Source organism: Gymnoscopelus braueri (genome assembly GCF_963280865.1).
Source record: "Gymnoscopelus braueri genome assembly, chromosome: 19".
Taxonomy (NCBI): Eukaryota; Metazoa; Chordata; class Actinopteri; order Myctophiformes; family Myctophidae; genus Gymnoscopelus; species Gymnoscopelus braueri.
The window spans coordinates 10,769,374-10,913,552 of NC_137621.1; the positions used below are offsets into that span (position 1 = coordinate 10,769,374).

Sequence of the window (144,179 nt, forward strand, 5' to 3'; positions counted from 1 at the left end):
CAAAGCGCCACAGGAGATCCTGGGTTCAAATCCCAGCGGTACCTCGAAAAGCAAGCATGATTTACATTGTTATCGTTTCTGCTCACTACATTTTTATTTTATAAACCTCTTGAGATTATTTAAGACAGGCGATTGAATTCTTGCATGACAAGAGGCTTATGAAATTAAAATGTAGTGAGTAGAAAACCATAACAATTTAAGTTGCGCTTTGAGATACTGCTGGGATTTGAACCCGGAATTTCCTGTTTACAAGACAGGCACTTACACCAGCTAAGCCACGGAACCGGCAAAAGCCTGATGTTAAAGATAGAACATGAGATGCTCTGATCAACTAAATGAATCGTTGTTTGCCCAATCTGGGAACCCATCGTTTTCACTTGTGCATTTGGCTCTGGGGGGAGGGAATTAACTAGACCCATGCTCACTGGAAACCGGGGTTTGGACGCGATATTTGTAAGTGCACGGTGTTTGGGGTGAGGCTTCCCCTATTGGGCGGGCGCGCGGGCGGGGACTTCTTTCTTCTACATTAGAAGAGTTAGGACGTCACATTCTAATACAGCCCTAATACCCAATCTCAGCACTGGCTACAGTGGAGCACCTCGCTAATCATTACACCCCCTATTCTCTATCACTGGGAGTCTGGGTTCGACTCCCGCTTGGGACAATACCATTTCAAACATCCGCGGACTACTTTTTTTCACCGATAAAGTATGGTTTGGGACCAAGACGGAGGCGCGCCGACTCAGCAGACCTTGAGGCCGAGGAGGCGTGCCCGAGCGCCTCCAGGCGCGAGTGTCCGCGCCGACCGGCCGATGGTCTGCTAGTCGACTAAGCGCCATCCGAGTTATGTACCGATAGGCACAGAATCGTAAATGATGTTGGTGGGGACTGCGTTTGCCCCAACTGCCACTCAAAGTGACTACTGGCCAATCACAGTGCGTCTTTACCAGGACTTACCCAGCTCTCAACTTCCGGTACACAACCACAGCGCACTAACATAGCTCGCGGTTTGGACATGCCTTCAGCCCTCCACTTCCGGTGGTGCGATGTTTTCATTCCCACTAACAATATTTCTCCACGGAACACTAACACCATTTCTCCCAAAGAACATGGATAGTTTTGGTTATAAGCCCACTTGTTTCTATGATGAAAGAGCAAGTTAAAATGTTACTAACTTTCCGTGGTTTTATCGGCTCAGAGGACGCTATTGTTAAATGAGTTTCGGTTTGTTTCCAGTGGGAAGCGAGCCGCACACATGTAAATCCCGCCCACTATAAGCAAATGTTACAGGTACCAGGACGTGGCACCTAGTAGCAGATATATGTTTACCTGGAAAACAGGTTAAAGTGGTTATGAAGAATAGAGACAGTGAAACGTGGTCTGTTTCCAACGAGTCTTCTCTCAGTTATGAGAAGAACCAGCAGCGCATGCGCACTAGACTACCTAGACGACTATCTCAGAAGGTAAAACAGGTTAATACCATGGTCTTGCACTGCCACGGGAGTCGCACACCTGTAAATCCCGCCCACTACATTTGATGTGGGTGGGTAAAGCGCGGCCTGCTTCCTGATGTGGAGGCACGCCCACTTGTAGCCAATGTGCATGGGTTCTCAACGCGGCTCCCGACAGATTCAAGCACAGCTCTGAATCTGTTCTTGAGAGATTATAGTTTGCCCAACAGTTCCATACCATTAAGCCTGAAATGTCTGTCTGTCTGTCTGTCTGTCTGTCTGTCTGTCTGTCTGTCTGTCTGTCTGTCTGTCTGTCCATGTATCAGTCTGTCCTTCTGTTTGTCCGTCTGTCTGTCTGTCTGTCTGTCTGTCTATCTGTCTGTCTGTCTGTCTGTCTGTCTGTCTGTCTGTCTGTCTGTCTGTCTGTCTGTCTGTCTGTCTGTCTGTCTGGCTAGCTATCTATCTATCTGTCTATCTATCTGTCTTGTCTATCTGTCTATTTGTCTTTCTATATCTGTCTGTAAATCTATTTGTGTGTGTGTGTGTGTGTGTGTGTGTGTGTGTGTGTGTGTGTGTGTGTGTGTGTGTGTGTGTGTGTGTGTGTGTGTGTGTGTGTGTGTGTGTGTGTGTGTGTGTGTGTGTGTGTGTGTGTGTGTGTGTGTGTGGCAGCCTATAGGTCCAGGACATACCCACAGACTGGTTGTTAGAGGGTTTCAACAACTTGGGATGCCCAAAAAGGAGGCAAAAAGGCTGGCAAAGTACTGTGCTGTCTCTGCAATAATTGACAGCCACATATGGTGGAGACACTGAAGAGTACTGAGTGATATGATGAAGAGTACTGAGTGATATGATTATTGTATCAGGAAGACGTATGCCATGATTATGTGAATGTAAACTTTAATATTAGTAATAGTAATAGTACTGTAGTATATAGTCACTGGTAGATGGGTTTCTGAAGTATCCACAGCCCTTCTATGAGACACAGACTGAGTAGATTTTTTTTTTATTAGACACCATTTTATTAGGAGCATTAGTGAGGATCTATTATATGAAGATAGATTGAAAATGGGTGAAGTCGTCCTTTAATGCTTTTCAGGTAAAGAGTATCTTTCAAGATTGCAAAGACAGGATATATTGAAGATGTGTAGTGATACTAATACAACAGACTCAGACTCTTGAATACTCTTGAATACTATTGAGAATGCATAAGTGGTGGAAGAAGTACTTGGCTGTTTTACTTAAGTAAAAGTAGCAATACCACAATATAAAAATACTCTGTTACAAGTAAAAGGCCTGTAAATTCTCAAAATTGTATTTAAGTACAGTACTTGAGTAAACTTAGTAACTTCCCACCACTGTTTTCCACCAGGATATTTCAGGGTGGCAAGGGCAGGATGTATATTGAAGATGTAGTGACATTAATACAACAAACCCTCTGGAGATTAATACATAAATCAATGGCGTTATTTGAATTCACTGAAAAAAACTAAAAAAACAAATAGACAATGCTTCTTTAATGATACAGAAGACTGAACGATGTCTCCCTCGCGTGGTCGTTACCTGTCATTACATCAACAACAGGACCGGTTGTTCAAGGGCAAAGCGATGTCCCGCCCCCGCTGCCAGGTGATTGGTCGAAGTCAGGATCTCTGAAGGCTCATTGGCTCTTCGGCTGCCGGTGTGATGACGAAGGCGGAAGTAGTAGCAGTGACAGCAGGACAGTCCACAGTGGTGAGAAACGTGGGTTTATTTATCTTCATCTCTTTGACATTTAGAGTCTTTGTTTCTCCATCGCCTGGTTTAACATGTTGATGTTTGACTTTTATAGACGTCATGATTCAGATTCAGCAGCTGTGAGGAAGAGATAGAAACAGTTTAGAAGCTATTTGCTGTTAGCTTTAAGGCTACACTGTTGTTTTTATTGTTGTAATACTGTAACCTTTTCTTCAGTATGTATTATATATATACTATTCATTTGTCATGCATGTCACTGCTGCTCACAGAACGGTTTATGCACGTTAATCACGTGTGGTCAAATTATAAGAAAGCAGCCTACATGCTGATAAAATGATCTTCTTTCTTATTTTAATGTTTCTTTCACTACAGAACGTGGTATTAAATCTCCATAATCCGAAATAAGGTGCTTTTTGTTTTGCATGTGAGTGGATAGTGGAATTATTTAGGGTTTTTCTGTGTGTTATTGTATTGACATTTCGGCTATAGTGCTTGTCAGTGGAATTGCGTTGCTATGGGAACAGTTTAGGGTTCAAGTTCATTTGCTGTCAGCTACTGATGACGATATGCAATATTTACAAAGTACGAACAACACTCTGCAACAGGAAATGAACTTGAACCCATTTATTTTTAACCAATGTTTTGTTTATGTTATCAAGTGTGAAAAACTGTATGAAAACTTATCCTTCTAATCTACAATTACTTAACACAACAAAAGCAAAGGTCTGTTAGCTCTGTTAGATGTGTTTAAAAACCAAGTAAGCGTATTAACAGATCCTACAACCATGTTTATGAAACGTCTAAGTGAAATGAAGTGAAGTTGAGTTCCTATAATTCTACTGACAGTATTGATTTGTGTTAATATATTTGACTTGATGTTAAATCTGAATAATTGAGTTAATGTCCAATGGAACATTCCCATAAAACATACTGTTAAATACATGACTCTCTCTCAGTATAAGACAATAAATTAAAACGTGTATTCTTCATCTCTATTCTATAGCCAAACAAAGTTTTGACTAAAAGTCTGAGTTTTGGCTTTTTATATTTTATATATAAAGACGCTGCTGGAAATGATTGAATTATTAAGATATATTTTAACTTCAAAATGCAACTTGGCCTTGACACCACTAGGTGGGGGTAGAGATCATGTTATGAACCACTCCAGTGTCAAGTGCTTATATATATTAACTCAGGCAGTGGTTATCAAAAGGGGCCCACTCACTCAAAGACCCCCAGGGGTCATTGGGGGGTGAGCTAAATTATTGATAGTTAATCTTCACCACTATTACATGTACCCTGAAATACATCTAGAGAATGTACAACAATGTCTATTTTGATCAGAGTTTCACAGTCATCTCTATACCTATTACCTACAGTACATACAGTACATAGACAGTAAAGTCATTCTAGACCAAATGACAGACTATATCAGACCCAACCATGTCTAACAATAAAACATTTTTGTTAGATTAGGGCCCTAGAGAAAAAAACTTGTATTTTGGGGTGTCCTTGAAATGTAAAAGGTTGAGAATCAGTGGCTTAAATTATTATCAATATGCAGTTGAAAGACAACAATAACCAATTCTGAATCAACACAGTAGTTCCATTGTAACTGATTAGAATATTCTTACAAAAGAAACGGGGGGGAAACGACCTTAACAGGTGATACTAGTTTTCAAAATGTTTCACTTTGCTTGACTGGATTTTCATTGTTTAAAAAAAAAATTAAGCTAGAGAATGACGACTGCAACTCAACCATAAGAAGAATCATTATCTGCCCAAAAGCCACAAATAAATCCATACCTAATCCTGTGCAAATGGCCTTTCAGCTTTATGCTCATAGATAAGACGCTGAGTGAAAGTCCTCTTTATTGTCACAAGGTAATTACTTGTCATCGTGTGCAGCTGTCATACTGTGGTCTTTCACAAATCATGTTTCCATTTGACACCTGTGCAAATGTGACTTCACTTATTTAAAGCCTTTAATGCAGGGGTCTTCAACGTTTTCAGGCCAAGGACCCCCTAGCTGAGAGAGAGATGAAGAAGGGACCCCCTCTATATTGTATAAAATTGTGTTTCAGATTCAACATTTTTTGTTTACGTGGTCTGCTCTCCTCTACACCTATGCCTCTTTGCCAAAAATAGCCGATCTACGAGCTTGTAGATCGGCTATTTTTGGCTAAAGTTCTCCTCAGAAAAGGGATGCTAGGGTTCAAGTGGTTACGGTAAAATAAAAAATCATATCACACAAAGATTTGGCGGACCCCCTGTAGTAACTCTGAGGACCCCCTAGGGGTCCCGGACCCCCTGTTGAAGACCCCTGCTTTAATGCGATCCCTCAGATCTTACATTTTCCACTCTCAGAGTTAACCACTTAAGTCCTGTTTCATACTTGTCGCGCTGACTTTGCACAGCGAAAACGGCAGATCTACAAGCTCACACGTTTGTGAACTTGTAGAGTGGCCGTTTTGGCACCGTGGTGCACCCGGCTTTGTCGAGCGTCTTCCTGTACATATTTTTCACTCTTCATACAAGTAAGCTGATTGTATGACGTTCTGTATAGTAGTGTGTATATCTGTCTGTCTCTTATATGTCATCATGATTTGTGTGCATGGGGATCTCATTTTAAACAAGCTTAGTGCTTTATTATGAGTCTTCCAGTTTAGTAGACCTTGTTTTGTACTTCCATGTACTGTTGTTCTCATGTCTTACTAAATAAAGTACATCAATCAATCAATTCCAGATGGCGGGCTCTCGGTTCCGCCTGCCTCCGCTGCCCACCATAGGAGAGCTGATCAAACTGTACAACCTGAGAGCTGAGAAACAGCTGTCACAGAACTTCCTGTTGGACATGAAGCTGACAGGTCAGTCGGCATCATGTCTCTTTGTTTTTGTTTTTTTCTCTTCCCCTTTTCTTTCTTTCTATTTCTTTCTTTCTTTCTTCCTTTCTTTGGGTCTCTCTTTCTCTCTGTCTCTCATTCTCCCTCTCTCTTTCTTTATCTATCCTTCTCTCTCTCTCTCTCTGTTTGTCTGTCTGTCTGTCTCTCTATCTTTGTTTATCTTAGTTTTTTCTTTGTTTGTTCTTTCTTTCTGTCTTCCCCTTTTCTTTCTGTCTTTCTTTCTTTCTGTCTTTGGGTCTCTCTTTCGCTCTCTCTTTCTCTGTCTCTCATCCTCTCTCTTTCTCTATCCCTCTTTCTTTACCCCCCCCTCTCTCTCTCTCTAGCTGCAATGCACCAACACCTGCCAGCCACTGTATTTTGTACATACTGTGTGTGTGTGTGTGTGTGTGTGTGTGTGTGTGTGTGTGTGTGTGTGTGTGTGTGTGTGTGTGTGTGTGTGTGTGTGTGTGTGTGTGTGTGTGTGTGTGTGTGTGTGTGTGTGTGTGTGTGTGTGCTCTGCTCTGCTCTGAGGACACCACGGTGTATTTGCATCATCCTACACTTTTTTGTACATACATACAGTATCGTGTGCGTGTGCTCTGCTCTGAGGACACAACAGTGCATTTGCATCATCCTGCACTTAAAGGACTAGTTCACCCAAAAAATTACACACGCCATGAAGTCTTGAATTCATGGAGAATATTGTGGGTTTTTGTCGCATTCCTAAGCCGATAATTTGATGACCGGGTCATCCGTCAATAGGAGACTCAATGGAGACTCTTTGAGTCTCCTACCCGAGACTCCGCCGGTCATCAAATTATCGGCTTAGGAATGCGACAAAACCCCCAAAAATCTCCATGAATTCAAGGCTTCATCATGTGGTGTGTAACGGTTAGAAAATAAGTACTTTTTTGGGTGAACTACTCCTTTAAGCTCGCGGCAGCGCCTCCCGGCACACACGGGCTTGTTCGTAGCCATTGAAAGCGACAGGCTCTTTGTGTAAGGTGGACTAGACTAGTACACTGAGCAGATACTCCTGCTAATGTGAACAGACTGAGTCAATTGCACGCCAGCTCCCTTCTTCCCTCGCCTCTCTCTCTCTCTCTCTCTCTCTCGCCACCGAAACGTGATTATGGGTGTGATGCAGTGCAGGTCTGATCTGCTTTCATGTCCTTGGGACAAGGTGACTGTGTGTGCGTTAGATTAATGTGTCCCCCAACTTCGTCATAGCGAGGTAGATGCGTCGCATCATCAATCTCAATCCCAGACTCTTAATAAAGACCTTGTAAACCGTCAAACAACTGGCTAATTTCTAAAATGATGCATCGGGTTCCCACAGACTTCTAGTGTTGTAATTCAACAAGCCGTACAACCCTGAGTCAGTCTGGTGTTATAATTTCATATTAAATTATTCAGTTCCATTAACTGTGTTTCTCGGTCATCCGTCCATCTCTCTCTCTCTCTCTCTCTCTCTCTCTCTCCAGACAAAATAGTGCGTCAGGCGGGCAGTCTGAGAGACGCCCACGTGTGTGAGGTGGGCCCCGGGCCGGGGGGGCTGACCCGCTCCATCCTCAACGCCGGCGCCACCGACCTGCTGGTGGTGGAGAAGGACTCCCGCTTCATCCCGGGGTTACAGGTATAACTGTAGATCTGTGGTCCTTTTTAGGGGAGTGGTTCTCAAACTGGGGGTCCCCAAATGATTTGGGTGGGGGGGGGGTCCCCAGATGATTAGCTTGATGTGCAACATTGTTTTCTCACTCAACAGTAAACAAACCAACATACTGTAGTGTATACAGGGTATATCTGCACATTTATAAAGTGATAAATTAAGGATTTTTAAGACCTTTTTAATACCAACGCGAGGCGTTGTGAGCTTGTAGTGCGACTATTTTCACACCATTTATCTGTGGAACCGAGTCAAACAAAATGTAATGCCTCAACTCCTACAAGTGCTTGTCAGGGTGTGTGGGGGGGGGGGGGGGGTCCCCAGTTCAAATATGATTATTTTGGGGGGTCGCGGCCTGAAAAGTTTGGGAACACTTGCTTTAGGGGGTTCCAGGTGGTGCCCAGTTAGAAAGCAAATGGACCCTTAAATGTTTGTTACTCTGGCAGTGTACAAAATGAACCAAATGGACCCTTTTACGCAGGGATGTCACGGTTTATTTTAGCTGGCGGGGTGCTATGTCACGCTCACGTGCACACGCGCATGTACGCGCGGTCGCCAATTGAAACACCCTTTTTAAATATGTAGCCCTGCTAACCCAGAATATAAATCAAATTGTATTCTTTTTTGTACTTGCTTATTGGGGATACTTTATAGTGTTGTCATCTACAATGATGCATTTACCTTGCAGAGCTCTACAAATTTAGTTAATTCATGAATCCATCTGTCACTGTTACCCAAACGTTCATCTGTGAACTTCAGAACATCTGACAGCTACAGTATGCCTCTTTTAAAAGTGGCCTACATTACTCCAGGTAACACAATAGATCACTGAAATGCAGCAGGCCAGGGTCATTCCTATGTTAATTTGCGCTGTTTGACACTCGGCAGCTTTTGTAAGACGGTGTGAATGGCTATTTTCGATCGATACGCTATTATTGTTGTAGGTAAGTTTGAAGGATTTCTCGCGGGCACAAACGTGCGTGGCATGGCACGTGCATGTGGGCGGCACGTGCATGCGGGCTCAGAAAGCTATAGTGAAGCTGTGCTCAACCTCCGTGGCCTTTTACGGGTTCATTTGGTTCCATTTGTACGCTCTCAGGGTTATGGGAGTGATGCATACCAAACTGGAGGGCCCTGAAAAAAATAATAAAAAATGTAGAACCACTGCTGTAAATGTCTAGCCTAGCCTGGAATGGCCAGACTAATATCACTGCGTAGATATTAGTCTGGAATCTCTGTGTGGAACCTGCATTTTCAAAAAATGCCTCTGGTAATAAACCAGCCCCATATTTGCATACTGGGCCGTGATTGGTCCATCACAACTTCGGAGGGAGAGAAATCCCATCTCTATAGACCATATTCACACGGCGGCCATGTTTCTATGAAGTCAATGAAAGTAGCTACCCCGGGTGGCAGCACTTTCAATGTTAAATTCCAATATGGCCGCCGTGTGAATATGGTCTATAGAGAGGGGCCACACCTAAATATGCCAAGGGCAATTTTTTGAGTGGTGCTAGCCACTCCAAGGAGTGACTTTGTCTGTGTGTCCGTATGAGCACGGCCTCTCTGTTTGAACACAGCCTCAACAGCTGCGGCTGATTGCAACACAAAGATGCAACCAGTTACACTAATTATACACACCCCCACACACACACACACACACACACACACACACACACACACACACACACACACACACACTTTTGAGTAAAAATACTTAAAATGAGTAAAAATACTTAAAATGAGTAAAAATACTTAAAATGAGTAAAAATACTTAAATATTAGTAAAGATACTTTAAAGTTCCTAAACTGAGTAAAAATACTTAAAATGAGTAAAAATACTGAAAATGAGTAAAAATACTTAAAATTAGTAAAAATACTTAAAAGATGTTAAAATGAGTAACAACACGTAAAAATGAGTAAAAACATTTTAAAGTACTTAAAATGAGTAAAAATACTTTGAAGTCATCAAAGTCTGTAAAAAGTAACTAATGAAATGAACTCATGAAAGGCACCACTCTCTTCACACTGGGTGTGATTTTTTTGTTGCATTGGCAGATTCGTCTGGAACCAGGCTAGTAGATGTCCGTTTGTACAGAGGAAAATGTCAAGCAATCACTCAGTTTTATTTGTATAGTGCCAAACCGTAACAAGTTACATGTTACGTGTAGAGCAGGTGCATAGCGGGACCATACTCTACAGCAGTGGTGCTCAACCAGTGGTCCGGGTACCACCAGTGGTCCTTGAGGGGGTTCCAGGTGGTCCCCAGCAAAATGATGGGAGAGTTGTTAACCAAATTGACCATTATAGTAGATCTTTAACTCTTGAGAGTGTAAAATGAAACCAAATGGACCCATAAAGGGTCCATTTGGTTTCATTTTACACTCTCAAGAGTGAAATTGTTGTTTAACATATCTGCATTACTAATTAAATAATTGTTATTTTGATCAACGTTTTGCCTGTTATCTCTCCTATTGGTACCCACATCAATACAGCATGGAATTGTGGACAAAATCGTGTCCAACGATAACAAAATATTCTAAGTCTTGGGGTCTTGAGAGGCTAAATCTCATCTCACGGTGGTCCAGTGGCTCAAATGCAGAATAAATAATGGCCCTTGATTATATGAAAAGGGTTGAGAAGCACTGCTCTACAGAGACCCGACATGCCCGCTGCATGAGCAAGCACTTGGCAGCGGTGGCGGCGAGGAGGACAATCTTCCCTTTTTTCACCGGGAAGAAGAAGAAACGTTGAGCAGAACCAGGCTCTGGGTGGGTGGGCAGCCATCTGCCTCCACAGTGTTGGCAGAGAGAGAGAAGAGGCTGACGATCATATACGTGTGTTCCTTCCTGTACTATGCACCCAGTTTACATCTCTGTACATAGACTTACTGTATATACTGTATACACAGTACAAGCAGAGCAGATAACGTTAAATGCATTTGAAAAATTGCTGCTGCTATGATTTTATCTTGTTAATGTTATCCTTATTTACATTTTTGTCCTAAAAGCAAATTCACAATTTCTCTGCAAATACGTTTAAGCAATTTCTTAAAGGGACTACACCATGAATTTTTACTTTTCTTTTCTTTTTTGTGTGTTTTTGGTCTCCCCTACCTCTCTTCTATCCCAAAAAACACCCCAGTTTGAACACTCAGGCTTTCACAGCATATCTGGGGTTTTCTGTAAATTGGTCTCAAAACAGGCCAAACTGACTTCTTTTTTTTTTACTTTTTCACACAGAACCAGGAGATAACATGCATACAAACTGGCTCAAAAGCGCCCTGTGCCAAACAGTACAATGTGGTATTGCAGGTGAAAGTGCTTTAATAAGCCAGAGAGAAGTTAGTTGGAATGAGTATATCTGAGGCTTGATTTAGGCTCAAACCTTTTGAAAAACATTTGAGGGACATAAACAATATATAAATATTTTTTTCAAATTCCTGGTGTAGATCCTTTAAGTCCCAAGTCAGTTTATTTTATTATTTTAGTTTTCTACCTAGTTGAAATTTGATTGCAAAGTTGAAACACTCTCCGTTTATACATTTCCTTATTCTAGTAGCGCTATATCAGTTCAGTTTATTTTATGGACAAAGAATACATATCTGTCTATGTACAACAGTGCAATCTAGAACAAGAACACCGCAATTTGGTGCCACGGTGGCACAATCTCAAACAAGTCCATGGTACAGGTAGTCAAGTTCATTTGACACAATATAGTGTCGAAGATGCCAAAAAAAAGTGGACAGGCCACTCTTGAATCCTTGACTATACATACATTTATTTTATTTCTGTTTTATTTGACACTTGCTTTGGCAATGGAAACGTACGTTTCCCATGCCAATGAAGCCCCATGGAAGTGAATTTAGAGCGAGGGGGAGAGAGAGATGAGAAAGGGAGAGTGAGACATAAAATGCATAGCAACAACAATAAAAACAATAACGGTTATATAACGGTCTACTCCATGGAGACCTTCCATATGCATCCGGTCTGCAACATGATCCACGGGACGTCCCGGGGTCACAGCAGGGTCATTGAAAAAGCACTTTAGGCTGTAGCAATGTCACCTGTGTGTACTGTAACTGTTTGTATTAATCCTTCTGGCTCTGCTCAAACACCTGCCAGTGTATGACTCCTGCGGGGAGGTGTTTGAGGTGCGGATTCTCTCTTTTCCCGGTGTTTCGCCCAGGTGGACTGGTTTTGAGGTTCGGTTTAGGCATAGTTTCTGTGAGGTTAGGGTTAGGGTTAGGCATAGTGTTTGTGAGATTAGGGTTAAGGTTAGGCGCCACCTGGGTGACACACCAAAGAAAGAGGGAGTCCCGTTTGCTTCTGGGGGGTCCCTGGAACAACATATATTGAGATGGGGGGTCTGCGGCGGATCATGTTGGGGGTCCTTGACATGGAAAAGTTGGAGCACCACTCATATAGCAACATACTGTTAGGATTTAGAAAACATTTTTAGATACAGTATGTATTTGGCCGCAGACCCCCCCATCTCAAAATGTTTTGTTCCAGGGACTGGAGCTGGTCCCTGGGCGCGAACATTGCTCCTAGGATGGGCTCAAAGCAGAGGATGACTTTCCTCATGGGGATTCAATAAACAGGGTTCCCACGGTCATGAAATTCCTGGAAATATTTTGAAATTTGAAATTAACAGTTTTCCAGGCCTGGAAAAGGTTTGGAATTAATCAAAATTTGATTAATTCCAAACCTTTGAATGTTTTGGAAAATGTTTGGATACACATTGTTTTTGGCTATTGATTTTGTTCATAAAAACATGTGTAGCATTATGTGAAATACTGTTATGTAAACATGGTAAAATGTAGAGCTGTGTGAGTGCGATCTAATGTATACAGAACGTCATGCGTTTTGGGGCATTGATAGCGCACTGGAGTAAGAGCCTCATTATTGCATCATATGATTGCTATAGGCCTGGAAATGGGGTAAAAAAACTTTGGAAAGGTTTAGAAAATTCATTGTTAAAAATGTGTGGGAACCCTGAATAAAGTATAACTTAACCACTTAAACCCTCTATTCTTGTTTTTTTTTTAAACAGACCAGAGTTGCAACTCTACTTGGATCGCTTTTCTTTTCAGTCTAGTATACAACAATCTCCTCGCTAAAAATAGCCAATCTGCAAGCTCACAGCGCGTTGATCTGCCATTTCTTGGTGAATGTTCCACCCCAGAATAGGTGTGCTGGGGTTCCAAGTGGTTCATTTAATCACTTTCAACCTGGCATTCCTATTTTGGTCATGATGTCATGACGTGATGCACATATTTTGTGATAGACTGTCAGATCTACTAAAGTGGTTGGTTAACTTTGTTGTTGTTGACATGGTGTGTATCTCCACAGCTCTTGTCTGAGGCAGCACCAGAGAGAGTGAGGATTGTCCATGGTGATATACTGACCTACAGAATGGACCGGGGCTTCCCTTCAAACATCACCACAGCCTGGGAGGACAGTGAGTTGTGTGTGTGTGTGTGTGTGTGTGTGTGTGTGTGTGTGTGTGTGTGTGTGTGTGTGTGTGTGTGTGTGTGTGTGTGTGTGTGTGTGTGTGTGTGTGTGTTCATGGCACTACATCATAGCAAAACACTGCACTGACATCACGTTTATTAACGCTCTGTACGTAGTATGTTGTTAAATAATGCACAAATGCTGTGTCATTGTGTTATTAATGCACTGTATGTTAATGCAGTGACAGTGTACCACAGTCATTAACCATAGTCAGTACCATAGTCAGCACCATGGCCAGCACCATTGTCAGCACCATGGCCAGCACCATAGTCAGCACCATTGTCAGTACCATAGTCAGCACCATGGCCAGCACCATAGTCAGCACCATTGTCAGTACCATAGTCGTTAACCATAGTCAGCACCATTGTCAGTGCCATAGTCATTAACCATAGTCAATTAGCCAGAGAGAGTACCCATTTATCAGCTTCAATTTTATAGTGTTCCAATGTTGACTGCTCATTTCTTTGTGTCACTTAAAATTTCACTTGTTTATCCTGTAATCCTGTATGCGTTCTCTCTCCTGATTGGATGAGATTGGTATCCCGATCTGAAAATGCATTTTCTGTTTACTAAAGAGCTGGTTATTAGCCCTGTTAACTGAACAAACACTCACTCTATACTGTAGCAAAGATTACTATCACAATATAGAGCTATTTAACACTTATTTTAACCTGGAACGCATCTGTGTCACTTTAGATTTATTTGGCTAAATTAAGTAAAAAATCTTGAAAAAAACATTTTTAGATTCCATTTTCAAAAAACTGTTGAAAACATTTTAAAGAATCGCCTCAGGCCTTCATGGGTTAAGGGAAGTAAATCACTTACCGTCCTGTTTTATGGTTTATTAACATACGTACTTTATGTTGTTTCTCAGAGCCACCTAACCTCCACATCATAGGGAATCTGCCGTTCAGCGTGTCCACTCCTCTGATCATCAAGTGGCTGGAGAACATGGCCAACAGAACCGGGCCTTTCGCTTACGGACGCACGCGGCTCACGCTCACCTTCCAGAAGGAGGTGGCGGAGGTAGGAGGAACGCTCACCACCCACAATGCACCATGATTTCCTCGCTGTCGGGCAGAAACCTTGTATTCTCCACCTTTCAACTCTTTATGTTTTTTCATAAATTACGGTAATGTCTCTTAGCTCTTAGTGGTTCTTTTCTCTCTCTTTGTGTTGCATTCTCAGGGTTGTATAGTATTTATATGATTGAATTGTATATATTCAGCTTTGCAAAGTTATGTGCTCTTACAGTATTGCTTATTTTAATGCTTATCGGCTTGATTTGTATCTGGTAGTCAGTGTGTGTGTATGTCTTTTTGTCTTGTCTTGTCTTGTCTTGTTTTGACTGTTATGTATTATAGCATGGAATGTGTGTATCCTGCATCTTGGCCAGTGCATGCTTGTAAAAGAGACTGTATTTTCACTGGTTAAATAAAGGTTATATAATCCTACTTCATCATACACGAGCGTCACACAAAAGTAGTGAAAATAGTAGCCACAACGCATCACATCGCGACGCGTTGTGAGCTTGTAAATCTTCTATTTTCACTATTCCAAATTGTTTGTGAAAAAAACGGCTACATAAGCAATTTTCCACGTTTTCAGCGTACATGTTTGAGTCATAATTAATTGAACTCACCTGTTTTAAACAAAGGTACAAAATGAAGTGCTGCTTGTTCTAATATATTATTAAATTGTAACAAAGGAGAAGTGTGTGTACAGTACACGTGTTGCCCCAGTGAATAACCCAGATTTACAAAACATGCTGTTGGGCACAAACCTCATCTTTAGTAAATTAATGCCCTACTTCATTATACTAGAGCGTCGCACAAAAGTAGTGGAAAATAGCCGTTCTACAAGCTTGTAGATCGGCTATTGCCACTATTTAAATGTTTTTTTTATTTTTAAATGAACGGTTTCCATCCGACAACAACAATTTTATTATCGTCTCTGTCGGGTGTCCAAAACTGTAACTTTTCAGGATTCAAATTCAAAAGCGCCGCTTTCGAGCTTGTAGATCTGCTGCTTTTGATACTTTTGTGTGTGACGCTGTAGTATGATCAAGTAGGGCGTTGATTTACGGAAAAACACAAAAAGTTAAAATATGGAGATAAGATGTTTCTGTCCGACAGCAACAATTTAATAGGGAGATACTGTCGCCGTGCATTGAATTAATTAAAAAAAAAAATATTCCGTGTCTTGTCTGCGTGTGTGTGTGCATGTGTGTGTGTGTGTGTGTGTGTGTGTGTGTGTGTGTGTGTGCAGCGTCTGACGGCCAGCACCTCCAGTAGACAGAGGAGTCGTCTGTCCGTCATGGCCCAGTATCTGTGCTCCGTCCATGACTGCTTCACCATCCCTGGACGAGCCTTCGTCCCCAAACCTGAGGTAGGACCACACACACACACACAGACAGACAGACAGACAGACAGACAGACAGACAGACAGACAGACAGACAGACACTATCCATCTACAACGGTGGTTCTAGTTTTTCATTTCATGGACCCCCACATTAATATGTATTTGTCCGTGGACCCCCATCTGAAAACATAATGTGCCAGGGACCCTTATACAAGATTTGTGTTGTTCATGTTCAAGCAGTGATGCTGCTAGCCCTGCGTCCTGCGTTTCTGACGCATGTTTTTAAGAAAGTTAATGTTTTTTAAACCAACCATCCTGGCGTCCACGGGACACATACAACTTTATCCTGCTACGTTATGAACAAATTCAGCTCTTATAATGTGGGACATTCCCGTGAATGCACTTGTGGGATTCGTCTCCTTCTCTCCAGAGAGTGTCTGCCCCCCTCTCTCTCTCTCTCTCTCTCTCTCTCTCTCTCTGCATGCAGCGGGGCTGGCTCGCCCTCCCTGCTTCCCTCTCCCCGCTGGCTGTGCGTATACTTCGTTGTACGGCAGTGTTGCGCACCGAAACTCTTGACGCAGGAGACGCTGTTTTCGGATCGTTTTTTCGGTGACGACACGAGCATACGAGAATACCACTTTGTAAAAAGAAAACACCAGAGCAATAGAAACCTAGCAACTTAGCAATAAAAACCTAGCAACTTAGCAATAAAAACCTAGCAACTTAGCAATAAAAACCTAGCAACATCACTGTTCACGATTATTCTTTTTTTATTAGGAGATCGACATGCTCACAACGCATGACACATTGTGATCTTGTAGATTGTCTGTCTGTCTGTCTGTCTGTCTGTCTGTCTGTCTGTCTGTCTATCTACACTAGTGCTGCATAATAGGGGGACACCCCCTACACACACACACACACACACACACACACACACACACACACACACACCCCCACACACACACACACACACACACTACACTACAAGGGGGTCTTTGAGGCTGTGATGCGATGTTGTGTCGGCCCCATCTCAGGACCCTTTCTGGGTGGTAATGATGCCTGCTGGGTATTTGAGAGATGAGGCTCCTCCATAATGATGAGAGAGAGAGAGTAGAGCGCTGCTTCTGGTTTAGGTCCCTCTGCCTGTTCCTGTGTGTGTGTGTGTGTGTGTGTGTGTGTGTGTGTGTCACTGGTGTCAGGAAGAGCTACGCCGTTACGTAACACAAGAGAGGTGTGTGCGTGTGCGCGCACATGCGTGTGTCCTGTGAAAATGAAACTATGTTCTTATCTTTTGGCGTTTACAGGATATAGCATCACTATTTTGGGGCTAAAATAGGGGAAACATAGCAGATCAACAAGCTTGTAGATGTGTTTTTTTAACCTGTGAAGAGACTTGGTGGTGTAGAGGGATAAAAAAACAGTGGACCAATTAACTAAAGAGCCGACCTACTAAGTATACAGTATTTAAGTGGCTAATTTATAATCCAAGATGCATTGCTAGCTGAAAGTAGTTGACTTCAAGCTGCTTTTTTTGCTTAAAGACGCATTGTTTGCTTAAATGTCATTTCTTTTTAGCCTGCGACACACCGTCGTACTACGGAGTAGTAAATTAGGCTTAAATATCATTTCTTTTCGGCACTGCGACACACCGCCGTACTTCCGGAGGAGTAAATTAGGCTTAAGGGCCCCGCTGGAAGTGTCTTTAGGAGGTCCCAGTGCTGTGTGCATGGGTAAATATTTAATCCCATGTGTGGGGAAGAGAAGAGAGACAGCACAGTGTGAATGGAGCGCAGCGGGCCTGATTGTTCATTCTGTTAGAAGAAGAAGAGATGGAGCCACCATGATTATTTCATCACACTCAGCACACACAGCAGAGCCTCAGTCGTCTTGTTATATCATCTGTGCGTTCTTTCTTTCTTTCTCCACGCGCGCCGCGTCTCAACATGCGTGTGCGCGCGTGTCAAAATGTGTCCGCCTAATGGGTTTGGAGCGTGCTCGCTTGGCACGTAACGTGTGTTTTTTAGATCAGTGGTTTTTCAAAGTTGTGGTCCGCGGGGACCCCCAGGGGTCCTTGGGGGGGGATTCCAGGCGGTCCCCAGCTAAAGTAGTTAATACAGCAGTACAATCGCTTTAACCACTTTATCCAATACGTTGGCTATTAAAAAAATAGCAGATGTACAAGCTCACTGAGAGCTTGTACATCTGCAATTTGTTTTTTGATGTTTTTTTGAAAATATCGAAATATTTTTGTTAGGAAAAAAATCTTTACATAAATTTTCTCTTCTGGGGGTCCCTGGCACAAAACATTTTCAGATGGGGGTCCTGATAAATATATATCAATTTGGGGGTCCTTGACAGACATGAAAAAGTTTGAGAACCACTGCTTTAGATGAATATGTAGCCCACACACACACACGCACACACGCACGCACGCACGCACGCACGCACGCACGCACGCACGCACGCACGCACGCACGCACGCACGCACGCACGCACGCACGCACGCACGCACGCACGCACGCACGCACGCACGCACGCACGCACGCACGCACGCACGCACGCACGCACGCGCTACCAGAGACCATCTCCCTGTGTGTTTGAGTGGGTTCTTGGGAGAGAGCTGTTGTCATTAGGAGAAATGATGGGTCTTTGATGAGCAGGGCTCTCACTGACAGCGTTCCTATTAAAGACGGGCAGCGGACAGAACAGAGACTACAGTAATGCTATACTGTATCATCATCCATGCATTATGTACATGATGCCCCCCTTTTTAGACTGGCAGCCCAGATCAGGTTTTCAGCCTTATATCCAGAATGGAATCTGATCGTTTATGAAGGTTGAACGGCAAAATGAGAAGTGTGTGTGTGTGTGTGTGTGTGTGTGTGTGTGTGTGTGTGTGTGTGTGTGTGTGTGTGTGTGTGTGTGTGTGTGTGTGTGTGTGTGTGTGTGTGTGTGTGTGTGTGTGTGTGTGTGGCTAATTGATTGAATACTTTATTAGTCAAAAATGTAAACAGCACGGAAGTACAGTAAAACACTTGGGGCCCTACAGTATGTTCGCCGGTGTCCTACCCATTATCCCTAAACTTCTTTGCCATTTTTTCTATTTTTAAAAACATTTTCAAATAGTTCAACTTGCCGATCTACGATCGACACGTTGTGAACTTGTAGATTGTCTATTTGAACTATTTGAATTAATTTTTTTAAATAGTAAAAAATGGCAAAGAAGACAAACACAAAAAAAGTCCTGGAGACTTGTTTCCATTGTGGTCCTATAAATCACATTTGAACCACATTCCCAGGTGGTTTGAATATGCGTTTCAAGTCTGATGTGTAAAGATGTGTGTCTGAGTCTGGACACTCCCGACACTGAAGCCTGATTTATACTTATATTAGTCGCACGCCGAAAATAGCCGATCTACAAGCTCACAACACGTCGCAACACAACCCGTTGTGAGCTTGCAGATAGGCTATTTTTTGGTGTAAGCGGCACAGTTGTACTACAGAGCATAAGTTGAGCATTACTCAACCCTATGTCGTTACGTTGACTCGTCGTTACCACAGCAACCAATGCAGATATTAGACGACGACGTCTGCATACACAAATCCAATGTGATCACTTGTGAATTATAGCATGGACAGCATCAGCCCTGAAGATTATTGAGAAACAGAGATTCGCCTGTAGTCTGACTCTGAGCAAAGCCTTACATATAAGTCATTCCGTATCATTAATAAGGCACTCCTCTCTCTCTCTCTCTCCGTCTCTGTATCTCTCTCTCTTTCTCTCTCTCTCTGTGTCTGTCTCTCTCTCTCTGTGTCTGGCTTGTTTAGTGGTAAACACAACGCTAATAACAAATTGGCTGAACAATAAAAATGTCTCGCTTGATTTATGAGACAAAATTATGGACCGGTTTGGGGGTAGAGAGGTTGCGTTTAAGGCACAGGAGAAAACGGGCTTATAACAATGTTTTTTTTGTCTTGTCAGATATATATATATATATACAGCACAGTAGTTCTATATTGTCTTCTCAAAGATGCAGTAAAGCGATATGGAGTATATTTCCAGCCCTGTGGTTATGGTGTGCTGTTCTGCTGTAATTAAATAGGCGTTATGGGATATTGTTCCCTTCGCTGTCATAAGCGATGGATGACCGTGATAATAATAATAAGGGTTCCATGCGGACGGGTCACTATAGGAGGAGACGATGGTAATAGAAAAATGGTCGCTGTCGGGGCAGAAACCTCTTATCTCCATATTCTATCTTTTTGTGTTTTTTTTCCCGTAAATTAACGCCCTAATTGATCATACTACAGCGTCACACAAAATCGTCAAAAGTGGCAGATCCGCAAGCTCGAAACGTGGCGCGAAGCGACGCGTTTCGAGCTTGTAGATCTGCTACTTTTGATGATTTTTTTTTTTATTTGAATCCTTAAAAGTAACGGTTTTGGACATATGAGGTTTCCACCCGACAGAGACGAAATAGAGTCTTTCTCTCCCTCTCTCTCTCAGTGTGCAGTCAGTGTGTGTGTGTTTTTTAGACGGAACACACACACATTACGTACAGCCGGTAAATCGGCTAAGTGTTCTAATTGTCGGCATTATCTTGTTCTCTCTGTAGCTTTCAGATCAGTAATTGTCTTGCGGTTGCGCAGGGATTTGTTCAAATGGAATTAGAATTGTCCCCCAGTCCTTTTGTTGATTCCTGGCATGTCTCTTGTCATGATGGCATGGAGCGAGCTGAGAGGCTGGCTATAGTCGTGTGTGTGTGTGTGTGTGTGTGTGTGTGTGTGTGTGTGTGTGTGTGTGTGTGTGTGTGTGTGTGTGTGTGTGTGTGTGTGTGTGTGTGTGTGTGTGTGTGTGTGTGTGTGTGTGTGTGTGTGTGTGTGTGTGTGTGTGTGTGTGTGTGTGTGTGTGTGTGTGTGTGTGTGTGTGTGTGCGCGGTACGTACTACGTACATGCAGAATTCTTGGAAGAGGGGGTGGAATTCTCTTGACAAATCAGCTCAAGCGAGAGAGTGCCACCACGAGATGAACTGTCACTGCCAGTGACCCAGCCTCGCTGTGTCAAACATGGATTGTTGCCTCGATCAAAAAAAGACGAGGGTCAAGATCCTTTAGGATTGTAACGATTCCCTCTTAATGGTCCGATTCCTTAACGGTTCCCTTTGACTGGTAGCCTTTTCTATTTTCCTCTTTGTAAGAGAGGAGCTGTGTTCTCAATGTATTGTGTTTTTATGTTTTGTGATTATTTTTTTTGTATCCTGATGGCTGCTTGGTACAAAATTAATTTCCGCAAGGACAATAAAGCATCTATCTTTAACGATTCCTATATTTTTCAAATTCTAAATCTATATAATTTTGCCTTTCATTATAATTTTTGGTAAACACATTCAATCATGCATATCGGCAGCAGGGCGGCAGTGGCTCAGGGGTGGAGTGGCTGGGTAGATTGAACTGGAAACCGCAAGGTTCCCAGTTCGATCCTGGGCTGGGGCGCTCCCCCAGAGTTAGTGTCGAAGTGTCCTTGTGCGAGACACTGAACCCCTAATTGCTCCCGATGAGCCGGTTGGTGCCTTGCATGGTTTCCTCCGCCATCGGTGTATGAATGTGTGTGTGAATGGGTGAATGGCACAATCAATGTAAAGCGCTTTGGATAAAAGTGCTATATAAATGCACCATTTACCATTTATAACAGTATTGCATTCATATCATTGTAGTGGTTCTCAAAGTGAGGCTCGGGGACCGTCACACTTTGGGTTACGTGAGGGAGTTCCAAATGGACCCTTACAGGTCAGTTACTCTGAGAGTTATGTTTGTCCTTGAAATTAAAAAGTTTGAGAACCACCGGACCGGTATTGTAATTGTATAGCAGACGTGAAGTCGACATACCAGCTCTGACAGTGAGATAAAACCGGTTCTGGAAATGGTTCCAAATGTGTGTGTGTAGTAGATCTACAAGCTCAAAACGTGTCGCTTTGCGCCACATTTCGAGCTTTGTAGATCTGTTACTTTTGCTATTTTTGAATTGGAATCCTTAAAGTTTTGGACATACAATAGGAGGTTTCCACCCGACATATGAGATGTATTTGATTCCAAATTCAAGAGGGTTTTATTTGTCACTCCCTCTTACAAGTACAAGCAATGAAATGTTGGCGTGGCATTTCACAAGACTGTGCTAACGACAACAATTACAATATACAGTATAACAAGAAGTTGATAATAATGATAATACTGGTTTTAATACAAAATTACTGGTTGTAATAAAACCTAACATGAAGTTGGCAATAGTGCAGCTAAAGAAAGACGGATTAGGGTAATTTAGGAGCAATGGGGAGTGTGCAGAATATGCAATTCAATTCAATTCAATTTTATTAAAGTGTCAAATCACAACAAGTTGTCTCAAGACACTTTACATGTAGAGAAGAGACCCGACATCCCACCCTGAGCAAGCAATTTTGCGACAGTGGCAACGAAAAACTCCCTCTTAACTGGAAGAAACGTCAGGCAGACCCTAGGCTCTAGGGTGGCGGCCTTCTGCCTCGACCGTGTCGGGGGAAAGAAGAGAGAGAGAGGGAGAGACAGACAGAGGAGAGACAGAAAGAGATACAGTGCAAGTAGTAACAATAACAATAGTAGCAAATATAATAGTGTAAGATAGTATATGATAATATAATATAGTACAGCAATAGTGTGTATGCAGTATATAATGGTATAATAAAAGAATGTTAAGATAATATACAGTATAGTGTAGTGGTATAGTGTAATGTAGTAGAAATCCACGGTCGTGCTCCATGGAGAGGCCCGGTCCGCAGTCACAGTATTGAGCCGCAGCTGGGGGTCCATGGACCTGCGACGTGGGAAATAAAAGAAACTCCGGGGAGCAGGTCCCCGGTTTTAGAATTAGTGGCAGGCCTTACTAGAGCGTGAATCCGTACAGGGTTAATTACGATTGTACCAATGGGACACAAACCCACACAACCAAAGGGAGGACGAGAAAAGAGAGGACGAGAGGAGAGAGGAAAAGGGGGGGGGGGGGGTTGAGGATGACCCCCCCAGGGAGAATAATTTAGTATCTGTATGTATTTGTGTATGTAATTAGTGTCTGTATGAGTCATATAATAAACCTGCAATATGCAGGAAGTCTGTATTGATGAGTGAACCTTTCCCAGAGCTTAGCTTTAATTAACCCATGTCAACATTTTTGTGGAAATCCTCTCTGGGTTTTGCCTGCAGCCTTCATTGCCTCTTCTCATAGCATATACTGTAGAATTGAGTTAATTTAACTCTGGGAGAGAACAAATGGAACCAAATGGTTACATTTGTTCACACTCTCAGAGTTACGAATGGTTAATGATCCATTTGGTTCCATTATATGTACACTCGCAGAGTTAAATCAGATTTTTACAGTGTAATAACCAAAATAGTAATTTTTTTTTCATCTGCCAGTAGATGTGGGTGAGGTGCTGGAGGCAAAAGGAAACCAAATGAACATTTAAAGGGAGCCTCTGTCTGCACACTCAAAACTGTGTCAAATCAGATTGTTTTTACTTTTTTATATATATAGCAAGCTTTCAGTCATAGACCTTCCCCAGGCATAAAGCGATCAGTGAATATCATGACGGTATATAAAGGTTCAGGGTGTCATCACTTGATTGATGTATGAGTCGCACCTGTGCCAAAAATATCAGTGACACAACTCGTGGGAGTTGTAGTTCTACAATTAAGTGTACTACAAAAACCAAAGGACGCGAGTGACGAGTGTCCACTGAGACAGGAAACGCCCCAAAAAGGGGAATATTTACAGTGTAGTATAGCCGAAATCCAAGGCGGCAGGTGCTAAGCTACACGCGGCGCAATTAGCCTACTGACCCCTCTCTTCACACATTTATTGTGTGAAAAATGCTCCGGGTGGTTTTAACAACTTAAGATTTCAAACAAACATCACCTACTATAAACATAGCCACGGATGACACAGTGAAGTCTGACCCTCTTTTCCCAAAATAGCCACGGCAGTAAGTGATTTTTTTTGGTTACAACTAAAAGTGTTTTGTTAAAGGCTTAAAGCTCTATATTCTGATAGTAATCATTGCTATAGAGTGTCTGTTCTGTCACAGGGGTCTCCCTGTCTCTCCAGCTCTTTGATAAACAGATAATACATTTTCAGGTATGTGACAAGATTTCAGCCAATCAGGAGAGAGTGCCCATTCATCAGCTTCATTTTTATATAGTGTTCCAGTTCCAATTTTGCTCTGCTCATTTCTTAGTGTCATCACTTCCAATTTCACTTGTTTAATCTGTATCCTGTCTGAGTTCTCTATCCTGATTGGATAAAATTGGTATCCTGACCTGAAAATACATTTTCTGTTTAATAAAGAGCTGGAGAGACATGAAGACTCCTGTTACTGAACAAAGACTCTATAGCAATGAGTACGGAATATTAGTTATAGTTATTTAACAGTTATTTCAACCAAAGAAAATCACTTACCCCACCTTTTTAAACGTTGTGTGGGGGGGGGGGTAGCCAGGTTGATTGGCTGTTTGAGTCCAGCCAGTTGGAGGAGGGATAGGGGGAGCATCCAATTGCAGCGGACAGAGAAGGGTTAATGGGGGACGGGAATGTTTAATCCATTTGACATGATTTGTAGCTGTTGTTTGGGGCCCGTTTATTGACGGGCGGCAGGCGAGTGAGCGCGCTGGTCTTTATCCCACCTATTTAATCTGTCACGCCTCCCCCCCCCAGACTGGGCCTCTCTCTCTCTCTCTCTCTCTCTCTCCACCCTGTCACATTGAGTGACGGGGGGGTCGTCCTTGAAGGTTTCTCTATCTGTGACGGTGTGACAGCGGTGTCCCCTCAGGCTCAGAGTGTCCTCAGCTCGTCCTGTAAGGAGAAAACAATCCAATCCAATCCCCCCCCCCCCCCACACTCCCTTCATTAGTCACACACCTCCTGCTAATTCAGACACACTAATTGAGATGTCTGTTAATGGATTCCGCTGTTAATTAGTTTTTATATATATATATAAAATCAGAATCAACTTTATTATCACATCAAAGGTTTACAGCTGAAAAGAAGTGGGTGCAATTTGTTTTTGTGCAAGCTCCATTGTTTTCAGGAAGAGACAAGAAGAAAGGGGGGGGGCAGAGCAAGCAAGGACAAAAAGAAATCAAACATGTCGGAGAAAGGCAAAAATCTAAGATATCTACATATATACACATAGCATAATCCAGCTGTACATGAGGTTAGACACAAATGTGGTAGCACTTCGTGGGTCCACATAGCAGCAAGTACTGTATGTACATTTTGTGTATATATCTGGTAGTATATTTTGTAAACCACATCGCTACTTTTGTATTATTACCATGATACTGTTTTGTTGATTAATATTCCGCTCATGGGTTGAAGACTGTTGGAGTGCAACCACCACACACTGAGCAGGAGGACGACTATCGTTGGTTGCATCTGCACTCAATCCAATGTGTGGACATTATTCTCTCACTCGCACATCCTCTGAGTCCTCCTCACCGCCTCCATACATAGAAAAGAGCTGATTTGCAGGGAGTGTGTTGACTTGCGAACACCCCCCTCCCTCCCTCTCCCTCCCTCTCTCCCTCCCTCCCTCCTCTCTCTGCTCTCTCCTGGCTAGAATGTGATTAAAATCAGCTTCTGTCCGTCAGCGACCGTGTCTATAAGTCGCTCAATAGGCGCTCTATCACGAGCCCGGCAGCTGTCTGTCTCTCTCTCTCTCTCTCTCTCTCTCTCTCTCTCTCTCTCTCTCTCTCTCCCACAGAGAGCTGGTACGGGTGCAGGACTCTACGTTCTGCTTTGGCTATTAGTGCTGCTACTTTGATGTCATTGGAGATAATGGGGAACAAATAGAGAATGCAGTATGGTGGGGAGATGGAACCGTGGAGGAGAGGAGAGAGGTGGTGGTGCGTTAACCCATTAAGGCCGATTACATTTTTTTTCCCTAAAAAACCTTTTAAAAAATATATGTATTCAAAGATTTGCACAAATTTCCAAAATGTTTCAAAAAATCACACCGAGTGTGAAGAGAGTGGTGCCTTTGATGAGTTCATTTTATTAAGCTGTGTGTGTGTGTGTGTGTGTGTGTGTGTGTGTGTGTGTGTGTGTGTGTGTGTGTGTGTGTGTGTGTGTGTGTGTGTGTGTGTGTGTGTGTGTGTGTGTGTGTGTGTGTGTGTGTGTGTGTGTGTGTGTGTGTGTGTGTGTGTGTGTGTGACTGCGCGTGCCTGTGTGCCTTTAAGTGGTGCATGTGTTGCACTGTCTTGTGTTTGTGTTGAATTAGTGTAACTGGTTGCATCTTTGTGTTGCAATCAGCTGCAGCTGTTGAGGCCGTGCTCATCCGGACACACAAACACACACGGTCAAATGTAGGAGTGGTTGGCACCACTCAAAAATAGCAGATCTACAAGCTCATAGCGTGGCACTCGGTGCCGCGCTATGAGCTTGTACATCTGCTATTTTTGAATAGCCAAAGTAATCGTAAAATGACACACAGATGCGTTCCCGGCCTTAATGGGTTAAGAGAGGGGATACAAAGGACAGAGTATGAGCCGTGAGACAGCAGAGATGACAGAGAGAGATGAGGGAGAGGAGGAGGAGGTGGATTGTGTGTGTGAGGAGGATGGAACAGGAGGAGGGAGGACTCTGGGCCCTCGGCTTATAGAAGAAGAACCTGTCGGCGTGAGAAAAGGAATGGAAGCAATAATCCGGTAGAAAAGGCATCGGGGAGCGTGTGTGGAAGTGAAATGGAAAGGGGAAATGATATATAGAAGTCACGGGAGGGACAGCGTATAGCTGCTATAGAGCCTGGAAATGCTGCAGATGCAGGGGAGGAGAGGGGAAAGGAGGGAAAAAAGGAGAAAAACCTCCTCACACGAGCCAGTGAGCGAGCGGCGAGGTAAAAGAGCACCCTGAGACAGATTCATGATGGAGATGGATCTGATTGGAAAGTGAGGCGTACCTCCAGCAGATGGTTTGTCTGGTCTGGGCCAGCCCCTCTCTCGGCCCCCTCGGCCCTTCTCTTGAGTAATGGCTCCATCCATCCATCCAAGGCTTGGATGGATTGGAGGACGGGCCCTACAGATGTTTTGGGCCTTGTACACACCTGAGGACCGCCGGGCCTAGACGAACGGAAAACCCCCAAATTAAAACTGCTTTAATGCTGCGCCACGCATCCGTTACAGTCTGGCCGGTTGTTGTCGGGCAGAGAGTTTGATCCTGAACGGCAGAGAAAGCCGAGTCGAGGAGGAAGCAGACGCACAACAAGCCTCTGCTTTATCCCATTAACCCCAAGGCCTGAGGTTCCGATTCTACAAAATGTCTTCTAAATCCTAACAGTTTTTTGAAAAAAACATAAAAAATATGTTTTTACGATTTTTCAAAAATAGCAGATCTACAAGCTTGTATATCTGCTATTTTTGAATAGCCAAAGACATCTAAAATGACACAGATGCGTTCCAGGTCTTAATGGGTTAACCCATTAACCCAAGGCCTGAGGTTCCGATTCTACAAAAATGTCTTCTAAATCCTAACAGTTGTCTGAAAAACCTACGTTACTATAATATCAGTGGTTCTCAAACACTTTCATGTCAAGGACCTCCAAAATTATATGTATTTGGTGCCGACCCCCATCTCAAAATATTTTGTTCCAGGGACCCTCAGAAGCAAAGATTTGAGTTAAAAATGTTTGCTTTTAAAAATATACTATATATTCAAAGATTTACACAAATCTTCATGATTTTTCAGAAATAGCAGATCTACAAGCTCATAGGCACTCGGTGCCGTGCTATGAGCTTTTATATCTGCTATTTTTGAATAGCCAAAGTATCAAATAATGGTTTAAGTGGTTACACAGATGCGTTCCCGGTTTTAATGGGTTAAAAAAAAAGCACTACTTTGTTTTTCAGCAATTGCAATTTTCCGTTTCTTTTTGTGGGGTTTTGTCTGCAGTTCGAGGTCCTTTTTTTCGGTATCAAAGTAATTATCTCCTCATAATTCCAAAGGGGTATTTCGACGCTCAATGTGACCCACTGCAGTGAAGTGATGGATATCTTCCGTTTTTGGCCTGAAGTGGCCCAGCGCCCAGGGAGCTGGGCCACTTCAGGCCAAACGGAAGGGATCCCTCAACTACAAACCTGGAAAAACAGTGTTTCAGTGTGAGACGCTCTCTCACTCCACAAGCACACTATTCATCTGGTCCTATTCCTATCCCCGTAAATGGGGTCAAACACGGTGCCAAGAGTATTGGGGAAAGTTATTTCAATGACTCCGGCTTCGGTACGGTAAACGCCCGAAGCCTTGGTCCCGATACATCACAGTCCCACACGACAATAAAAAGATAAGCTAAAAATATTCTCCTCTTCCCTCCTCCTCCTCCTCCTCCGGTTCCCCTCAAACACAACGAACTATACGAAAAGGTTGGCCGAGTTGGCTTATCAACATCTCTGGAGATCTGGTGCTCCTCCTAACAAGGAGCAGCGCCGGGTAAGCTGGTATAGTCAGCAACTCGGCTTTTTTTAGCAGATTCAGCACTGTTTTTTTATGTCCACAAGCCAAAGAAAACATGCAGGTGTTTTTAAATGAAATGCCAACAGCCCTGGTTGGTCTCCAAGAGAAGGTCAGCTTCAAATGAGAGATAAACCGGCTGCTGTTTGTCAGGAAAGGGCAAATGAAACCACGGCTTGAGAGTTAAAGTGTCCTGTGGTGAAAGGTATCGGGCCATAAGAGCTTAACCACCAGTTAAACTTTACCACTTAACCACTCTGCTATTTTTGTTGAATGTTTGCCCCAGAATAGTGACGCTTGGTTTCATGTGGTTAAAGGTATTTTGAAAGACTTCAATTTATACTTTTAAGAACTGCAATTTTAAGACGTAACTATAAAGATATTTAGTGCGAAGTTGAATTTGACAGTGATTACCCATTACCCCCTATTCTCCCCAATGTAGTCATTATGCCAATTAATTCCTCCCCACACACATTTCTGTGTGTTGTTCCCGCCCACTTCCTGTTTTTTCGTGGTGCCGGAAGGAAAAGCTCAATGCATTTTTCCCATTGACATTTCCAAAAATATTTATATCAATTAATTTAAGCCTCGAATCAAGCCATCCAGGGTCCTGGTGAATCATGACCATAAAACATTTGATTCTGTGAAAAAACTTTTTTGAAAACGGCAAAACAGAGGGTATTTATTAAATATAGTATATCATATCATTAAATATAAAATTTAAAAAATCACAGAAAAAAACGTTTTATGGTCATGATTCACCAGGACCCTGGATGGCTTGATTCTAGGCTTAAATTAACTGATATAAATATTTTTGGAAATGTCAATGGGAAAAATGCATTGAGCTTTTCCTTCCGGCACCACGAAAAACCAGGAAGTGGGCGGGAACTGCGATGCTCTATTGACTCACCTGCCAGTGAGGAGCCCCCACCGAGAGAACGTAGAACCTTCGTCCTACTCCTCCCACCCAACACTCCCCGCTGACAGGTGCCGCACAAATATCACCCTCCTCCCCGCCCGGCTTCCCTCCACCGAACACGGGGCGGGTTGTGTTCGCCTAGGCGCTCGACAAAGCCGGATGCACCACACGGTGGATTTGAACCCCCAGACTCCACCTGGTGGTGGGCAGGCACCATTGCACCACCCAAACGCCACAGTTGTGTTGGCTTTGGTGTTCTACTACGGTGTCTAGAACAGTGTCTGTGTGTCCCAAATCATGTGAGATTCACATGATTACATTTTTATAGACTGTCCATTAGTTGGGGAAAAACTGCAGAAAATAAATATGGCCTAAAAGTAAAAAAAAATTGTACATTTGTTTTACAAATGTATTTATGTATTTATTATTTGGCTGTAGATGAATGTGAAATTGAATGAGCTTGACTAGATTTGTTTTTATTACAGTGTGTCGCTATGCTCTCGATAATACCGTTGAATTCAGAATACCTCCAATCATACTCGAATGCCAGGGGGGGCGTTTACACTGAGCACTATATAACGATATTGTTCACCATTGTATTTGTTATGGTTGTGAACTCCGCCATACACTTGACTTAGAACGATTTTTAGAACTATATTTGTATAGTTATGGTTATAGTGCTCAGTGTGAATGTGTCACGCATCGAAAAATTGCAGATATACGGCAGTTGTTCTCAAACCTTTTATGTCGAGGACCCCCAAATTGATATGTTTTTGGACCAGGGACCCCCATCTGAAAAGGTTTTGTGCCAGGAACAGGAAGAGAAGATTAATGTAAGAAATAGCAGATGCACAAGCTCGCAGCGCATCCCTTGTAGATCTGCTATGTTTGAATAGCCAAAGTATAAATGAATAAAGTGGTTAAAATTATCGTGATGCTATGTTAAATACTTTTGCTGGGGACCCCCTGGAACCTCCCCAAGGACCCCTAGGGGGTCCCCGGACCCCACTTTGAGGACCAACAATGATCTACTCTCGACACACCGGCGCGCAACCGAGTATAACACGGGCTTTAAGGATTAATTTGCAGCTTGAGAAAACGGTTCGCATAAAAGCGATCATCGGTGTAGTTTCATCTCCAGATGACTGCATCTACATAACATACTGTATCACCCTGCCCGCTCGTGAAGCTGAAATATTAAAGGGCCTCCTTTTGAACTGTCAGAGTGTATTGTTTTCATACAAGCACCCCTTTGTCATCTCCGTGAGCCTCTACACTGCCTCTCTCAGCAGTTTACAGCCCCAGCCAAGGTCACAGCTATTATTTCCCCCCCTCTCTGCCTCCTCTCAGATGAGCTCCGGGGCCGGGGCGGGCGAGCGGGCTGGCGGGTTGGGTTGGGTGTCAGGGGTCTTTGACAAGCGAAGGTCATCTTCACCCGGCGTTGATGACCGCGTTATATCTCAGACATGAACCTTCACGAGGGATGAAGATGACTGAAAAACAAAGTGCCTCACATTAACCCGTTAAATCCGGGGAAAGCTTCTGGGTCATTTTATACTTTGGCCATGCAAAAATAGCAGATCTACAAGCTCATAGCGCGTCACTTCGTGCTGCGCTATGAGCTTCTAGATCTGCTATTTTTGAAAAATTGTGAAAATTTTGCAAATCTTTGAATATATACATTTTTTTAAGCGAACATTTTTAACTCAAGTCTTTGCTTCTGGAGGTCCCTGGAACAACATATTTTGAGATGGGGGTCGGCGGCCAAATACATATAATTTTGGGGGTCCTTGACATGAAAACGTTTGAGAACCACTGATATAGAAACATACGTTTTTCAGAGAACTGTTAGGGAGGGACTCCGGTGTTAATGGGTTAAGTGCGGAGCAGTTTGGGGGCCGTGGCGTGTTGTTTTCAGGGGGGTTGCGTCACGGTCGGACGGGTCCTTGCTGATGGATTTCCGATGGGCGCTGTGCCAGACGCCATGAGGAGCCCCTTGCGTGGCCCCACGGTTCTATCAGTCTCGTAACTCTTGTTCCTTTTTGCTACCAATGTGACTGTTGAGGCTGAGTGTGTTCGGCTCTTTTGTAAAAGCCGTCGCCTCGTTATGGTCTACACCTCCCTTGGCGCTGCTATGATCTCGACAAAGTTTTAGTTGCCATGCAAATGATGCAGTTAATGATTTAACTGTGGGTTTGGTATGAAACATTGTTTCATACCAAATGAAACAAATGAAACAACAGTACTATCGCCAAAACAGACCATATACAAGTTCACAACATGTCACATCACACATTGGCTATTTTTGAATTTCTTTTGAAAATGTATGAACGGGGAACCCATGGCCTAGCGGTTAAGGCACAACCACATATAGGCCGGTGACCTTTGCTGTGTGTCACTACCTGTCTCTCTCTCCCTGTTTCCTGTCACTCTCCACTACTATTATCCAAATAAAGGCAGAAAAGCCCCCTCCGCCCAACAAAAAAATGTATGAACATTTTTGCTAGCCCTGAATGACCATAACAGGTCTGTAGGGTCCATTTGGTTCCATTTGTACACTCTCAGACATATGGGGGTCCTTGCAAATAAAACATTTGAGAACCACTAGTACTAGTGGACTCCTAACGTGCCACAGTGTCGTAGTAAATCAGTGTCATACATGTTCTGAAGAAAACCTGGAGACTGACATTCAGTAAATTATGATCAAAATAAGAACATTATAATGGTGTGTAAAAAATCAAATCTAAAATCTGCCACGGACAAGGCCAAGTCTTTGCCACAGACACATTTGCCCGTGGATATAAACATGGAAATAGGATTGTTTCTGTTCATTCCAGCTGTATACAGGTGAATGGAAACCATTCTAAGAATTACGCAAAATAATTGCGACCGGGCGATTATGTAATAATAGTGACAGGCCTAGGTGGCATTAGAAGACCCTGGCGTGGCCCGCTTCTATCCGTGTCATTATTTGTGCTTCCAAAGTTACTATTGAGGCTGCTATTTTTTGCAAACACCATCACCTCATTATCGTCTAACACTGGCCGATATATCGGCTATTATTTCACTTTTTTGATGACATCCGTATTGGCAATCATGAAGCTGATGTGTCCCGAGTTTAACCACTTTCAAACTGGTGTCCCTAATTTGGGCATGTCATGCCCAAATATCATAGGAATCTTTCAAAAGTTTTCAGAAATGTTAAATAAAAAATTGCAAATCTAGATTGGCTATTTTAAATATATATATATTTCTATTGATTTTGCACTTTTTTGGCAAAATGTCGTTCAAAACATCAGTAACCGGTAGTCTAGGACTCTCCAAAATAAGCCCCCAAAAATGTGGCATGGGTCAGGCTCTATAGTATATCTAATTACACCTCCCGTGTCTGTGTCACTTACTCCATTTGATGGTCGTGGTTCACGCCGGGTTCAGTGCCGTTGACCTGTGAACTGATGTGGCGGGAGAAAGCTCAAGGTAAAGGATGCCTCCGCGCTATATAGGCTTAGAAGAACGTTATTAACCCCTAGCTGCCAGGAACTGACAAGGTTTTAAAAAGCGCCTTCCCCCTTCTCCCCATCTAAGCCCACAGCCCCGAATCTGTCACGACAGCATCTCGTGGTGAAAGCCTTTGAACGGGAAATATAGGTTAAATACACAGAGGAGCGTATCTTATTAGCGTTTACCCATGAGAGGACCGGTTATTTGATCTCCCCTCATGTTGCATAACCAAGAGGAACAGCGGGATGGCGAGAGAAAGAGAGAGAGAGAGAGAGAGAGAGCCTTGAATAATCCATGTTTGTTTCACAGAAGGCACGTTTCCTCTTCTTCTCACTGGCGGTCGTGGTCCACCACCGCGCGCGGCTCCCATCATCAGCTGTTAACCCATTCAATCCGGAAAAGCATCTGTGTCATTTTAGATTTCTTTGGCTATTAAAAAAAATAGCAGATATACAAGCTCATGATCAGGGCTAGGCAAGTCTATCACCTCATTATCGTCTAATACTGGTCGATATATATCGGCTATTATTTTACTTTTTTGATGACAACCGTATTGGCAATTATGAAGCCGATGTGTCCATTTAAATGTCATAGGCATTAGAGCATTAGAGCTGTCATAGAGCTTGTAGATCTGCTATTTTAGAAAAATCGTGAATCTTTGAATATATATTCTACAAAATGTCTTCTAAATCCTAACAGTTTTTTGAAAATCCCTATGTTGCTATATTAGTGGTTCTCAAACTTTTTCATGTCAAGGACCCCCAAAATGATATGTATTTGGCCGCCGACCCAATTCTCATAATATTTTGTTCCAGGGACCCCCCAGAAGCAAAGATTTGAGTAACAAATGTTCGCTTTAAAAAATATATACATTCAAAGATTAGCACAAATTTTCACGATTTAAAAAAAAATAGCAGATCTACAAGCTCATAGCGCGGCACTCGGTGCCGCGCTATGAGCTTGTATATCTGCTATTTTTGAATAGCCTATGTACAAAATAAAAATCTAAAATGACACAGATGCGTTCCCGGATTGAATGGCTTAATGAGCGCTCCTCTCTGCCAAAGAGGAGCTGTTTCATGATGAGGCTTTTCATCTGCAGGCCACAGGCCACACGGCATGGATATTAATCCTGGAGAAACATACTGCCTGATTTACATCAAATTATCCTTGCTGTCGGGGACAGAAACCTCCTATCTCCGTATTCTAGTTTTTTTTCTCGTAAATTAACGACCCTACTTGATCATACTACAGCGTCACACAAAAGCATCGAAAGTTAGCAGATCCACAAGCTCGAAACATGGCGCGAAGCGACTGGTTTTGAGCTTGTAGATCTGCTATTTTGATACTTTTTAACCCATTCAATCCGAGGACGCATCTGTCATTTTGGATTTCTTTGGCAATTCAAAAATAGCAGATATACAAGCTCATAGCACGGCACCGAGTGCCGCGCTATGAGCTTGTATATCTGCTATTTTTTTTAAATCGTGATATTTTTAGATGGGGGTCCGCGGCCAAATACATATAATTTTGGGAGTTCTTGACATGAAAAAGTGTGAGACCCACTTAAAAAAACTGTAGGATTTAGAAGACATTTGTAGAATCCCCCAGAAGCAAATATTTCGCTTTTAAAAAATTATATATATTCAAAAGATTTGCACAAACTTTCACAATTCTTTAAAAAAAAATAGCAGATCTACAAGCTCGTAGCGCGGCACTCGGTGCCGTGCTATGAGCTTGTAGATGTAGATAGCCAAAGTTAAAAAAAAATGACACAGATTCTTTACCGGTCTAAATGGGTTAATTTGAATCCTGAAAAGTTACAGTTTCCACCCGACAGAGATGATATGCTAAAGGATGGAGACATTATCGTACGGCATCGTGATTTACACGGTATCTGTTGCGAAAGCAAGGATGGGTTGTGGTTTTTAGTGTGTCACACGTTTTATCAAAGTAGGGGTCATGGCCTCAAAGGGGGCAATTAGAAAAAAAAAAGAATAACAAAATATATGTTTGTTTTATTTCAGTTCAAATTCGATTCATATTGTGCCAGTTTAACCACTTTGAACCTGGCTGGCATCCCTATTTTGGGCATGTCATTGTCAAACCTTTACAAAATCTTTAAAAAAAAGAGGAAACATTTGCCAAAATCTACAAGCTCACAATGCAGACGTGTTGTGAGCTTTTTGTATTTGTTGTTTTTTAAAAAGCTATTTCTATGGCTATTTGGGGGTCCTTGGCATGGAGAGGTATTTTGGGAACCCCTGGGATATGTTATCTCACTCCGCTTTGGCGTTCATCTTGTTTATGTTCAGCTGATTATAGAGACGGACTCGGGCTAGTGCCCGATTTGACGAGGCTCAGCTGCATCATACAGATGTCAGACTGACTGTTGTTTTGTGTTATCCATTTGTGTGTGTGTGTGAGTGTGTGTGTGTGTGTGTGTTGTGTAGCGTGTGTGTTTGTGTTATTAATTTCCACGATTCCAGTTGGCGATAAACGGTGTTTGCTACTAATCAGACCCTCAGGGGTGTATCTGGCACTCTCACACAATCTCTGTTAACATGCATGTTCTGGAAAGCAACATTGTTGTTGTTTACCCGTTAACCCATTAAGACCTGAGGCCGATTCTACAAATGCCTTCTAAATCAGTGGTTCTCACACTTTCAAGATTTTTAAAAAATGTTCAAAAATAGCAGATTTGAGCTTGTAGATCTGCTATTTTTGAACAGCCGACCCAAAAAAATCTAAAATGACACAGATGCTTTCCCAGTTTTAACGGGTTAAACTAGACTAGACAATCCATCCACCAACTGTTGCATTATTCCTCCCTCCTGTATTTGCATACATTCAGAAACATGTCCTCCACACACAGAGAGTCGGGTGGAGTTGCCTAATACTGTACTCGAGTAAAAGTATCGTTTGTTGACCGGGGTCCCCCAGGGCTCTATATACTAGGTCTACTAGTTTCCTTCTATACCAAATCTCTTCGCGTTGTGAGCTTGTTGAACTGCTATTTCCGCCAAATGTTCGCCTCAGAATGGGGAAACGCTAGGGTTCATGTGGTCAACAACATAAACCCTTTATGGTTGAGCGGAGTCCCTCAGGGCTCTATACTAGTGTATTTTCTGATTTCTGTTATAGTGGGGAAGGCTTTCACTGAAAATAGCCAATCGACAAGCTCACAACGCGTCGACGCGTTACTTGGGAGCTTGTCGATCGGCTATTTTCAGCGAAAGCCTTCACCACAATAAGGATGCTCGGGCTCAAGTGGTTAAGTACATGTATCCGAGTAAATGTAACTGTAGTTACTACCCACCTCTGCCTACCACATGTATGTTGAAAAAGAGAATGCGAGCACACTCGTCGGTTAAAAAGTACACTTCACACTTGTTGGTTGCGCCGCTCTGACATGAAACACTTGCTCAAAAAGGATCACCAGCACTCACTTGAATTCCTTAAAGGGTGTCTTATTTATTGAAGACCCAGCAGCAGTATATATTCCTATAAGGAATTCAAGTGAGTGATCTTTTTATGAGCATGTATTAAATATACACATGTATGTCATGATGATGAACTCTTACTGTAGGTGAAAGAGACCAGACCAGATCCTCCCCCGTTTTCCCTTAAACTCTCACCAGGATTGTTATGGCTTCATTCATGACACTTTGCTTATGCTTACTGTACATGTCCATAAGAAACAAGGGGGATAAGGCTGGGAACGGTATATTAAAGGGATGCGCCGGTATTCGAAAATCCATTTGTACGTTGCGGTGGTAATGTTTTATGGATGCGCATTGGTTGCATGTTATAGTGGGAGTGGAATCCTGTTTTCTCTCTCAGCGAGTCGAGCTGTTTTCTGTGGTTAACATATGAACAGCCGGGCTGCCTACGCACAGCACAGCACGTACCCAGCCTAAGTCTGTGGATCTGGCAGGAGAAAGCTTAGCACCGTACCCCTACTGTTCAGCCACACGCACGCACCCACACGCACATGATGCACAATTGCACACACACACCAGTGATGGAAGAAGTGCTCCCATTTTGTCCTTCATTAAAAAAAGTAGCAATACCACAATGGAGAAATACTCTGTTACAAATAAAAGTCCGGTATTCAACATTTACTTGAGTATCTACAAGCCGATCTACAAGCTCACAACGAGTCGCATCGTTGTGAGCTTGTAGATCGGCTATTTTCAAAAAGCCCAAAGTTTAAATAGGGCTGAAGTGGCTAATGTATGTTTTGTAATAATAATCAAAATCCACAAAGTAACTAGTAACTAAAGTTTTCAAATAATAAGTAAAAAGTACAATATTTGCCTCTGAGATGTAGTGGAGTAGAAGTAAAAGTACTGAAAATTTGAAATAATCCAGGAAAGTAAAAGTACCTCAAAATTGTACTTGAGTACATGTACTTAGTTAGTTAGTTACTTACTACACCACACACACACACACACACACATGCACACGCACGCACACACACACACAGATTGAACAGCTTGCATTGGCGTGTTGCTTCCACAAAATAGTTTTATTGGTAAAAAATATAACTACTTGCACAAGCACACTGAGACAACGGTACCAGAACTTGTGAAGAACGGTTTTTATCATCATAAATACGCTCTGGCAACACAAAAAAAAATAAGAAGTGCTAAAGCATCCACAAAATAAGCTGCAATTATCAAAATGACAATTTCTTGTCTTGGATTTTTATGCAGGTAGAGCTGCAGCTCTTTAAGCGTTTTTAGGACCAAGTCGTTTTTACTAAGCTTATGAAATGTTGTGCTGATGATCAAGCTGTCCCTGTGTTTGCCTGCTGGATCGTATGGGACAGAAATGGTTCACTTTTCTTGCAGACTGGCTGTTGTCTTTATGTACATTTGTAGCAGCCCAGGGAACTTGGAACACTCAGCCACAAACTACAGTCAAACAATATAACATGAGCATAAAGGTGCATTTTACTAGTCTTCTTATAAAGAAGATATGGAACATGGTATTGTATATTGAAATAAAACGGAGGGAAACTAGTTCCTCCCCGCTTGGTGAAATCAACGTATGGGATCTCATCGGCCTAGATACTTGTGTACAGTGTTGTGCTGACTTACAGTGCTCAAGAAATCCTGAAACATAGATTTTCCATTAGAAGAACGTCATCCTCAAGTCTTGCCCACTTAAACTATCCCATAGCCTAAATGCATTGTTATTAAATAATGCTGTGCTTTGAAAAGAATGAGGCGATAAAAAGACCCTCGAAAGCCGCAGTGAGCCGTACACAAATATCCCAGCTGAGGAAATCACAAAGCCAAAAAAAAACATTTGCCAACGCATAACTCATTTACAAACAAACATAACATAATTGAAAATAAACCAAAAAGAGATTCCGTACAGTATTAAATCTTGTCACCATGGGACAATTTGGCACATTCTCAAAACACATAACGTGTCAGTATTGGTTGATGACATGGCACATTCTCAACATTGTTTATTGCATCGCTTCATACTGTATGGTGGGGCCTGGGTTGTGGGTTATTGTTTTGTCAGGATGCCTTGTTGTGTTGGTTATGGTGTGTGTGTGCTGGTGGCATGGTGGATGGGTGTGATGTAGATAAACCTGGCTCTAGAGGGGCTCTGCCAGCACCTGCAGAGAGATGCCAACAGAGAGGGCCTCCTGCATGCCAGCAGCAGCCTGCAGGTGGCGAGCTGTGCTCAGCCATCTGCTCTCCCCCCAGGAAACTGCATGTTTATGACAGAGGAGAGTGAATGCATTGCTCTGTATGTCACTGCCAGCCAGGGCCCTGTCACTGAGGGCCCTGTCACTGAAGGATCTGTCTCTGAGGGCCCTGTCACTGAGGGCCCTGTCTCTGAGGGACCTGTCTCTGAGGGACCTGTCTCTGGGGGACCTGTCTCTGAGGGACCTGTCTCTGATGGACCTGTCACTGAGGGACCTGTCTCTGAGGGCCCTGTCACTGAGGGCCCTGTCACTGAGGGCCCTGTCACTGAAGCAACCAGTGAATTGTCACTGAAACAGATTCACTGAAGCAGCCAGTGTAGTATTGTCACTGAAGCAGATTCACTGAAGCAGCCAGTGTATTGTCACTGAAGCAGATTCACTGAAGCAGCCAGTGTATTGTCACTGAAGCAGCCAGTGTATTGTCACTGAAGCAGCCAGTGTCACTGAAGCAATGTCGCTCAAGCGGCCATTGTCACTTAAGTAGTGTCGCTCAAGCGGCCATTGTCATTGAAACAGCCAGTGAGACTGAAGCGGCCAATATCACTGAAGCCAGTATCACTGAAGCAATGTCCCTGAAACAGCCAATGTCATTGAGACAGCCAGTGACACTGAAGCAGCCAGTATCACTGAAATAGCCAGTGTCACTGAAACGGCCAGTGAAGGACAGAAACAGACGTCACCTCCCCAGCCATGGAAACAGACCGGTGTGAAAGCTTAAAACAGGTACAGACAGGACAGGACCACCACCGACATTTGAGTAGGTGCGCCTGTGTGTCATGCTTTCAAACATGCGTCCATGTTCCCCGTCAGTCACGCGCGTGACGGTGACATATGACACAAGCTAGAGAGAGAGAGAGAGAGAGTGAGAGTGACTGACGGGTGAGAAAAACAACGTTGGTGACAGAGAGTCAAGTGGCTGCAACTCAAGACACCGATCCCATCTGCAGGTACACACACACACACACACACACACACACACACACACACACACACACACACATACACGTGTCGGTGGTATTACTATACTTGTGAGGACATCCACATTTGAGGACAGCAATTTTATAATTTTTTACCTGAGTTATACTGAAATATTATACTTGTTATTTATGGTGCATGACACCGGTATGCAACTAATCAGGCAGAACTCCCAACGCCAACCCATACACCCCGACCTCTAAATGCCAACCTGATTTTTTCCCTAATTTGAACGCCTAACTCTTTGAATTTGAAAAGAACCATTTCTCTTCTGATGACCAGGAAAATGTCCTCATAATGTCTATTTCTCAAATCGTTGGTACATTTTGCCTTCACAAGTATAGTAACACAAGAACACACACGCACACGCACACACACGCTTGGAAAAACAAGTCACATATGGAGAATGACTCAAACCTTTTTAGCAGCCTGACACACAGCCCACTCTGGCAGTCGTGACTCAAGAATCTTCTTTCTATAAATCACGATTCACACATAATGTTTTCGTGTTGCTTGTTCTATGTATAACCAGCATGTCATAGATATACATTCGCAATGGACAACATTAATAAAGACAGCATTTCCCAAAGCCTTAGTCGGGGTAACAGAGCGAAGCTGTCTCGACTCACATCTGTGGCTAATAAAATGGATTAGCGAAGCAGCAGCAGCAGCGCTACACAAGCAATGGCTCTGCAGAAACATTACACGCACGCACATGTGCGTGCACGTACGTGCACACACTCGCATACACACACACACACACGCGCACAAACAAACACTCACACTCACACAGGCCCCCAGACAACAGAGATTTTTGGGTACCAAATTCTGTTTCCATGGCAGTGAGGAGGTGGATGATGGCTACAATGAAAAAGCGCATGCATTTTTTTAACGGATTTAAACGGTTTCCGAAGGTTTTTCGTGTGTGTGTGTGTGTGGCCTTGTCCATGTTTTGTACCAGTGTACTACTGTATCAGTTTTTTCTGTCTTTTTTCATGAGTATGTGTATGCTTGCGTGGGTGTATAATCCGTGTGCCAGTGTGTTGGTGGTGGGTTGATCACATGTAATGGAATTTGAGGCTGCTAGTTAAGAGGAGACAGGATGTTTTTAGTTTGAAGGGAAATGTGAAATCAACGTGTCACACAATCCAGACCGCTGGAGGACTGAAAACTCTATCAATCTATCATCTTAATCTCTCTCTCTCTCTCTCTCTCTTTCTCTCTCTCCCTCCACCTCTCATATTTACACCTTATGTGCTGGGCATCGGTCTGTCTCTTGTCCACTCGTCCTGACAGTCTATTCTTTGAACAGTTTCAGCGGGATAACATTTGTACAGCTTATTTTTAGGCACAGGCATTGTGTGGGTTATGTATCGATCCTCTACCAGGCATTCCACTTCATTAATACACTTGACAGGCTCCGGACAGCATGCTTCATAAGAGGCAAAATATCAACATCATTCTATATTAGCTACCAAAAATATGACCATTTATTTCAGTCCATTTCCTGCTAGCATTCTAGTGGACAAGCATAAAAAAAACAACAACCCATGATGGCTTCTATGAAAGGGCTTCCACCTACTGCTGCCTCTCTGAGGCATCATATTGCCGACTTTGCGAATGAGAGGACACCAAACGATTGTAAATAGCAGCTAAATGATTGGATTTTATTCCTCTTTTTTTTCCTTTTTCTTTCTTTCTTTCAATTCAAACCTTTGGCGAGGCAGGGAGGGAGGAGCGGTGGTGTTAAATCTACTGGGAAAAAGGCCTACGTAACTGCTTAATCCATTGTCCACTGGGAACTCTGCTCTTTCCTCCGTTACTTTTACTGATGAAGGATAAATCTGCGTTTGTTTAGCGGGTTCCTCCCGTTCTCGCGGCGAGCTCCTTATCCAGACTCTGTCTGCTCCAAGGCGCCGCTCGGGAAACAAACAATCCACGGCTTGTGCTTGTGGAACGCAATAAAAGAGAGAAGATACAAGAGGTTAAAAGAAGGGGGAAAAAACAGGGAAAAGTCGTTGCCCTCGTCCCTCTATACGCTCCTCTCCACCTCCATCCAAGACTAGAGCCTGGTCAGGAGTGTAGCAAAGATTTATAATCCGTTCTAGACCCCCCCCATGGTGCATGCAGCGATCCTTTTTTGTATCACACGTAGTCCTGGAGGCTGTAGCCAGTCTTGTTGTCCAGCGGCGACAGAGAGCAGTACTGATGCTGGAGGTCCTGCGACTGCTGCAGGAGCTGCTGCGCTTGCTGCTGCAGGAGCAGCTTGTCGGGCGGGGGCAGCAGGATCATGTCCTGGGGCCCGTGCCTCTTGCCCGAGCAGGACATGCAGAAGATGGAGCCGCCCATCAGGAGGAAGCCCGCCGACACGAAGGCCACGTAGACGGCGCCCCCCGGTTCGAACTTGTTGCTCTCGGGCACGTTGGAGTCCAGGAAGTTGGAGATGACCTCGTTGGTGAACCAGGAGGCGGGCACCAGGCACAGGAAGCCCGAGGCCACGAAGCAGCCGCCGCTGGCGATGGCGGCGTGCCTCTTGGCCCGCCGGCCGCCCCCCCACCGCGTGCACTTGAGTCCCAGCGACGCCAGGCAGAGGCCCATGGCGGCCATCACGCAGCACAGCACCATGGTGGTGCGGGCCGTCTGCAGGTAGGCGGGCAGCGAGAGCACCGAGTACTTGAGCGTGCAGCTGAACATGCCCGTGCTGTACCACGTGCAGTCCATCCACAGGCCCTGCATCTGGGAGATGGCCGTGATGATGTTGGAGCCCACGTCCGCGCTCACCTTCCAGTTGGGCAGCACGGTCGCCACCATGGCGCCCATGATGCCCAGCAGCGCCAGGACGAAGCCGAAGATCTGCATGCCGGTGGACGCCATCCTCATCCTTCCCCCTCCTCAAGTCGACGCAGCCACTGCTGCCTTATGCCTGCTGCTGCCCGAGTGCTGCCCGCCCCCCCTCCTTCTCCTCCTCGCCGGGCAGCATTCAACCCAGCGCCGGCCAGGCGCCTCAACCCCTCTCTGCCCCGCCAGCCGCCTCAATCCACTCCCCTGGTGCTACGCCAGCTGCCAGTTCCAATCCCCCGGCTCCTCTCTGCCTCCTCTGCGCCGAGCCGGCTCCACTGGACTGGAGGAGAGACACACAGAAAATGAGAAACTGAATTGTTAAGTCGTGTTATTCTCTCTCCTCTCCTCTCTCTCTCTCTCTCTCTCTCTCTCTCCTCTCTCTCCTCTCTCTCCTCACTCAACGCTGCAGAAGCAGCTCAGACTTTTCTAACGGGGGGAACAAAGGAGAGCGTGAAGCCCTGTAGAGCGATAAGACCCGGGCTCGAGCTGATTACTGGTAAACGAGTATACGAGACACAGGGTTTTGTGCTCGCGTGCGTTTTCCCATTCGCCTGTTCTCTCCTCCCTGGGCTGAGCCCCATAGAGCTGTTATTGGAGAGCGAGAAATGAGTTTGTGGTATTTTGCAAACGCTCTTTGCAATGTGCACTTAAAGGTGCAGTGTCCTCAGCACCACTCATCATCATCATAATAATAATATGGGCTTATTCTAGGCACTTTCACTTCAAAGCAGGCTACTCTACCAAACAAATCATCAAGTCTTTCAGTTTTACATAGGCTTCCATTTTAACATAATTGTCAATTAGGGAAATTAATTAACACATTTTTGGGGGGGCAGAATAAAACTTTCCAGTTATTTTCTAACCCCATAGGCTACATCATAATAAACCAATGTATTTGTATTTAATGTATTTTCACCATGGCAGTAAAATGACAGCAGTCGCTGCTCAGACTGAAGAAGGAACTGTTAATAAACGAATGAGAATAAATCGCAAGTGTTTTAATGTGAATAGATAGAACGGTGTTGTTCTTACCTCTCCTCTCGGGCTGGTGCAGCAGAGCTGGATGCGATGCGACGCGTCACAACACACTGTGTGTGTTGACTGTGTGCTCGCTGTGATTTCTGTAAACACCAAACACACACACACACACACACACACACACACACACACGGATGGAGATGAGGTGAGAGGAGTGCGTGACGATTGTTTCAGTCTGTACCCGGTACGGACCGTTTCGGATCCGTTTCAAGTCCTCCTAATCATCCGTTATTCTCACCGTTCTGACCGGAACAGACCACACACCACACCGCACCGCGCGGCTCTACACAGCCTCTCTAACGGACTGACTGACTGACTGTCTGTCTGCTGTAGGACCGACCTACGTCATCATCACCACAAGTTAAACTACTGCCTAGTAGCTTATCTACCTAATCATCTATAGCACTGTTTACCAAACAGTGGGTCGGGACCCACATGTGGGTTGCGGACCGATTTTTTTGGGGTCGTGAGTTAATACTCCCCTTTTTTTGTTTAGTTTTTATATTAAAATATATATATATATATTCGCAGTTTTTCATGAATTAAAAAGAAATTCAACCAATAAATAAAATTAAAAGAATTAAAATAAATTCCATAAATTCCACAAATGTAACTTTTAAGCAGAATTAAGTGAAAATAGCCTATCTACTCGATTGGCTATTTTCACTTGTTTGTGCCACCAGTAGTAGCCTATTTAATAGGCTAAGCTACTTTATAGATTCTATATACTAGCCTAGGCTACTATATTACTACTACTATATTCTATATAGTAGCCTAGGATGCTATATAGATTATATATAGCCTAGGCTACTATATAGATTATATATATAGTAGCCTAGGCTACTATATTACTAATACTATATTCTAATCTATATAGTAGCTTAGGCTACTATATTACTACTACTATATTCTATATAGTAGCCTAGGATGCTATATAGATTATATATAGCCTAGGCTACTATATAGATTATATATATAGTAGCCTAGGCTACTATATTACTAATACTATATTCTAATCTATATAGTAGCTTAGGCTAGCTTAAGTAGCTTAGGCTACTATATACAGTAGATTCTATATAGTAGCCTAGCCTATTAAGCTACGACTGGTGGCGCTTACCGACAAGAACTGATATTCAAACTGTGCGACGTGTTTTATTGATATATCCTCCTATATAATGTATGGCGAAAAAAAATATCGAAAAAATAAAGTTTACATTTGTAGTTTTATGAAGGCTATGTGAAAAATGACGCATCTTATTTTAAGTTATATGCCCATACTGGTTATGTAATTCTCCTTACAGTTTGTTAGTTTTTACATTATTGTGATATAGCCTATGGTCAGTTTTATTGTCTGGTAAAATGGACAAAAATATTATTAGGCTAGGCCTTTTTGCACAAAGTTAAGTTGTGCAATTGTTGTAGGCTACTGTAGGGGTTAAGAGGCCTTGGTCTTGGTAGTGTGATGATGATTAATTTCAAAAGCTATTCCATCCTGTTACAACAATGTTACAATCACATAGGCTACAATTTTATGCGATCTATAGCTAATAGTAATAATAATAATAATAATACCTGGGATTTATATAGCGCTTTTCTGAATACTCAAAGTCACTTTACAATGCTAATCTAAGTGGAACACAATCAAAACAAAACAACTTTAATTAGAAAAAAACTGAGAATAAAAAGTTAAAAAGGCTGCAGAAGGCCAGGGAATAAAAAAAAAATCGAGACTAGGGTGGTAGGAGATCGGCTAGGTGGGAAAAGCAGTTCTGAAGAGGTGGGTTTTGAGGGAGGTTTTGAACACGGCAAGGGGGGGGGGCGGTTTTGATGTGAGGTGGGAGTGGGTTCTAGAGGGTGGGTGCTGCAACGGAGAATGCCCTATCACCCCAGGTGCGCTTGGTTTTTTTGGTGGGGAATTTGAGGAGGTTGGCATAGCTGGATCTGAGGGAACGGGTGGGGACGTGGTTGTGAAGGAGGTCGGAAATGTATTGGGGTGCCGGGTGGTTGAGGGCTTTGTAGGTGGTGATGAGGATTTTGAAGTTGATTCTGTGTTTGACCGGGAGCCAGTGGAGGTCACGGAGGACTGGTGTGATGTGATCTCTGGAGCGGGTGTGAGTGAGCAGGCGGGCGGCTGAGTTCTGTACATATTGAAGTTTATTGAGGGTTTTGGCGGTGATACCGTGGAGGATGCTGTTGCAGTAGCTAGTTAGCTTATTTTGCTGGGCAATTTTAGCTAATCATCAACTTAAAATATCATGCATCATTTTTAAATGTTTACATAGGATTTGAATATATTTATTACGTTTCATTTGCTATGCTGTAGCAAATTATTTTATAAAATGGCAGGCTATCATAGTAAATAGCATATTAGAGCATGAAATTATATGCTCCCGTAGAATTCATTTCAATATGGCCATCACCATTATCAGATGATGCTTATGAGGAAAATAACAAAATAATCCCTGCTAAAACGGTTGCAGCTAATGTATTGCTACCACCACAGGCTACTGATGGTTTGCTTACCTAAAGTGAAGTTGTTATCAAAATGGAAATAATACAGAAAGGCTAGGATGTTAACAGCTCATCCTCCTCACACTAATTGTTTTTTTAATCTAAAAATAGACCTTGATTATAGTTTAACCATAGAGCCTATGAACTGGACTGTCTGGGGGGGATTCAGTGCTCCCCCAGCAAATTAACATTTTAGACATAATTCTAATACCTCCACATGTGGAGTCTCTGCTAACTATAGTCTGCTTACTGTAGGTGTAAAATTAGAAAGCACTAAAGCAGTGTTGCCAGGTTTTTCTAGAGAAACAAGCAACCAGGTATATGAAATTAAGCCCAAAAGAAGTGACTATAGCCAGGCTACATGGGCCCATTAAACCCATAAACATCCACTATTTGAAAATAGCCGATTTACAAGCTCATCGCGACGCGTTGTGAGCTTGTAGATCTGCTATTTTCAAAAAAATCTTGAAGAATGTGAAAAATGTGGAATATTCTTTTCAACATTTTAACAACACAAATCTTGTATCCCCCCATACAATATGTCCCTGGCATAAAATATTTTCAGATGGGGGTCCGCATCAGACAAATACATATTAATTTGGGTGGTCCTTGATATGAAATTGTTTGAGAACCACTGGTTTAAACAACATTAGACAGCAAGCCCAAAATAAGCAACTACACATTAGAAACAAGATCCCCAAAAACCCGCAACCCGCAACTACCAATTTTTACAAGCGACTTTACAGAAAAACAAGCCCAAAGTCGCTTATAATAAGTGGACATGGCAACACTGTCAGAAAGCTGTTGCAGCAGGATACATTTCCAGACAGCCTAGCCCTGCAGCGGGTGTTCTGTGCGTATAGAGGGGAAGGCCAGTGTAATCAAGATGAGAGCTTAACCACCACCACTGGAGTCCCCCAGGGCTCTATACTAGGCCCGCTCCTTTTTTCCCACAATACACTGAATCTCTTCGCCGATCTATACTGTAGTTGCGTTCAGGCCTGGAATTTCATCATTTTAGGAGCAGGGCCAGTTGGCTTTTGGTGTTATACGCTATGCAATTCGTGCCCTGGTTGCGTTGTAGATGGGCTATAGGGTTATTTTTGATATAATCTTTCACTATTATTCTCTAATCACTATTAAACATTATTTTTATTCTGGAGTGTCTGCCCCCAACACTCCTGCCAAAATGACGTAGTCACCGGAAATATATTTATTTATGTATTTTACAGTTAATAAATACCGTTTCTGACAACTACTTGTTGCGTTTCAAAATATTCTTGGGCACTAGGACCCTGCCAGCATTACTTTAGCGGTACTTCCGAATAGATAAACGCCGTAATGACAGCAGAGCTACAAGGGGTAGCGCCAAAAAGACTACTAAAATGAATCTTACATAGTATGATTTTTTAAGATGAAAAGATTGAGTTTCGATTCGGGCCAGATTAGATGGCCCGGACATCTGTCTTCTGGAGGTGGGTGAGTTGTTTTATCTGACCGCCCAGAGGGCAGAGAACCATGTGGACCCTCTACAACGCCAAGACGGACCCTGCCTGCAGTGCCTGCCGTCCACAGCCATGGGGCAAATGTCTTTATCAATAGCAGGGTAAAAAACTCCCAGCTGCTGCTCCTGTTCAACCCCTCTGTAGAGGACACGGGTGGTGGGGGGGGTTTGGGGGGGCTCTGGTGGTTAGAGCAGTAGCCTCGTTTCATGAATGACAAAGAGGACAAAACGCGAGACGGGGACCGAACGAAAAAAAAGAAGAAAAAAAAACCCAACAACATGGCTAATAGACGCGATACCCTTGAAAACACAGATGTGCCGGTTACTATAATTCTGCTGCATGGGCAAATAAAAAAAAAGAAACATCCCCCCTTACTCTCTGTACCGTGTAATGACCGTACATAGGCTGCAGTGACGTGCGGTCGTTACTTGTGCGGATGGGTTGCTGGTGATTGATTTGTTCACGTATTGATCTGTTTGTTTAATTTGGCCTGATGAACTCCCCCCCCCCCCCCCCCCCCCCGCCCCCACTACTGTGTTTCCTACATGTAACAGCCCCTAAGAGACCCGTAGAGTACTAGAGATACACACACACACACACACACACACACACACTCTCCAGTAGTGATACCTGGGGTTTGGTGGTGGTGGTGACCTTCAGCGCTATGTTCTCAGAACCCCTGTGGGGGTGCAGCAGGATGAGAAATTTTCCAGTTTCTGCACACACACACACACACACACACACACACACACACACACACACACACACACACACACACACACACACACACACACACACACACACACACACACGTTTGTATACTTGTGAGGACACCAAAACATAGCCGATCTACAAGCCTCACTCTATTGTTGTGAGCTTGTAGATCTCGGTTCCAGGTGGTCCCCAGCTAAATGATGGAGAGTTGGTAACCAAATGGACCCTTATTAGGTAGATCTTAGGTAGAGCGTTTTTTAAATTAAAGAATTATTATTTTGATCAACGTTTGCCTGTCATCTCTCCTATTGGTACCAACATCAATACAGCATGGAATTGTGGACAAAATCTCATCCAACGACAACAAAATATAATAAGTCTTGGGGTCTGAGAGGCTAAATCTCATCAAACGGTGGTCAATCTGTGGCTCAAATGCCGAATAAATAATGGACCTTGCTTTGAAAAGGGTTGAAAACCACTGCTCTAATCCCACCCAGGAGTCTTTTCCTAACTGTAAAGCACTGTAAGCCTAAACTCAACCCCTTGTCCTCACAATGTTTATTTCTCACTTGAGGGGACATTTGGCCCTCACAAGTCTTGTAATACAAGCGCACACGCACGCACACACACACACACACACACACACACACACACTACGGCGTGCGTGTGACTTGTCTCTTGTAAGCGATGATATCGTAAGTGCTGATGCTGTTGTTGTTCTGTGGGGGACTGAAATAATGAAATAAATAAATAGATTTAAGAGGAAGTGGGGCGGGGGGGGGGGGGTGATGGGGGGGTGGTAGACGTTGGTGGCGGTGGTTAACATGAGCCCAGGGAGATGTGGATGTGTGATTCTGTCATGTGTGAAGACATGGCAGGCTATTATAAGCATGGTCTCCCCCTTTTTTTTTTACTTTATCACCTCTCCCTTTCTGCAGCGTTGCTCCCAGCCTGGCTCAGTCGGACCTTCTCTACCACGTGATGGAGTTTTATTGTCCAATTTGCATTCTCTCTCTTTTATGTCCCACAAACCCGCCCCCCCCCCTCCCCCTCATCACCCTGCACACCCCCCCAAACCCAGTGTGTAATTGCTTTTGTGCCCAGTCTCCCGCTAAAGTGGATATTCATAGTTAATGTCCAAGGTGTCTTGTGATAGCGGTGGGGAACGTTGGCTTTCCAAAAAGCAGAAGCCCTTGTTTGGGCACGTGGAGCGTGTCCGTTGTCACACCATCCTTAGTAATATTACACATCATTATGTGTGAATCTGTTGGCGGCAAAACAGTTGTGACATGTTTGTTAAACCGCCAGGCTTGTTGGCTTCTCCTATTATGTCGGGCTGAAATCTCGTGCTGTATCTCCATATTTTCAGTAGCTTCTTTAAGCTCACAACGCGTTGCGATGCGTTGTGAGCTTATAGATCTGGTGTTATTGAAAAGCCTTTTAAGTGAAATGGAAATTGGTTAGGTCTGTCTGGGTTTTATAAATATTGAATCAAAGAAAAGTATTAACAAGAGCTTGTGACTAAATAATGACTACAATGCATCCATTTGGAAAACTGGTTCTTTTAGCCACAGCGCTTGTGAAGGCAGCTCTCCACCGCACCGACCTGGCAACATTGGCAGGATCTTGCAGACCAGCGCTGCCAGCTCTAACACAATGTGCGCATCGGCCAACGGTTTGTGCTGAACCTAATGCCAACTTTTGCCAACAGACTGCCAGTCTGAAGTAGTCTGTTTGGTGGAGAGTCACCTTTAGATGTTTTGGAGATAAAGCCAGAGAGGCCAGACTGAGATGGTTTGGACACGTTCTGTACATGTCCAAACCATCTGGACATGTACAAGAGGGATAGTGAGTATATCGGTAGAAGGATGCTGAGGTTGGAACTGCCAGGCAGGAGGCCTATAGAGAGGAAGACCAAAGAGGACATTTATGGATGTAGTGAAAGAGGACATGAAGTTGGTTGGTGTGGGAGAAGAGGAGGCAGAGGATAGGGTGAGATGGAGGCAGATGATTCGCTGTGGCGACCCCCGAAGGGAACAGCCGAAAGGAAAAGAAGTACAAGGTTTTTGCCCGACACTGTGTGTGTGTGTGTGTGTGTGTGTGCGCGTGCGTGTGCGCGCGTGCTGGACCAATCAGCACCAAACGTTTATGTGCACGCCGCCAGTAGGTCAAGGAAGACAGACAATCCCCAGTATTTTTCCTATCCATCAATAATAACGGTTATTTAATTAAAACATATTTTTGCATAACCGCAGACCTACTGTCCATCCATGTATATGAGTGACCCGTGAGCCCCATTCATAATGGGAGTGCTTCTATCAGCTATACACGTCTGTGTAATGTATGCGGGTGGTGATGTCATTCACTATATAGTTTAGACTTAACGAGCTCTGTGCTTTTTTCCCCCCTCAAACAGACAGACACACACACACACACACCCACAAACAAACAGACAGACAGCAACCAGCACAACGCAAACACACACATAGTGAGCGTGGATGACGGGAGACAGACAGCAGCACCTCACGGGAATGACACGCCTTCAGTTGAGAGAGAAAGAGAGAGAGAGAGAAAAAGAGACAGAACCAGTGAGATGTTATGACAGGAACAGAATGTCAGATGCAGTGGTGGGAAAAGTACTCAAATTCTTTACTTAAGTAAAAGTACCAATACTGCAATATAGAAATACTCCAGAATTCAAAATTTACTTGAGTAAAAGTACAAAAGTATTGGCATCAAAATGTACTTAAAGTACCAAAAGTAAAAGTACTAAAATATTTGAAAATAGCAGATCTACAAGCTCGAGCTTGTAGATCGGCTATTTTCAAATAGCCTTGGTATAAAATAGAGCTGAAGTGGTTAATGTACGTTTTATAATGTAATAATGTATATCTGGAAAGTAACTAGTAACTAAAGTTTTCAAATAATTGTTGTGGAGTAAAAGTACAATATTTTCCTCTGAGATGTAGTGGAGTAGAAGTAAAAGTATTGGAAATTTGAAATACTCAAGTAAAGTACAAATACCTCAACATTGTACAAATACCTCAACAAGTACAGTACTTAAGTAAATGTACTTAGTTACTTTCCACCACTGGTCAGATGGAACACAACCATCATTGTTGAGTTATTGTTTCTATCGACAAAAACACATACATTGAATGATTTGATTGATTGAATACTTTATCAACAGTTTGCAAAAAGCCCTGAGGGCTTGTTTCCATTGTGGTCCTGTCTGTGTATTCAATTCATCTACACATATAAAGATATACTATACTTTACAAAAGATCATCAATACTAGGAGCAGTAAAAGTATATTTACAGAAAAACCGGGGAGGGGGTCATTTCTAAATTGTAGACAGGTGCTCTTTTATGGCGTTTTTGTAGGAGGGTAGGGAGCCCTTTTGATGGCTGGTGGTAGGGCATTCCACACTTTGGTGGTAGAATAGTAGAATTAATTCATCCCCATGTACATGAACATATATTTGTACATATCTATCTGGGGGTGGGGGTGGGAGGGGGGCAGGGTAGCGGAGATGGCAGAGAAATCAATAATACATGCGTTCATATGATTGCAATGTACCAGACTACTAAACTAAAACAGCAAACAAAAAACATGGGGTCAAATGGAAGTGAATATGGGGAAGTTAACACTACAATACTATCAATTATATGTGTGTATCTCTGCACCATGCATAATTATCTCTGTACATAGAACTACTGTACATACTAACAGAGCAGATACAGTTGATACATGTGATGTTTTATGTGTTATTCCTACTCACATGTATGAGTGCCTACAACCACTTTAGCTGTTCTAAAATCACGGTAATCTACGGCTTTGTTTGCGTGGCTAATTGCTAATTATAAAACCGTTACCAAATATGGCAACATGAAAATCCTATACATATCCCAATTAAAACAATGCAATGGGACACAGCTCTGTTTACACATTTCTATTCTAGTAGAGTATTTTTTTTTTCTTCGTTTTGATTGTTTTTATTTCACACTTGCTTTGGCAATGTAAGCATACTTCCCATGTCATTAAAAGCCAATTTGAATTGAATTGAATTGTGTGAGAGAGAGAGGGGGGCGGGGACATACTACAGCTGCACATGCCAGGAGTTGTACACCTCTGTAGCCTCTGATGTTTAAAAGAGGCTTAGTAGTCCAAATTAGACTGGTATAGTCTCCACCAGCGCATAACACGGGTGGCAGTGGCTCAGAGCGGCCTCTTGGGCCCAGTTCGATCCCGGGCTCCCCCAGAGTTAGTGTCGAAGTGTCCTTGAGCAAGACACTGAACCCCTAATTGCTCCCGGTGAGCAGGTTGGCGCCTTGCATGGTTTCCTCCGCCGTCGGTGTGTGAATGTGTGTGTGAATGGTGAATTTAATGCGCCTTGGATAATGCACCATTTACCATTTATAACACTGGCTTTGTGTTTTTGGTTTTCTTCTGAAATTATTTATTGTGAAAAATTGTGAATAAGCCCTTGAGATGAACCATCTCGTTTTGAAGGGGGTCCACAATTACAAAATACAAAGTTCATACATTTGGACAAAATATTTAACAGGCAATTCAAACAACATCAACCAACAAAACAACAACAACAACAGAGGCAATACACAGAGCACATAAATGGATCAGTGCTTCATAGATCTGTTAGAATGATCATTTGGTCAAAACATGAACAGGGTCATCTCAGGGTGAGAGGACGGCGCCGTTTTAAACGATTGAAAAAAATGTTATTGACCGAATGTGAACAGGTACTGTAGATTGCTCCAGTCAGAAGGAGCTTTAAACCTAAAGGAATTATTTTTTGGCAACTGATTTAGATTTTTGGAACATAATTAAAAAAAAACTGTGCAGTGTGCACAATGTCTCAGTTGATGTTTTATAGTATCTTAGGAGCACAGTCACTATAGTCACCACTGGACTCCATGAGAACAGTTGTGTTTGTTTTAGGTTATTTCCTCACTGGTCTCGTTGACGTCTTTTACGGTACGTGCCAGTTCCTTCTGAGGACCTGAGCTCATCAATGAACAGGGCTGCAGTCTCTGTTTGCCTGTGTGTGCGCGCGTTAGTGTGTGTGTGTGCGCGTGTGTGCCCGCGGCAATACTGGGAGCGTGGGAAGTACAGTGGCCTGCCTGCGCAGGAAGCCCAACCCCATCCCCCCTCTCCTCCTCCTTCTCTAGTGGGCCAGTAGCTCCTCCAGCAGCATGGAGAGGAGTAGCTCTCCTCCTCCTCCTCCTCCTTCTCTCCTGAGAGCCTCGTCCTCCTCCCATCGATGTAACGCTGGTTGTCCTCTCAAAGGTAGCCCCACCGTCATGATTAATGCAACCCTTTCCTCTCTGTAGTGTCTTAGTGGGCTTTTTTTCCTCCCGTGTTTCCATGGCTCTATCCACCCCATCCCCCTAACACACACACACACACACACACACACACACACACACACACACACACACACACACACACACACACACACACCGCACATGCACAGAACCTGCCATTATGTAAGAGCAGAGTATTGGTTGCTCAGGTGGTACTGTGTACTGTAGTGGTTCTCAAACTTTTTCATGTGAAGGACCCCCAAATTGATATCTATTTGGCCACGGGCCCCCATCTGAAAAGGTTTTGCCAGGGACCCCCATGTTAAAAGAAATATGTAAAAGAATTATCAAAACTTTCCGATTTCCCCCCAAAAAATGATAAGTTTTCAAATATTTTTAAACAAGGGAACCAGGAGACCTGGTACTGCCAGACCCCTAGTGGTTGAAATCTGAATGGCCGGACTTCGCATGACGTGTGTGCAGAGGAAAAGAGAGGGACAGACCGACCGACCGACAAAGCCTCATGTAGGCCGACCCCTTGGGTCTGGCAACAAAAATAGCAGATGTACAAGCTTGTGGATCTGCAATTTTTTAATAGCCAACATATAAATGGATAAAGTGGTTAAAATGATTGTGATGCTCGATGCTGTATTAACACATTTTACTGGGGACCCCCTGGAACCCCCTGAAGGACGCCTGGGGGGGTCCCCAAACCCCACTTTGAGAACCAATGCCCTAACACACACACACACCCACGGGCCCACACGCACACACACAGAACCTGCCGTTACGTAAGAGCCAGAGTGTTGGTTATTCAGGTGGTGCTGTACACGGTACACCGGCCGGTCGCCCCGGGCGCCCTGCTCGCCATCTCATCTCGGTTCCACTCAGAGAGACGTGACAAATTACGGCTCACACACCAGCGGGTTGGTGGGCCCCTCTGGGGGGAGGGAGGGAGGGAGGGAGGGGGGTTGGAAAGGAGACCTTTTAAGGTGGAAATAGGCAAGGGGACGTGACGGGACGGAGACACCCGCAGGGGCCCTTAGTAACCCGAGTAATGGAGTTGTTCCTCCTTTTGGAAGCTTTTTGCAAGGTCAAGCGCACGGAATACGTTTAAAATGTAGAAAAGTGTTATTAATATGGAATGTGGTTTTGAGTGTTGTTGTGTCGAAGTGGGTCAGGTTTTATAGGACTTGAGCTGTGTGTGTGACTGTGGACTGAAGTGAGCATGTGTGTGTGAGCTGATCTTGATTGATTTTACCTTTTACAAATGCAACCGAAGGGGAGTTTTTGTTTATAGCTGGGTTATCATTGGATATGGATAGATGTACAGTAGATTGGACAGACAGACAGACAGACAGACAGACAGATAGTACAGTGTTCATTCATTCAACCTTTTATTTAAGATGAAATAAGAGATCAACCTTTATTTAAGATTAAATAAGAGATCATTGAGGGAGTATACAGATAGATAGAGTATACAGATAATATACAGATAGCTAAAACAGACAGACTGACAGACAGACAGCTATACAGATAGACAGACAGTATATAGATAGACAGATGGCTACAGTATACAGATAGACAGACCGTATATATAGATAGACAGATAGCTACAGTATACAGATAGACAGATAGCTATACAGATAGACAGACAGATAGTATACAGTTGACAGACTATAAATAGACAGATAGCTACAGTATACAACTACAGTGGACATATAGCTATACAGACAGACAGATAGCTACAGTGTACAGATAGACAGATCTTTTTATTCAGTTGTCATGTATGCTTGCAAGAACGCAGGTTCAAAGTCCATGTAAGTGTTTGAAGTCTTTGATTGGGGGAGAAAGAAATAAAAAGGACGGCCAAATTAGTCGGACTGAGAGAACCGGAGCGAGAGGAATTTTTATGAGTTATGAATATATATCGTTATGTAACGAGCTAATTTGGAGGCCGAATTCATCCGGAAATCATTAGGGGCTATGATTTGCTTGTTTCTCTCCCCATCCCCATTAAATAAAAAAGAGTGTTTGTACTGTAAGATCCTGTGAAAGACACATTTCTTTGCATTCAGACCATCCCCGCTCTCCCTTTTGCTCTCTCTGATGATAATGCTCCTGTCGCCTCCTGTGCAGAGATGAACGAGTCATCCGGGAATAGATCCAGACCCACTGGGACATATTAACCACTTTCAACCCATGCCGTGTGCCTATTTTTGGGGGAATCATCAGAATCAGAATCAACTTTTATCGTCACATCACACACATTATGATGGAGAAGAGCGAGTGAAATTTCATACTGTTTCACAAATTGGGCCATTAGGTCCCCAGCTAAATGTGTTAATGCAGCATCACAACCATTTTAACCACTTTAACCTTTTATACTTTGGCTATTGAAAAATAGCAGATCTACAAGCTCGCAGCGTGTCACTTTGTGCCACGCTGCAAGCTTGTAGATCTGCTATTTTTCTAAAATCTAAAAACATTAGTGAAAGTTTTCGAATATATCTGGGGTTTTTTTTAGCAAACATTTTAACACAAATGTTTGCTTCTGGGGGTCCCTGGCACAACATATTTTCAGATGGGGGTCCGCGGCCAAATATATATATAATTTTGGGGGTCCCTGGCATGAAAAAGTTTGAGAAGCACAGCATTAGGCAATACAAACATTTTCAGTCGAGAGATTTTATTTTTGCTTTAATGGATGTGTGCAGGTGGATTATAGCCATGTCATTATCCATGAAAATGCTCAATTATAAAAATGGAATTGGCAAAAATGGATGATCTACAGGCTCGTGGAGCTTGTAGAAGTATGGGGCTGAAGTGGTTAAGGTTGTCAGAGGGGTGGGGGGGGGCAATAAGTCAAGTCTGCGGTCACAGCGCAGGGTCTCCCCAGCGGATGCAAACTATTTCAGGGGGGTTGATGTGGGGGGGGGGGGGGGAACCTTGGGGTGGTGGAGGGGTGGAGGTGCGGGGGCATATATATAGGGCATGTACGGAGCACCTGAGTGAAGGGAAGCGCTCTGCGGCGCATGATTTAGGATGGAAGCTCCTTGGTGTTAAGGTTATCAGGGGAGGATTAATGGCGGAGAGGGGGATATATTACGGTGTGCGCCGCGTAGTGAAGCCATGTAGCGCGGCCGTCCATAAATCACTGCCGCAAAGTGACTTGGACAAGCCCGATGGCTGGAATGCTGCTCCCTGCATAGTCCCAATATCGACGTCCCTCCGCCCCCCCCCCCCCCCCCCCCTCCGTCTCCGTCTCCCCCCTCCTCCTCCCGCGCTCCACTCTTAAATCATGAAGTGGAGGAATATCAATGACCTAATTATTCCAGAGCAGAGAGTGAAATTAAAGGCATTCCCTTTTTATTGCCTTTCCCCACCCAAACAGATGGCATCCCTATCTTGCATCATCCGTGGCGCTGTTAAGAAGGATGCAGCGGTACCCACTCCCCCCCCCGCCGTCCTCCCGACATGTTGATGTGACAGGTGGAGGAATTGATTTCTCCCTAATGCAAAGACCCTCTTCCACCCAATTGATGCAGCCTGCAGGCTGTCATGGCTTTTTGCTGATAGTACCTAGCCGTGGTTTTCACCCCCCTCCATGCCCATGGCATTTCAAATGGATCATGTTTGAGTATTCATCAACGCTATTACATGGATTAAAGTTCTCAGTCGCCACGACTGATTTTGGTCATTTGGATTCCATAGAAGCCAGCAGCATGTCGAGCACTGAAAATAGCAGTGCGCGACACTGTGTATGCACTCTTATATAACTATGCGGCCCTCGTGTCTACAGTTCAACACCTACGTGCCACAGCCGATGTGACTGATATGCCCATATATGGAGATCTCTGTATTTGTCAGTCCTTGTCCCTTTTATTCCCATATATGGAGATCTGTGATGTCATCAGTATATGCCCAATTGCCCATACTGTATATGGGCATGCTGTTATAACTATTCATAGGGGTGGGCAATATGGCAAAAATATCATATCACGATTAGTTTGAGGCAAAATCACGATCCATAATCGTATCACAATTTATTATTATTTTATTATGAGTATTAATGAAATATATGATGATTAATTATATGTATATGATTATCAATATTATTATTATAAGATTTTATATATATATATATATATATATTTCTCTCGCGAAACCTGGCAACCCTGTAATAAAATAATCTTGGCTGTTTTCTTTTGGTCATGCGGAACTGTTGTTTATGAAGACGAGAACGTGGTTAATGTTTTTTTTTTATATGTAAATGACACGAAAATTACGGAAATATTAACAACTCTTTCACTGCCAGAGCATATACATTAATAAACTCACCCACTGCCAGAGATTTTTGTGTTTTATAACCTTTTCAACTGGTCACAGAAAATTTTTATCCATAATGATCCATCGATCCACCGTTTGTCGACACAAACAGGATCTGTGTCAGCTCCCCAGAGGAAACAATTTTCACCCGTGAGGTCACTTTTTTTGCCGCAGGCATGCTGAAAACACCATATTTTGTCAAAAATGCACGTCTTTCCCACCTCCCCAACTGGTCACAGAACATTTATATACATTATGATCGATTTTGGGCTTGTTTTCATAGACCTGGTTGCTTGTTTCTCTTACGAGCGAAACCTGGCAACCCTGTAAACCCTGTCACGCGGAACTGTTGTTTATAAAGACGAATGTACATGACATGAAAGTTGTGGAAATATGAACTCTCGCTAACGGCGTTCCCTTCCGGTGTGGTTTGCTACTGAGCCTACTGAGCCGAAATATTGCTGAAAGAAAATAAGTATGCTCCAAAGAGCCAAATGTATAGTGAACAATTAAAAGTAGACAAAACAAAGCCGATAAGTATCATGGATGTTGTGGTAGAACATACTGTAGCTAAACAATGAAAAGAAAGAGGACAGTGATAACAATACATAATAATAGGAAGCTTTGAATTAGCGCTGAATTAGCGCTTTGTATTATTAGATATGCACTCGTAGCATAATTCCTGGCGTCCTTGCTGAAGCGTTTTCAATGTAAAACAAACCATATGAGGATATTTTCTTTATTATAGCCAATTAACATGATGCCTTTGTTTGTGCTTTCTGTCACCATAATTATCTTATGGCCAAATGATATGCAATGGCCTCTTTTCTGTGCCTCTGTAAGCCTGATGGATGGGGAGGTGAATTGTTATGTTTATTAATCATTGTGTAATGATGATAATAATAATACATCCAATTTAAGGTACTCAAGTCACTTCACAGAAAACAAAACAAATGAGAAAATAAGGGATAAAAACAAAACATAAACGACTAAAACTTAAAATTGCAATAATATAAAGGGAAATCAAACTAGGTGGGGAAGGCAAAACTGAGGGTGGATTTTGATGGTGGGCTTTAAAAGAGTTGAGAGGGTGGGGGCAGCTTTGATGTGGGTTGGGAGAGTGGGCATGATGGGGGTGGTGGTGGAGGTCAGAGAGATAGTGGCGAGCTAGGTTGTTGAGGGCCTTGTAGGTGGAGAGCAGCATAACGTCTCTGTCGGAGTGAAAACCTCATATGTCCAAAACTGTTCAAAAGCAGCAAAAGTAGCAGATCTACAAGCTCAAAACGCGCCGCTTTGCGCCGCGTTTCGGGCTTGTAGATCTGCTGCTTTTGCTTTTTGTGTGACGCTGTAGGCTAGTGTGATCAAGTAGAGGGTTAGCCCATTCAATCCGGGAATCAATCCTTGTCTACAAGCTCATAGCGCGGCACCAAGTGCTGCGCTATGAGCTTGTAGATCTGCTATTTTTTTTTTATCGTGAAAATCTTTGAATATATATTTTTTTAAAGCCAACATTTTGTAAAATATGTTGTAGGGACCCCAGAAGCAAAGATTTGGGTTAAAAATGTTGTTTCCAAAAATATATATTTTCAAAGATTTGCACTTAATGTTCAAGATTTTTCTAGAATAGCAGATCTACAAAGCTTATAGCGCGGCACTCGGTGCCGCGCTATGAGCTTGTATATCTGCTATTTTTGAATAGCCAAAGAAAATGAAAAAATGACACACAGATGCATTCCCAGTCTTAATGGGTTAATTTACGAAAAAAACACACAGTTAAAATATGGAGATAAGAGGTTTCTGCCCCGACAGCAACGGTAATGAAAACCATTCTGTATTTATATGACTGGGAGCGAGTGAAGGTCATGCAGGACAGGTATGATGTGGTCTCTCTGGAGCGGGTTCTGGTGAGTAGGCGGCGCAGTGGTACATTGTGTACTGTAGTGTATTGAGGACTTTGGTAGAGGCACCATATAGGAGGCTGTTGCAGTGGTACATTCTGGATGGAACGAAGGCTTTGAATGAGTGTTTCTGAAGCAGTTTGTGACCGTTTGGGTCGAAGGCGGGCCATGTTGCTGAGGTGGACCAAGAGTGTTGTTAGTGAACTGGTGGACATGAGGCTGGAAGGATTGATTGATTTGATTTAATACTTTATTAGTCAGAAATGTAAGCAGCACGTGGTACTGTCTGGTAATTTAAAGGGCATTCACCCCAAAAAATTTACTTGAATTCATGGATATTCTTTAGTTTTTGTCGCATTCCTAAGCCAATAATTTGATGACCAGCGGACCGGTAGGCAGTGGTTCCGGTAGGAGACACAAAGTAGACTCTCTGTGTCTCCTACCGGAACCGCTGCCGGTCATTGAATTATTGGCTTATGAATGCGACAAAAACAAAAAAATATCCACAAATTCAAGTCTCCATGGGGTGACTAATTGATAGAATACAAGTCATTTTGGGGGTGAACTATCTCTTTAAGGCTAAAAGCATAACACAAAGGAGACTCTTTGTGTCTCCTACCGGAACCACTGCCGGTCATCAAGTCATTGACTTAGGAATGCGATAAAAACAAAAAATATATCCGTGAATTCAAGTCTCCATGGGATGACTAATCGATAGGAAAGAAAGTCATTTTGGGGGTGAACTATCCCTTTAACCCTGTCTTCTACCCTGAGCCATCCCAAACTATAGCAGAGTGTGTCTGGAATTAGGTGGGTCGATAAGAAGTCGTCATCAGTTTGTTTCGGGGAGGTCTGAAGGAGAGGGTGAGGTCGATGAGATAATTTTGGATTAATTGCGCAGCCAGCCAGCCCTATACCACCACCAGTGTCCTCTCTCACTACACCTCCACTGCAGCACATAAAGCCTAGCCAGCATCCAGGCGTCATCTCTCTGGGCACCACAGACAGAAAGAGCGAGAGAGAGAGAGAGAGAGAGAGAGAGAGACATAGAGAGGAAGAGAGCAAAGCTATTAGATCTGATAAGAGAGAGTGCATGCGGCGGTTTCGGAAGGAAGCGTCTGCCAAACGGCGCCATCGCCGTATGCGGCGGAGCAGATCTAAACACCTCATTAGGGATCCTTTGCGCGTCCGTGGACCACTTTAGTTTACCTCCCCCCAATTATCAACCCCCCCCCCCCTTCCCAGGAAAACAAAAGACAGCTGAGAAGGAGAATGAGTCACACACACACACACACACACACACACACACACACACACACACACACACACACACACACACACGCAGTAACACTACCAGTTGTGCAGCCTTCAAGGATGCAGAAAAATTTAGAGCTCCTCAACACCCCACAGGGGGCCTGTTCCGCTAAATGAATTGCCCTTTCATGTCCTTTACTGTACCCGCGTGTGTGTGTGTGTGTGTGTGTGTGTGTGTGTGTGTGTGTGTGTGTGTGTGTGTGTGTGTGTGTGTGTGTGTGTGTGTGTGTGTGTGTGTGTGTGTGTGTGTGTGTGTGTGTGTGTGTGTGTGTGTGTGTGTGTGTGTGTGTGTGTGTGTGTGTACGCGCGCTGCGTTTGAGCAGTGTGTGTGACTGTGCATGAATATACTTAACATACCGTTGTTGTCTTATCTCCATATTCTAATTTTTTTTTTTTTTTCGTAAATTAACGCCCTACTTGATCATACTACAGCGTCACAAAAGCATCACAACTATCACGATCCACAAGCTCGAAACGAGGCACGAAGCGACACGTTTTGAGATTGTAGATCTGCTACTTTTGCTGTTATTTGAATCCTGAAAAGTAAAACAGTTTTGGACATTTTGGATTTCCACCCGACAGAGACGATATTGTTGCTCTCAGGTGGAAACCTTGCATGTTCAAACATTTCTTTTCAGGAAATGGGGCAAAAGAGCCTGTGTTCCAATGGATCCCATGTTTATTTAGTCACAAGCTCTTGATAATAATTTTTATTGTTAAATATTTATAAAACTAACAGACGGATTTAGCCACTTTCAACCTGGCCTCCCTATTTTGGGCATTTGGTCGTTATAGGAGGAGAAAATGTTCAAACATTTTCAAAAGCTGCGAAAATCGCCAATCTACGATCGACTGATTGTCACCACTTTTGTGCCACACAAGTATAAAACAGGGTGTTAATAAAATCATAAATACTGAGATACAAGGTTTCAAGGACAGTGACGATGACATAACAAACACATACTGTATTATCACAACAAAAAACTATCCACTATCCACAATCATATACATGCACGTGTGTATTACACGTGTGTTGTTCTTTTTCAGATCGTACAAGCGTATGTCCTCTGACAAAACAACAGTATATCCACCACCCCCTCATGTTAGACCACGGTCCACTGTGTTCCTCTGTATATCCATGTCTATCCATGGACATTGAGTCACACACTCTCCTCCTCCTCCTCCTCACAGCGGTATGACGCTGTGGTCCCCACAGCGCTCCTAGACTGTCAATCCACTCCACCATGTCAGCTAGTGGCCCTTCACACCCACCGGGGACAACCAGCTTATTACAGCTATACTGTACTGTACACAGGCAGTGGTGGGAAAAGTACTCACATTATTTTACTTAAGTAAAAGTATCAATGCTGCAATGTAGAAATACTCTGTTACAAGTGAAAGTCCGGAATTCAAATGCGCTTGAGTAAAACTATAAAAGTGTTGGTCTCAAGATGTACTTAAAGTACCAAAAGTAAAAAGTACTCGTTTCGCAGAATGTCCCATTTCACAAGTTTTCAAATGTGTAAAATGTCTAAAAATCTTTTGAAAATAGCCAATCTACAAGCTCACAATGCGTGAGCTTGTAGATCAGCTATTTTCAAATGGACGAAATTTTAATAGGGCTGATTTCTTTAATATATGTTTTGTAATAATGTCTACAAAATCTACAAAGTAACTAGTAACTAAAGTTTTCAAATAATTGTAGTGGAGTAAAAGTACAATATTTGCCTCTTGAGATGTAGTGGAGTAGAAGTAAAAGTGCTGAAAACTGGAAATACTCCAGTAAAGTAAAAAATACCTCAAAATTGTACTTAAGTACAGTACTTAGTAAATGTACTTAGTTACTTTACACCACTGCTGTACAGGCAGACGGATGGATGGACGGACAGATAGACACACAAAGAGACAAGGCAGGCAGACAGAACAGATGGACGGACAGACAGACAGACAGACAGACAGACCACTCTGTCGTGCTGTCCAGTATGTTTGTGAACCATAAGCCCTCCCCACACATCAGAGGCTCTTGTCTATCTGCGGGCAAGCCTGGGATTGTAAATAGTTCATTCTGAGACTACAACCTTCAAACGATACTTCTTTTTATGCTCTGCTGTTGCTTTCCAGCAGACATGCAGCACGTTCACACAGACACACACCGAGCAGGGAAAGAGGGAGAGAAGGTTATATCTCCTGAGCGAATGATGGGGTTTTTTGATCCTTGTGCTGCTGCCGGCCTCCTCCGGAAAACGAACAGAGTTGGACGATACGGTACCGCGTAGGAGAGTAAAGCCTGAGATATACTCGTCCGCGTGTCAAGTTGCACACCCGAAAACACGTTGAGCTTGTAGATCAGCTATTTTTATCGTGCACACCCCCGGCACGCCACTAAGTACAAATCAGACGTGGGAGAGTGAGCGAAAGACATGGACTGTGTGTGTGTGTGTGTGTGTGTGTGTGTGTGTGTGTGTGTGTGTGTGTGTGTGTGTGTGTGTGTGTGTGTGTGTGTGTGTGTGTGTGTGTGTGTGTGTGTGTGTGTGTGTGTGTGTGTGTGTGTGTGTGTGTGTGTGTGTGTGTGTGTGTGCTTAAAAGATTGGAGAGGCAGCAAAAGAGAGAGAGATCAGAGAAATGCAGGGTGAGAGAGAGAGAGGGGGGGGATCTGAGTGAGAAGGAGCCTAGGCTCTGCTGAGTCTGGAATGATTGCTTCAACAGTTTGTCATATCGGCTTAGGGCTGACGGAGGAGAACAAACTGGAGCCAGGACTCCCACTTCCAGCCCTCCTCCTTAACCCCAGGGACTGAGCACCTTGCTTCCAGCCCTCTTCTTTAACCCCAGGGACAGAGAACCATGCTGGGCTTTATCCACTCTGGAAGGCTGGGCTTAACATTTATGTACAATTCTCTCCCCAATGGTTTTAGTGCAGTGGTTCTCAAACTTTTTCAAGTCGAGGACCGTGACCGTGACCATCCTGTTGCTATTCACTTTAAAGGTTTCATGACATTCAGTTTTACAACACAAAGTATTTATCATGGTCCTTCAAACGTGTATTAAACGTTTTAACTGAAAAATCCACTCCAGTGATCCATGGCAGGATTTTTCTCTCTGATTTCTAAAGCCTTTTCAACTGCAATGAAAAAAGAAATCTTTGCCTGCGGGTGTCGCTGTTGAGGGATTTTGACTGTCAATCATCGCCTCTGCTCCGACCCCCCCCCCCCACAAAGGAATGGATAGGGGAGGGGAGGGGCGGAGAGGAGAGGGGGCGGGATTAATGGACTGTGACATCAAAGTCCAGGGGCCAATCACAGATTACTTTTCAGCCTAATTATTCAGAAAACCCCAGACCACAGAAAATCCACTGAATGTTCAAAGTTCAGGTTTTTGGGGTATAATTGAGGTCATAAAACCCCCCCCAAAAAAAAAAAGGTTAAAATGAATGTCATATAACCTTTAATGACCGTAAACACAACATCTCTACTTTCCGCTTTATTGGCATAGAACAAGTCAGCCTAACCCAGAAGAGGTGGTAATCATGACCTTCTACTAAAACAACGGGAAGCTTACTGGATACACACATTACAAACTCTCCACCCGAAAGGGCTCAATTATTACTGAATGTAATGCTATAATTGACATTTATGCAAGTGGCAGTGCAAGTGGCATTGTGCGGGTATATCTCTCCATTTTGAAGTCAAGGACCCCCAAATTGATATTTATTTTGCCTCGGACCCCCATCTGAAAATGTTTTTGAGGACTGCGGATGAAAACTAGCATCTTTGCTAAATCCGGTGTATTTACGTCTTGACGTTCATTAATATGCATTGTCCTGTCCAAATAAACAAATGAATGAATGAATGAATTTTGTGCCAGTGACCCCCAGAAGAGAAGATTTGTGTTGAAAAATTCAGAATTATTCAAAATGTTCCCCAAAAAAAATTTGCAGGTTCACAAGCTCACAAGTTATAGTTATACTAGTTGCTACAGGGACAAGTTGTACCATAACAAGACAGGCTGTACCAAAACAATAGCTGTCAGGCCCAAATTCTTCCTCAGCTCCCCATTGCAAAATGAGAAACAATTGGCCATCTAGAAGCTCACAGTACGTCGCAGTGAGGTTGTATATCTAGTACAGGGGTCTTCAACAGGGGGTCCGGGACCCCTAGGGGGTCCTCAGAGTTACTACAGGGGGTCCGCCAAATCTGTGTGTTTTTTTTTTTACCTGAACCACTTGAACCCTAGCATCCCTTTTCTGAGGTGAACTTTAGCCAAAAATAGCAGATCTACAAGCTCACAACGCCTTGCGCTGCGTGGCGTTGTGAGCTTGTAGATCTGCTATTTTTGGTAAAGAGGTATAGGTGTAGGGGTGAAAAAGAGCAGACCAAGTAAACAAAAAAAGTTTAATCTGAAACACCATTTTATACAATATAGAGGGTCCCTGCTTCATCTCTCTCTCTCAGCTAAGGGGTCCTTGGCTTGAAAACGTTGAAGACCCCTGATCTAGTATTTTAGAATGTTTTTGAAAAATCTTGGCAGTAATGAAATGTGAGTTTAATGAGTTTAATAATATGCTTCTCTGGCGAGGATGCATTGTTAACAATATCACTGAAAAACTGGATGCATAAAGCCTCAATTCTACCACTCTTCTCCCTTTCAAATCACACTGAAGCACAAGACACCAAATCCTGTGTCACACACACACACACACACACACACACACACACACACACGCACACGCACACACCTGCGGCTATGTTTTCTGTCTCAGACCCTCACCTACACTGGCAACAGTGGAGCTAGCAGTGAGTCACACTTAGTCATATAAAACACCATGGCATTGAAACCAATGACTGGCAGAGAGAGTGAGAGAGAGAGGCTCGGTTTCTATGGTCCATCACAAAGGTGTTACTGTGGCAACCAGAACAAACCCAATAGCCAGCCTACTACTGTACCACCGAGTTATCCTCTTTACTCTGTCTGTCTCCCTCTCTCTCTCTCCCTCTCTGTCTTTCTCCATCTCATATTCTACTTTTCTCCTCACACTCCGTCATTCTCCTTGTCTGTCTGTCTGTCTGTCTGTCTGTCTGTCTGTCTGTCTGTCTGTCTGTCTGTCTGTCTGTCTGTCTGTCTGTCTGTCTGTCTGTCTGTCTGTCTCTCTCTCTCTGTCTCTCTCCATCTAATATTCTACTTTTCTCCTCACACTCCATCCTCCCTCTCAGTCCCTCCTGATTTGACTCCTTTCTCTTTCTCTCCCCCATTGCTGCGTCCTCAGCAATCCAGTTCTCAGCACTCTGCTGAAACCCCTGCTGTTTGCATTTCACTGTCGTCGGGCAGAAACCTCCTATCTCCAGTATTCTAACTTTCTCTTATGTTTTTTTCGTAAATGAATGCCCTACTTGATCCTACTGACGGCGTCACACAAAAGCGACGCGTTTTGAGCTTGTAGATCTGCTACTTTTGAATTTGAATCCTGAAAAGTAACAGTTTTGGACATATGAGGTTTCCACCTGAACAAGACAATTTCTTCCTCTCTCTCTCTCTCTGTGTGTGTGTGTGTGTGTGTGTGTGTGTGTGTGTGTGTGTGTGTGTGTGTGTGTGTGTGTGTGTGTGTGTGTGTGTGTGTGTGTGTGTGTGTGTGTGTGTGTGTGTGTGTGTGTGTGTGTGTGTGTGTGTGTGTGTGTGTGTGTGTGTGTGTGTGTGTGTGTGTACTGTACAGGTGGACGTGGGAGTGGTTCATTTCACTCCTCTGGCTCGTCCGCAGATCGAACAGCCCTTCAAGCTGGTGGAGAAAGTTGTCCGGAACGTTTTCCAGTTCCGTAGGAAGTACTGCCACAAGGGAATAGAGTAAGAAAACACCATCCATCCCTCTGCACCCCTTCTTTAAAATGCATGATTAGTTTTGCCTCATTAGTTTTTTGCCTTTATCTCTTCATCTTTCAGTCTTTCATCCTGCTGTTAATTTGAAACTTTTCATTTTTTTTCAAGTCCCAATGTTCTGGAGTTTTTCCATCTATCTTTGTTCTGTGGCTGCAGCTCTAACACAATATTATAAAACCAGCCAGGCTTCAGTGATGCCCGAGTTATACAGGGTTGACACGCCGTGTTGTGCAGCGAAAAAATAGCAGATCTTCAAGCTCACAACGAGCTTGTCCGATAACGTTTTATGTTCGGTTTTTTTCACCCTACTTCCTATGTCCTAGAACTACTTCATCATACAGTGTCACACAAAAGTAGCAAAAGTAGCCGATGTACAAGCTCAAAACGTGCCGCGAGGCGACACGTTTTGAGCTATTGCTATTTTTGAATATTTAATTCTGTAAAGTAAAATTTTTGGACATATGAGGTGTACGCCTGACAGCAACGAAATCAGGCACGATCCAACTGTGAACATTGTGCACGTCGCCAGCTCTTCATCAAAAAGCTGCCGACAGTTAAAGCGTCAAACGAAGCCAACGTGAGCGAACGCTAGAGCCCAACGCCCCCGTGCTCATTAAGACGCGTGGGCGGGCCGGGCTAACAAAGGCAGCGCTAGCTGCTCAAACGAAAGCGGCAATTATGAGTCATTGAAGTGTCATAGAAAAAGACCAGGCAGGCTCACAACTTATGTAACTCTGGAGGGCGGGAGGGGTGGGTGGAGGAGAAGGCTGAGTGAGCACTAGATTTGGGATCCTTTTGGATTTTAACGATTCCGATTCCTTAACGGTTCCCTTTAACGATTCCTATAGGGGGGTTCCAAATGGACCTTTACAGGTCTGTAACTCTGTAAGAGTTATGGGGGTCCTTGAAATTTAAAACGTTTGATTGTAATTGTATAGCAGACGTGAAGTAAGTCCACATACCAGCTCTGACAGTGAGATAAAACCAGTTCCGGAAACGGTTACAAAATGTGATAAAAACAGATTCCGGTTCGTCAATGTTTGATCCGGTTCCTCCGGGTTCTGGATCTCAACCCTAGTGAGTGCCCTGGAATCCTAAGCTCCACCACCATGACGCAAAGAGTTAAACTGTGATTTCATGGAGGCCATGAAGGCCATGGCCACCGTTGCCCCTCAGTTTGGCCTTTATGTCCCCAGCATATATTACGTTCTAAGCTTCATGCAGTACCTCTTGTCAACCGCTAGGTGTCCTATTCAACCAGGACAGGGTCGGTCTATAAATGATCAATGGAAGAGTAGGGAGACGCTGCAGAATTGTGTTAATTATATTGCATTAACATCCACTACTCTACCATACAGATTGGTTAAAAGTAACGTTCTATTAACTGAAAAGGCAGTTTTAATCACATAAACCGCTCACAACGGGAGATTGTGTGCAGAGGGAAAAATTACCAGTGGGCCAAGTACAGAGCCCTGGGGGACTCCAGTCAATGATGTATATATCGTCTCTGTCGGGTGGAAACCTCATATGTCCAAAACTGTTACTTTTCAGGATTCAAATGGCAAAAGTAGCAGATTTACTCAAAACGAAAGCCGCGTTTTGAGCCTCGTTTCGAGCTGTGGATCTGCTACTTTTGATGCTTTTGTGTGACGCTGGAGTATGATCAAGTAGGGCTTTAATATACGAAAAAAAACACAAACAGTTAGAATACGGAGATAAGAGGTTTCTGCCCGACAACAGCGATAGGGTTTAAGTGGTTTAAAAGCTCTCCCGTCGGGGGGGGTCTCCTCGTGAACGCTGATGGTTCCACTATACACTTCAGAAAGTCGACATTCCGTGTGAAAGTTTCCCTTCCATCAGTATCTGTGTGCTCGGCCTGCAGAGCTCAGCAGCAGCTATACTAAAGCGTTTAAATATTCATGAGTCATTCCAGCTCCTTGTTTGATTTCAATTAACTTCAGAGACGTTGGAAGCATTTCGCTGAGGGTTCATTTCTCAAAGCGTTTGAATTCCTCGTTATTAAATTTGCATGATCGATGCGATATCAAAGCAAAGCCTGAGAGAGCGAGTGTCAACGCTGACCCTGCTTAGTGTCACACTTGTCTCTTTTCTTTCTTTCTTGTCTTTCCCCCCCAGTAGTGGAAAAAGTACATCTCTTATTTAAGTAAAAGTATCAATACTGCAATGTAAAAAATACTCTGTTACAAGTAAAAGTCCGGAATTCAAAATTATTAGTAAAAGAGTAAAAGTACAAAAGCATTGGTATCAAAATGTACTTAAAGTACCAAAAATAAAAGTACTCATTATGCAGAATGTCCCATTTCAAGTTTTCAAATGTATAAAAATCTTTTGAAAATAGCAGATCTACAAGCTCACAATGCGTCGCATCGCGACGCATCGTGAGCTTGTAGATCGGCTATTTTCAAATGTCCAAAAATGTATATAGGGCTGAAGTGGTTAATGTATGTTTTGTAATAATAATCAAAATCTTTTTAGTAACTAGTAACTAAAGTTTTCAAATAAATGATAAATGTAGTGGAGTAAAAGTACAATATCTACCTCTGAAGATGTAGTGGAGTAGAAGTAAAAGTTTTGGAAATTAGAAATACTCAAGTAATAAAGTACAAATACCTCAAAATTGTGCTTAAGTACTGTACTTAAGTAAATGTACCCCCCCCCCCCCCCCAGAATGCTGTTCCCCGAGGCGCGGCGCCCGGAGCTGGCGGCGGCGATGATGCGCGAGGCGGACGTGGACCCCACCCTGCGCCCCACGGAGCTCACCATCCCTCAGTTCCGGGCCCTGGCGGACGCCTACGCCGGCCTCTGCGCCCAGGAGGAGGAGGAACACCCCGGCCTCCTGGAATACTGCTTCAGGGAGGAGCTGAGACTGAAGCGTCTGTACGGCGGGGGAGGGGGAGGGGGAGGGGGAGGGGGCAAGGGTCGAAAGGCCAGTAGTAGGTTGACGTATCCCAGCGTCCCCCAACCCCCGCCGGGGGCGGTGACGACGGGAACACCCGGCTCCCAGCAACCCTGTTGAAAGAAAGAGCATAAAGAATGTTCGGGGGGGGGGCTAATGGCCTCCTCTTGTCGGTACGGAGACAGACAGACAACGGAGCGCTCTTAGCGCTTTGACATTTCCACCTGGCATAAACATGCATTTTTAACCCATCTAGACCGGGAAATAATCAGTTTTTTAGATTTCTTTGGCTATTCAAAAATAGCAGATCCACAAGCTCATAGCGCGGCACCGAGTGCCGCGCTATGAGCTTGTAGATCTGCTATTTTTTGAAAAAATCGTGAAAATGTGTGCAAAAACATTTTTAACTCAAATCTGTGCTTCTGGGGGGATTCTACAAATGTCTTCTAAATCCTAACAGTTTTCTGAAAAACGTATGTTGCTATAATATCAGTGGTGCTCAAACCTTTTCATGTTCAAGGACCACCCAAAATGATATGTATTTGGCTGCCGACCCCCATCTCAAAATATATATTTTCCAGGGACCCCCACCAGAAGCAAAGATTTGAGGTACAAATGTTCCCTTTAAAAAATAATAAATAGATATATTCAAATATTTGCACTTGATGTTCACGATTTTTTTTAAATAGCAGATCTACAAGCCAATTATGCCAATATGGATAAAGTGGTTACACAGAGATGCGTTCCCGGTTTGAATGGGTTAACGTCCGTCCTCCTCTTCTTCTCTCTCTGCTCCCAAGGCAACGGGTACCTTTTGTGTTTTATACAGCCAGTCCTGGAATGGAGACAGGCACCATGATGGAGATAATGGAGGTGGGGGGGTGAGGTGATGGTAGGCTAAAATAGGCTTGGAGCATCTCCAAGACATAAAACCTGGGATGTATACTTTAGTTGCGTGCCAGTGTCGTGCACTGGAGATAGCTGATCGGCAAGCTCACAGCGCGTCGCGTTGCAACGCGCTGTGAGCTTGTAGATCGGCTATTTTTTTTCCCCGTTTGGAGTCGGGGACACAGAGAAAATGAAGAAAATGCAGAAAGCGTGTTTTCCGGTACGCAGGTGGAGGCTCTGAAGTGTGAGGATGAGTGCTGTAATGGCTGGCTACACATGCATGCATACACACATACGCCCACATTAGCGCACGCACACACACACACACACACACACACACACACACACACACACACACACACACACACACACACACACACACACACACACACACGCACACCATTCCATCTCTCGCAGCACCTGGTCCTGTGGGAGATGTTGTGGTTTAGGGAACGAGGACAAGATGGCAGCTCCATATCCAGGCTATTCCTCCTCATCTCCTCATCTCATCTCCTCTCTCTGCACTGGATGAACTGCTTATTCACAGGGGAGGTGATGATGATGAAAAGTACTAAACATTTGTCATCATGCTGAGAGAGGACTCTGGTATGAAAGAGAAACTCTTTCTTGTCCAGTGAATGAATTGCCGGCGATCCATTTTCGTCGGCGCGACATTGCATGCAGTTTAACCAGAACTTCTATTAAACACCAAGATGAATGTTTTTTTATTTTATTGGAGAAGACAAAATATTAAACGGTTATTGTTGTGAGCTACATGTCAATTTAACTTAACAATACATCAAAGAGATTTCCTGGTTAAGTTATTATAGTCATGAAGATCTTTGTTGTTTTCTGGTTTGGGGGTGTCTCTGACTTTAATAAAGCAAAGTCTTTGGTTTCATCATGTTGTGTTAGTGTTGCACAATTAGGATTAGGAAGTGTAAGATTCTGCTCTTTTTTTTTCACTTTTTTTTTTTATTGAAACATGATTTCAAAAAACAAACATACAAACAAGGGGACATACAGTACAAAAAGAAAAACTAAGACAAGACGAAATGATACAAATGAGTGTTAAAATGCACTATTCAGTTAGTTTTTTTATTTTCACTCTGGTCTCCTTATGAAGGATTTATCAAGAAGGACTTATTTATAGTCTTTCAAACATTACAATATACAGACAGTGAATTTCCATTTGGGGGAAATAATAAAAAGAAGAAAAATATGATCTACTTTGGGTGTGCAGCAGTCCTAGCTGATTCATCGTCCACATGTTCTCATGCCACGATGAGGCCATTTTCTCTAAAACATTTGAAACACAAAATTAGGCGTCATTAGAAAGATAGGAAGTCCTTTTTCCTGTAATGCTCAAATGTGTTTTTGTTATTCCACATTTTCCCCGGAGTGCACAATACTGACCAGAGCGGTTTCCTGCCAGCACAACAGATGGTTTACTGAGATTTACTCAGGAAAGCAATAATTACTTCCCTTTGGGTGCTGGGTTGATATTAATATCAACCTTTGGGTGCTGGGTTGATATTAATATCAACCTTTGGGTGCTGGGTTGATATTAATATCAAAGGTTGATCAGTACTTTACTTACTCATATTACGTCACTATGTTGGGTAGAGGCGTTGACTAAGATGACTACTCAAGAACTACAGTGATGTTCAGCTGTCAGATCAGACATTTACTCTTACCCACTAAATCACTCGGCAGCATCGATCACAAGATGGCCATGGACCGTTCCCGGTGGAAGAAAGCCATAGCGAGTATCCAGTCCAACCCAGCGGTGCCTGGAAAGCGGGCTTTAAACAGATGATGATGACCCACCTAAACCCCACTGTATATCGTTGCTGTCTGCATATTTTTTACTTTTTGTGTTATTTCGTAAATTAACGCCCCACTTGATCATACTACAGCATCACACAAAAGCATCGAAAGTAGCAAATCTGCAAGCTCGAAACGCGGCGTTTTTAGCTTGCAGATCTGCTATACTTTTGAATTTGAATCCTGAAAAGTAACAGTTTTGGACATAATGAGGTTTCGTTTCCACCCGACAGACCATTATGCTTTGTTGACCGGGGTCCCCCAGGAGGTCTCTACTTGGTCGCTTTCTTTTTTCCCCCTCTAGAAAATTGTCTTCACTGAAAATAGCTCATCTATAAGCTCACACAACGTGACATGTTGTTGTGAGCATGTAGGTCTGTTGTCTAGGGTTCATGGGTTATAAGTAGTCAACACCAAGTGGACAGTGGCCTTGTGGTTAGGGCGTCCGCCCTGAGATTGAGGGGTTGACGTTCGATTCCTGGCAGAGTCACGCCAAAGACTCTAAAAATGGTAACCAATGGAGTACCAAGTGGTATTGTAGATTGGCTCAAAGTCAGTGAAAAACCCAATGAACCAGGAGGCAGGCTTGCAGGTAAAATACAAATGTTTATTTTGATCCAGGCCTGGATAACAAAGTAAAGCAAAGAAAAAAGCAACTCAAAACGCAAACGAAATAGGTTAATAGAAACTAAGGTGTGGGCCTCTCACCATGGAAGGCCACACTTTTCTGAGCTATTCCCTTTATATAGTCTACTCTACAGACTCCACCCCTGGCTATCAACCAACCCCAGTGCAGTAGCAATCCACCCACGATGCTCCCATGTATTAATCAGCTCTTCAAAGGCACCACACCCCACACTACACACTTAGGCTTCAAGGCAGCTTCCCCATAAACAGCATCTGATAAACAACAGACAAACAAAAGCATATTAGGATTCCAGTCACAGCGGAATGTGCACCACCTTCTGTGGGACTGAGAATCTACATCTAGTTACAAGCATACAATACAGCATAGCATACAATGAATATGTACTGCTGAACATTAGACAATTAGTCTGTCAGAGGCTGCTCTGTCACACAACGCCTCCCTGCTTGGCACTCAGCAGCATCAAGGGTTGGATTGGTCCCTGCGACATACGTACTAGCATCATGTCCAGAGGGTATACATCAAGCCGTCTCACGCTACAGCAGCACGGCTACATGGCTCTGCAAAGCTATCCTGGAATCCAGAAATCTGCAGAACTGAGCGCATCAGTCTGGATTCTAGGCTACAGCCAGGCTTACTGACACCAAAATTGATTCCTCCCCCCGGCTTCAGATCATTCTCTGCCTTCATTCTGTGGGAAAAGAAATATATACTCATATTTACACTCGGTAAGTTATTTTCAACTTGCCTTTGTGATCATGAAATCCCTCCAATGTGATATAACAATGCTTTGTGTGCGTGTTTCCTCCCTGTGACTGTGTCCCACTTCTGTCATGTTTTTTCATGCTGGGTATTGATGATCTACTTTCTCTTCTCCTACCAAGGAGACTGGATTCTGCTCATCTCCTCCTCCTGACGGCAGCACCTCCATGCTGGATGACACGTTTAGCCCCGGGGCCCAGAGCCTGGAACAAGACCAACTGGGGACAGCCAACTTTCATAAGAAGCTTATAGTGTAAGGCGGTGGTGCTCAAACTTCTTCATGTCAAGGACCCCCAGATTGATATTCGTTTGGCCGTGGAAGTCATCTGATAATGTTTTGTGCCAGGGACCGCTATTATTCAAAACTTTTCAAACATTTTCAATATTTGTCAAAATCTTTCAAAAATAGCAGATGTACAAGCTCGAAGTGACGTGCTGTGAGCTTGTATATCCTATATTTTTGAATGGCCAACGTATAAAATATAGATAAAGAGGTTAAAGGGAAATTTCACTTTCAAACATGTTTGGTGTCATATTAACGTGTTTGAAAGTGAAATATCTCTTTAAAATAATTGATGCTGTATCAAAAAAATTAGCTGGGGGCCCCCAGGTACCCCCTCGAGGACCAGGGGGTCCCCAGCTAAATTAGTTAACTCATTCACTGCCACAATTATTGCTGGCCGCGTGAATCACTGCCAGAGATTTTTCATCGAAAAAAAAAAGTACTCAGGAGCCGAGATACAGAATTTTTAAGTTTTAAGTTAACAAGGAAGTGGATGGGAGTCTAGATCTTTAAACAATCATATCTCCTTGGTCTTTGGGTCAAATTACGTTTTTTACGTCAGTGGCAGGATTGGTAAACGGGAAAAATTACGTTTTTTACGTCAGTGGCAGTGAATGAGTATAGCGCCACATTGATTTTAACCATATTTTATACTTTGGCTATTCAAAAATAGCAGATATACGAGCTTGTAGATCTGCCATTTTTGAAAAATCTTGAAAATGTGTGCAAATCTTTCAATATATGTATTTTTAAAGCAAACACTTTAAACTCAAATCTTTGCTTCTGGAGGTCCCTGGCACAACATTTTTGAGATGGGGATCTGTGGCCAAATATCAATTTGGGGGTCCTTGACACAAAAAACTTGAACTTAGAACACACATGGGCAACATACGGCCCGGGGGCCGGACCCGGCCCTTTCACCATCTCAATCCGGCCCGCCAAGTCATAAAATAAAATAAAACTGACACCCCCCAAAAAAAAAATGTTAACTCTTTAATATGAATTCATATTTTCCATTTGAGTACATACCTGCATTCCTCCATCCGTATGTACTCAAATGTTTTATGTTTATAATGTAACAGTGAAACAGTCATTATAATCTCGTACAGAGTACACCAGAGTGATACAAAAAGAAAAAGAAAGATCAACATTTTGTTGATGAACATTGTTGTTGTGAAAGCAAGGACCTTATTCTAATGTAGTCTGGCATATCTACCACATTCATGCAGTTTTCACATGATTCAGCACTATGTGTTTCAAGTTTCAATTCAATTGTACAATGTGTGGCCCTTCACTCATTTTATCGAAGTCAGTGTGGCCCTCTGGAAATAAATGCTGCCCACCCCTGACTTAGAAGCAAGGGTGCACTGACACAGTTCCTTTGTGTAGCACTGCCCCTTTAAGGGCAGTCCATAAAATGGGTGGCCAGGTTGGCGGCCCCATGTTTGTCCAGAAGCCTGCATTTGGGTGTTTGGTGAAAGACTTGGAGGCTTGAGGTTTACAGCCTAATACTGGGTAAGGAAACCTGTGAACCAATGTTAATGCTTTTATAATTCATTTTGGCAGTATGGTGACATGTCTTAATGAGTGGCATTTTATATTCCCTTTACCGAGTGTTTTAAGAGGGTTTTTGATATCAATGTTTATATTATTTTCTGTATTTCTATTTGATATTAGAGACTGGGTTTTGTCAAAGATTGTATGTTGGTTTATGGGCAATAGTAGGGCTGAGGTAATAGTTATATACTGGGCCATTAATTAATATTGCAAGGTTTGGATTTTGTTTGCTGTGTTTACTTATTTACTTCATTTGCTTTTGGTTATGAGTATTTATATTAATTAGATGTTCTTATTGTGTAGATGTTTAGATGGCCCTGAAGCTTTTGCCCTGGCGCAGTCATTTCCTTATATATAGCTGTGCCACACTTGGAGGCTAACATGGTACTGTATGTGAAATACGTTTTTACATTTCGATTTTAAAACCCAACTCTGGTTGTTACTTAGGTTAGTGGTATGCAAACATGACTGGGTAGAAGAGTGGGCACATGAGAAGCCTGTATGCTTTGGGAATTGGTCTGAAATAAGTTAAAGTACAGTGTACATGATTTGAACATGCTTGTTGAACATTTGACATTTAAGGCCTTAGTTATTTCAGCAATTGCTGTACAACCTGTGAATGTCATTATGGCATAAACAATAAGTTGAAGGGTTCATTTTGCAGGGTTTAAATCATGTACACTTTACATTATTTCATACCATTTTCCAAATCATACTTTTATTATTTAGTTTTTCACATATTGAAAACTATTGGCAATTTCAAACTGCAAAGCATACACAATACATCTGGTGTATCAAATCAAATCAAATCAAGCTTTATTTATATAGCACATTTACAAACAGGCAAGCTGAACCAAAGTGCTGTACAGGCAAATTCAAAAACATCAATGCAAAAACAATACAACTAAGCTGGTGTACAGTTCAGTTCAGTTCAGTTTTATTTTCAGTTCCTTTGGACAAGTATACAAAATACAAAATATATATATATATATATAAAAATATATATGTACATACAGTCAATTCATTTGGTTAATATATTACACTAGTATTCATAATAATGATAGTATCAATCGTAACAGTTGTCCAAGTCCCTGAAAAAGGGTTTGGGAGAAGCCTTAAGCTTGTCGAGCCCAACCCTTAATAATTTTCAACGAAAAACAAACAAACAAAATAAAAAAAACTAAAAAACAAAAACTAAAAACAGATCAGAATACAATGAAAATAAATAATAATAACAAAAGAATAACAATAATATTATTATTTCTTTTGTTTTCTTTTCTCTTTTTTCCTCTCTGTCCATGTTTTTTTTTTTTCTTTCTTTCTTCTCTATTTTATCTATTCCCTTTTTTTTTTCTTTCATTTTTTTTTTTTTTTTTTTTTTTTTCATGAAATATCATGAAATTACGCGCCTCAAAGCGCACACAGTCTATGTACACACGCAAAAATATAGAGCGTAATATATATATATATACACACACACACATGTACATACATACATACATACATGCATGTACATACATACACACAGACACACAGTATGCAGCGTATAACGATACCCTTAAACATACCTTGTACACATTTATGCACTAATGCAATACACCAATGTCCACTTTAAGTCATTTATTGGGGCTATTTATTGGGGCTAAGATGGCGAGCATCCCATGGTATGTTATAATAATCTATAAAATATACATATACACCCACCCAACATACTTTCATACATTTTGTAGAGCCTCTTCCTCCCGTCTGTACCTTTCGAAGATAGATTGTTTTAGTCTATATTTGAATTGATTAATATTTGTACTATATTGTATTTCCTCATCTAATTCATTCCATATTGTTACACCATATGAGGATATACACATTATTTTCAGATTAGTTCGCATCACATGTTTCTTAAAGTTAAGGGGTCTCCTGAGGTTGTATCCCCCCTCCTTATCTAGAAACTTGTTTTGTACGTTTACAGGAAGTTGTTTATATCTAGCTCTATACATAACCTGCAGAGTTTTAAAGTTGACTATGTCCCTGAACTTCAAGACATGTGATGCCAGAAACAATCTATGTGTGTGGTCCCGATAGCCTACGTTGTTTATTAGTCTTATTGCTCTTTTTTGTAGTATAACTAGTGAATTTATTGTTGTCTTATATGTATTGCCCCATACTTCCGAGCAGTAGTGCATATATGGTAAGATCATTGCACAGTAGAGGGTGTGCAATGACATGGGATTAAGTATGTCTCTCGCTCTACCTATAACTGAAATGCTCTTCGCCATCTTAGCCCTCACATACTCTATATGGGGTTTCCAGCATAGCTTATGGTCTATAATTACCCCTAAAAAATTGTTTTCATATACTCTTTCTATTGTAATATTGTCTATCATCAACCGGATGTCTATTTCTATCTGCCGATTACCAAACACCATGCATTTTGTTTTATTTAAATTTAGGGATAACTTATTTTTATTGAACCAACATTTTAATTTACTCATTTCTATTGTTACGACCTCCATAAGCTGCTCAATGTCTTCCCCTGTACAGAATATGTTTGTGTCATCAGCAAATAGGACACATTTCAGTACATTTGATACCCGGCACAAGTCATTAATATATAGAATGAAAAGTTTTGGCCCCAAGACCGACCCTTGAGGGACGCCACATGTAATTGTTCTACAGCTTGATTTGCAGTTTCCAATTTGGACAAATTGTTCTCTGTCTTTTATGTAGGTTTTAAGCCAATTTGACACAACCCCTCTGAAACCATATTTTTCCATTTTCTTTAGGAGGATATTGTGATCTATCGTGTCAAAGGCTTTTTTTAAGTCAACGAAAACTCCTACTGTATACATCTTATTATCAATATTACTAGTTATTTCTTCTGTTAATTCAATTAGTGCCATTGCGGGCGATCTGTTGGCTCGGAAACCGTATTGATTCTCTGTTAAGAGGTTATTTCTTTCCACAAAGTGATCCAATCTGTCCCCAAATAATTTTTCTAGGATTTTTGAGAACTGTGATAGCAATGAGATTGGTCTATAATTTGTAAATAGTTTTTTATCCCCGGCTTTATGAATTGGGATGACTTTTGCCGTTTTCATTTGATTTGGAAAAACGCCGTTTCTAAATGATAAGTTGCATATATAAGTAAAGGGTTTTATGATGGTATCTATAATTTTTTTGACAAGTAACATGCTTACATCATTATAGTCAGTGGATGTCTTGTTGTTGCATTTGCTAACAATGTCAATGACTTCTTGTTCCTCCACTGCTTTTAGAAATACAGAGTTTTGGTTACTGAAACCCCACTCCTCAGCAGGACTGCTGTCCTCCAGTGGTGATGTTATAATTTCATTTGCCAGAGCGGGTCCTATATTAACAAAGAAGTTGTTGAAACCATTTACTATTTCATTTAGGCTGGTAATAGTTTTGTCATTGTCTTTAAAGCATTGTGGGTAATTTGTGGACAGTGATCCTTTCTTTATAATTTTATTTAGAATACCCCATAATCCCTTAGCATTATTTTTATGACTTTCTAACAGGTTATTATAATAATGTTTTTTACTATTTCTGATCATAAAAGTTAATTTATTTTTATATCTTTTATATTTACTTTCTGTTTCAGCTGTTCTATGTCTTATAAATTCCTTATATAATGTGTTCTTTTTCATGCAGGCATTTTTTAATTTTGGAGAGATCCAGGGTTTCTTTATTTCAGTTCTCTTTTCTTTACATTTATGGATAGGGCAGTTTTTATCATATAACTTCATAAATATACTAAGGAAGGAATCATATGCTATATTTGTGTTATTTTCACTATATATATTGTTCCAGGTTTGAGCCAACAGATCCTGCTTAAGGGCCGCCATGGTCACTTCCGTTATTAATCGTTTATATCTAGGAGTAGCAGTTTCGTTTTTATCGTCATAATCACATTTATATATTGCAAACACTGGCAGGTGGTCAGTAATGTCGGTTACTAGAATTCCACTCTCTATATTTGTGAATTCCATACACTATATATAGTGTATGGTTGAAGCATTGCAATTCCTTATGATTATATAAATAGGACTTGTTACAACCATGTTAAGTGTAATGCAGGTGTAAGACCTGTTGTGTTTGTATTGTGGCATATGGTTTCAGGTATGTCAATCTGCAGCTGATGAAATTCTTAAATTGACTTGACGTTTGCCCTTAGCTGTAGCCAAACTCCTGTCCTGTCTTTTATTATTACTGCTGTGACACCTGAATCTCCCATGGGGATTACATGATGCTTCTTAAGGGACTTCAGGGCTTGATAATACTGCTTGAGGCACATACAGTATTTCTGTAGGCTTTCACATTATTTGGTGAGAGGAGAGAACTGTGTGATGACTGATCAGGCCAGAGTTGATGTGGTTGATTGATGAGCAGATCACATTTTGTCCTAAACGTCTCTATACTTATACGTATAATATTATACTGTATATGTCAGATTCATGGCTTCTGCAGCATAATCTGAACAGTGACAACATGCTGCTGAATAGACTGAGTGATTGTATCATCAATTAATGAAGTGTGTAAGCTGCGCGCGCCCCTGGTGCCACTGACCTAGTTGAGGCTATTTAGTAACCTGCTGGAAGGGAAACGGCTTCTTAAAAGCTGGAGAAAATGTTAGAATATAGTATTACCCACCTATTATTATAAGAGAAAATAATTACGTATACTTAACTTGGTTTCCTTTAAAGATGATTTATTATTAATACCATCAATGTGGTTATTTCTCTAATTGTTTGTTTTCAAGTTCACCTTTTCTTCAATAAAGCCCTGCCAACTACATGAATACAACACATGTAGTTGGTTGATATTGTATATGTATTTAGGTTGATATGAATTCAGTTCCTACATTGACACAAAAAAGTCATACTATACAGTGTCATTAAAAAAATTAAGCCATGCAATACTTTAGTTTAAAAATGCCATGCAGTAGTGATGAGCAAATGTCAAGAGGCTGGTTGTAAGCCATGCAGCCATTAGGGCCAAAGGGCTCTTGGGCCTCTTCTATCCAGTCAGTGGCGTGTTCTACTGTGTTAGGCTATATATGAAGTACTGTATGACATGCCGATAAAAATAAAAAAAAAGCTACTAACCATTTCATCCATTGACTGCGCGTAACTACACGCAGGGAATGATTATCGTATGCCCTCTGAAAAAACCTAGATCACACCACTGCTTCTATCCACTGCATACTGTCCGTCTGTAGTGTGCATCTAACCCATACATGGGCAACTGGCGGCCCCGGGGCCACATGCGGCCCCCACCTTCACTTAATGCGGCCCGCAGGTTAATATCAGAATACTGATATATTATTGATTTCAGCTGTTACAATTCCAAGCATGCAAACATGACCCGCTTTAATTACTTCAGTCTATATTAGTAGCTTAATGACTATAGTATTAAAATTCTATTCTATTTAATTTCAATGTATTTGTATTTAAGTTCAAAAAGTTAACATAAGTATTATATACTAAATGCATTTGGAATTAAATAATGTTACTTTTCAGGATTCCAATAAAAAAATAGCACAAAAAAATCTGGATTCCAATAAAAAAAATAGCAGATCTGCTAGCTCAAAACGCGCCGCACTGCGACGCGTTTTGAGCTAGCAGATCTGCTATTTTTGCTATTTTTGTGTGACATAGAATGGCGAAAAAAGTTAGAATTCGGAGAGACAGTATATGCAATGTGGCCCTCTGGAGTGAGTGTGGAAACATGGTGGCCCTCTCCATCATCGAAGTTGCCCACCCCTGATCTAACCCATTTAGTGTGTGATCTGTAGTGTGCATCTAACCCATCTAGTGTGTAAGCTTGTTTTGCAGTATCGTTTCACTAGCCCTTTTGCCTTTAGTGATTTGGTTGAAACCTCACCCTACTAACCCTTCTCTCTCTCTCTCTCTCTTCCCCCACTACAGTCTGACTGTGTGCTGCTTTTACCGGCCTGTGCTGGTGTACAAGTGTACTGTATGTGTTGTAGTAGTTGTGGTTTTACCTTATTTAAAAATATATATATTCAGATTAATAAACCACTTCTAACAGTAACTTCCATTTGGTTTGTGCCTTTGGCCGAATAGTAATGTTTTAATACAGTGTCTGGTTTAAAATAAATGCACTTTTTATCATCTTGAGAAGCACGTCTCTGCTCCCTTTCTTTACAAATACAAACCTGTGTTGTAATTCAGTGTGGTTGCCTTTAGCACTTTTTTTTAATGGATTCCTTCCTTGGGGTGAAACTCCCAAGGTGGTGTGTAGCCGCAAGCAACTCGGATGCTATAATGCTATCTGTCATCAGGGTTGCAACCTGACAGGTCATTCATCCGAACAGAAAAGTCCTATCTGATTGTATTAAACGACTCTAAACTCACCAACATTGCAGCTATACGGAAAGTTTGGGTTATCCCTCTTTGTATCTGTAAGATTTTCGTTTCATAAAAATCCACCGTGCGTAGAGACATGTTGTGAGCTGCTTTCTGTCAATAGATTCTGTGGAGGTTACAGGACCGTATAAATAAATCACCTGCACGGAATTTATTTACAAAGTATCTCATAACGTGGATTTTTATGAAACAAAAACTTGTTTTAATACAATTTCGGTTTCAATGAATTGGCTGTCAATGGTTGGTATTGCAACTCTGATGCCAGAGAGATAACATAACATCTTGCGGCTAGGTGGTGTAGTCGAATTGACTGAGCTGTTCATACTTAACCATGGTTACATATACAATGCCATAATACATTGTTCTTGTTAGCCTAAATCAGTGGTTCTCAAACTTTTTCATGTCAAGGACCCCCAAAATTGACACTTATTAGCCCGTGGACCCCCATTTGAAAAGATTAGCCAGGGACCCCCATAAGAAGTTTTTACGGCTCTAGCCGTATTTTTTTTTTATATCAAGGACCCCCAGTTTGACATGCATTAGGCTACGGACCTCCATTTAAATAATTTAAATTTAAATAATTTATTTGGTAAAATCAATGTTAATTTAACTCTGAGAGTGTACAAATGGAACCAAATGGACCCTAACGGGTCCATTTGGTTCCATTTGTACACTCTCAGAGTTACAGACCCATAAGGGTCCATTTGGTTCCTATCCATCATTTAGCTGGGGACCCCCTGGAACCCCCTCAAGTACCCCTCGGGGTCCCCGGACCCCACTTTGAGAACCACTGGCCTAAATTGTTTACAGCACAGCTATTTGTTTTAGTATTTAATTATTGATTGGTGTTTGTTGCAATATATACATCTCATACGTATCAGATTCACTATGTAGAATAGCTCAAAACAGTTTGCAGAAGTACAGTATGAGGCTCAGCCTATAATTGATCATTGATTTGATTGATATGCTGCACGCCATGAGTGTAAAGTGATATTTTCTAAGGGAAGCTGTGGTCATAATACAGCACTGTTTGAGTAACTAGTTGAAAACTTTAAGGCCATATGTTATTGTAACAGTCTAAAGTGAGAACGGCAAATGTACTAGATTTAACAAAGAAAAGTTTGATTAAAACTGCTATAGTATTGATCATCTGAAACTAAGAAATTAATATGACAAAGGGTATGAATTTGAATGACATTACTTACGCTAAAACGAAGCATCTCTGTTTGCTTTCAATTAAAGTGTAAATCTGGGCGCAGACTCAGAGTAATCTTTTTCTAACAGATGGTTTTAAACAATAACCTAGATCTCAGTTGTGTCATAGTGAACCCTGATCATCAGAGGGTGTATCTAGTAGATTCAGTCATTCTGTCAGGGATAGAGGTGTTTGCTGTGGATTTTCATTTTTTGACCTGTCACCTCTCCCTTTAACTTTAAATATAACCTCAAATTCCTAATAAATGTGAAAGGCCTGGTGGTGCAAGTGAAAAGCATAGGCCTCACAAGCAGATGGTTGTGGGTTTGAATCTTGGTCAGGGAAGAACTCACTTTTCTGTCTTTTTAAGGCGAGGAGCTTCGAGGCAGCTCACCTCCCTCCTCACGCTGTCTTTTGGCTCCGGTGGGAGAGGGAGGAGCATGGAGGGAGCCCACCTCCAGGGGGAGGTGCCTGATAAATTTACATATTAAGCAAATCGTTTTTTTAAATATGCATTCTATCTTTTTAATATTTTTATTTAGGAATATTTTTTTTGTTTAAGCATTTTTTCCCCACATTTTTATTGAGTTTTTTCCTTCACCAGTTTGATTTGCTCAGTTTTTTATTGAGGCATTTGAGGTTTGTTGTTTCGCATTTTGAGTTATTGGTGGTTTGATTTGTTTTTGCGTATTGAGTGAGCTTTGAACCAGCAACCTTTAGTTTGTGAACCTACGATTCATCTTTTGAGCCACGCTGGCATGCATAGTGTAATTGGGAACGTTATAGATATCCCACACTTTAGAATTTAGATGAACAGTGAAAATGTTCTCAAGGAGCTTTGAACCGTCAACCCTTGGCTTACAAACCCTGGGTTCACCTCATCAGCTACACAGAGATGGATAATATACTCGGGAACGTAATTCTTGACCCATTCCTAGGATGTGTTTTCCACTTCCTGTCGATTTGATCCAATGAAATCCAATGAAACTGGTCAGATGACCAATGATATCCAATGAAATCGACAGGAAGTGGAAAACACACAACCTAGGAAACAGGTGAATAGCTGTGCCACAAAATGTTAACCCTGAACATCTGGTTAATAAACCCTAGATAGTATCTATTGAGCCACACAGGCATGGCATATACAACTGAGAATATAATACTTAACCCACCTTTTAGAATTTAGATGGACAGTGAAAATGCTCTTCGGGATATTTAAACCCTAAACCAGGCGTGGGCAACTTTGATGATGGAGAGGGCAACTACTGTTGGGCCATTCTGTCACACCAAAGTAGCAAAAATAGCCGCTCTACAAGCTCACGTTTTGAGCTTGTAGATCTGCTATTTTTGAATTGTAATCCTGAAAAGTAACATTTGTATTTAATTTCAAATGCATTTAGTTATACTTATGTTAACTTACTAGTCATTAAGCTACGAATATAGACTGAAGTAATTAAAGCGGGTCATGTTCGCAATTGTAACAGCTGAACTCAATAATATTAGTATTCCGATATTAACCTGTGGGCCGCATTAAGTGAAGGTTGGGGCCGCATGTGGCCCCTGGGCCGCCAGTTGCCCATGTATGCCCGGCCTAAACCTTTGAGTTTAAACACTGGATTTATCTCTTGAGCCAAGCTGGCATGGAAGATACAACTGATATTTAACACACCCATTTAGAATAAAGACACAGTGAAAAATGTCTTTAGGAGCTTTGAACCCAAGCACTGACCATGGTACTGTGGTCTCATCCCAGCTCTGTTATATGTCATAATGGTAAAAGAAGTCGCCTTAGTAGCTAGTTGAAAGAACTGTTCTCAAGACTTTACTCACAGATGGAAAAAAACAACCTTTATTTATAAAACAAAGATCCATAACAAAAGGGGCGTTCACATTCATTGGTATGCTAGCATTAAAGGCATGTATGTTAACCACTTCCAACCTGCTGTGACGTCCTATTTTGGGCATGTCATTACATCAACAAAAACAATTGCCACGTGTTGTGACCTTGTAGATTTTCGCAATTAATTGTATGACGTAAGTATAATATAGGACTTAAGTGGTTCAAGTGAAAAAGCTCCGGGAAAGAGAACTAATGTACTTGGTGGTTTGTCTCGTGTAGCAGTACCCTCCATATTGTACAAAAATATACACCACCTGTACACAATCTGTACAATGTCAAGTATGTAGAAGAGAATATAGAAATAGTTGAAAATGTACAACATACTTAACAAAAGCTGGTATATACAAGAAACGTACAAACATAAAAAAAAGAGTCATTGGCCTTCAAACATTATTGCAGTTTTAAAATTAAAGCAGTTTTATCAAAAAAAGAAAAAAAAAGAACTGTACATCCCAATGCACACAATGTAAATTATAATCCTTGTAGACAAAGATAATCCAATAGTCTACATATAAAAGAATGTTGGGGAAAACACAGTACTGAATCTGTTTTCTTCTTTTTTTTTTTACACAAGTGGACCAAATCTTTTCAACAGTTCAAGTCTTCACCCCGAAAATGTCTTTGCTAAGATATACAAAACAAACCAGTCAATAAATAAAATAAAACAACAAAAATCATATACAAACAGCAAATAATCTTTTCTTAAAGAGGCAAACAGTGTATTTTAGTGCACAAAAATACAGCAAAAAAGGCAGAGCTGCGATTAATTAAGTCTCCTTCCTGTTCATTCTATACAGGAAGCGCGCAGCTCCTGGGGTGGCTCCTAACCGCTTGACACCTCATTTCCTTTCCTTTCACACCATCCTTAAATCGTGAAAAACAAAATAAACAAAATATGGGGGCCACTAATGACAAACTCCCCCCTGTGACATTCTTCTCAGTTTATAGGAAAACGATCAAAACAGAAGTGTAACATAATTTGCCGGTCGGTGCGAATTGAACATAATCATAATATCAGCCGACAAGTTGTGGGCTTGTAGATCGGCTATTTTGGGAGCATAAATTGAGCATTAGGTAGCCACCAGGCAGGGAACGAAGGGGAACATAAGACATTATGCATCAGTGCTTGGCAGATTCATTGCAGTCGTTATCGTTGGGACAGCGTCGTCTCGCCTCTCTTATTGCGTTGGGGGGAGGGGAGGGCGTCGGGGGGGTACTCGTGGTAGTGAGCCTGTCTGCATCGATCGGATCTGACGTTTCTTTAAGCACCTCGAGCCACAACAAGCAAGTTACAAAACGAGGCACAACACCCATCCACCACCCCTGAGAGCATACAGTACAAGGAACCGTGGGGTTTCCCTTCCTACGCAGCAGGGGCGGTCAGCTACTCCCCATTGAGACCTGGAACGCATCTGTGTCACTTTAAATTTATTTGGCTCTTAAAAAATAGCAGATCTACAAGCTCATAGCACGGCACCGAGTGCCGCGCTATGAGCTTGTAGATCTGCTATTTTAGAAATACATTTTAGATATATTTTCAAAAAACTGTTAGGATTTAGAAAACATTTTTAAGAATCGCCTCAGGTCTTAATGGGTTAAGCCCTTTGTGTTTCGCTCACATGGTACATTGTTTTCTTTCTTCGTCTCCGTCCTTAAGAGGAGGAAGATGATGAGGTGGAGGAGGAGGAGGGGGAAGAGGGATTCTTGTTGTTGTTGTTTCGGGTCGTGTCGACGACGGGGTCGTAGAAACAGTCTTCGTTGACCACCGAGGTCAGACTCTGGACGCTGAACTCCCTCTCCAGCAGGGCGTTGAGGTCCACGGCGGCCGACGACGACGAGGCGGCCGCCGCGTCCGTCTGGCTGTCCAGCGACCGGCTGTGCCGCCTCATGCTCAACAGCGCCCCCTGGCTCCGCCTGAAACTTCCACCACCACCGCTGCCTCTCCTCTTGACGGCGCCGGCGGCTTTCAAGGAGGTGCCGGTCCGCTGTGTCTGTTTGGGTCGGCTCTCCGGCGTGTCCACCTCCGCGCCCTCGGGTTGGACGCGGGGGGCCGGCGCGAGACCCCCCTCCTCCTCGGACAGTCGCAGCTGAAGGAGCCGCGCCTCCGCCGAGCCGACGCCCCCGTCACCGGTCTCTCTCCCCCTGCCGCCGCCGCCTCCTCCTCTCCTCTCCACAAACTCGTAGTCGTCCTCGTCGCTCACGGCGTCCGACTCCTTGGCGGACGAGGAGGAGCGGGGTTTGGAGTCGCAGCTGGAGCTCCGCTGGGTGCCGCCGCCGCCGGGGGGGAGGTGGTGGAGGAGGAGGAGGTGGTGGTGGTGGGGGTCTGACAGGTGGCTGGGGGTCCCGCTGCTCAGGCTGCCTTCGTCGGAGTCCAGCCCCGGTTTGTGGTTCCCGCCGGGCTGGAGGGCCGGCAGGTCCAGGAGGGGCTGCTTGCAGAGCCAGGCGGAGTTCCTGCAGGAACCTGGTGGGAGAGATGAAGATTGTTATCTCAGTATCGCTCCATGTGGAAGCCTTGTATCTCCATGTTCCAGCTTAGTTTGGTCCTAAATCAATGCCATATACGTTGTCGTAGAAGAGTGTCGTACAAAGTGGCAAAAAAAATGCCGATCTACAAGCTCACAACGTGTCGCACCATCATACAACGTGAGCTGTAATTTATTTGACTTTTTTTCTATCAATTAGTCACCCCATGGAGACTTGAATTCATGAATATTTTTTTTGTTTTTGAGAAAAAGAAGGGAAGTCCGCACACCGATGGAGCTCCCAATGGAAGAGTCTGGTTTTTATTTGTTAGACAACGTTTCGACCACTGTCGGTCTTCATCAGGTCTTGATACATTACAAGGCAAGACAGTTTAAATACAGGAAGGGGAGGCACAATACAATCAGCGGCAGCTGTGGTGTTAACCTGAAATCACACCCACCAGATAGATATACAGGCTCAGGCTGAATATATTGTTGCCATATAGAGCTATACATTTTTTTTTTAAATGGACACAGCATTACTTCTCTCCGTTATTGGGGTATTGAAAAAGTAGACAGACCCCCCCGTGATGGTGACCATCATCGTCTACTCCTCCAACAATAATCTTTTTATATATACACAGGCTCAATGAAGAGTTTGATGTCAAGCCATGTTTGTGATTCCTTTGTATTTTTCTTTATTTTTCTATTTTTATTGTTTTTCTGTATATCTGACATTTTGCATTGTTTTGTTGTGTCCTCTTTATTATTATTATTATTTACATTCTGCATTGCATCTGCTGCACTTATACTATGTTAGTGGTCGTTACTTTTAGGCGTTTTTTATTATTGAGGTACTTTTATTTCTCTTTTGTCCATTTCAGCTGTGAATGGTAAATATATTGCACATGAACTTTTTTAGGATGGGCCCTTTAGCCTGTCCACCGTGAATGCCCTTATTTGGAAATGTGTTTTTCCTTTTTTTGTGATGGCGTCACCGCCCCCGTATAGCTCTTCCCTAGATCTACAAGCTCTATAGAGCATCGCAGTTCCCGCCCCTTCCGGGTTCCACCGCAAAAAACTCAATGCATTTTTCCCATTGACATTTCCAAAAATATTTATATCAATTAATTTAAGCCTAGAATCAAGCCATCCAGGGTCCTGGTGAATCATGACCATAAAACGTTTGATTCTGTGATTATAATTTTTTTTAAACGGCAAAACAAAGGGTATTTATTAAATATAGTATATCATATAATTAAATATAAAATAAAAATCACAGAAAAAAACGTTTTATGGTCATGATTCACCAGGACCCTGGATGGCTTGATTCTAGGCTTAAATTAATTGATATAAATATTTTTGGAAATGTCAATGGGAAAAATGCATTGAGTTTTTCCTTCCGGCACCAGGAAAAACCAGGAAGTGGGCGGGAACTGCAATGCTCTATATGGCAACAATATATATTCACCCTGAGCCTGTATATCTGGTGGGTGTGATTTCAGGTTAACACCACAGCTGCCGCTGATTGTATTGTGCCTCTCCTTCCTGTATTTAAACTGTCTTGCCTTGTAATGTATCAAGACCTGATGAAGACCGACAGTGGTCCAAACGTTGCCTAACAAATACAAACCAGACTCTTCCATTGGGAGCTCCATCGGTGTGCGGACTTCCCTTCTTTTTCTCATGTACGTATTGTTGTCCAGCACCCGACTTACTGCTTTTGGGATGTGCGTGCTTACCCCTCGTTCCTATTTTTTGGTTTTTGTCACATTCCTAAGACAATAATTTGATGAGACACAAAGAGTCTCCTTTGTGTCTCCTACCGGAACCGCTGCCTACCGGTCCGCTGGTCATCAAATTATTGTCTTAGGAATGTGACAAAAACTACAAAAAATATCCATTAATTCAAGTCTCCATGAGGTGACTAATCGATAGAATTTTGTTTTTGTTTTTGGGTGAACTATCCCTTTATACTTATACTTACTTATACTTACTTATACTTATTTCACCATTGAAAACATATTGACAATTAGCTTGTGACTAAATAATAACTACATTTGATCCATCGGAACACAGCTTCTCTTTTCCATTTCCTGAAAAGTAAGGGTATTGGACATACAAGGTTTCTGCCCGACAGTTTACGATAATGTGCTCCTCTTGCAGTTTTATCTCCAAGGAACCTAGCCGCGATAAGAACGCCAGATATGATAATCTACACACAGTATATGCATACTTACAATTCCACACTTTTATGCAACGTTTGCAAGTCTATAAATCCTCTTAAAAAAAGGCTAACATTCCAAACACAAAGTGCCAAAAGGTTAAATACGTGCGTTACGATGCGGTACATGTTTAACCCGTTAAGACCGGGAACGCATCTGTGTGTCTTTTTTATTTCTTTAGCTAGATTCAAAAATAGCAGATCTACAAGCTCATGGCGCACGGTACAAGCTTGTAGATTTGCTATTTTTGAAATCTTTGAAAATATATATATATTTTTTGTGAAATTTTTTAACTAAAATCTTTGTTTCTGGGGGGTCCCTGGAACAACATATTTTGAGATGGAATTTTGGGGGTCCTTGACATGAAAAAAGTTTGAGAACCACTGATATTATAGCAACATATTTTTTTTCAGAAAACTGTTAGGATTTAGAAGACATTTGTAGAATCCCCCAGAAGCAAAGATTTGAGTTAAAAATGTTGAATTTATGTTAAAAAACATAAATTCAAAGATTTGCACACATGTTCACAATTTTCTTTGTTTAAATAGCAGATCTACAAGCTCATAGCGCGGCACCGAGTGCCGTGCTATGAGCTTGTATATCTACTATTTTTTAACACATCCACCGCCAAGGGCTAATCTCATAATGTACTCACCAGTGCCAAGGTTTTATTGTTGTTTTTTGTTTTTTTCAGGTCGCCATAGGCCCCGTTAAAATCCTTTAGATTGCCCGATCCAATGTTTGTAAACAACGGGCACATGTCCTGGTGTCTACTCGTCGAGACCGCGTGTCAAACGGAGCCGCCATGTTTGAGTTCTGATCGTTTAAGTTAACATGGGAAATGCGAGGATGAAAAACTACATGTCCTGTACAGCTTTTACAGGGGTTTATGTGTACGACTTAGAATGGAGACAGACGGGAAACAAAAAACGTGATCGCACTTCCGGTCCGATCGGGTGGTGTTACACTGAAAATGGTCCCCCTAGAAAATTAAAAAAAAAAAAAAATTCGAAAAAAAGGAAAAAGCACCACAGCCCGTAGGCTACGGGATTGGCGCTTAACCGTTGGATTTAACGGCCCGTAGAACTACGGGCCCGGCGGTAAATGTGTTAATAGCCCAAAGAAATCTAAAAATGACACACGGATGCGTTCCCGGTCTTAAGGGGTTAATGCAGAGAGTGCAGAGAGAGGACCCACCTATCTTAGCGGAGGCGGGCATGGTGTGGCGGAGGGGCGCGAACCGCTCCCTGCAGCCTCCTCCTCCTCGCTCTGACGCACCGTCGCCCCTCATGTTCCTCCTCACGTTCTCCCTCAGGATGGAGCGGATCACCTTGATGATGCTGACCTTGGACTCCACCATGCTGCAAAGGACACACACACACACACACACACACACACACACACAGGGATTCAAGCAAAATGAAATGTCACGACTGAAAGCTTTTCTATGGCCAAGTCCTAATGTGAGATTTTCAGTGTGAAAGGAGCCCCCCTACACTTAGCACTGATTCCTAAACCATTGGTTCTCAAAGTGGGGTCCAAGGACCCCCAGGGGTCCTTAGGGAGGGGGGGTTCCAGGGGGTCCCCAGCAAAATGTGTTAATATGGCATCACAATCATTTTAACCACTTTAACTTTTTTTTTTGTTGTAGTTTGTAGAGCTGCAATTTTTTGAAATTTTTCTTGGAAACCTTTGAATATTTATATTTTAAAGCGAACATTTGTAACTCATATCTTTGCTTCTGGGGGTCCCTGGAACAAAATATTTTGAGATGGGGGTCTGCGGCCAAATATATATAATTTTTTGGGGTCCTTGGCATGATTTTTTTTAGAACCACTGTCCTAAACAATCAACACAACATGTTTTTTTTTTACATTTTATGTTTTAGTAATATTGTTCCTGCTGTTCTACATCCCAGCCAGCACGCCCACATGGGTCCCATATTATGTTTACTGCCAACCAAGGTGAAGAAATCACTGATTGAGGCTTTAGCCTGTGCTTTTATATGAAATATCCGATATAATTTAGATTTTATGGAAGACGCTTCTGAACATAATGCTAGTTTGACCACTTCAAATGCTCTAATCTTAAAATAATAACCAAAAACAGCTTATTTACAAGCTTGTAATAGCCAGCAAGAAATCTTGCTGTTTTTGCTGCGCAACATGCTTCCATAGAGGACATGCCGACTTCTATTGAATCAAAATGACTGAAATCAGTCGTGACGACTGAACTTGAATGCGCTTGAATACACACACACACACACACACACACACACACGTACAGTACACACACCTCACACTCAGCTCCTTAGTAGTTTGTAGTGAATTGCTGATGACCTTAAAGATTAGATAAATGTATTGAACGTTTCCTTAAGAGGAATGGGTTTTTATCATGATTGCAGTAATAATGCAGCTTAATTAATGCAGTATCTATTTTTTTTTCTTTTGCTAGGAATATGAATATACATCACTTCAGGCACCACCTGTTCTATAACCTTGAACAAGGACAAATGCCAGGTGATGATTTTTGTTTTATTATTATTACATACCCCTGGCATTATTTTATTATTTACTTATTTAAGTGCTGACATCAACGGCGGTGGGGGTCATTGATGTTTTCTATCGTCTCTGTTGGGTGGAAACCTCATACGTCCAAAATTGTTACTTTTCAGGATTCAAATTCAAAAATAGTAAAAGTAGCAGATCTACAAGCTCGAAACGTGGTGCGAAGCTTTTGTGTGACGCTGTAGTGTGATCAATTAGGGCGTTAATTTAAGAAAAAACACAAAAAGGTTAGACTATGGAGGTAAGGTTTCTGACCGACAGCATGTATAGTATAGAAACAGTAGTGTGTTATTTCTCATGCAACCAGGCAGGTCTAGAAATTGATCGGCGTATTGATCACTTTCTAATACTAATGAGTCTTAATCTGCCAGAGCTGACCTAGTGTGCATGATGAGATATGTTTACTCTGTTATGAGAACATTTACTCTGATAAGTTTGTGATGAGTACATTTACTCTGTCTGATGTAGTGTGTGTGTGTGTGTGTGTGTGTGTGTGTGTGTGTGTGTGTGTGTGTGTGTGTGTGTGTGTGTGTGTGTGTGTGTGTGAGAGAGAGACAGACAGATGTGTTGTCTGACCTGCTACACAGCTGGAACACTGTCTCGGGTCGGCCCTCCACTTCAGACTTGGTGTGAACCAGCTCCCAGACGCTGCTGCTCTCTGTGCCTGCACCACAACAAACAGACAACAAGTGAAAATATGGATTATGGATTCAAATGAGAGAGAGAGAGGGGGGGTGTTGTTGAGAGGGAAACGCCGAGAGGGCTGTGTGGGTTATGAGATCCTGCTTTAGTGTGTGTGTGTGTGTGGGAGAGAGAGAGAGAGAACAAAAGCTCCAGAATGTATTTTGTAAGTGATGTCATGGAGGAGAGTGCGTGGTTTTATGTAGAGAAATGCCACGCTGTGGTTCTTACCTGCAGCGTTTCCCAATCGGACCTGCAGTGCAGAGAGGGGGATCAGCCAGCGGAACTTAAACGGGTCCACATCTCCTCCTCCGTGGGAGAGAGCCGAGCGAGGATTATTCTGTATCACACACACACGCACACACACACACAGAGAGAGAGATGTTAAACATTCCATCAAAGGCGTATGAATGAACAGATGTTATTTTAGACAGATACCAGGTTCATTTGTTGATAGTTCAGGGGTCTTCAACGATTTTCAGGCTAAGGACCCCCTAGCTGAGAGAGAGATGAAGTGGGGACCCCCTCTATATTGTATAAAATTTGTAGGGCTTGTAGATCTGCTATTTTTTGCTAAAGTTCTCCTCAGAAAAGGGAAGCTAGGGTTCAAGGAGGTTAATAGTAAAAATCATCCAAATCAAAAATTATATCACACAAAGATTTGGTGGCCCCCCTGTAGTAACTCTGAGGACCCCCTAGGGGTCCCCGACCCCCTGTTGAAGACCCCTGCTATAGTTTGTATAGTTTCAATGTACAGATTATGCATGTTCAGATATTATACTGTTTAGACTGATGATAGGTTCTTGGTTTACCTGTGATCCTAGATTACTATCTCTATGCATTTGATGTATTACCTTGTATTTACCTTGCTTACTGTAAGTGGCTCTGGATTTAGAGCGTCTGCTTAAATGCCTAAATGTGTAAATTGTATGGGACTACATAACGGCGATAGAGAGAGATTCCTCACCTTCTTTTTGTTGAGTTTGTTGCTGATCTCCCTGTAGACCAGGATGACTGCCTTCTTGAACACTGATGACAGAGAACACACACACGACCGTCAACAAACCCACTCAGGCAACGCTTCCCTAACAAACATTTTAGATAAACACACACACACACAACTGGCCTTAAGGTCCCCCCATCCAGGATTTATTTGATCCTATAGCCTGAATGGATGTTCATTCACACTCTGGACCTGGTTAACGTTGTCAAATAAATCTCGTTCAACTGATTCAGAGAGGAGAGTAATCTACCCAACTAAAAAACTATGCTCTGAAATACCACTTTCACTTTACAACTCCATCATGAGAATGACCTGGGGCACTCGCTGGTGCAGGGTTTAAGTACCCGCCCTCCACCGCAGAGTCGAGGTCAGTGGTCAGGGCAGTGGTCCTTGGGGGGGGGGTACCAGGGGGTCCCCAGCTAAATTAGTTAACATAGCGTCACTATCATTTTAACCACTTAGCTTTGGCTATTCAAAAATAGCAGATATACAAGCTCATAGTGCGGCACCGAGTGCGGTGAACGGGAGGAGGAGGTGCTACATCGTCCCAGTGAGGGCTACTCGCTGGCAGGTGAGCCAGTAGGGTACAGATAACAGCAGCAGGAACACAGACAGAGATGTGTGGGGAGGGTTTAACTGGCATGACCACTAAATTGGGAGGGAAAAGGGGGTACAAAAAATAATAATTGGCTACAACTAAATTTAGAAAGAAAGAAAAAAAGAGAGAATGGCCTGCTGGTCCGTCTAGTTGCCATAGCATCGCTAAGGCAGGATGTATTTCAAAGGACAACCCACAGGCGGTTTAGGAAGAAAAATTAGGGGGGGATGACAGGAACTCAAAACCGCCTGGAGACGGACTTTAAAGTCCCCAGCTAGGGCTACAGCTACAGACTTGTCTCAGTGCCACTCCAGGCCAGAACCAATCCTGAATAATTAGCAACCCAATAATATTTGGCTGTTAAGTGTTGATTACATTTTAATAAGAAACTCTTAGCAGGTGACACTAAAGAGGCTGAACCAACTCATTATAAGCGTGTCAGATTTGGTCGCCTGTGTCCAAAGCCTTTGAGGAAACACTGTCACATGTGGGAATTTTAATGTGAGTGCCAGCAGCAGACTGTGGCTGCCAGGATCCCTTAAGCTCTCTGGGCAAGGGGGGGACTCATTTTCCCAGAATGCAACGTGGCAGCCCAGTGGTGGTGACAGACGAACAGAATGTGGAACTCACCAAACAGAGTCAGATCAGGATCTTTTCTCATGCGGCCCAGAGACGCATGGGGGTTGAGCCAGACCACGGAGGAATGCATGAGAAACTCTCCCATAGAGATCTCTGTGACCTGACACAGAATAAAAATAGACAGTAAGTTATTCAGCCATCGTGTCGAGTCAAATTTAATATACTGTAGCGCTTTTCATACGACAAACGACTCAATGTGCTTAAAAAATAACGACCGAATATTATGCAAAGATCAACAATGACAACATATCGTTTCTGTTAGGTGGAAACCTCTATGTCTAAAACGGTTGCAATTTTTTTTGAAAAAGTAGCAGATCTACAAGCTTTCAGATCTGCTAGTTTTGATGCTTTTGTGTGACGCGGTAGTATGATCAAGTAGGTCTTTTAATTAAACACAAAAAGTTAAAATATGGAGTTAAGGTTTCTGCCCGACAGCAACGATATGCAGGTATTCATACAATAGGGACATAGGTAATTATTACATGTACATTAAAAAAAAATGTAATTACATGCAAGATCAATCAAAACGTAAGAATGAATTACAATAAAACAGGAAAAAAGGAATACAATAACCACACACTTTGAACCTAGCTAACTAAACGACAGTGTTATAGTCGACCTTAGTTCAAACTGGTATAAAATTCCATTATTAACCATAATGCACATATACAAGCTCATAGCTCATCACTTCGTGCTGCGCTATGAGCTTGTAGATCTGCTATTTTTGAAAAATCGTGAAAATGGGTGCAATTTTTTTAATATATATTTTAAAAATAAATAAGTATAAAAGTAAAGTATTAAATATGTCAGTAATTTATTTTATTCAAGTTATTTGTCATATCTGACCAGTGCAATTTTTTTTATTACAAAGCCTACAAAAGGCCAAATAGAAAATAAATTTGTATTCACATGTTCCAACGCCAGAAACACAATCAAATCGTTAAATCTCAATTATTTTCTATGACAATTAATCGTCAACTTAAACGTTGTAATGGTGACAGTCCTAACCATACCGCCCAGTGTCCAACCTGAGCCAGCTGTAAGCAATAACCATCGACCCCCCTGCCAGATCCATCACATGAGATCAATAGATGGTGAAGTGTGTGAATACTCCACAACCATATGAAAGTGATGATGCAGTCATCCATGTGTAATAATGTGGAGTAAAGCTCTTTGTGACATACATATTCATCATCCGTCTGCACCTCGTCAGAGAGTGCATCTCTTTAACCCATTCAGACCCGAGGCCGATTCTACAAATGTCTTCTACATCCTAACAGTTTTCTGACCTGAATCAGTGGTCCTCAAACTTTTTTATGTCAAGGACCGCCAACATTATATGTATATATATATGTATCAAAATATTTTGTTCCAGGGACCCCCAGAAGCAAAGATTTGAGTTAAAAATGCCCGGACCGTGGTCCTAGCGGTCCGGGCACTTATAGGCTCAATGTAGCCTGACAGCGCGTTGCAGGGTTCGAGTCCCGAGCCCGACGGCCTTTGCTGCGTGTCATTCCTCGTGTCTCTCTCCCCGTTTCCTGTCTCTCTTCACTAACACTATCCAATAAAGGCAGAAAAAGCCCAAAAAATATCTTGGAAAAAATTACTAATAATTAATAAAAATATAAAAAATATATTCAAAGATTTCCACAAATTTGCACTATTAAAAAAAAATAGCAGATATACAAGCTCATAGCACGGCACGAAGGGACACGCTATGAGCTTGTAGATCTGCTATTTTTGAATAGCCAAAGTATAAAATATGGTTAAAATAATTGCGCTATATGTATAGCTAACATCTAAAATGACAGATGCTTTCCCGGTTTTAATGGGTTATAAATCATACAGACCACATTCAGGCTCAGGGACTTTGAATATTAATGGAGCGAGAGCCCTGCCTACTAAACTAAATATTCCATCAACATTTTAAATTCAACTTTTAAATACATATTGGTTCCCTGAGGGGTGGGGGGGGGGGGGGACGACGACAGTGCAGTAGATGTGTAAACAGGATAATGAGTCAAGCTGCTTTGGATTTGAGGAGCTCATATATTCACCACAACACAAGAACCTCATCTAGTTTGAAGCAGGTTTTGCACAATGTGCCAAATTATGATCAGATACAGAAAATACAGTTAAAGACAGCTATCTGTCTGTGAGTGTGCAAAGGCAATTTGTGTGTTTTAAACATATACTGTACCACACACACACTGGACACTTTTTAGAGATAGAAACCAGTGTTAATTTTGACAGCAAACTAGTCTAGTTTTAGTTGACAAAAAAAATATATATGGAGATAGGAGGTTTCTGCCCGACAGCAACAATAAAGTATCATTTACCTCTTTGCTGTGGCCGGTCTGCTCAGCAACCAGCTGGTCAAACACTGTCCCGTATTCCTCGTAGATCTCCTGCATGTCGTTTATATGGATGCCCACCTTCTGCATGGCCTTCCAGGCCTCTGTAGGAAAACATGGTTTGTTTAACACATGACTCACCATTTTATTTGGTAAAAAAAAAATCATCATATCACAAACTGCGGCTTTGTAAAATCGGTTTGTTGTCTCTGTGTGAGTGAGGGCGCGCGTGTGTGTGTGTGTGTGTGTGTGTGTGTGTGTGTGTACTTGTATTAATATTCCCACAAGAATAGTAGAATTTGAGAAATAGACATTGCGATTCTCACAAGAGAAGTGGTTGGGGTTAGGGTGTGGAGTTATGCCTAATTTTGAAAATAGCAGATCTACAAGCGTCACGCTGTGAGCTTGTTGATCTGCATTTTCGGTGTGTGACACCGGCTCAGGCTCAGGAGGTAAAAAGGTCATTTAAAATTTAGCCTCGATCTCCAGGCTTTTATTGTTTAGTGTTGCTAAAAAATAAAAGCCTGGCCCAGCGTGTCGGTGTACTCGGTATAAGGAAGTGTTTCACTTCCCAACCAACCAGAGTGCAGTGGGCGTCGCTCGTAATGTTGTGTTAACGGGGCGGGGGTTGACGGACAGATCGGTGAACCAATGGGATCAGCCGCAGTCTCTCGCCGGCTCTTTACACCCGCCCCTCTATACACGAAATCAGGAGCGTTGGGGCAGTCTATTTAAAATTAAATCGCTGTCCTAAATTGTTGATATACTCACAGGTACAGTAATACAAATGCATGTGTGTGTGTGTGTGTGTGTGTGTGTGCGTGCGTGTGTGCGTGCGCGTCTCCTACCAGTGAGGTGGTAGTGCTCCTCGCTCTCGGTGTCAGTGAGCTGCACCAGGCCGTGGAGCAGCAGAGGGTACTTCAGGACCCTCTGCACCGGCTTGATCAGGTAGGACTCCAGGGTGGACGAGTGCTGCTTGGTGGGGTTCCTGGCCTCCAGGAACTGCTTGAAGGCCCGGTCTGTCTTGGCTGATAGAGCAAGTGAGATAAGAAGATTTGGCACATTGGAATTAATTAAGAGAGAAATATTTTGTGTCTGCAGTCACTGTCACCTCAGGCTCCTTCCATCTAGTGCAGTGGTCCGGGGACCACCAGTGGTCCTTGAGGGGGTTCCAGGTGGTCCCTAGCTAAATGATGGAGAGTTGGTAACCAAATTGACCCTTATAGATCTCGAGAGCGTAAAATGAAACCAAATGGACCCGTAAGGGTCCATTTGGTTTCATTTTACGCTCTCAAGAGAGCACTTTGCAAGCTCAAGAGTTAAATTATTGTTAAACATCTGCATTACTTAAAGGAGAATTCCGGACAAATTAAGTGTTATCTTTGATGTCTCGTTACTCACCTACCGATGTGAAAAGTAGCGTTCTTTTTTTTCATATATTCCCCTGTCGTCATTTTTTAAACACCCTCCGTTGTTATAATGGGAGCCGCTGGGTTAGTGAAGTTCGTCTATTATAACCGATGCAATGTTATTTTTTTCTCTACTACGATTCATTGTAGAGTCTCATGATAGTCAAACATGCGCTGAAAATTCCTGCGAGCCTGCCGTTAATGGCGAACGATTTAACACTGGTTGCTTGTTTCTTCCAGAACCTGGCAACCCGTGTTGCCAGAATCTGGAAACAAGCAACCAGTGTTAAATCGTTCGCCATTGACGGCAGCCTCGCAGATAGTTTCAACGCATGTTTGACTATCATGAGACTCTACTATGAATACTAGTAGTGAAAAAAACAACATTGCATCGGTTATAATAGACGAACTTCACTAACCCAGCGGCTCCCATTATAACAACGGAGGGTGTTTAAAAAATGACGACAGGGGAATATATGAAAAAAAATAACGCTACTTTTCACATCGGTAGGTGAGTAACGAGACATCAAAGATAACACTTAATTTGTCCGGAATTCTCCTTTAACAAAATAATTGTTATTTTGATCAACGTTTGCCTGTTATCTCTCCTATTGGTACCAACAACACAGCATGGAATTGTGGACAAAATCTTATCCAACGACAACAAAATATTCTAAGTCTTGGGTATGAGAGGCTAAATCTCATCAAAACGGTGGTCCGTGGCTCAAATGCCGAATAAATAATGGTCCGTGATATGAAAAGAGTTGAAAACTATCTAGTGAATGCTACTTGTTGCACTACCATGGTGCAGCTGGTCTCCCAGTGCATCATATACTGGTGCAAATAGCTGTCACCAGTAGAGGGGAGTGTGTGCTTTCTCCTCTCACCATCATAATGACCACTGACTGCAGTACAACAGGCAGCACACACTGCACACAACAAGGCAGATCAAATCAATACTAAACACATTCATACAATTTCACAATGTTTGCTTATACAGCCGCCAGCATCACTGCAGTGAAAGCTGAGAAAGCATAGTAAAGGCCCGGTATGGTGTGAGAGCAGGGGCATGAACGGTATAACACTGAATATATATCATGAGCCGTGTAACACCTCTCTAAGGACTGTCTAGCGTTTTTGTAAAGGTGATGACATTTTCTACAGAGCCGTGGAGCCACCCCTCCGCTTTCAGCTTTGCAAGCTGAGGAGAGCGATTAAAGTATTAATTATAGCATTAATTATAGCACTCGCAGCCACAGACAGGCAGCCGCAGTGACACCTCCCAGAGTAATTGGCAGGCAATTAACGGAGTTGACAAGTAAACATTGGGGAATCGCGGGGCGTGAAGGAAGAAGAAGAAGAAGCGATTCGGGTGGCTGGTGTGGGGGACTAATTTCTATGCACTTGTTGTTGACAAAGACCTGTGAAGTTTTATGTATCAGCTGTTATGTTGTGCACCATGTTATGTTCTCACAAACGTGCTCTACCAGTGCTTAAGTACAGTAACTATCGCTATGTGATGCTAGGCTCTGCTTTGCTGTACTCTGTGATGTACTATTTCTATCAACTATAATACCATACTTGGTGAATGGCGGCTCTGTGGTCTTAGGCTGATGTTAAAAGACAATAGTCCTATTTATGACATGTGACAACAATGCCATACTATGGCATCAAGACAATTTATTTCACTGTAATACACTATGGAGTAAAAACTATTATATTTTCTATATTTCTCTCATGCTAAACTATGAAAAAAATAAAGTAAAATTACAGCAGCATAAAAAAGTGACACTATATTATTAAAATAAAAACGACATACTACACTGAAAAATAGAATAATAAAAAAGGGTCATACTGGTATGCCCTATTTAATTGTCTTATTGAGTTTCACATCATTTTCTTTTGGAGATATTTGAAGCCATTTTGTGCTGATGAGTCACTGCTGCAACCGCCACACCTCCAGCACAAAAGAAATCCATGAAAATTGCAGAGAGATGATTAAACCACCACCACACTATTTTGCTGAAGTACCACTTCACTAATAAGTTGCTCTAGTCTAGTTCCACCTCCTCCGTGTTTAAAAGAGGAGCAGGAAGCCCGGATTATAGCACCCTGTACTATCTCAGAATGTCAGAGGCTGGCATGACATTTATTTATGTAATTTAGTTATTGTTGTGCCCTTTCAAAAAAAAAAAAAAAAAAAACGCAACGTGTTCAGAGAGAAGGAGAATTAGAAGCGATCACTGTTCCATCCATAATAAATCAACGCTGCTGCGCTTGCACGTTCTTTCTTCTTCTCGGGGGACTTTGATCAAAGAGTTGCCAGTTTACTTCAACCCAGCCCCATTAAAACGCCATCCTGCGCCCTTCCTCCCGAGGAAATCCCCAACGCAATCCTTGTAATGGAACGGCTTTAAGAGGCACGGGAGGGCACTTTGCCCGCGCACCGACGTAGGCGGAGAGAGGCCAATCTCCTTCCACTTTCAGCTCCTGTGTTTGGGCAGCTCTCCATAACGGCGCTAGCGAGGCGAGGACGTCTTTGCCCGGGCATAAATCAACTTAAATGTTTACACTCTGTCACACGCCGCCGCCGTCGAAGGAGACACGAGGAATTATTAGCACTCTGTTGCATGTCCCTCTTGTGCTCTTGTTGGGGGACAAGGCCTGAAACTCAGTGCCAGAATCCGCTTTAAAAAAAGTCATTTACAGTTTTAATTGTTTAAATGAACCAAGTTAATCCACTATGAAAAGCGGCCTGCAAGTCCTGAGGTGCAGCCATCAAAATGTGTTCCTATAAATCTTCTGTTCGGTAAAACCTAGAAACCTTTTGTGTTTGTTTTGTTCACGTAGGCATCCTGCCACACCGACACAAAACACATGCATGTTGATCAAGTAGGGCGTTCATTTAATTTATGAAAAAACACAAAAAGTTAAAATATGGAGATGAGAGGTTTCAGTCTACTGTATACTATCAAATAAAAGGCAGAAAAGCCCCAAAAATATAATGGAAAAAATAAATAAATAATAATTTACCGGTAATTGATAGAGGATCAATCACGACGGCTGCAACCATGATGCAGTCATCATGGTTGCATCTCCATTACATCATAACCGTTGCTGTCGGGGCAGAAACCTCCTATCTCCATATTTCTCCGGCTTGTAGATCTGCTACTTTTGCCATTTTTTTTAGAATTATTATTTATTAGAATCCTGAAAAGTAACAGTTTTTTGGACATATGAGGTTTTCACCTGACAGAGACAATTTATATTGCGTTGTTGCAGAACGTTTATGGACATAGATAGAGGCATGCCTGTAACGAGATAAGAATAGACGAGACGACTGTGATAAATACACGTCTGTGACTACCTCAACTCGCCTAGTGTGTGCACATGTGTCACCAGATGTCTTTTTGTTATGTTGTTATCTGTGTTTTTATTTGTACTGCAGCTTTTAAGTCCTCCACTCCCAAGACAAACTTCTCCAATGCGAGACCAATTAAAGTGAAACCTTGAACTTTGAGATATTTCTGCTGTGTATGTACGCGTGTTTAACACAATATGTATATATCGTCTCTGTCGGGTGGAAACCTCATATGTCCAAAACTGTTACTTTTCAGGATTGAAATGTAAAAATAGCAAGAGTAGCTGATCGAAACGTGCCACTTCACACCGTGTTTTGAGCAACGCTGTAGTATGATCAAGAAAGGCCTTAACACATTGAATGCCAATCGCGTAGATCTACGCGAACCTATTTAAAGCCGCAGCGTGCCAATCGCGTAGATCTACGCGAACCGCCGATTCCCATTGAAATTTCCCCAGGTGCACTTTCCGATTTTTTTTGATCCATTTCCGTTTCCGGTTTCCGGTCGGAAACAGAATTATTCGGGTTCCGTTTTTTTCGATCGTATCCGCTTCCTGTCTGGGATCCTGTTTAAAACTCGATTTTCTCGGTTGTTGTTTTTCTCCTCGCTGATCACTGTTTAGCGTTGATCCGCTGTAACTTCAAGATGGCGGCTCGGATTTGGAAAATGTTTTCGCTGGCCGTTTCTCACAGATCCGCTGTGTGTTTAGAACCAAATGAACGCGCACTTTTAACTTATTTAGCGAGGTCTGTGGCGACATGAAAAAAACAAAAAAAACAACAATAAAACGCTGGCACTGGTGAGTACATTATGAGATTAAACTCTGGCATGGAATGTGTTAAAGGGACTACACCATGAACTTTTCCTTCTTTTTTGTGTGTTTCTGGTCTCCCCTACCTCTCTTCTATCCGCGTGTGCGTGTGTGTGTGTGTGTGTGTGTGTGTGTGTGTGTGTGTGTGTGTGTGTGTGTGTGTGTGTGTGCATGCGTGCGTTTTACAATACCTCTCTCCAGTACTTTCTGGACTTTGCTGTGATTGGCACAGAAGCCGCTGTAGAGCTTGAAGTGGTCGGCGTAGTAAAGGAACGAGCCCCCCAGAGAAAACAACAGCTTCTGTTAAAGAGAGAAAGCCAGGATGAGTGTGTGAGCCTGTGATGTCAGGACCTGAACCCTCTTCACCTCCCCCTCTCCGGGGACCCCCATTCAAACACCCCCCAACCCCTCTCTCTCTCTCTCTCTGTTTATCCCTCTCTCACTTAACACCTGAGCTTCCTCCAGTTCAACCAGTGAGCCAACCACTGGGTTCTGGATCAATAGCGCACACACACACACTTGTCATGTCAGGTTTATGAATCACACTTCAGCTATGAATAACCCATGAGTCATGAAAGGTCATTGCATTGCTTTAAAACCGGAACATTGACTGATGCTATACTGTATCTTCATGTCACTTGTTCGGAAATCGGATGTCTCATGTAAGTATATTTTATGATCTGCTATGATTAACTGTTTGCTTTGGTTCGTTTTAAGTGACGTAATCATGCAACTGTTGATGTCTGATCTTAACTGTACCCTGCAGGATATGTGTGTCCTTTGTCGTTTTGTGACACCCTTTTCATCAATCCATCACCTCTGCAACTAGTCTGTAAATATTGTCTACAAGTGCCTAGATAGGCTTTTCTGCCTTTATTTTGGATAGTACAGTATGACAGAAAGGAAACGGGAAAAGAAAGACACAAGTGACAAAGGTCATCGGACTTGGGAATCGAACCCACAACTCACCATGTGGTCTGCCTTAAATAGGCCATCGGCGCACCTACAAGTGTTTATTTGAGCGTGTGTGCGTGCGCTTGCATTACTATAATAGTTGTCCGATTATTTCAGTTTTATTTTACGTACAGTAGTTGTGCGCCAGTGGCGTGCACTGAAAATAGCCGATCTACAAGCTTGCGACGTGTTGTGAGCTTGTAGATCGGCTATTTTTGGTAAAACTCAACAAAACTTGAACTTTAGCCTTATGGTTAAAGATGGCCAAAATTGCCATTTATGAAATGAAGTGTGTGTACTGTAGCTCACCTTGAATTGACCGGGCGTCTCCAGGGTGCTGAAGTGGGGCGAGGAGGCAATCCTCTCCTCCAGGGTCTGGAGGAAAACCTTCTGGAACTCCAGCATCTCTGGCAGGCTGCCAAACAGACTCTCCATCTGAGGAGAGGAGAGGAGGGGGGGAGAGGAGAGGTGGGGGAAAGATAAGATGGAGTACAAAGGGAGGAGAAGTGATGAGTAAGAGGAAGAGGAGGACGAAGACGGGGGAGGAAGGTCAAGGCAGCAGACATTCATAAGTGTCAGACACACAGGAGGTCCATTACACTGTCCCTACGGTGGTTAATGTCTGATGAAGGCACTTAGGGACAAGCTAGCTGCTCTGCTGCTAACTCACACTCACACAGACACACACACACACACACCCCCCATTAAAAGCTGTTCAGAGCCAACACGTCCTATAGTCCCTTAATGGCCTTTTAATTTGCCCCCGACGGTCCGCTGGCTGGTGCAATCTTGGGAGAGATGTGCCGTCTTATCTTTGAGGTCGAACTCGAGGGGAAACCGCGGCTACGCTAAGGTCGTTAGCATTGTGCAGATAAAGGGCAATTCAGACCGCGGCAATCTTTCTCCGCAATGTTCAAATGCTTTTAAATATAAGTATAAATCGGGCTTAACATTAGTTTTTTTGTCTTGTCGTGAATCTTTGGTCCGAACTACAGTAGGCTTATAACCACCAGGAGCGCATAATAAACGCCAACGCTCAATTCTAACATGCAGTATATCTCTATTTGAGGGCTGTTTTAATGGAGAAAGCTGCAGTGAAGTGACTGGAAATTAAGCAGGTTAGGTCTCTACTGGTGTCTCCCTCAGGGCAGCCTGGAGGGTCTGGCCTTCAAGGACACTGGAGTTGAATGCTAATGTATCACCGGCGCTAATGAGGGACACATATGACACCAGTCACTTCACCTCTAGCCAATAAACTCTCAATTAATTCCATGTTCCTACGCGTCCCTCCAAGCCCCCTGCCTCTGCTCAGTCCTGCGTACTGTATAGAAAGTTGAGTTTGCGCACACACACACAGGTACGTACCTCATCTTGTGTGAGGAAGGTCTCGTTCTGCAGGGGCTTCAGGTAGATCTCAAACAGGTAGGACAGGTCCTATACACACACACACACACACACACACACACACACACACACACACACACACACACACAATATAGAAGGTCAGTGACAGGGAAAGAAACATTATTCGTCCTTTAAAGCCATCCTCAACCTTGTCATTTACACAGGGGGGGGGGACCGAACTGCTCCCTGGGTGCTGTATTAACAGCACTGACTGTATATAATAGTTAGGATGGGTTCAATTTAAAAAATTCACATAATGAATGTAAAATAAATACCAAAGTGGTGGGGGACTGAATTATTAATTATTATCTGCAAATATTTTTGGTCGTTTTTTGTCGCTGCTAGTGTGAACACAGCATTATGCTACAGTCACTGGCCGCCGCAACAAACACGACTCACCCTCGATACACATCAGCTGCAGCATGCGACACAGACTGGTGACTAGGAGATACGCAGGAGAAAAGATGTGACCGAGAGAAAGGGAGAGCGATAGAGCGTTGTGGGCATTCAAAAAAGGAAATGAACCACACAGAGAGAGAGATGCAGTGATGATGTGTGGTGCTGTGTGTGTGTGTGTGTGTGTGTGTGTGTGTGTGTGTGTGTGTGTGTGTGTGTGTGTGTGTGTGTGTTGCTGCTGCAGTAGTGTGAAGGATAATCAGACGTGCCTGACAGGCATTAAGAGAAATGAGGGGGCGATGGTTAAGAGGAGTCGTTTAGCGCTCGCCGGGGAAGGAAGAGGTTGCATGGGTGATTTGAACTTATGGGCTGACTAAACGGTTAAGGCTAGGAGGGAGATAAACTACACCGAGCGTGCAGATGGTTGGGGTTGGTAGGGAGCAGCATCTCTCCATCCATGCCAGCCCTTCTTTTTGTTTTTCATTCATTCCCCTAAATCTCTCCTCCTATTGTGCTATAATAAAAAAGCATAAGGGGGGACTGCTATGGAGCATACTGCTTTTTTTTGACAGCAGAACAATGGCTTACACTGGACAGCAGAGAACGTATTCTATATCGTCTCTTTCGGGAGGAAACCTCATATTTCCAAAACGGTTACTTTTCAGGATTCAAATTCAAAAGTAGCGAAAGTAGCAGATCTACAAGCTCGAAACGCGTCGCTTCGAGTCGCGTTTCGAGCTTGTGGATCTGCTACTTTTGATGCTTTTGTGTGACGCTGTAGCATGATCACGCAGGGCGTTAATTCACGAAAATAATATATTTTTTATATGGACATACAAGGTTTCTGCCCGACAGCGATGACATACTGTAGATGGTGTGGAGGGGAGGAGGGGTTCACAGTGTGTGGGAACGTGGAATACAGAGACATGAAATGGGACAGCCGCGCCGTAAGGGGCCGTGTCCACAGAGAACGCCTTTGGCAGTGCCAGTCCTTCCATGTATTTTCACGATAAAGACGCGCTTGGGTGTGCGCTCCTCTTCCCAGCGCCGACCATCGCTTCGGCGCTCTCGACACCACTGCTTTTTCTTTGTTTTTGGTGCGGCGCCTTGGAGCACTTTAACTCTTTCAGTGCCAAGAGTATTTTCATAAAGTACTCCCAAACTGCCAGGAATTTGCGTTTTTTTTAATTTTTTAATTTTGTAATTTTTCATTCAAATAAATGATCTGATTGGGGTTTTAAACCCATAATACAGTTCTACCAGTAGAGAGCAACAAATCGACACATTGATGATCTCGCTGGCTCACTCGCCCCCTCCCAAACAGGCTCACGTCATATCCGGTCAGAACCGGATGTTGACATTTTCGATAATCGTTGATCGGGCTAAATTACGATGCGATACACGACTACGATGACTGATCGTCACCCAGACCAAAGAGAGTAGACGTGGACCTCTCCGTTCGCTTTTTATACCGTGTGAAAAAAACGTGACTTTCCCTATTCTGGCCGAAAATCACCGGAGAAAAACAACGTGACCCGGAAATGAAAAAAAAAATTTACATCCGGCTCCGGGTGAGTCTGATGTAGTCAGGAAGCGAAAGTGATCATGAAAAATATACAGAATAGCGCGACCACAGTCAAAAGTAAAAACTCGGGATTTCTCGTGCTGGCACTGAGGGTACTCGGGAAAAACTCGGGATATGTCGGGGCGTGGCACTGAGAGAGTTAAGCTGGAAAACAGTTCAACTTTTGGAAAGGAGCGCCGGTCATTTGATCCTCCTGACTGTATGTGACAAGCCAGTCATTTACAACTGGACATTGATTGAGTGAGTAGACAGTGTCACTTGTTGATTGTTGTTTTTATTGCAATTGCTTTTTAATTTCGCCTTTATTTAAGCAGGTAAAACCCAACTCAGACCCCCAGGGTGCCATGTTTACAAACAAATCCTATAATCATATCTTTATGATCATACAATCCAATCATAAACTTTTACTACATGAACCCTAACATCGCTATTCTGGCCGTGTCATAATAGGCAATACTTTGGCTAGTATTGACGTACGAACGAATTATAAAAGTGTTTAATGAACAACGTAACGGACTAACTCTAATCTAGAGCTGGACCTCTGAATGCCCTCCACGGCTCTCACCTTGACGTAGGACTTCTCGGTGTCCACCAGCTCTTGGATGACCTTGCGTAGCCTCTCGGTGGCGCTCATGTGCCTGGGACACTGTCTGAGGAGCGTGGAGGAGTCCCCTCCTCCCGCTGCAGCGGCTGACCTCTGACCCTGCTGGCCCCCCGTGGAGTCCTTGGCGGTCCCCTCCATCAGACCTCCAGAGCCCGACGCCGAATCCTGGAAGGACTGGTACAGAGTGCACACTGTGTCCACACTCTGTGGAGGGTGGAGAGAGATAGAGATGGACAGGGAGAGAGAGAGGGAGAGAGAAGGAGAAGGATAATTAAAACGACGTCCTCTTTAGTATTCTCAAATGTAATGTCCTTTATAGCGAGGAGACTTAACCACTTAAACCCCAGCATCTGTATTGTGGGGAAAGCTTTCGCAGGAAAATTGCAGATCGACAAGCTCAGAGAGAGAAAGAGACAGACAGAGAGAGGGAGAGAGAGACAGAGAGAGATGGAGAGAGACAGAGAGCGAGAGAGAGAAAGAGACAGTCAGAGAGAGGGAGAGACAGAGAGAGATGGAGAGAGAGACAGAAAGAGACAAACAGACAGAGAGGGAGAGACAGAGAGAGATGGAGCGAGAGACAGAGAGAAAGAGACAGACAGACAGAGGGAGAGAGAGAGATGGGGAGAGAGACAGAGAGAGACAGACAGAGAGGGAGAGACAGAGAGATGGAGAGAGAGAAAGAGACAGACAGACAGAGAGAGAGAGGGAGAGACAGAGAGAGAGAAAGAGACACACAGAGAGAGGGAGAGACAGAGAGAGGTGGAGAGAGAGACAGAGAGAGAGAGAAAGAGACAGAGACAGACAGACAGACAGAGAGAGGGAGAGACAGATAGATGGAGAGACAGACAGAGAGAGAGACAGAGAGAGGAGAGAGAAAGGAAGCGAGTTGAAAAAAAAGATAATTAGTTGAGGAAAACGACAACTTAATAAAAAGTCATCGCTGCTGTCACACAGATGTCAAGAACCGTTACTTTTCAGGAAAAAGGAAAAGAGAACCGATGTTCCAACGGATCCGATGTAGTTATTTAATCACAAGCTCCACTTTTCATTAGTTAAATATTTCAAAGGGAAACCTCTTATCTCCATATTTTAACTTTTTTAAACTTTTATTTTTCTCGTTAAATTAACACCTCACTTACGCCACACTACACAAAAAAATAGCCTATCCACAAGCTCAACAATATGCACTGCAACACGTTGTGGGCTTGCAGATCGGCAAATTTTGCTACTTGTACGCGGTCATAGAATTATGTATAGGGAATTAATTTATGAACAAACTATGGCGATACAAGGTTTCTACCCTACAACGGCAACATAAAACATCTCTACATCCCCAACACGCGTTCGCGCGCACACACACACACACAGGCATTAATTAAATACATTCTTTAGTTTCTAGGCGAAACGGAGGGAGGTGGAGAGCTTTTCGTCCCTCAGTCGAAACAAATCCATAACTGATGTGCAACCAGTGAGATGGTGTAGCTAGCTGCGTGTGCATTAAATGACTACGTACTGTATCTATACAACGCTAGCGTGCATATATAGGGGGAGCGACGCACACGTTTCCCCTGGGTATGCGCTTAACGAGCATTATGGAGAATTACATGTGTGCGCTGCTGTATGCTAATTGGCCTCACATCAAAGGGGTTTCATTGTACATGTGAAAGATTAGCCTCGCCATATCCCGGCAGATAGAATTAACAGCGCGATTCATCCATGTGTGTTGTTGTGTGCAGGGCGTGATGGACAGACAGTTTGTGTAGCTTTTGTAGAGAAATTGCGTTCCAGTCAATTTGTCACAGTGGGGTATCGACGGCGCTGCCCGGCGGGGGGGGGGGGGGGGTCTTGTGTAATGGAATGGTGTCAAAAGTTTGACTTACTGCTCTGCGGTTATTATTACGTTAAAGTCACACTACGACCAGGGTTGGATTGCGTTGCTGTCGGGCACAAACCTCTCATCTCCAGCGTCACAAAAAAATGTATCAAAAGTAGAAGATCCACAAGCCCGAAACGCAACTTGTGGATCCGCTACTTTTGCTATTTTTGTATTTGAATCCTGAAAAGTAACAGTTTTGGAGATATGAGGTTAACGCCCAATAGACGATTTGCTCCATTTGGTTTAGGATAAGGATAGGATAATTCCTTTTAACTCTATAAACGCCATTGACTCGAAAACGCGTCAATTACTACTTAATCCACCCACGCCATCGACACGTTTGACGCGTTGGACTCGCGTTCATTGTTTAATCTCTGATTGCGCTATGCTGCTTAAAATTCAATGTTATTTTCGAGTTCCACTTACTTCACCCACATCTGCATCCGGTTTCATGACCTGGGTTCCGTTTCCGGTTTTTGATTCTTTTCCCCCGGTCATTTTCGTCCATAATAGGTAAACAAACGGTTTTTCACACTGTATAACAAACGAACGGACAGGTTCTCTTCTATAATCTATGGTCTGGGTGACGATCAGTCACCCGTCGTGTATCACATCGTAATTTTGGCCGATCGGACAATCTGGGACCACGTCACATCTGTTTTGATGTATTTCTCTCTTTGACACTGTGTGTGGAGTGCGAGCTGTCATGACAGCTGATCAAGCTGTCATGTGCTGCTCTCTAGTGGCGGATTTGTGCGCTGTCTTTAAAAAAAACACTGATAATATATTTATGAAAATTTACAAAATATAAAAATAAAAAACACGAAAATTGCAAATTTCATTTCAACGACACATATGCTGGCCTGGCCTGGAATCGAACCTGGGGCAACCAGGGCCTCTGGCTCCCTAGGCGGGCTCACTAACCACTCAGCTATGGCCGTCCCTAAAATTTCATGCCTCTGCTTCCGATATCCCCCACCCTTCTTGGTCATTCATTTTTACGGTTTTATCCCTGCTGCTTTAATATAGATACAGTGTATCAGACGCATGCAAAAGTGACACATTCTGAATTTGTTAACCCATCTTTTTCATTAAAACAAGAAACCATACATGATCGGATTTTGCGATCGGGTAATTTGGGCCAATCACCATTCGAGCGAGCAAAAAAAGATTGGCCAATTTATGATCGGTGGAGGATCGATCAATCGAGGACCCGTAGTTATATGGACCGTTTTGCCTGTGTGAAAGTAGTGCTCGTAGCACCGATCTACGAGCTCACAACGCGATGCGACCCATTGTGAGCTCGTAGGTCGGCTATTTTCCGCGAACGACACCGGCGTATGACAAAGTCTAAATATGGCTTTATATGTTGTAAGTGGCTGGTCAAGTTTTAAGGGGATAATCAGACTTCCATCTGTATTCATCAATACCCCATATAAGATGTTTACTGCCTAGTACGTCAGTGTGTGCTATACAGTAGGCTGAGACGAAGTCTACTACAGACTATACAATTTAGGCATTTAGCAGACACTCTTAATCCAGAGCGATTTACAGTAAGCAAGGTAAACACAAGGTACTACATTAAATGCATAGATATAGTAATCATAGGTAAACCAAGAACCTATCACCTGTCTAATCTGTACATTGAAACCTTACAAACTATGAGATACCAGGTCAACAAATTAACCTGGCATCTGTCTAAATAACATGCCATCTAAATGACATATTGACCTTTGCATAAGCCTGCAAGTATGTCTATGAACCTGACAGGCCGTTTGACAATAACATTATTATTATAATCATCATTTGACAAAACAAGGGCAGCAGCAGCAGCACGGACTAGAATGCACAAGCCGTATACTAGTTGAGTTAATCATTGATATAGAATAGTGGTTCTCAACCAGTGGTCTGGGGACCACCAGTGGTCCTTGGGGGGGTTCCAGGTGGTCCCCAGCTAAATGATGGAGTTGGTGTAACCAAATGGACCCTTATAGATCTTTAACTCTTGAGAACGTAAAATGAAACCAAATGGAGCCTTACTGGTCCATTTGGTTTCATTTTACACTGTCAAGAGTTAAATTATTGTTTAACATCCGCATTACTTAATTTACAAGAACTCTACACAATTAGAGAATGTAGAAGAATTGTTATTTTGATCAGCGTTTGCCTGTTATCTCTCCTATTGGTACCAACATCAACACAGCATGGAATAGTGGACAAAATCGTTATCCAACGATAACAAAATATTCTAAGTCTTGGGTCTGAGAGGCTAAATCTCATCAAACGGCTCAAATGCCGAATAAATAAATGGACCTTGAAAAGGGTTGAAAAGCCACTGATATAGAAGAATGGCAGCGTGATGATGACTCAGGCTCTGCTGCAGTCCAGGTACAGAACAGTATAAATGGCATATTGCGGTACGGCCGGCCACAGCTGAGAAGCCACAGTAATAACAGGTTCCAATCTGCTACACAGCAACAACGCAGCGCTGTGCCCTGTGCCAGCTGCTCAGTGTCACCACACTGCCGGCATGTACATTTGTGTGCGCGCGCGTCAAAAGTAGCAGCTCCGCGAGCTCGAAAAAAACGTGGCACGAAGTGATGCGCTTTAAGCTTGTAGATCTGCTACTTTTGCCGATTTTTTTATTTGAATCCTGAAAAGTAACAGTTCTTGGACATATGAGGTTTCCACCCGACAAGGACGCTATACTTGTATTGTATAATTTGAGAAGTAGACAATTTTCCTGGTTGTCACGAGAACGAAAGGAAGCAGCGACCGACCAACCGGGCCGACCTCTGTACCAATCAAAACTCTGTGCAGGTCTCCCACAGAGTTTATTGCAAGATTTTTTTGGTCGTCTGACCTTCTTCAGGAATGCCTGCAGTGTGACGTGTTGTGAGCTTGTAGATCAGCAATTGTCAGTGAGCAACCAAGCATAACTCAGGCTTCAGGGTTAAAATGGCAAAGAAAATGGTACAAATAATGGCAGTACTTTGCCCTGTATATGTGTGTGTGTGTGTGTGTGTGTGTGTGTGTGGGGGTGGGGGGGTATATAAATACTGCGTGTGCAAGCACCCAAAAGTGCTCAGCACCCAAGATTGCATAGCAACACCCTTAAATCAATACACCCTTCCTTTTGACACTCACACATCGATACACACACAAACGCTTGAGTGAATGAAAACATGCCTGAGTCATTCAATCTGATGCCCCCCCCCCATATCTCCCTGAGAGGCCACAGAACAATCAGAGCTTCCATTAATATGCTAGCAACTCATCAGCAGCTCATTACAGTATGGTCACCCCAGAGACACACCGCCAAAACTGATCATGTGGGTGAGAGAGAGAGAGAGACCTAGAGACAGAGAGACACACCAAGAGACAGAGAGAGACTGAGACAGAGACAGAGAGAGAGAAACAGACAGACCAAGAGAGAGACAGACAGACAGACAAGAGAGACTGAAAGAGACTGAGAGAAAGAGAGAGACCAAGAGACAGAGAGAGACAGAGACCGACAGACAGATGGACCGAAAGAGACAGAGAAAGAGAGAGACCAAAACAGACAGAGACCACGAGACAGACAGAGAGACAGACCAGTCACCACAGTGGGGTCTCAAATTGAGGGCTGCTAATTAGAACGAGACTTAAGGTCTCCTCCTGCACTGAGGAGAGATTAGCACGCTCACTGGGACAGTACCACACACACACACACTATTTCTCTAAAGACCACATTACACACACATTTACACACACACACACACACGCCCATGTCTACACTTGCACGCGCACAACAGGTTTGTATTAATATACTTGTGAGGACATCACAATTTTAGGACAACGATTTTATGAATGCCATTTAAAACATATATTAATTCATTATATCAAATAAATTATATATATATATATATATATATATATATATATATATATATATATATATATATATATATATATATATATATATATATATATATAGGCATCCCAGTGTGAGCTTCTAGATCGCCCATTTTTGGGTGCACTACACCAGCGAGCAACTACTGTAAGTATAAATCAGGTATAACCCTAAACCTAACCTCTAAATATAAACATGAATCTTTTTCTAATTGTAAACCTAACTTAACATTTGACCTAAACATTTAACCATAAAACCACCACTTCTCTTGTGAAAATGTCTAAAAGTTTGCTATACTTGTGGGGACATTTGGCTCTCACAAGCACAGTATTACAACACACACACACACACACACACAGAGTAACGGTTTCCTCAATTAGCTGCTTTGGGGTGCCAGGTAGGCATGTACCCACCAGAGAGCAGTTAGTCTCTCCTTTAGTTGTGTAGCCAGGTGGTGTCAAGGAAAGCCAACAAAGGACTCAATAAAAAATGTAATTGTTTTGGAACAGCCGTGTATTGGTAAACCAGGGATGGGTTACAACAAATTGCATTAAGGAAATAACAAAAATAATCAACCCCAAAACAAAATAAATGCAATCAAATGTATTTTCAAACTCTGGGGGTTATTAATGCAAGTCACCACACCTGAAATAAGCAACTCAATAGTCCTTTTTCATACACAAAATAATGTGGTCCAAACACAGTTCAGTTCAAAACAAAACAAAAATCCTCTTGCCGTCAGTCAAGTGTTTTGAAATTATTCCTCTTGCTGTCAGTGAAGCTTTTCAATCCTCAATTGTACTTTATATTGTTCTGTGTTACCTTGGTGTTGAATTCCAAATATGGTCACTCCAGACACAGAAAGAATCCTGAATGGACTCCTCTTCTCCAAACAATTCCCCTCCTCAGTTCTCAATTTTCCTCCCAGGATTCAAGCGCAGTGGAGGCGAGGTTGAAACTCTGCAGGCCTGCTTGTGCAGTTTAGTGAAGTGTCTTTAGCCAAGTTGAAGTGAATAACTTTGCTCCAACTTGAGCCACTTCAGGTAAAATAAAAATAAACTGGATAAGAATGCTGGACATCAGGGGTGCAATGCTCACTGGACGGCCTTGCACGCCGTGCCGGAACCCATTTGGCCAGGAGCACGCGCAGGCACACGCATACATTTAAAACTTTAAATTCACACCTCAAAGTTTTCAAAGGCTACCGACTCACACCTAGCGAATTAACATAGGAATAAGCCTAGATGCATATCAATTGTCCAGTGTAGGTGACTTGCAGCGTAGGTGTTAAGCAACGTGCGCGTCACGTCATTGAAATAGAGTGCAAGAACATACCCAATGAGCATTGCATGCCTGCTGGACATGGACAACTGTCCTTGGGTGCTGCTGCCAGCATACAAACTGAAAATCACCCACTCAATCACACCTGTGGCAATTTCTGTACTGAGCAGGGAGATTGCCAGGTGTCAATCATTGTAAATTGGGGATGGCCCATTAATTAGTCAATTGGCCCATTAATTAGAGTCAATTGTGACTCTGGCCGTCACAACACACACACACAAAAGCACAATCAGTGAGTCAAGGTTCACACACTAACATGCACAAAGGGCTGATTTACAGTATATGAATAAGCCAATCTACAAGCCCCACAACGCATCACACAACACCGGCATGCATCACGGCACATATAAATCAGGCATAACTCCACACTGTTGTAGGTTGAAGGATATCAGGTCGACACATTCATCACATATTCTGTCAGCAGCGTCAGACAAGACGGCATGAGGCAGCCCTCAGACTGATAACTAATATCACACTTTGTTTCAGCTTCAGGTGCCCAGGGTTTCTGTCTGTGTGTGTGTGTGTGTGTGTGTGTGTGTGTGTGTGTGTGTGTGTGTGTGTGTGTGTGTGTGTGTGTGTGTGTGTGTGTGTGTGTGTGTGTGTGTGTGTGTGTGTGTGTGTGTGAGAGAGCAGTATGTGAAAATTGCACATTGCTGCTTGTGTGCCAAGTTCATTCTTGTCACATACTCACAGACACACTGCAGATTAGGGGCTTGAGGTCAACATTGTGGGAATTGTTTTTACTGCAGAGCCACACATTCTGCTATCATGGCCTAAAAAGCCACACAATTAAATCGCTAATCGCAATTATTTGTATGACAATTTAATCGTCAAGTAGAATTTCACAATGGTGACAGCCCAAGGAGACGTACAGCACACAACCACTGGCTGTCAGGGAGAAGAGCTCTAACAGAGACACCTCTAACAGAGCTCCCTGACCAAAGAAGATCTCCATCATGTTTTAAGGTGGACACCTGCATGGCAGTGAGAATAGAAGAGGTTTTAACAGACAGGCAGGAGATAAATGGACACAGAGAGAGACAGAGGGAGAGATAGAGAAAGACCCACAAACACACACACAGTCATGACTCAGAAACTCGGATACCGATCCCACCAATGCGGCCTGACAGCTCTACCAAAACATCCAATTAAGGGCTGAGGACAGGAGGCGAGCGCAGGCGGGAAAAGGCGCCCCGGAGCGCCCCGGTCTGTTGAATGGATCCGACAGGATTGGCACCTTGCATCCCTGAAATCCCTTGCCCGGGTTGTTTATTTTGTTTCTCCCCCCACCCCCCCCCCCGAGGCGCTCAACAGCAGCAGTTGAGTGTGAATTCACCTCGAAACGGCCTTCTACCCTTCAGCCGCTTTAGACAACAATTCTGTGCATGACTTCCAACAAAAGAGAGTAGTTTAAAAAAAAGAGAGAAACTCTCAAATGTCCAGACTCTGGTCATAGGGAGCTCCACTGATCTTTTGGCAAAAACATGGGGTGCGACTCCCTCCCTATCCTCAACCAAAAAAACACCATAAAAGAGCACCTGTCTGCAATTTTACAACAGGATCTACAGTAGTCTTCGAGCTTTGCCACCAGAGAGGTCCCAACTCCCATACAAAGCACCTGGATTCCAACGTGATACATAAGGGAGATTCACGATGTAAAACAACATAACCAAAACAAACCTACTGTACAGTATCGCCCCTTTTCAGGAACACAAAATGGCTGCAAAAAAACATAAATAACAGATTCATTTCCACCCGTCCGTAGTAAAAGAAAACACTTTAAGATGGACCCTTCATCAATCATGTGAACTGTCCCACTCACTCACTCACTCACCGTGAACAGCAGTCTATAGAAAAGCCTCCATACGGCGGCGGCCTGACGCCGGGTCGCCCTGACCAGAGAACAGCCCTTCCTGTGCAGCCTGCCCGTCCCGCACGACGGCATGACTGACTGACCGACCGCTGGTGGTGGTCACACGGTGGTCCCACGCTACCACCCAGAGAATACACTAGCTTTACTTTGCTCTCTCTCTCGGGTGATGATGGTCAGTCGATCCCTTTGCTTCGACCTCCTTCTCCTCCTCAGCCTCCTTCCTTCCCTCCCTCCTTCTCCTCTCCTCTCCCCCACCCACCCCGGCCCTCTCGCCCCTTCACCCCTTTCAACCGGGTTGTCACTCTCTCTGACAACTCTCTCACTCCGATCCGAGGGCGTCAAGTCTAGAGGCCGTCCTCCGGTCCTCCTGGCTGCGGGTGCTTTGGATCGAGTCATTGATCCCGTGTTTCCTCTGTTCTGGAGGCGTATGGGGGTGAGCAGGGGGGTGGGGGTGGTGGGGGGGGTTCTGTTCTGCTAATCTGCATATCAATCAGTCTGTGGACAGACTGTCCAACCGTTTTGTGCATACGGAGAGGAATTCACCCTCCAGCCCCACCCCTTGGCAACTACATGTGGCAACTCCTTAACTCTCACTCCTTATCCCTTCACTCACTCACTCTCTCTCTCTCTCACACACACATCACCCAATCCATCCATCCATCCATCTTCCTTCCCCATTCCTCTCTCTCCTTCTCTTGTCTTGTCTTTGTGTATCATCTCTCTTGTTCCATGTGACCTCAGTGTCATTGGACGGGGGACGGGGGGGGGGGGGGGGTCAGAATGCAGGAGGCCTGTAGTGTTGTTGAATAGTGTGGAGGTTTACAATGAGGATGGTTCTGGCCAGTTGGCTCCACACAGACAGGAATGGCTGACGCCGACACGGGAGGATCTGGGCCATGGGGGGTGGGGGGGGGGGGGGATAGGGGTTGGTGTATTGATAACGCTGGCAGAGGAATCTCAACTATGTCGCAGCACCTCTCACACTTGAAAATGTGACATTGTCTCTTAGTTTGCTGGGACTGAGGCGGAATGCACAGGAGATAAATAGTTGGGACTTACGTAAGAACCCTTAAAGTTGTGTGCCGGTGTCGCACTCAGCAGGCAACACCAGTGTGCAACTAAGTATAAATCAGGCTTAAGCGTCCCTATACTGTGGGGGCAAACATTCAGGAGAAATAGCACGATCTACAAGATCGCGACGTATTGTGAGCTTCTAGATCGGCTAATTTCGGTCAAGAAATGCGGTGTAGAGGGAAATACTAGTGGACCTCACAGCGCATCGCAGCTCAACGCGTTGTGAGCTTGCTGTTCTTTCGTTTTTTTTGGTGTAAGTATAACACAGGCTTTAGGGCTACAGTTAAACTAAATGGCAAACAACAATAATCCACGGCCCAAAGATGGGTCCCGACCCACTGTTTGGGAAACGGGTAGAGCATCAAGCGAGTTGTACAGTACCGTGCAGTCAGTGAGTATGTCTCATTTCCATGCAGCCTCTCTCCCTTCATCACACACACACATAGTCCAAGATGACAGGTATAGGATTTGTATGTCTAACGGAATCCTCAAGATATGCTCATTAATAAGTTAATTCATACAGTAAACAACCCACTTGCATTATAATGCAGGCCTACAGCTAAATCACCCATGAGTTCATACACACACACACACACACACACACACACACACACACACACACACACACACACACACACACACACACACACACACACACACACACACACACACACACACACACACACACACACACACACACACACACACACAGTATTAAATCCCACATGAATCCTTTTCAGATTCAGTTGTTTTTCCGAGAGTTGGTTGTAAACACACGCGCACACACACACACACACACACACACAAAGCTGTCGAAATGGAAAATAAACACAGAACCCTGACCCTGTAATAGAGTTATTATGTGCAGAACTCTGCCTAATTATTTATTTTGATGAAAAGCTGCTCAAAATTGAAAAGGAGAAAGTCTGGTGGCGCCTCACCAGTGTAGCAGCAACCGTTGATATAAACAAACACAACTGGGAGGCCAGTGTGTGTGTGTGTGTGGGGGGGTGCACGTGCGCACGCACGCGTGTGTGCGTGTATGGGAAGTAAAGGCGAAATGATAAAATATAGGTGTGTCCCTGGGGCTAGCTTCTAGCTTTACCATCCCTCATAGCAAAGAGCCCTGTCATGCTAGAGAGAGAGAGAGAGAGAGAGAGAGAGAGAAAGAGAGAGAGAGCGAGAGATATTCATTCAGCAGGTTTGGGGGCTCTATAGTACCATGTTGCCAGACTCTTTTCAAAGCTCAATAAAACCAAGACACGCTCCCATAAATCAGAGCGGAGTGGAGGGGAGGAGAGAGAGAGGAGTCGCCTGGCCCGTCGCGCTCCGCTCCAGCCCATTTACGGCTTTTATTATTCATTCTAAACAAATATTATTCCACCCGGGAGTCTCGGAGGACATCGGGAAGAGTGTGTGCTTTAACCCATTAAGACCGGGAACGCATCTTGTGTCATTTTTTTATTTCTTTTGGGCTATTCAAAAATAGCAGATCTACAAGCTCATAGCGCGGCACCGAGTGCCGCGCTATGAGCTTGTAGATCTGCTATTTTAGAAAAATCTTGAAAGTTTGTGCAAATCTTTGAATATATATATATAGTTTTTTAAAGCCATAATTTTTAACTCAAATATTTGCTTCTGGCGGTCGCTGGAACAACATATTTTGAGATGGGGGTCCGCCAACAAATACATAACATTTTGGGGGTCCTTGGCATGAAAAATGTTTGAGAATCACTGATATTATAGCAACATAGGTTTTTTTTCTCCAAAAAACTGTTAGAAGACATTTGAAGAATCCCCAGAAGCAAAGATTTTTCACAAATTTTCTAGATTTTTCTAAAATAGCAGATCTACAAGCTCATAGCGCAGCACTCGGTGCTACGCTATGAGCTTGTACATCTGCTAATTTTGAATAGCCCAAAGAAATCTTAAAATGACACACAGATGCGTTCCCCGGTTTTAATGGGTTAATAACGAGGCAGGCCTCGGATTAAAAACCCATTCTGCTGTGTTCCCCGAGGCTATACAGAGAGAACTTCCACGCTGCCTGAGTCGCAGCACAAAAGGTGTGGGGGGGGAGATATCGCCACCGCCACAAATATTCTTATTACGCAAACATGAGGCCGCCCGACAACAAAATGAAGTCAATTGAAAAGGTGGAAGTACAAAAGCTAGGTAATAATACGAATAAACAGAAAACATGACCCGGTACAATATTAATAAGATCTAAGGCGGTGGTTCTCAAATTGGGTCCCCAGGGGTCCTTGGGGGGCGGGGGGGTCCCCAGCTAAATTTGTTAATAAAACATCACCATCATTTTAACCACTTTATCCATATTTTATAAGTAAAATAGCAGATGTACAAGCTCACAGCGCGTCACTTCGTGCTGCGCTGCCAGCTTGCACAATTATTTTTCAACACAAATCTTCTCTTCTGGGGGTCCCTGGCACAAAACATTTTCAGATGGAGGGGGTCCTTGACACGAAAAAGGTTTGAGAACCACTGATCTAAGGAACAGCGGCGGCAGCGTAAAAAACACTTTCGATACGGTCGCGCCCGCCAACAACAACACCACCACCACCCGCCGTCTGGGCTCAAACGTGCGACCGCTAAAGATGTCATCGAGATACACCGGCAGATAAATCCACTGGGGGGCCACCGTGGGGGGACATTTCACAGCGGACACAAAAGGCCATAAAGAGAGCAACCTGCCAGGCTAAGCACTCTAATCAACTCTAATAAACTGCTCCAGGCACTGAGGAGATACAGGACCACAGAGAGAAGATCTGGTCCTTATCTCGTCTGCTGATGTTTACCTACACACTGTGCATGTTAACCCATTCAATCGGGGAACGCATCCGTGTCACTTTAAGATTTCTTTGGCTATTCAAAAATAACAGATCTACAAGCTCATGGCACGGCACCGAGTGCTGTATGAGCGCTATGAGCTTGTACATCTGGCTTTTTTTTATATCGTGAAAATGTGTGCAAATCTTCGAATATGGATTTGAAATCCTACAAAAAAAATAATATATATATATATTTATTTTTTACCTATGTTGCTATATCAGTGGTGCTCCAACTTTTCCATGTCAAGGACCCCCCAAATGTCTATCTTATCTTCATGAGTTGTCTTTATCCATTTATGAGTTGTCCTGACAGAATCAATCAATCCAAACATCACAATCACAACCCTTACATTTTAAACCCCCAGACAGACAGACAGTCTTCGAGCCCATACGTATAGTTTACCAGTGGTGTGTCCCCATGATGGGAGTCATGTTGACAGTGCAGACAGGTGGCCAGACAGGACAGCTTATCTTTAAGTAGCTGTCTCAGGCTAAGCAGCAGCACCCAGCAGCCCAGGAGCAGATCCTTCTCCTCGGCTTGGCAGCCGGCCGGACAGGAGGAGCGGCACATGATGGCCAGCGGAGAGAGCAACAGGGGCCCGGGCCAGGGGCCAGGGCGGGCCCACTGACGAACAGCTCTATTAACGTGGAGGGACAGACGCAAACGGCCCCTCTCTGGTCGGAGAGGAGCGGTTAATACCGGGCGTAGTTACAACAAGCCACTGGTTCGGCCATTAATTCCTCATGAGCTTGATGATGTCAGTGGGTCACCTGACCTTCGCTGGCCCCAACTATCCCAGCTATCCTTCTCCCTCTCGTCGCTGGAACCTCTCCTCGGCGTTGTTTATGGTGAAATGAACCGAGTGGGACAAGCTAGCTGTGGCGCTAACTCCGCTACTATAAAGCCAAGTCATTAGCCTGCTCACAGCCAGCTGGTAGCTGCTTAGCTTAGTCATGATATACACACACACACACACACACACACACACACACACACACCCCCCCCCCACCGCCTCTATTCACAGTTCACACACACAAATTGAAGGCGCTGGCAGAGTCTAATGTCTGCAAGTTCCAACGCATAAGATAAGAGACAAGTGAAGCTTGAAGAATAATAATAAAAATAAATAAATTAAACCATACAAAGTGTAAAAAACGTTTTAAAAACAACTGGCTTTTGTTCCACTGAGATGCGGACGAGGACGATCAAGTGGAATTATTTAAGAGGGAAAAGCACACAGGAGGACACAACAGGCTCTGTGCGTACAGTAACTGTAGTCCCGGGTTTCCTGAAGGGGGCATTCCTGCTTCCTGTGCCAGTTCAATTTCCCTCCTGTTCCAGTTCAATTTCCCTCCTGTTCCAGTTCAATTTCCCTCCTGTTCCAGTTCAATTTCCCATAGCAACGCTTGATTGATGCGACAGCAGAATTTAAACCAGAAGCACGTATGAAGGTGTCACATGTGACATGCTTCCAGTTTAACATATCAAGACCTGAAGATTTGAGTAAAACATATATTCAAAGATTTGCACAAATATTCCTGATTTTTCCGCTGTGATTTTGTAGATCTGCTATTTTTGAATAGCCAAAGCATAAAATAATGGTTAAAGTGGTTCAAATAATTGTGATGCTACAGTGTACCTGTGCACAGTGCACTGTATATGAACTACTTTTCACTTTCACACAGAACCAATGTATATTGGTATATATAGCTAAAATCTAAAATGAGACGGATGCTTTCCCGGTTTTAATGGGTTAAATCAATCAAGCGAAGCTATGGGAAACTGAACCAGAAAATGGGTATGCCACCTTCGGGAAGCACAAGACTATATACAGTATAGAGTTATGTACCTTACGCATTACTACATACAATTAGCAAATGGATCCAATCTGTGAACAAACAAAAACTGGATCAATACGATTTAAAAAGAAAATTGTCTACAAAAATAATCCTTTGCCTGAATTGAATTGAATTGAATTAGTGAAACAAACAGTGTGGATGGAGGGATTGTTAACTGGGTCGCAGCACTGAGTGTGGATGAGGAACAGGGTTAATTGCAGCGATTCTAGACCACGAAGGTTCCCCCAGGCAGGCTGTGAAAGCCCTGCCAATGTACCAGTGTACCACGTGGTTGAGAGCCACACCTCGCCCAATGGCAAACGCTCCAAAAACTCCAGTGCATTCCGTAAACTTCCTGGTTCAGGGCTTTGTCACTTATTCGCCAATAGAAGGCTCTGTAGAAGACTGGCCCGGTGAAGTGAAGGGAGGTGGCAACTCTCCTTATATGGCTCTGACTACAGCCAGTGCTTTTCAAAGTGCAGGCCGCCAGGAGGGGGCCCCAGAGAGGCAAAATAACCAAACATCAATTTTTCAAATATATCATTGCTGTCGGACAGAAACCTCATATCTCCTAGGCCTGTCCCCGACTAAGGATTTGTTTAGTCGACTCTAATTGGCGACTAATTGCCAATAGTCGACTGGCAGTCGACTAATAAAAAATAAAAAAAATAAAAAATAAAAAACTTTTTTTCTTTTTTTTTTTGGGCCAAAATACATTTATTTCAAAGGGCCAAGTCTACACAGTTTGTTTTGTCTGCAGCAGAGTTTCTAGTGTCTCTATCTCTCTCTGGAAGAGGTTGCACATGAACTCTGCAGCCGCACTGAGGCGCTCCAACACAAACAATACCAATACAAAGACGAGGAATAAGAAGAATAAAGTGGAAGTTACGTGTGGTTGCAGGTGTAGACTTTTTTTTTTTGACTATAGTCGACGTCGACTCGGACCCCCCGCGACTAACCAGTCGACTAGTCGACTTAGTCGAGGTCAGGCCTAACATCTCCATATTCTTTTCGTAACACCCTACTTGATCATACTACAGCGTCACACAAAAGCATCAAAAGCAGCAGATCCGCAAGCTCGAAACGCGGCGCAAAGCGACGCGTTTCGAGCTTGTCGATCTGCTACTTTTGCCATTTTTGAATTTGAATCCTGAAAAGTAACAGTTTTGGACAAGGTTTCCACCCGACAGAGACAATATATTGTTTTACCATTTCAGAAGGAGGGGCAGCAACCTGAGGCTATGGCTGTATTTGGGGGTCCTTGGCATGGAACAGTTTGGGAACTCCTGGGTCTACTACAGGACTGTTTACCAACCCATGACCAAGTCAGCTGACCTCCAGCTGGGCCTGGGTGTGTTGGCATCCTGCCAGCATGTCCCAAGAAGCAAACATTATAAACATATTATTTATCCAAATCCATATCAAATCAATTCAAAACTGAGGCCGCCTCAAGGGACACGCGTCTCAGGGCCAATTGAGTTGACTTCCTTTAATCGATACGCTCAGCTCATAATGGCGCTGTGACATCACATTAAGCCGATTGCTACGCCGCCATACAGCTGAATATATCATTAAATAATCCACCAGCGATAGGAAATCACACTCAATAACCCAACAGTATTGCTTAGTAAGCAAGCACCCCCCCCGCACCCATCCCAAGCAGGCACACATGCATGCACACACACACACAAACACACACACACACACACACACACACACACACACACACCCCTCTGGTGTAATAACTGCAAATTGGAATGCAACGGACCAATTAATCAAAGTAAGCCAGTGTGGCAAAACAGACGCTTACACAAGGTGACGACAGCCTTGAAATGAGTGCTTTGGCTTCCCATCCATCTCAATTGACTTTCAGACCGCTGTGTGTGTGTGTGTGTGTGTGTGTGTGTGTGTGTGTGTGTGTGTGTGTGTGTGTGTGTGTGTGTGTGTGTGTGTGTGAGTGTGTGTGTCAGACTATTTGCTGATACACAGCTGATTTTGATTTTCTGGCCAACGACTCTCTTCTTTTCTCCCGCTCCAGAAAGCAAGGTGATGGTTGGGGGGGGGGGGGGGGGGACCCTCGACGACAGCGTTCAGATTTGCAGACGACAACAACGCCTCACGTGACAACGCTTACATTGTGCCTTCAATGTAGCTCCTCTATGTCTTAGGGGAGCAGAGCAAACACACAAATATCTTTCTTCATCAACCTCCATTTCTGTCAATCTCACAAGCGCGCGCATGCACACACACACACACACACACACACACACACACACACACACACACACACACACACACACACACACACACACACACACACACACACACACACACACACACACACCACACACACACACACACAGAGCAGAGCAGAGAGCTGCAGCAGTGGTGCTGCAGTGCAGATCCCAGCGTGAAGCGACTGACTCATGTCGCTGGGCAAACAAAGAGGAGAGAGAGACGGAGAGAGATGGGGGGGGTAGAGAGATAGAGCTTTCTCTCTCTCTCTCTCTCTCTAATCCACCTCCAGTCTGACCCAGGGTCAAGTACTCCACAGTTCCAACCCAGAGACAGTAAGGATATCGATATCATTTCTTTAGGATTACTGAGACATTAAGACAATGGTAAAACATTACAGCTTCCTTGTCGTGTGACCCTCAGTAAAATAAGGACATGATTACATGTCATAGAACTATGAACTATGAACAAAACACACACACACCATCTGATTCATTAACCACTTAAAGCCTATATACTGCATTGACCGGGGTCAGTCAATGCAGGCTCCCTCCTCCCCCCCTCCCCCTACACTAAATGTCTCTTTAGCAGATCTACAAGCGTGTTACAATTACCTCTCTCCATCGGGAGAGGGAGACAACAGACACAAAACGTACAGATTGTAGCTTTAATGAATGACTGAATAAAACATTTTCACGCTAAAATACTGGATTAGATCAAACCCGACAGGACAGAAATGGGACTCTAAACTATGCCTACATTCCCAGGACACCACCGTTGGTGTGTTTTACAGAAATAATGGGATTTAAATGGCTCATAAATTATGTTGCCAACACTGGTATCTTCAGTACTCGGTTCAACAGCAATGCCATGCGACAGCAGGCGTATGTGTATGTAAACATAAAACATATCTCTATATAGCTGGTAGATCTGTGAAGGTGTTCCAGTATTAGACAGCACAAGTGTAAATTGAGGTAGACATTGTGCCAAGTGGTGTAAATTGAGGGCTTTGATGATGCATGCCATATCAAGTGTGTGTGTGTGTGTGTGTGTGTGTGTGTGTGTGTGTGTGTGTGTGTGTGTGTGTGTGTGTGTGTGAGTGTGTGTGTGTTTGTGCATTTGAGTGTGATACAAGTATGTCTAAGTATACATACATGTGCATATTGTACACATTTCCATATTTCCACAACTTTTTGTGTTTTTTCGTAAGTTAATGTCAAGTAAATAACTTGATTATGCTACAGCGTCATGCAAAAGCATAAAAATGTGCAGATCTACAAGCTTGAAGCGCAAAACAACACATTTTGAGCTTGTAGTTCTGCTACTTTTGCATTTGAATGCTGTAAAAAGTAACCGCTTTGGACTTCGTCTCTGCCCTCAGTGGAAGTGTCTGTGCACAAATGTGTGTACGTGTGTGTGTGTGTGTGTGTGTGTGTGTGTGTGTGTGTGTGTACGTGGTGTCTATGTGACAGTAATAAGCTGTGTTTATATCGGTGGCTAGGAACGACTCGTCTAATTATGGTAATGTAAGGGAACGCTGCCAGTATATCTGCTGATGGATCCACAGCTGGCAAAAAATACACACACGCACGCACACACACACTCTCTCTCTTTCACACACTCACACACACACACACACCGCATTTCTATTGTTGCGAAACCAGGATTACTTAATTTCTCTCCAGCTTACACGAGGTGTGCACACACACACACACACACACACACACACACACAGGTCCTACCTTGCTGAGTTGAACAGGTCTGTGTCCGTGTTGAGAGGGCCCGTTCTTCAGTCCAGGAACTAATAAGGACTCGCCACCATCAGCCACCGGCCACACGTCTGAGAGGAGGAAGACACTTACAGTTAGCATCAGCGTGCGCGTGTGTGTGTGTGTGTGTGTGTGTGTGTGTGTGTGTGTGTGTGTGTGTGTGTGTGTGTGTGTGGGCGTGCATGTTACCACAATGAGAAGGCATGACACAAGAGAGAAGTCTTTTCAACAGTCACCTATATTTCAGTGACTTTACAGTATTTCAATGCTGCTGCACAGACAGCAGCACAAACCCAACCCACTGAGTAAGACCACGTCCACTTGAGAGCCTTTTATAGACCCAAAAACAAGAGAGGTGACTAGATAATCACTACATTGAATCTATTGGAACAGTGGTTCTCAAAGTGTGTGTGGGGGGAGGGGTGGGGGGTTCCAGGGGGTCCTCAGCAAAATGTGTTAATACAACAGCACAATCATTTTAAAACTTTATCCATTTATACGTTGGCTATTCAAAAATAGCAGATGTACAAGCTCACAGCGCATCACTTCGTGCGCGCTGCGAGCTTGTACATCGTCTTTTTTAATCCTTTTTGAAAAATCGCAAAGATATCAAAAAAAAATTGAATAATTTTGCTTTTTTAAAAACACAAATCTTCTCTTCTGGGGGTTCCTGGCACAACATATTTTTAGATGCGGGGGTCCGCGGCATACACATCATACTGTATAAAATAATACATATCATTTTGGGGGTTCCTTGACATTGAAATGTTTGAGAACCACTGCATTCGAACACAGTTTCTTTTTTCCATTTCCTGAAAAGTAATGGTGCCTTGGACATACACGGTTTCCAGCAGACAGTGATATATGCTGTGCAACTACTTATGCTCATATGCTATCAATAAATATGCCATTTCCTACATACTTATAAAACTGCTAATGGAACCCTTGGTCTCCGTTTGTGTGTACTGTATGTGAGTGTGAGTGTGAGTGTGTGTGTGTGTGTGTGTGTGTGTGTGTGTGTGTGTGTGTGTGTGTGTGTGTGTGTGTGTGGTCATTGTTATGCTCATATCACCCATCATTGCCTCTGAATGGGAGCAGTATATTTATTACAGCTCATTCCTCTACAGACCACAAAACATAAACAACGCTGACCGGTTCCAGCCTGAACCCGCCGTGGTCGACTGCCAAGCGCCCAGAGAGCGAGCCTTTAAAAAACGCCTCCCGTTTCTATAAATGGCCATGACGTGATTTCAGCTCACAAAAACATCTCTCTCTCTCTCTCGCTCTGTCTGCCTCTCTCTCTCTTAGTCGTGGGATAATCTCTTGTTATCTATTATGTCCATTTTTGGATGAGAAACCTTAGAAAGCACGAGTCCTTGCTGCATGGGAGAAAGTTCTAGTTGTGGCTTTTAGGGAGAGAAATCGCCACGTCAGGAAGCAGTGGTGTAATGTAACAAAGTACATTTACTCAAGTACTGTACAATTTTGAGGTACTTTACTGGAGTATTTCCAATTTTCAATACTTCTACTTCTACTCCACTACATCTCAGAGGCAAATATTGTACTTTTACTCCACTACAATTATTTGAAAACTTAAGTTACTAGTTACTTTGCAGATATAAATTATTACATTATAAAACATACATTAACCACTTTAGCCCTATCTTATACCTAGGCTATTTGAAAATAGCCGATCTAGCGACGCGTTGTGAGCTTGTAGATCTGCTATTTTCAAACATTTTTGTACTTTTACTTTTGGTACTGTAAGTACATTTTGATACCAATACTTTTGTACTGTTATTCAAGTAAATGTTTTATTCCGGACTTTTACTTGTAACGGAGTACTTCTACATTGCAGTACTGATACTTTTACTTAAGTAAAACATTTGAGTACTTTTTCCACCACTCTCAGGAAGGCTGTACTACCGTTTCAAAGCGGGATGAGAGTTGAAAGGCCGGCCAGTCGTCTTCCTGCAGCTCATTAAATTCAAAAGTCCTGAAGAGAACTCTGTACTAGTAGTTGGTGCAGAAAACCAATTTACTCTGTATTGCTGTCTGAAGTGACTGGGACTATAAAAACAAATGAAAAGATTTGGGTCTCTCTGTTGAGAGCCTGAAAGACTCTTTTTAAAAAGGTCACCCAGGGTCTTTGAAGTACTTCATTTCAGGTGTCAGGAGTGTTACTCTATAAGAGATAACATTAATCGTTTGCATTTAATTGTCTTCTCTTATCTATTTTGCTTCAACTTGGTCAGTCGATATGAGGAGACAGACACGTTTGAAGTGCAGTTCCTCCCACTGGCAGTGTTTGCCCCCCTCATCATCAGCCTGCCTGGGATCATACGCCCTCTAGAGGCAGAGGAGGTACCTGCAGGCATGTTGATGACCAGCACCGACAGTAAAACTCAAGTCTCTGGGAGTATTCACCACTTAAACCCTATATACTTGTAGCTGACCGAGGTCCTCCAGGGGTCTGGACTTGGCCTCCTCTTTTTACTCCCTCTCCACCAGCCAATCTAAAAATAGCTGATCTACAAGCTTGTAGATCAGGCAATTTTCACCAAATGTTCGCCTATCATGACATGGCCAAAATAGGGACACTAAGGTTCATGTGGTTACATGAGTTTTGTTTGAGCTAGTAATCAACCTATTTCTGCCCTTAAACCTACTGTTTTTTTCATTCAGGAGGATTGTCAAACAGAAGGGGGAGGTAGGGATTGAAAAGGCTTAAATAGGCAAAAAGCATAACAGATCAGTAGACCTTATTTGCCTTACCTCATTAGATCCAGCATAAAATTCAAGTTCCACCAAATTGTTTGTTGTCATTATTTATGCTGTTTAGCCACAGTGCTGGCCGGCGCAGCATACAATGCCAATTCAGGACACTCATTGGTGCAACAGGTAAATGGGCGTTCTTTAGGCACGAGCAAAGTGAGTGGCTGAAGGGCCACACCACTGCGCAGCAGACTTCAACATATTTGTGCTTGTTAGGCATTTATTTGCTTGTTATGCATTTATTAAAGAAGAAGCATTTATTTGCTTCTTCTTTACACCCAAGAAGACCGGTTCCTCACACTTGCTTCACAGAGGAACCATAGGCAAACCATTGCCTACCATTTACAGGCAAAGATTTGCACAACGGTACCACCGACAGATCTCTATCAAAGTAACAACAGAAGCAAGCGAAGTAAAGATGACTAATCAACGATAACAACGATATCAATACCAATTGGTAAAAATAATCGACAAAGTTAAATTTCCAAACTTATTTTGAGGAGTTTAAGTTGAATTAAGCTTACCTTTAGAGTGGAAGCCCGTAGAACGACGTGTTACGAGGCCTCAACAACAACAGATTTTTTTTTTGACCAGCCGAGCATCAGCTGTGCTTGTCCAGCTACTCAGATCAACCGTTCAGTTCCTACGCTGCGTTCTGACACCCCCGCTGGGAACGCAACACTGTATAAACTGATGCTATCGAGGCGCTTCCTCCCCGACATGCCTTCTTTCTCGCTGAGGAAACAACACGTCCTGCCCGAAGCCCACCAGAGCACCGTGTGTCTGTTAACAAGGAACCAGTGATCTCGTTTGAAGGGCTATTACTGGAAGGATGTGGTGTGGTAGCTGGCTGTGGGAGGGGGTGTCAAACTTAATCTACATACATACTGCTGACAACGGGAGATGACATGAAAAGACAACATTGTGAATATTCAAATGTCATCCAAGAGCCAAGTAATGAAATACATGAATTTTCCCATTTATTTTCATCACAGTGGCTCAATGGGGTTCAAGCCGACAAGCGCCGACAGTGATATAATTATGATTTTCAGGGTTAGTCCAGATATGCATGACTGACCACGGCTAATGCTGGATAACAGCCTGCTGATAGACCGTCGACACACACAAACTTGTTGTTGGATGGAACACACACACACACACACACACACACACACGATGGTATTATTATATTCATGAGGACATGAACATTTTAGGACAGCGATATTATAAATGTAATTTCTATTTCTTTGCCGTTTTTAATCCTAAAGCCTGACTTGTGCCCATCCATCTGTAGCCAGCCTAGAAGCTCACCAGGTCTGCCATTTTTCATGCACGACAACAAGCACACAACCAAGTATAAATTGGCATAACTCCTACCCTAACCCCCAACCTCTAAATGCCTAATCCTAACCTGAATCTTTTCTTAACTGTAAGACTAACTGCACATTTATCTTGTGAGGATCAAGAAAACTAACCACAAAATGTCTACTTCTCAAATTCTACTATCCTCTTGGGGACATTCTCACAAGTATAGTAATACAAGAACACACGCACCAAGCCATTTAGGGGAAGGTGTGGTTTTCGCATTGCCACACCATCTGTGACTACATCTGCACTTTATCAATACTGACTGAGCGCGGGTTTTAATTTCACACTGAAAGCTGCTGAGTGTCTCAACACAAACCCAAGACCCACAACCATCTACATCTGCTCGCTTGTTTTGAGTATTGTGTTTAACTGTCTGAGTGTAGACACAACCTTGTATGTCCAAAACCGTTACTTTTTAGGAAAAAAAAGAACCCAATGGATCCAGTGTAGTTAGTCACACGCTCTTGTTAATACTTTTCATTGGTTAAATCTATTTATTTATTAAACCCACAGGCAGACTTAGCCACTTTCAACCTAGCTTCCGTATTTCAGGCATGTTTTAAGTAAACGCTTACAACGCGTCACTTCGTGTTTTTTTTAAGTATAAAATTATTAAATATGTCAGTAATTTCTTTGTATATTTAAGTTATTTGTCATATCTGCCAGTGCAATTTTTTATTACGAAGCCTAAAACAAGGCAAACATAAATAATTTTTTTATTCATATGTTCCAATGTTCAATGGCCAAAAACACAATTAACCCATTGAGACGCCGATTCTACATGTCTCCTAAATCTCAACAGTATTCTGAAAAACGTATGTTTCTATATCAGTGGTGCTCAATCTTTCTCATGTCAAGGACCCCCAAAATTATATGTATTTGGCCGCCGACCCCCATCAAAATATTTTGTTCCAGGGACCCCCCCAGAAGCAAAGATTTGAGATTTTCACTTTAAATATATATATATATTCAAAGATTTGCATACATTTTCACAAATTTTCAAAAATAGCAGATCTACAAGCTCGTAGCGTGGCACTCGGTGCCGCGCTATGAGCTTGTATATCTGCTATTTTTGAATAGCCAAAATGTTAAATAATGCTTTTTAGCTCAAATCTAAAAATGACACAGTTCTAGGTCTTAATGGGTTAAATAGTTAATCGCAACTATTTATGTGACAATGAATCGCCAACTTAAAGGTGTAATGGTGACAGCCCCATATGCGTGGTGTACCTGAGGAGGACTTGGCTCGGTGGTGTGTGGGCCGCGCAGCGGGGTCGGGGAGGTCAAGGGTCAGCGGGGTCCTCAGGGGTCCTTCTCGCCTCACGTTCAGCTGGACCGTCTGCTCTGCAAACAGCGTCTGGATCAGAGCCAGGTCCAGACTGGACACGCTCCGACCGTTCAGCACCAGTATCTCATCGCCCGGTCGCAGGCCTGGCGACACACACACACAATTTACAATTAGAATTTAGGCATTTAACAGACGCTCTTGATCTAGAGAGACTGTAGGTAATACATCAAATGCATAGAAATAGTAATCTAGGATCATAGGTAAACCAAAGACCTATCATCAGTCTAAAGAGTATAATATAAACAAATCTATAATCTGTACATTGAAACTATAGGATGCCAGGTCAACAATTGAACCTGGTATCTGTCTAAATAACATGATGTCTAAATTACATTTTAGCCTTTGCATAAGTCTGCAAGGTCGTCAAGGCCGGGGCAAGTGCTACAGCTAGCGCTATGGGCTAAGGTGGAGTCTTCAGATTATGGCGGAAGATTGGGAGTGAGTCGGCATTTCCAACTGCAATGGGGAGTTTGTTCCACAGTTTGGGATTCGGAAGGGAGAAGAGTCTGGGACGTGTGGAGCGCTGTATCTCGGATGTTTTAGGGAAGGTTCTGACAGCTTCCCTCACACACCAACATTACATATGGTTAAAGCATTAAGACTTGGAACGCATCTGTGTCACTTTAGATTTCTTTGGCTATTCAAAATTCTTGAAAAAAAAAAATTAGATTTTTTTTCAAAAAACTGTTAGGATTTAGAAAACATTTTTAAGAATCGCCTCAGGTCTTAATGGGTTAAAAGGGGATTGCAGGAGAGTGCAGACTGCTTGTGGTGCTTTCATCTGTGCAGGACGGTACCTTCACTGAAGGCCAGTCCGTCCGGTAGGACCTCGTTGACGAAGATTCGGCTGTTCTTCTGTCCGTCAATGTGTCCCGTTACTGCGAAACCTGAAGCATAGAGACAGACAAGACATTAAAAAAGGGAATGAAATTTAATACACTATGTTCTAGGGGGTGAATTGACCCACTTGTGGGTGTCAAGGGGTGCCAATTCACACCCCCGTCCTTGACACCCACAAGTTTGAGAACTAACAAGTTTGAGAACTAACTGGTCTTGACGACTCACCAAAGTCTCCCGTGCCGCTGGGCCTGCTCATGTGCAGAGTGAATACATTCAACGGAACCACCTCCAACTGATGGTGCTCCTGGAACATAAACAAACAGTTAAAACACGGATGATTGTGTCCCGTGGTACTCAGTAAATTCCTCAGTGTCAATTTAAACTCAGAACGGGTGTAAATGGAACCAAAAAAAGTACCCTTACGGGTCAACCTGTGGTGGTTGATTGATTGAATACTTTAACAGTTTGCAAAAAGTACAGAGGTACAGTTATACAATAATGCTAAAAGGATAACACAATTGTGTTACACATTGTGGTCCTATGTATTCAATTCATCAAGACATATAAAGACATAATACTATACAAGAAATCATCAATACGAGGAGCAGTAAAAGTATATTTACAGAAAAACAGTGGGGGGTGCTCTTTTATGGCGGTTTTGAAGGAAAAAACACCCCTTTTGATGGCTGGTAGTAGGGAATTCCACATTTCAATGGCATAACAGTAGAATTAATTCATCCCCATGTTTACGAATCTGGGGGGAATCAGATCAGTGGAGCTCCCTCTGGTGTGGGCGTTACGCACTCTTTTGAAGTAGTTAAGACGGGTACATGGGCATTGGTCCCTTGTGTATATTGAAAACCAAGCTCCCTCACTCACCACGCCATGCAGAAGCTCGTCGGGGGACAGGTATTGGACCTCCACCTCCTGGCCCACGCACCTGTGCACGCGGAGGCAGTGGAGAGCCGGGTCCAGGTGTGTCACCTGCAGCAACAACAAAGCAAAGCGGGCCCTGATTGATGACAGCCTGCATGTACAACACAACACATGTATATTTCATGCCACGACGCTCCGTATGGCAGCTGCCATGAAGAGGGCACAGCCCAACAACACGTTGACTATACTACTCAATTACACATAAAGCCTGTTTAACAAAAGACATTTGTTGTGATCTGGACGTTGTCTGTACATCTGCTGTCACACCTGTGGGAGAGGGTGGGGTCAGGGGTGTGGATTGTGTACAATTGTGTACAAGTTTCACAGACACTTAACCAAAATGAACCCTAGCGTTCCCCTCTTCTGGGGTGAACATTTTGGCCAGAATTGCTGATCTACAAGCTCACAACGCACTGCATTGTGAGGAGTTGAGCTTGTACATCGGCTACTTTCAACTAAGAGCTTTGGTAGAGGGAAAAAAGGAGAGGACCTAGTACAGTATAGACCCCTGAGGGACTCGGGTCAATTAAGTATATAGGGTTAAAGTGGTTAATCAATTAATTATAATGAGAGACCCATACAATGATTTGACAGTAGCACAACGAAGCATTATGTTTGTGAATGACACATTTGTATAGGGGGTTAAGCGGTTAAATACATTAAAGTTCAGTTATGCATACTGTTTGCTTGTTCTTTGTATGATTAACGGACATGTTCTCTTCATATATTGAAGTTTAATATATACTGTATACTTGTTTTAAAAATATATTTATTTATTTTCTTTAATTTCAAGTTAAATGTTCTAAGAGTAACAGTAATGTGTGGTCTAGGACAGTGGTTCTCAAAGTGGGGTCCCCAGGGGTCCTTGGAGAGGTTTCCAGGAGGTCCCCAGCTAAAAGTAGTTAATACAGCATCACAATCATTTTAACCACTTTGTCTATTTGTATGTTAGCAGATGTACAAGCTCACAGCGGGTCACTTCGTCGAAAATGTTTTTTTGTCCCTGGCACAAAATATTTACAGATGGGAGTTGAGAACCACTGGTCTAGGACTGGCATGTGCCGGTGCTCTAGTTGCAAAGCAGCCATCTTGGTTGTGTTGACTGGCTGTCACTGAGCTTCTTTGTACCTTGCAGGCTGACGCCAGGAGGTGGGCGGCGGTGTGGTCCCTCCTGACAGGAAGCTGGACCGTCAGGTTGTCTGGCAGGTACACACTGCAGGTCAACACCTCGCTGCCACTGCTCTCCCACACACCGCCCTCGGGGGGCGACATGGAGTAGATGCTGCTAAGCACGTCCAGCCTCTGCTCATGGATAGGGATAGAAGAAAGGAAGAAGAAAGAAGATACAGAGACAGACGAGATGGAGAGAGGCGTCCAGTATGTGAGGGATAAAGAGAAGTGTGGAGTATGAGAGAGAAAGATGGAGAGAAGAGAGAGATAGAGCGAGAGAGAGAAAGAGATAGAGAGGAGACAGAGGGATAAAGAGAGGTGTGGAGTATGAGAGAGAAAGATGGAGAGAAGAGAGAGAGAGAGAGCGAGAGAGAGATAGAGAGAAAGAGAGAGGAGACAGAGGGATAAAGAGAGGTGTGGAGTATGAGAGAGAAAGATGGAGAGAAGAGAGAGAGAGAGAGCGAGAGAGAGATAGAGAGAAAGAGATAGAGGAGACAGAGGGATAAAGAGAGGTGTGGAGTATGAGAGAGAAAGATGGAGAGAAGAGAGAGAAAGAGCGAGAGAGAGAGAGATAGAGAGAAAGAGATAAAGAGGAGACAGAGCAAGAGAGAGATGGAGAGAGACAACAAAGACAGAAATAGGAGAAAGAATAAGTAATGGCAAACAAATCAATGAACTTCCATTAGTCTAAATGTGGAGCCTGGCAGTGGTTCAATGTGCCGAGTAAAGTTGTCATACAATTAGCCTCTCAGAAAGTAATTTGACGACGCAGACAAGGCTTTCCACATAATATGGAGGTAATGATCGTGTACACATGCAGACTGACTGAGGACAGATTGCCTCGTCTGGGTAAGGGGGGGAGTGGGGGGGGGGGGTTGGTTGCAGATCTGCGGAGCGCCGCGTCTCTGTAAAAGACCAATTCAGTTTCCTTAAATGCCATTCACGTCATTTTGCGTCCAGTGATGGAGTAGAAAAAACAAAAGCGAAATCAGAGCGCAGCCTTTGAAGGGAGCCATTTGAGGGCAATTATCTCTCAGTGGGATTAACAGTGGGGTTTTGAGTTGGGTATTAATGCCGGGGTTAGCTCGCCACCGGGGCGCACAGGCGGCCATTCTGGGGTTTTTGGTTGCGACTCCGTGTCTCTGGAGGGGGGAAAGGGACCACTGTTGCATTGTGGGACAGTGGGGGCGACGCCAAAGTGTGGCTTCGGACCACAACTATCGAGGCTCGACATCTTGAGGAAATACTCAATCATGCCAAATGTACCAAAACCTCAAGGGTTGACTCAAAACCAATGATTCAGCACTTCTGACCAAAAACTGTTCAGGGGGGCTCTTCTCAGCTAGACCGAGCGAGATAATTGAGACATTATAAGTTACCTTAGCAACTACTGTTAGGGGTCTGGGAGCACTGTGAGCCGTTAACGCCATTGTGGGACCACCACCGCAAGAGTAAGCCAAGTGGTGTGTGTGTGTGTCTGTCTGTGTGAGACTGAGAGCGTTGTGTGTTTCTGACTGTGTGTGTGTGTGTGTGTGTGTGTGTGTGTGTGTGTGTGTGTGTGTGTGTGTGTCTGTCTTTGTGTATTGCCACTGATGCGTCACCTCGCCTGGAACAGGAAAGCCTTTAGAGATGTTTTCCCCTGAGACCAAATGTCTGAGCAGTAAACTGAGGTGCTTTTGATTCAGGCCGTAAGCGTCACCATCACACACCCCCACCCCCCCTATCCCAAACAAACTGACACACACACACACACACACACACACACACACACGCTGGCCGGGACAACAAAGCAGCATTCTGACCAGCATGGCTACATGGGCGTACAGACAAACATTCACCTCGTTTTCCAGCAACACGTCCCCGTGACTTAACTACCTTATACCTGGCAATGCCAAGATAAATGCTGCCAATGTTCCTGTTGGCTTGATCAATGGCTACCAATGTTCCCGTTGGCTTATTCAATGGCTACTAATAATGTTCCAGTTGGCTTATTCAGTGGCTACCAATGTTTCAATCAAGTGGATGTTTCCTAAATCTGCATGCAGAGAAAACCCTTCTAGAAATAAGCAAAATACACAGTAATTTTCCAAGATCTGCCTAGGATTGAGCAAATGTTGTCATTTCGCAAGGTTCTTCAATTAAGAAATTGTGTTTAAAGTGCAGTTTGTTACTTATGAAAAAAAAACTTTTTGGAACATTGACCCAACCACTACGCCATAATCCGAAAACAAAAATATTTTTCTGAAACGATGATCTTCTTAAATTACAAGTTTTTATTGCTTGTGGGGTCATATTTACAAACCGGGGGGGGGAGAAAATAAGTCGATAATGTGCATAACCGCCATCCCGTCACAAGTAAGCAACGTGGCGTGACTGGAAAATTGCAAAGATTTGGTGGCCGACACGACAGTGACCCTGTGGCTGTGTGTGAGTAACTGTACACTCATTCAGAGTCAGAGAGGTTGGAACACCAACCGTTGCCTGGTCAACTTTCCACGAAGCCCTGCCAATGCTCTGGTCCAGACACGCGCTGCTCATCACCACTGTGTGTGTGTGTGTGTGTGTGTGTGTGTGTGTGTGTGTGTGTGTCAGAGTGAGAGAGAAAAAAATAAACATCGTCGCTGTCAGGCGGAAACCTTGTATGTCAAAAGCGGTTACTTTTCTGGATTCAAATGAAAAAATTGCAAAAGTAGCAGATCTACAAGCTCAAAACGCGAGCTTGCGGATCTGCCACTTTTGATACTTTTGTCTGACGCTGTAGTATGATCAAGCAGGGCGTTAATCTACAAAAAAAACAACAAATATTAAAATATGGAGATAAGAGGTTTCTGCCCGACAGCGACGATATAAAGTTGAGATCTGTCCAAAAAAAAACAAGAAGTCAAGCCGGTCATTCAGTGTTTCCTCTCGTGGGGCCTCCCTCCACCCTGGAGACTCGGAAGACGGAATGTGGAGAAACGTACGCCGAGTGACCGACCGCGGTCCAAAAACGGACGTTTGCACAAAAATACACACACAGGCGCTGTGTTCTGTTCCACTTAGCAACTGGCTAACACAAACATCACCGTACCAACCTGCAGGGTACATGAACAAGGAGCACAGATGATGATGACACATGGCAGTCTCCTCTCTCCACCTCCATTTCCCTACATTACTTCTTAGTCTATTATGGGGCTATTACACATGATTTCCTTTAAAAGCTCCACCCAGGTTCCTCTTTTAGATCTTACAGGACATTTTGTGGGGGTGCCGGACGGTAGCTGACCACGCGATCGCAATGACACCGGTTCCATTCCGTCTGTAAGACCCGTGTTGCACGTCTTTTTTCCGGTCTCTGTCGTCAGCCTGTTTTTTTTCTCTGTGCCGTTACATGTAAATAAAAGCAAAAGTTGCATAAAAATGCTCTAAAGATAAAAATGTGTTGCATTACGGCAGACTTGTGCCCACAAACACACATTTTTAGATGGCATCAGTTGTCCTTCAGTACGCCTGGCTACTTAGGGATTTGGTATTGAGTGAAAAGGTATTGTGTTGTATTGTTTTGTTTACCCCGGCCCGACCACACACCGAGACAACCTGCCATTCATGTTTAACCCATTGAGACCTGAAGCCGATTCTACATGTCTCCTAAATCTCAACAGTTTTCTGAAAAACGTATGTTTCTATATCAGTGGTGCTCAATCTTTTTCATGTCCAGGACCCCCAAAATGATATGTATTTGGCCACGGACCCCCATCAAAATATTTTATTCCAGGGACCCCCAGAAGCAAAGATTTGAGTTAAAAATGTTCGCTTTAAAAATATATATATTCAAAGATTTGCACACATTTTCACGATTTTTCAAAAATAGCAGATCTACAAGCTCATAGCGCGGCACTCGGTGCCGCGCTATGAGCTTGTATATCTGCTATTTTTGAATAGCCCAAAGTGTAAAATAATGCTTTTTTGCTCAAATCTAAAAATGACACAGTTCCAGGTCTTAATGGGTTAATTGAAATGGAAATCAATTACCACATCTGGATCTCTCCAGCTGGCATCATTATGGTCATGCTGGCTGACGCAATATGCGGTCGGCTACTGGCCCCCCGAAGACAAGGTACTTCAGTCCCACCCCGCGCCCTGGGTGGATCAATATCCATCCCCCCAGGTGGATCAGTGACCCTCCAAAGGTAGTTCAGTACCCCTCCCAAGGTGGGTCAGTACCCTGCCTCAAGCCTCAGTTATACTTAGTTGCGTGCCTGTGTCATGCTCAGTAAATAGCAGATCTACAAGCTCACAACGCGCCACGAATGTGACGGTTTGTGAGCTTTGTATATCTGCCATTTACGGCGTGCAACGGAGTATAAATCAGGCTTCAGGTGGATCAGTACCCCTCCCCAAGGTGGATCAGTTCTGCGTGGGTGGCTCTGGGGTATTTGTAATGGAGGAACAATAAGCCATTCTGAATGAATGTTGACATGGGGGGGTGGGTGGGGGGTGGGGGGCCCTCATAATCCTCTTTACATGCAGCGGTCCTGAACTGTGCTTGTGGGAATAGTCCACAGTGTCAACACAGTAGCAGCATGTTGAGACAAAGACCGTTTGTACAGGAACACTCAACACACACACACGTTAAGTACATGGATTACACCTTAGAGCTCTTCACAGGTCCAAAATGACGTAACCGAACCCTAATGGACCCACAAATTTTGTTTTCCGAGACCCGACTGGTTCCGAGATTTTTTTCAAATGACGGACCCGGATGGACCCGTGAAATTTGTTCCGAGATCAGTTCAGTTTGTTTTATTTTGGGATAATGGACACATACATAACATAAGTAGTGAAGTACATTTCACAAATCGGCACTATTTTCCCAGCAGTGTCCAAGAGTCCGAAAAAAGGCTAGGGAGAAGCACTAGGCTTGTCGGGCCCTACCCTGGAGATCCAAGTGGACCCGACAGTCTTTTTTAAAAGACGGGCCGAGATCCAATTTGTCCCCAGATATTACAGACCCGACCTATTATTTCATGGACCCGACATACCGAAAATGTCGTTCTAACAGGCTAGACGTCAGTTATACTCCATAATGAAAGCCTAGCAGCTATGCAGCAGCCTACAATAAGAGACTATATGGCATTAAATTGCATGTTTTCACCTCGATGAACAAGATGATCGCACACGCCTCGTGAGCATTTTGATTCCATTGAGGTATATTTTGATGTGCTCTGAGTCTTTGTGTTCTCCGTTCTCACTGAACTGAGAGTGGAACTGGCAGTAATCTGAACCCAGGTCAGTGTAATCATAGCAGCAATTCATGCTTTTCTCTACCCTCCCGCCCCCCCCCCCCCATACACACACACACACCCACACACACAGTAGAGCTGTGCAGTAACTCAGACAGGCACGAACGTGTGAGGACGTTCGCACACATTTACTTCACTTCCGAGGATTAGAAGAACATTATTACTTCATAATTACAGGGATTCAAGAGACCCAGAGCAGGACAAGAGAGAGGATGAAGTCAGTCCATGTGCCGCTGAAAAAAATCAATACAGCTTTGGTTACCTCTTCTCTCTACCTCTCTCTCGCTCTCTCTCCCTCTCTCTCTCCCCGTTTCTCTAAGAGTCTAAATCCCCCACTAAATCAAAATGGATTCCGGAGACAAGTTACTTTCCATGTTCACGTCCAACTCGAGGAAAGATCGAAACTCTCGGCTAAAGAACTGAGTGACACATTCTAGACAATAAAGCAACAGAGCTTAATAAAGACCGCCTTTGTGTGCCTGAAGTCACTTCCTTTTCTGTATCTGGCTGTATGCAATTAATGGCACTACGGCGAGCTTTGACACAAGCCACATTCACCATTTACCCCCTCCACACGCACACACACACACACACACACACAGTAGCATGAATCACTGTATCCGGTTGGGGGAAGAGTTTCTTAAAAAACACACGCCGCTTCTTCTGCTTAGTCTAAAACTGTCCATTTATCCTCATCTTTTGCGCGTCAAGACATTAATCGCTTCAGAAGATCGGGGCGGCACTTTGAGGACGAGGTCTTCTGTGCATGAAAGAAGCCCCCGAGGCAGAATGATGGAAGAGCCTCTACCGGGAGGAGGAGGACAACGATGTCTCTGTGACAAAGCTGCTAGCATTTGATGCCACATACAGGCTATTTATACGCTACAGTACAATGCGTGTCGCTTATAAGTTGCTGGAAAGATATTCAAGCTACTGTAACAATGCCGTCACGTCACTGTTGTACCTTGGAGCATAAATCAGGCTCAACCACTTAGACCCCAGCGTCCTTATTGTGGGGTTAGGCTTTCGCAGGAAATAGCAGATCGACATGCTAATCTGCTATTTTCAGCGAAAGCCTTTCCCACAATAAACAGAAAATACACAAGTATAGAGCCCTGAGGGACTCCGGTCAACCATATGGGGTTTAAGCGGTTAAGCTAGGAGGAACCATCCCTGTGTGCTGCTGTTACATTCTGAGACGAGACAGAATTCCCATTCAAAATGTCCAACTTTTAAATACTTTATAACACGCACGTGGCACACACAGGCGCGTGATGGCTGGTGCAAACAAGACTTTCACTCTGTGCTCCTCCTGTGTGACACTTCAACTCGACGCCTTCCATTATCATGTGTGCTGTTGTGAGAAAAAAAAACAGACGCCCACCCCGACCCCGTCCTCCATCCAGATGCAGGGTGGAGTGAGAAGAACCAGAGAAATTGAGGGGGGCTCTCATTCGATATGCTGCTGTCTGTCTGCCTATCTGTCTAGCAGACACCTGCAGATAAACATGAAAGGATACTTCTGCTTTGATCCACAACACATATTTCATACAGACAGACAGACACACACACACACACACACACACACACACACACACACACATACAGATTCTCTCATTACACTGCACCACCTTCGCAATCCTCTTCACAGACACACAGGGCCGTGACGGAAATATATCCTCACACAGTCGGTCTTCAAATGCATGACAGGCGGCAAGGGTCAAAGGAGAACTGCTTCTGCTCATTTTTCATTTACCTCTGCAGTGCGTGTGTGTGTGTGTGAGAGTGTGTGTATGTGTATGTGTATGTGTGTGTGTGTGTGTGTGTATATATATATATATATATACCGTATACAGTACAGTATATGCAACAAACTGACTACATTATTGTCCTTTTCTGTTGCTTCCCTCCCCCCCCCGTCTTTCTGCTTTCCTGAGGACAAATATAACCATATGTGAGAAGAAAGGTCATTGAATATCATCACTTACCTCAGTGCTGCTGGGAGGCATGAAGTAATGTTGACCACCAGCGTCACCATCAAAGATCTAAAACACAAAGACACAAAAGGACAATTAAGAGACAATTAGAGAGACAGACAGACGGCAAGGCACCACACACACACACACTGATTCATCAGTGATGAAGCACAGGGTGACCTGTATCAACCCAATATCATTAGCTACACACACACACACACACTGCTAATTAAAAACCAATGCGGTGATCACTCAGCGCTTTGATGAATATTTCCACACAGGGTCCCCGTACTAGCCTTTGAGGCTCCGGGGGCCGTAATAAGCAGTTTGTGTGGGTGTGTGAGTGTGTGTGTGTGTGTGTGTGTGTGTGTGTGTGTGTGTGTGTGTGTGTGTGTGTGTGTGTATTGAGGCGATGTTCCTACATGCCAGTGTGAGAGAGAGAGAGAGAGAGATGAAAAGGAGACTCAGTCGGTCCAAGTCATGAATGAGTTCACCACTTCTCCATTTCTATTTCCACCCTCTGACTTCCCTCTCTCTCGTCTTGCTTTTTCGACCCAAGTCCATCCATCTCTCTTCCTCATCTTTGCTGTCAGCTGCCTTCAGCCCATCATCCATCCATCCATCTATTCATCTACCGGACCCTTCTCTTCTCCCAGCTCCTACCTCTCTCTTTCTCTCTCTCTCTCTCTGGGGTTACTGTAGACCAGGGGTCTCCAACAGGGGGTCCGGGGCCCCTAGGGGGTCCTCAGAGTTACTACAGGGAGGCCGCCAAATCTTTGTGTGATAAGATTATATATTTTTTACATTAACCACTTGAACCCTAGCATCCCTATTCTGAGGCGAACTTTAGCCAAAAAAATCAGATCTATACAACGGCTCCTTTCGGCAAAAAATAACTAAAAGAGCAGACTAAGTACAGAGTGAAAGGTCATGTTGAGTAAATATTGACGGTTTAAGTGGCTAAATCATGAAAATACACATCAACATGATTGCAACACAACAATGATGACAGTGCTGTCAAACAAGTCAATCTGCAACACAAGTCTCCAACAAAGTGCATTTTCAATTAACACAGAGATCATTATCTCTCACACACAGATGTTAATCTCATTTAAATTAACCTCGACATAGATTTTTCTTACATTCTTCAATGAAATATAGCTGTTCTATTGGATAGTTCAGCATGTTATGGAACGCTCTACCCGTGGCAATAAAACATGCTTCAGTTGTCAGTTGTCAAGAACTTGTTAAAAACACATTTGTTTCATAAGCATTTTGTCTTATATTTTTTTGTTTTTACCCAACCCACTAGTGCAGGTCAACGTTTTTGCTTTACTTCTTATTGTGCTATTGCTCTTATGTGCGTGGTTTTAACTTGTTTTTACTTGATTGTTTATATTGTACTTACTTACTCGACCGTATAGTGGGTGATCAAAGATCATGGGCATTTTACATTTCATACAAGACCACATGCTCTTGTTATTTACTTTTGCTGAAAAATGTGGGGGATTCAGAAGAACTGATTGACATGCTGTAGATCAAATAACAAACCCTGTTCGTTGGACCAGAGGTCAATCTGACCGTTAACACAAACCATCTGACCGTCATTATTGGAACAAAACAAAAACAACAACAGATGGCTCACTTTTAACCAAAGCAGACAAGCTCTGTCTGTTGTTTACCCTGTTGGACACAACCGC

The 144,179-nt window shown here is 43.2% G+C and overlaps 3 protein-coding genes across 8 annotated transcripts in view; 1 reads left to right on the forward strand and 2 right to left on the reverse strand.

The window, feature by feature from the left end:
- Positions 1-3,161: 3,161 nt before the first annotated feature.
- On the forward strand, positions 3,162-69,805 carry tfb1m (transcription factor B1, mitochondrial). The gene is made up of 8 exons (XM_080415217.1): positions 3,162-3,191; positions 5,932-6,052; positions 7,552-7,703; positions 13,088-13,196; positions 14,124-14,275; positions 15,518-15,637; positions 66,440-66,567; positions 69,289-69,805. Exons 2-8 carry the CDS (start codon positions 5,932-5,934, stop codon positions 69,635-69,637), a joined length of 1,131 nt encoding a protein of 376 aa, XP_080271343.1. The 5' UTR covers positions 3,162-3,191; the 3' UTR covers positions 69,638-69,805.
- On the reverse strand, positions 37,067-42,134 carry LOC308073955 (claudin-20; the record flags this gene model as incomplete). The annotated part of the gene is made up of 1 exon (XM_080413249.1): positions 37,067-42,134. The coding sequence occupies one exon, from the start codon at positions 42,132-42,134 to the stop codon at positions 41,406-41,408; it is 729 nt and encodes a 242-aa protein (XP_080269375.1). The 3' UTR covers positions 37,067-41,405.
- A 16,730-nt stretch (positions 69,806-86,535) lies between the features above and the next one.
- Positions 86,536-144,179, reverse strand: part of tiam2a (TIAM Rac1 associated GEF 2a) — a 171,881-nt gene continuing 114,237 nt past the window's right edge. For all 6 annotated transcript variants that reach the window (XM_080414416.1, XM_080414419.1, XM_080414415.1 and 3 more), the window contains 19 exons: positions 142,492-142,548; positions 135,180-135,353; positions 133,995-134,099; positions 133,341-133,419; positions 133,073-133,162; positions 132,158-132,358; positions 126,758-126,855; positions 107,998-108,240; positions 105,413-105,481; positions 104,357-104,482; positions 103,285-103,393; positions 98,360-98,539; positions 97,497-97,615; positions 95,149-95,257; positions 93,885-93,946; positions 93,149-93,257; positions 92,813-92,900; positions 90,867-91,030; positions 86,536-87,443 (listed from right to left, as the gene is read on the reverse strand). In XM_080414416.1, the coding sequence (XP_080270542.1) occupies positions 86,635-87,443; positions 90,867-91,030; positions 92,813-92,900; positions 93,149-93,257; positions 93,885-93,946; positions 95,149-95,257; positions 97,497-97,615; positions 98,360-98,539; positions 103,285-103,393; positions 104,357-104,482; positions 105,413-105,481; positions 107,998-108,240; positions 126,758-126,855; positions 132,158-132,358; positions 133,073-133,162; positions 133,341-133,419; positions 133,995-134,099; positions 135,180-135,353; positions 142,492-142,548 (2,991 nt within the window). In that variant the 3' untranslated portion in view covers positions 86,536-86,634. The remainder of the gene's footprint in view (positions 87,444-90,866; positions 91,031-92,812; positions 92,901-93,148; positions 93,258-93,884; positions 93,947-95,148; positions 95,258-97,496; positions 97,616-98,359; positions 98,540-103,284; positions 103,394-104,356; positions 104,483-105,412; positions 105,482-107,997; positions 108,241-126,757; positions 126,856-132,157; positions 132,359-133,072; positions 133,163-133,340; positions 133,420-133,994; positions 134,100-135,179; positions 135,354-142,491; positions 142,549-144,179) is intronic.

Coding starts and splice junctions, on each gene's coding strand:
- tfb1m (XM_080415217.1), top strand. CDS start 5,932: ATGGCGGGCTCTCGGTTCCGCCTGCCTCCGCTGCCCACCATAGGAGAG. Junction 7,704..13,087: donor GCTTCATCCCGGGGTTACAG/GTATAACTGTAG, acceptor GTATCTCCACAG/CTCTTGTCTGAGGCAGCACC. Junction 13,197..14,123: donor CACCACAGCCTGGGAGGACA/GTGAGTTGTGTG, acceptor GTTGTTTCTCAG/AGCCACCTAACCTCCACATC.